The 141179-nt window shown below is 41.3% G+C and overlaps 10 protein-coding genes and 1 non-coding gene across 19 annotated transcripts; 6 read left to right on the top strand and 5 right to left on the bottom strand.

Moving 5' to 3' along the window:
* Positions 1–16491: 16491 nt before the first annotated feature.
* Positions 16492–23419, top strand: LOC125902450 (uncharacterized protein CXorf38 homolog). The gene is made up of 6 exons (XM_049598790.1): positions 16492–16760; positions 16985–17119; positions 20734–20856; positions 21357–21506; positions 21629–21823; positions 21917–23419. Exons 1-6 carry the CDS (start codon positions 16557–16559, stop codon positions 22025–22027), a joined length of 918 nt encoding a protein of 305 aa, XP_049454747.1. The 5' UTR covers positions 16492–16556; the 3' UTR covers positions 22028–23419.
* A 2010-nt stretch (positions 23420–25429) lies between these two features.
* LOC125902043 (SH2 domain-containing protein 1A-like) lies at positions 25430–37974 on the top strand. 3 transcript variants are annotated; one of them, XM_049598135.1, is made up of 5 exons: positions 25430–25483; positions 29294–29465; positions 36325–36385; positions 36486–36633; positions 36812–37968. In XM_049598135.1, the coding sequence occupies exons 2-5, from the start codon at positions 29314–29316 to the stop codon at positions 36856–36858; spliced, it is 408 nt and encodes a 135-aa protein (XP_049454092.1). In that variant the 5' UTR covers positions 25430–25483; positions 29294–29313; the 3' UTR covers positions 36859–37968. The 3 variants fall into 3 exon arrangements, with proteins under 3 accessions (XP_049454092.1, XP_049454091.1, XP_049454090.1); XM_049598134.1 differs by lacking the exon at positions 25430–25483 and having other exon boundaries at positions 28501–29465; positions 36489–36633; positions 36812–37974; XM_049598133.1 differs by lacking the exon at positions 25430–25483 and having other exon boundaries at positions 28501–29465; positions 36812–37965.
* Positions 37975–37990: 16 nt separating this feature from the next.
* Positions 37991–55711, bottom strand: LOC125902042 (granulocyte-macrophage colony-stimulating factor receptor subunit alpha-like). 2 transcript variants are annotated; one of them, XM_049598131.1, is made up of 10 exons: positions 55470–55709; positions 54888–54961; positions 50087–50139; positions 49810–49964; positions 49505–49677; positions 45807–45940; positions 44748–44892; positions 44507–44612; positions 40348–40429; positions 37991–40228 (listed from the first exon to the last, which is right to left on the bottom strand). In XM_049598131.1, the coding sequence occupies exons 2-10, from the start codon at positions 54952–54954 to the stop codon at positions 40136–40138; spliced, it is 1008 nt and encodes a 335-aa protein (XP_049454088.1). In that variant the 5' UTR covers positions 54955–54961; positions 55470–55709; the 3' UTR covers positions 37991–40135. The 2 variants fall into 2 exon arrangements, with proteins under 2 accessions (XP_049454088.1, XP_049454089.1); XM_049598132.1 differs by lacking the exon at positions 44507–44612 and having other exon boundaries at positions 55470–55711.
* Positions 55712–61721: 6010 nt separating this feature from the next.
* Positions 61722–63382, bottom strand: LOC125902011 (uncharacterized). The gene is made up of 3 exons (XM_049598097.1): positions 63185–63382; positions 62742–63143; positions 61722–62678 (listed from the first exon to the last, which is right to left on the bottom strand). The coding sequence occupies exons 1-3, from the start codon at positions 63380–63382 to the stop codon at positions 61722–61724; spliced, it is 1557 nt and encodes a 518-aa protein (XP_049454054.1).
* A 1882-nt stretch (positions 63383–65264) lies between these two features.
* Positions 65265–65336, bottom strand: trnae-cuc (transfer RNA glutamic acid (anticodon CUC)). The gene has a single exon. It is a non-coding gene; the product is annotated as a tRNA-Glu (tRNA).
* A 244-nt stretch (positions 65337–65580) lies between these two features.
* Positions 65581–72713, top strand: LOC125902004 (caspase-8-like). Of its 5 annotated transcripts, XM_049598084.1 has the most exons (7): positions 65581–65816; positions 66340–66419; positions 68408–68757; positions 68874–68908; positions 70516–70621; positions 71710–72256; positions 72426–72713. In XM_049598084.1, the coding sequence occupies exons 3-7, from the start codon at positions 68415–68417 to the stop codon at positions 72571–72573; spliced, it is 1179 nt and encodes a 392-aa protein (XP_049454041.1). In that variant the 5' UTR covers positions 65581–65816; positions 66340–66419; positions 68408–68414; the 3' UTR covers positions 72574–72713. The 5 variants fall into 5 exon arrangements, with proteins under 5 accessions (XP_049454041.1, XP_049454039.1, XP_049454043.1 ...); XM_049598082.1 differs by lacking the exon at positions 66340–66419; XM_049598086.1 differs by lacking the exons at positions 65581–65816; positions 66340–66419 and adding an exon at positions 65878–65898.
* A 2368-nt stretch (positions 72714–75081) lies between these two features.
* On the top strand, positions 75082–82056 carry LOC125902005 (ciliogenesis associated TTC17 interacting protein). Of its 2 annotated transcripts, none has more exons than XM_049598087.1 (9): positions 75082–75365; positions 78411–78596; positions 78684–78739; positions 78860–78946; positions 80558–80725; positions 80812–80936; positions 81317–81393; positions 81501–81568; positions 81802–82056. In XM_049598087.1, exons 1-9 carry the CDS (start codon positions 75263–75265, stop codon positions 81985–81987), a joined length of 1056 nt encoding a protein of 351 aa, XP_049454044.1. In that variant the 5' UTR covers positions 75082–75262; the 3' UTR covers positions 81988–82056. The 2 variants fall into 2 exon arrangements, with proteins under 2 accessions (XP_049454044.1, XP_049454045.1); XM_049598088.1 differs by having other exon boundaries at positions 81759–81861.
* Positions 82057–86569: 4513 nt separating this feature from the next.
* casp8 (caspase 8, apoptosis-related cysteine peptidase) lies at positions 86570–97338 on the top strand. Its single transcript, XM_049598079.1, has 12 exons — positions 86570–86748; positions 88513–88669; positions 91140–91315; positions 91474–91579; positions 94052–94181; positions 94270–94325; positions 94415–94478; positions 94648–94709; positions 94807–94918; positions 95866–95993; positions 96316–96707; positions 96890–97338. The coding sequence occupies exons 2-12, from the start codon at positions 88562–88564 to the stop codon at positions 97023–97025; spliced, it is 1470 nt and encodes a 489-aa protein (XP_049454036.1). The 5' UTR covers positions 86570–86748; positions 88513–88561; the 3' UTR covers positions 97026–97338.
* Positions 97339–101085: 3747 nt separating this feature from the next.
* On the top strand, positions 101086–119018 carry tmbim1a (transmembrane BAX inhibitor motif containing 1a). Its single transcript, XM_049597867.1, has 12 exons — positions 101086–101353; positions 111220–111537; positions 113072–113142; positions 113511–113575; positions 113661–113714; positions 113813–113863; positions 113955–113994; positions 115265–115302; positions 115398–115485; positions 115587–115682; positions 116168–116221; positions 116315–119018. Exons 2-12 carry the CDS (start codon positions 111225–111227, stop codon positions 116462–116464), a joined length of 1020 nt encoding a protein of 339 aa, XP_049453824.1. The 5' UTR covers positions 101086–101353; positions 111220–111224; the 3' UTR covers positions 116465–119018.
* Positions 119019–119055: 37 nt separating this feature from the next.
* Positions 119056–123606, bottom strand: si:ch73-71c20.5 (DUF4748 domain-containing protein). Its single transcript, XM_049597868.1, has 3 exons — positions 123527–123606; positions 121653–121917; positions 119056–120122 (listed from the first exon to the last, which is right to left on the bottom strand). The coding sequence occupies exons 1-3, from the start codon at positions 123600–123602 to the stop codon at positions 119951–119953; spliced, it is 513 nt and encodes a 170-aa protein (XP_049453825.1). The 5' UTR covers positions 123603–123606; the 3' UTR covers positions 119056–119950.
* Positions 123607–125299: 1693 nt separating this feature from the next.
* mcm6 (minichromosome maintenance complex component 6) lies at positions 125300–133706 on the bottom strand. The gene is made up of 18 exons (XM_049599187.1): positions 133513–133706; positions 133159–133305; positions 132613–132723; positions 132277–132364; positions 131729–131890; positions 131472–131637; positions 131200–131348; positions 130933–131083; positions 130687–130828; positions 130450–130591; positions 129551–129658; positions 129081–129236; positions 128710–128838; positions 128388–128552; positions 127627–127753; positions 126792–127016; positions 126555–126694; positions 125300–125871 (listed from the first exon to the last, which is right to left on the bottom strand). The coding sequence occupies exons 1-18, from the start codon at positions 133608–133610 to the stop codon at positions 125761–125763; spliced, it is 2517 nt and encodes an 838-aa protein (XP_049455144.1). The 5' UTR covers positions 133611–133706; the 3' UTR covers positions 125300–125760.
* Between the last annotated feature and the right edge of the window lie 7473 nt (positions 133707–141179).

Raw genomic sequence — 141179 nt, 5'->3', positions numbered from 1 at the left:
GCAATTAAAAAGCATATCCGCTGCAACATGTAGGCATGGGTTGGGTTGCGGGGGGGCAGGCAAAATTAATTCACCTTATTTTCTAGTTCCTTCCTTTCCTTTGAAGTCCAGGAGTGGGGGAGTTAGACTGGAAGGCAGAAAGAGAGGGTGGAGGGTGAGGATGAAGACAGGGAACAATAGACCAGAGAGCCATTACCTCAGCTCTGCCACTGGGCCTCCCTCTTCTCAACGTCTCCATCTACTGGTGGCTCGACCAACTGCCGGCTCGTCTTGGATGGTTCTGCTGACTGGCACTGCTGAGTTGACAACATGGAGGTCTGTTGATATCAAGTCTGTTGTAACTCAATAAGCACCCGAATTTAAAAAACAGATAAAGTCGTTACATTTCACATCATTTAACCACCAATGGATTTTAGCCCGTGTAAACACATTTCTAGGGACAATTGGAGCAGCTGCTGACGGTTGTTGTTTTTTGTTCACGGTGATAAGATTTAAAACACAGGTCACCAAAGTCACACATCTTTGAAGGAACATCAGTCCTGAATCTGCATGTCATTTTGTGGCTTCAAAATACATGTCTTGCAATTTTTGCTTAAAGGAAAACTGTCATTTTCAGCATGGTGCCCCCAAAAGTGGTTAATTTTTTACCATAACATTGCTGCATTTCCACCATCTTTTTAGGCATCAAACTTATCTTGTTTTTTGCTTCCTTTCAGTGTTTTTCCAGTAGGAATAGTGCCATGAAAAGCAGTTTTTTTAACAGAGACATTTTAAGGCAGGAAACGGGGGTGTGTTTTAGCGACCCATCGCTGTTTTTCCAGCTGGGATAGTACCACGACAAGTGGTTGTTTTTTAGAGAGAGAGGTTTTTTCACTATCTTTTTAGGCATGTGTTTTGTAGTGATCATTCGCTGTTTTGCAGTGGGGATAGTGGCGTGGGAAGTGGACTAAATCAGCAGGAGTTCTTTAGCTGTGCTCAGAGGTTTCTCAACTCTGAGAAAAGATAAAATACACATCGCTGAAATTGTGCCGGCTCATTTATAAGCCAATCAAGTTTTCTTTTGGATCTCGGTATTATCTTAAGAGCTGATTATATCAGACAAATAAAGATTACTGCAGTGAGATTTTGAGATCTTAAATTTGGATCCGGCTGAGACAAGTGGAAAGCCATTTCTCAGGAGTTGAATTTAAAAAGGGTTAGGGTTCTCTAGGAGAAATAGGCCGGACAAAGAAGATATATTATTTGGAATTTTCCTTCCCTTTCCTGTATTGGCATCTAGCGGTGTGGATTGCAGATTGCAACCAGCTGAAACTTCTCCCGTATGCTAAGTGTGAACTCCAGGTTAGGATTTCTTGATCGTTCAGGAGGTTTTAAATAGGAGTTGAATTGACCCTTTGCTAAGTCCCGCCCCCAGACGTAGACTGGCCAATCATAATATAGCATCGGGCCGTCCAAGAACAACACAGTTGTGCTCCACTGACTCTAACGCAATCGTTTCAGATTTCCTTCATTTTCAGGCTGGTTTTGTGGATTTGGAGCTAAATGTTGTGCCTGGGGCACATTGTGTATTAATGACACTCGTTACCTGGAGAGGTTGGAAAAAGATATACGTTTCTTCCCTGCTCCAAAACCAAAATCAAACCCTGAAAAGTGTAGGGTTAGCTAGCTAGCTACTGAAGCTATAGCCTACTGAATGTATACACATGTTGCTTTTGCTTTTTAATGATTATAACAGTGAAAAGAGACCGACCCTGCTGTACAGGAACCAGTGAAGGGAAGCAGGGAAACTTTGCTGATATTCAACCAGCTGTGTGTCATCACAGTGTGTGCGATTGTGTGAAGCCAAACACTGTTCATCTGCACACACTGCGATGCCACACAGCTGGTTGAATATCAGCAAAGTTTCCCTTTATATTCATTGTCTTCTGTGGTGATCAGCAGTGATGTGGTGGTTCACTTTTACACTGTGATCTGTAGCCTATAGTTCGGCTTTAGCTTCTAACTAACTTTGTCTTTTTAACCTGTTGTTGCTGCTGAGTCAGTTTGACATCCTGTATATATCCTTCAAACACAGACTGTAGACCCCTCTGTCTGCTTCTCTCTGGAATCACTGTTTCATTTCTCCAAAAATATGATAATATTTCTTCAGGAAGTGCAGTTAGTTACAGTGGGGGCTCAATGCTTACTCTGACAGCTTGTCGGACCATCACAAAGGGGTGGGGTCAATTACAACACACGAAGAGGTAGCGTGATTTCATTCTCTGCTCAGGACGCCATTACTCCACTGTATCTTTACACAGCAGATTGGTGTTTGCTAGTATTAATGCAAAAAGTATGCTCTGAATGTTGCATACAGCTCCTTTAATTTTTACTTTCTCTAAAGCACTAAAAAGTAGGTAAAACAATATTAAATTTAAAAGGCTTAGGTCAAAGTGGGGCCGGCGCTACCACTACACAAACCACCGTGTGTGGGAAATAAAAGAGATAGGAAGACGGAGCGAGAATGTGGTTCAGGTTGTAGAGGCGTGTGGTTTGGTCAGCGTGTACTAATGTTTTTTTATTCACAGCCAACTGTGGATGTGTGTGTGTTGGATGAGACTTATCGCATGTGTTTTTCGCCTCATAAACACCACAAACACTCATAGGCCAACTCACACACACACACCTACACACACCCCTCCGTCTTAACCACACGGTTTTTCCAAGCTTGGAGAAATGCATTGATAAGCAAGTGTGCGCATACACTCACACACACACACACACACACACACACACACACACACATACACTGCAGTGTGAAATTGGGTCAGCAGTGGAGAGTGGGCTTTAATGCTGAGCACATACGCTCTCTAAAACTGATCTGCATATTCATGTGGGTGGCTATCAAAATGACACACACACAAGTAGACACGCACAGATACATGCACGCACATAAATAAGTACATGCATGTACACATTGGCCTAAACTTATCCATCCCACACACGTGCCCACATGCCCACACACACACACACACACAGACAACAAAGCACAAAGAAAACCCTGAATCTCATGGATATTGCAACTGTCAAGGAGCCACAGGGGGCATTTATGTTCTACTCATTCTAATTCTGTGGCTAAAAATGAGCTTCTTCCTCTCCCAGCTGTACCCTGTCAAACATTTTTCTCCTTTTCCTTTCACTTCCCATCCTCCATTCCCCCTCTTTCTCCCGCCGGCAAAAGCCATTTTTCAGAACAAAGTGAAGTCCGGCTGCCCGGCAGAACATTTACTTCACAACTTGAGACTGATAGTGCTTTTCAGCCAACGTGGAACCAGCTCTGTTCTGGTTTCTGCACCGAATTTTGAACCGTTCAGGGCATTTTGATAAAAAATAAATTGGTTCAGAACCTGACAAGTTGGTTCTCGGCTGGAACCAAAAAAAAAAAAAAAAAGCAGATTTTTCTTAACCTGAAGTGCGAGCCGTGACGACATCAGTGGGTGTGTCATATTATACAGGCTGGAAAGAGAGGATGGAGAAGCCAACAGCGGAGAAGTCAAATTAGAGTGCTTCAGAGAAACAGAGAATGCAGTGGTCTCATTAATAGTTGATCCATGCTTGTTTTTGGGTAAAAACAAATATCTGTAATAACTAGGGCTGCCAATATCTCCATTGAGTGCACATTTGTTGCCCGTACTCCAGTTTCACATCTTTGGGATACATGTCATAGGAAATTGCAGAACAAATAGTCAACTGACAAGAACAATGTATTAGAAGAGACTGATAGTGTATTTAGTGACCAGCTGATGTCGTTTCTGAATATAACAGTTCAGGGCGCTGTAAATTGGGGTGAATGCATATGCAATTAAAAGCAACTTGTAAAAGAAATATACAGTGTAATTTTGCAGTGTAATTTTGGTAGTAGCACCTTCTACCTATGTGTGCCAATGCCTAATGTGATAGATACCACAGCGGAGAAGTAAACGTGGGACAGACAGAATGACACACTGACAGTTTCTGTGATTATGTACAGCATACCATACCATGATACCAAAAATTAGAAGAAAAAAAAACAACATTGGGCCACAGGGGGAGCCACAGTGATCGGTCGCATTTTAGCCATTTTTAAACATTTTTCTGTTGTTATAGTGCCACCCAGTTGCCAATTACAGTTAAATTTCTCCACCTTGAGGCATCCTGTTCTACATATCTACCAAGTTTAGTAAAAACTGATATGGCGGTTAGGCCTAGATAGGAAATTAGCTCTCTAGCACCCGCATTTTGTTTGATTGAGTCAATAATGGAGGGGTCCCCTCAGATTATGTGTGGTCATATGCCTACAAAGTTGCGTGGTGATCAGTGAAACCCTTGAGATGTATACACCTTTATGTGATGAGCCATGCCCTCCGCAATATTCATTGCCTTATAGAAGCTCAGTTTTAGTAAGTTTTCCAACTTTTGCCAAGAGGGAACTTTAGATATTGGTCCCTAGATTATGTTCACCGAGTTTCATGCAGATCAGTCAAACTCCCTAGGAAGAGATCGACTTTAAGTGTTTTTCCAAAAATTTCAAAACTGCAAAATCTATATAACCGGAAGTTATGTGTTCTTGAGGCAAATTTGTTCCTCATGAGGAGAGGCATCTCTGTGCAAAGTTTCATGTCTCTACGACATACGGGGCATGAGATATGCCCATTCAAAGTTTGCAATTTCAATCGGTTGCTATAGCGCCCCCCTTTGGCCAATTGATGTAATACTGCGTCATTCGCATCCTCCCATGACCCTCTATCACTGTGCCACATTTCACATGGATTGACCAATACAAGTCAGTGAGGGGAAAAACGTGGAACAGACACACACACACACACACACACACACAAACCCACAGACAGAGTTTTCATCATTATATAGTAAGATTAATTTAATTAATTACATGCTCTGTGATTAATACATCTTAATTAATTACAAACATCAATTTTTGCTGTGAAAGTATTTCAAAGGTTTCAGTTCAAATGAATTTTGGCAGATGTGTAGCAGTAAAGCTGCTGGATTTTGGACACAGCTGTCCCCCTGTCCTCTACCACCAAAACTGGTCCACAGTCCATTGCAGTCCATTTTGTAAGGGAGTTAGTTAGTCGGTCACAGGTAGACTTACTCAGTTTGAACGCCTGGTTGAGTGTGGCTTGGCTAGGCTGGCTGCTAGCGCTAGCATCAGAGGCTGTGCTCGCTTGGACCTCCGGGTTTGCTGCTAAATGCTTTGTGTTGAGGTGATATTTCAGGCTTTACGTGATTGATTGGCTGCTACCATGGCCAGGTCTCTCTTGTAAGATAGATTTTCTATCTCAATGGGACTTCCTGGTTAAATAAAATTTATATAAATAAAGGTTAAATAGGTGCTCCGATGGTATGAAAATTCCTTACTGCAGAGAACGGTGTTCCGATCAACAGTTCCATCTGGGCGTCTTTTAAATGTAAATGTTCCATTCATGGGGCTGAGCAGCGTCGTGTGACAAAGCCACTGTGCCCTTCAATGACACACCGGGTCATTGAAGGGCAGCACAATCAAAATTAACACATTATTTTGACAGACCCTAGTAATAACAGAACATCACAGGTCATCAATGTAAGCCACGATTGGTGGAAGAGAGTGCATGTAAACGTTGATTTTCCTGTGAAAATGTAAGTGTATTTTGAAAGAAGACAGTGCATGTAACAGGCAGAATTTGACACGGTGTCCCAGAATGTCAACAACAAATGCACCCAGGTATCTTGCACATCGTATGTGGACATGGAAAGTCCATGACCAAACATCGATATGTGACAAGGTCAGAACGGGAGTGTGTTGAAATTCCAAGCCCAGTTTTTCTTTTGGTTGTCCTTATAATTTGCTAACACCATCACTCCAGGTATTCAGACACCAAAATTATCAGCTCCTCCGTCTTGTCTTCTTTCTGATTCGGTGATGCCTGTTGCAAAGCCAGGCAGCAACCACCAGAAGTCCAACACGGTGGACTCAGCCCTGCATAGTAAAATCTGTGTGGTGCACACGGGCAGCAACCGCTTCATTCCCTGACCGACACATTTGAAACTGCCTCCCCTCTGTCGCCCTACCCTCATTGAAATGACTGGAGGCGGCGAGTTACCGCGCGTCGGTGTGAAAGCCCCTTAAGAAGTGCTCACACGTCCCCAAAAAAGATATTCAAGTGCCAAAAACACAAGGAAAAAAATAACCAGGAATCATTCTGCTGCTGAGGTTGGAAGTTGGAGGAAGAGACTGAAAGAAAGGTGTGAAAGATGGAGGGGGGAAGAAAAGGGGGAAGATGGAGAGAGGGGAGAGAATGAGAGGTCTCTCCCTAAGGATATACTTGTCAAAAACCCCTACTTTGCGTTTCTGACTTCTTCAGCGATGAACAACAGTTTTCTCTGACAAAGCATTTTCCTGCTTATTTGCAGACGGAGGGAGGAGACGGGGCTCAAGTTGGAACGTGAGAAACTGAAAGGATGTAACAAAGGATTCAGAGCCAGTAAGCAGATAGCTCTGAAGGCCGCTAGGGGCCGGGGAGAGGAGGGAGGAAGGGTGGAGGGAAGGGGTGGCGGCGGCGGTGGCGGTGGTGGTGGTGGTGGGGTCTTTTGAAGAGAGAGATGGTGGGGGAAAGAGAAGGGAGGAGACGGAGAGAATGAGGCACAGAGAGAGAGTGTGTGTCTCCTGTGTATGTGTTTGGGGACCCACACAGTGAGGCCTGAGCATGTGATTTATTTCAGAATACTAATGTCTCTTTGATCTCCTCTGCTTAAAAAAAAACACCCTGCTGGGATCATGGGCGCACACACACACACACACACACACACACACGCCAACACATGCACGCAATGCATATGTATTTATATAGAAGCTAGCACACGCCCGTACATACCTGCGAGCACACACGCCCACATTAATATTGTTGTGTCCCCTCGACTGACTGCTGAACAGGATTCATTTATGCACACACACACACACACACACATACTCCAGGGCGTCTAATCTACTTTAACTATCATCAAATCCATAGAGATCCAATTACAAAGATAGAGGGATATTTGTTTTTCTCTATGCATCCTAAAAGACTAATTAAATTTTCATGTAAAGATGAAATTATTTGATACAACACAAACGTCTTTTCATTTTCATAATTGTAATGTAATATGTTTTAATTGGGGATCCTGTGACTGTTTCTGCTCACCTCAGCTGCATTTCCGAGCCTATTATCCCGTACAACGTTTAAACCGGTCGCAGAAAAAAAAAAAAAAACAGAATGGGGACGTACTCTACCTACCTTTCTTTCTTCTATCATTTCATCATTATTCCAAGAGTCAGGGTCATAGGAACAAGAGTGTATCCCAGAATGCACTGGGCAGAAGGAAGTCAATCATAGAGCAAACAAAGAACACACACAGGCAAACAAATATTCAGTATTACTGAGGGTTTTTTTTTTCAGACCTCCTCACTCTTTTGTCTCCCCTCATAACTACAATAGCGTATAGTGTTACAATAGGAGACAGCGTAAGTGGCCAAATATAAAAACAGAAAGCTGGGGTTGGCTGAAACCTGGAAAAGGCAAATAACACCCTCCTCCAGCAGCCCCTCTTTGTGCAAAGCTCTTCCCACTAGACTACCATGGTCATATGGGTGCTCTCCATAGACCTTTTAGGGCCGATGTCACAATGACGTCAGTTTGTTAGCTGGAGGCAAAACACGATGAGTCTTAAAATGTCATCTTGTTGTGTTATTGGGAGCCAGAATAGAAGGAGTCATGGCTCAAACCACTCAAGTGTGGTCCTCCTTTGTAAGATTGGCATAGTAATCAACCACAAAGGTTCCTGTGACATCATTCTTTGTGCAAAGCTCTTCCCACTAGACTACCATGGTCATATGGGTGCTCTCCATAGACCTTTTAGGGCCGATGTCACAATGACGTCAGTTTGTTAGCTGGAGGCAAAACACGATGAGTCTTAAAATGTCATCTTGTTGTGTTATTGGGAGCCAGAATAGAAGGAGTCATGGCTCAAACCACTCAAGTGTGGTCCTCCTTTGTAAGATTGGGCATAGATAATCAACCGGAACAATGAGTTCCTGTGAACATCATCCAATGGGCAGTTCCCGGTCCAGGAGAGTGAGTGACCTGACATGGTTTGTTTGTAAATTCAGTCTGACACTTTACAGAGAAAGAAGACAGGAGGTCCATGTCATTGGTTAACAGCCCATTGGTGCACTCGACATCCCATTAGCAGCGCTGGTACTGAATAGCACATTGCTGAACGCTTTGTGCCAGAGTGCAGAGCACTCACATGAGTATTGAATGCACCATTCGCATCATCTTCCTCCATTTTCTAAAACAAGCCAACAGAACTTCCTAGCGAGAGCTAACTAATGTCTCTTGAGAATTTTTTTTGCCTCCAGCTAAGCCCCGCCCACTAAAAACGTCATACTGTTTACTAACAGTAAAAGGGTCTTTACAATAACCCAGTGTTAGCCATACATTGATTTGTATAACCTTATTCCATTTTTGATAAGTCCCTATACCTTTTTTGGGTTGTTCTGCAGCGTCGGCAGTTGTTGCCTATGCTGGATTAGCAACTGTTCCAAAGTGAGTTTGGATAATCCCCAGCTGTTAACCACTAAGCATATGTATTTACAATATGTGTATATCCACAGTTGATTGCTTGATAAGCGGGTTTGTGACTTGCAAAACAATGACTTTTTTTTTATTAGTAAATATTTACATAGTAATACACATATACTGACAAACAGACCAGCAGACAGACAGACAAACAGACAGATAGATAGGTAGACAAAACAGACAGACAGAAAGACAGATGACGAGACGGACAGACAAATGGATAGACAGGGAGGTAGCCTAACTAATTGGGGATTTTTGTGTATATGCTGCACATGTGTATGTGTGTGTGAGTGTGTGTGTAAGAATGTGTGTAATCTGTATTTATAAATGCTTGTATGTGTGGATATTTCAGTGATAATGATGATATTAATAACAACAGCAGCAAAGAAGGAATAAATAAAAATAAATAATAATAATAATAGAATAAATAAGAGAGAAAAGAAAAAAAAGGAAGAAAACAAAAAAAATGAGGTGTGTTGCAAGATTCTGTGCAATTGAGATCAGGCATTTGTAGAGGTGGATTTTTGAATAAATGTGGACCAAGTTTTGTTGAAACGGGGTATGCTGTGATTAATTCATGCAGACATTTTTTTCTATTGTGATTTGATCTATTAACAGATTCTTCCAGTGTGTGATGTTCAGCTGATTTCTTGTTTTCCAGTTTAGGAGGATTGTTTTCCTGGCGACAACTAGGGCTGTGAACAGTGTAGTTTTAATGTGATTATGTAATTGTACAGATGATATGTCTCCTAAGATGCAGAGTTGAGGGGATAGGGGGATGTGGCAGCCTAGTATATGTGATAGGTGATCTGTGGCTTGTGTCCAAAATTGTCTAATTGGTGTACAGTGCCAGAGAGCATGCGTGTAATTGTCTGTGGTGTGCTGTGTGCAATAAGTGCATTGATCTGATGTAGTGAAACCCATTTTATGTAATCTCTCACCTGTGTAGTGTGTTCTGTGGTTAACCTTAAATTGAATGAGTTGTAAATTTGGGATTTTGCAGTGCGTGAAGTTATTTTTGCATATTTGAGACCAGAAATCTGCATTTGGAGTGATAGAAAGATCCTGTTCCCACTTTGAGGTTGGGAGAAAAATTAAAGTGTCAGTAGTGTTTAGAAATGTGTCACCTCTGGTGTTCTCTTAGAAGTCAAGGAAATAAAGTTATAATATTATGAGAAAAATAAGTTGTGATATTACTAAAATAAACTTGTAATTTAATGAGAGCGAAGTCATAATGTTTTTAAGAAGAAAATCTACCCGCTGTGTAGTCATAACGTTTCTGCTCTGCTGATGTGGTAGTTTCCCCTTCAGACTGTCTGACAGACGCAGAGTGTTGTTTGGGACTCAACCTAAAGTTTAAGTGGCAGTGAGCTTCATCAGAGGTGGCATACCCAAACTAACCGATCAACCGAATTTACCGTAATATGTAATTGTCCCATATTGAAATAAAATGCACTGTCCCTCACTGGATCAATGTGAGACACAGTTTGTTCTGTAATTTGGTGCACAGAACTTTTGAGGATAATGAGGATAATGGGAATGAGTTGGGGCCAGCCCTATGTTCCCACAGCCCAATGGTCCCACAGCCCTATGTTCCCACAGTTCCCATATTTCTAAGATTTTTCTCAAAATTAAACCCTATGTTCCCACATTTCTAGGACATTTTCAAAATTAGGTCTTGTGTTCCTACATTTTCCTTCAATTTAAGCCCTTTCCTCCCACAAGGGTTACGGTTAGGGGGGATAATAGGTTGGGTGTAATTGGCTACCAAATTGGGAGAAAGAGGAATAAAATCTGATACAAATTTATGAAAAAGGAAATGTGGGTACACAGGGCTGTGGGAACATAGGGCTGTGCGAATATAGGCACGCCCCCAATGAATACAGTTAAATATTGATAGGGACATGTATCTACCGTCCATATGCAAACCTACGCCCTTGGTTTTACTGCATAGTCACCTACACTGGGAATATTAATAAGCAGTTGAGGAGCTGCCGTCTTGCCGACCTGCTCTGGGACACCTTTTACTGTGTGCAAGCATTTTAATGTACTGATGGTGTTTTTAATTTCTGTAATTTTAACATAGCCCAGCTGCTCCCCCGAGCTTCCCTGGGTTTCTGTCATTGAGTTGAGGCATTTTAGCTTGTGTGTCCCCACTGTTCAGGCTTAAAAACAGAAGGTTGGTCTCGCCTCCCTCCTCCTGCAAACCCCTAGTCTCTGTTGATACATGGAATCTGTCAAAAAGCTCCAGCTCCTCCCTGATGAACACCTCCAGCAGCAGCCTCAGGGGCGTTAGTGCATGCAGCTGCTGGCCCGACTCTTCTGGGTTTTCTAACCCTCCTCTTCACAGCAGAGGCAGCAGCTTGGTGATGCCATCTCTCATAAGGGGCTGCCTCAGGGTGGCACAATGCACCAACTCCAGCGGGTTATAGAAACAGATACAGAGTTAGCTTAGACAAAGGTATAGATGATCTGACCTGCTTAGACTCCAGCAGGTACAGGCCTCTAAAAAAAACAAAATATCAAGTATTATAAGCTTTATATGAGCTAAATATTTACTTAAAGAAGCTGCAATATAGCTATGAGCAGATCAAACAACAAGAGTGCACTCAGAACTGCCTTAATTCTTGGTGTCATAGATTCAACAACATGCTGGAAACAATCATCAGAGATTTTGGTCCATATTAACATGTTAGCATCACCCAGTTGCTGCAGATTTGTCAATTGTACATCCAGGAACAATACTCAGGTAGGCTGTGGTGTTTAAACAGCTGGTTGAATATCAGCAAAGTTTCCCTTTACTGGTTCCTGTACAGCAGGAACAGTCTTAATTACGCAAACCAACTAGTCAACGTTTGCTGTAGGGAAGAGAGATGTATGTCCAAAATAAAAGCTCATGTTCCAGGTCGGAAGGAGAAACACACCTACTTTTAAACATGAAGAACATCAACAGGTTTTGATTTTGCATAAGTATCGCAATGCCAACCTTTTCAAGATGGTGGTTGAGGGAAGGAAGGAAAGAGGGAGGCTGTGTTTGCACGGTCCAACAAGTACGCCATTGGTGGAAAACTTTAAAAAAGTCCTATTTTGATGCGAGGAAGCAAAATGGCACATGACTGCCTTTCCACTTTTCCATAATTTGATGCGCTAAACAACATAACAGAGTACACACAGCTGCATGTAAACAGGAATATTAATGGAAAATTCATTTTTTATCACCCTGTAAATAGGGCTGCCCCCGACTAAGGATTTTCCCAGTTGCCCACATGTTTATGATATTAATATAATTATTAAATTACATATTTTGGGCAGGGCAACACAATGGTTTGAGTTGAAGGTGTGAGAAAGAATAGTATCAGTAACATTGTTAACACTGTGCTACATTACAGAGAAATACAAAACCATACTAATGAACCTTCATTAATATAGGCCTATATTTTATCTACAAGTGCACGTCACACACTGAGCGAGCCGCCTGTTAATGACGCTGTCGGCAAAGCAGTAATGATTGTGCTAAGTGGCCAATGGGCATGTAGCTACTGACATGTTTCAGATGATGCGTCATGTTTGTAGTCGACCAATGACGATGAGTTTACATATCACCTTGGGTTCATCCTTCACCTTCTCAAAATGATCCCACACTTTGGATTTCCTGCCCGACATGTTATTAACTAGCCTGTACACATGCCGTGTCTTTAACCACCTGAACATCATGAGGTCGGACGCTGAGTGCTACTGTTGTGCCTTTTTTGTGTCAGCTTTCAAGATTGCAGTGGCAGGTTGTGTCTGAGGTTGCTAAGCAACCTTAACAAGCATCGTATAGCCAATTGACCTGAAATCCTGAGAGCAGAGCTGATCTTCTTCCAGGTGTTGTTTGTAAGTGTGTAGGCCTATCGTCCGTGGGACAGATGTAAAGCTCTGGGTAGCCCTGCACTAACATGATCAACTTCTCCGTATTTATCAGACTGAGTGACCTCTTCCTGTGTCTGTCCTTTCAAATTAAATTCCCACATGGTCCAGTCATATAGGTTTTGATTTGTTTTGACAAGGCACTTTTTTTTCTGCGACTAAGCAACCAAAGAAATCTTGCCGACTAATGACCTTTCTGGTCGACTAATATTTGGTCGACTATTAGGGGGCAGCCCTAGGGAGCATACTCCTAAATCACAGTAATATCCAGGCATAACTACTGTGAGATCACAGTATTCAGCAGTTATTTTACAACAATTTACTGTAAAAATGACACAGTAAAAGTAATGCAACTTGTAGCCAGTAATTTACTGTAAATGTACCGTCAGATATTTTACAGTGTAGCTGAACATAGTGGAGCATTTAACTTTTAAAGAGCCAGATAATTCCCTCAGGAGTTGGTAGAGACCAAAAACAGAACTACGAGGAGAGTGTGTTTCCAGCTTGTTTTTACATCCTACTCCCAAGTGGACAAAAAAATCCCTCAAGAGGACTCCACTGATTTATCATCGCACTCCTATAACATTGTCAGACTCATGATGGACAGTTTAAGAAAAACAAAGATCAAAATCAAAGCAACTGAACTGAAAACATTTAATTCCTCATCATTATCCACTCCTGCACCACTAAATCAAGCTGTAGACTTTCTTTTTTCAGTCACGAGGCATCAGCTGCAGCGTTCATCTGCCAGCCTTTAATGTTTGCAGCCGTATTATGGAGCCAGGACAGTGACATTAAAATCTGGCATTGAAAACAAAACCTGAACTGAAAAAAGAAACACTGGCATTGAGACACTGGTATTGGAAAAAAAAGTTGTACTGGCTATGAAACAACTGAAAACACTGAAAAAAGTTCCCCTGAAAAATAAAATACAGGCATTAAAAATATCTTTTTCTGATAGTTATTATTATGGATTGGTTGTCCATGACAATCTTCAGATACTTTTAATGTTTCTCTTTTTTCAGGGGCATTTTTTTCTTACTTCAACAGTTTTCTTTTTTCCACTGGTGTTTTGAAGATATGTAGAGTCATAACGTTTTTCTTCAAAGTTCAAATATGAGGAATAGTTGTGTTACAATTTCCTTTGAGGTGAATTTAAAATAAGTGCCTATTATTATTTTCAGTGGAAATAATGCCAATCTTTCATTTTACAGTTCAGGTTTTGTTTTCGATGCTAAAATCTGATGTCACTGTCCTGACTCCATATCAGTAACAGACATATTTACTGGTTGGATTGAACAAATAAGACCAGCTACTGTCACCAAATACATGAAGCATGTTAAAGGTTCAGTGTGTAGGATTTAGGGAGATATGTTAGCAGAAGTGGAACATATGTATGTTTTCTTTAGTGGGTAATCACCTGAAAATAAGATTTGTTGTGTTTTGATCACATTAGAATGAGCTGTTTATATCTATATAGGGAGCAGGTCCTCATCGATGGAGGTCGCCATGTTGCACCACAATGTTTCTACAGGTGCCCAGAACGGACAAACCAAACACTGGTTCTAGAAAGGGACATTTGCATTTTCGTGTCAGCCACTATAGTTAGCAGCCCCTTTGCTAGGCTAACAACCATCTCTGACATACCAGACAACACTGAAGAAACACGAATTTGTAACGTGAAACTGCTTTTTTCAGTGTTTTTAATTAGAGTTGTACCGATAGCAATACCAGTATCGGAAACGCCTCCGATACTGCCTAAAATGCAGTATCGGGTATTGGCGAGTACAGCCTATGACCAATCCAATACCACGTAATGCCTCACGTCATAATGCTTTCACACGCTACAGGCAAACGAAACGGAAATGGAGCGGAGTTTAAAAAGCATTCTACTGTAGCCTTTAAAATGTCTTTTTTTTACCAAATTGTGTGGCTGCACTTTAACCTGTGTCTTGATCTGTGTCAACACTGGGTAATAATAATAATAATAATAATAATAATAATAATAATAATAAGTTTTATGGCATTCATTCTACTATTATGTATTTATTTCTTAATATTTTAGGAGTTGAGACATACAACAATTCATATCCCATCCATTTTTATTTTATGCACTGGTATCGGATCGGTACTCGGTATCGGCAGATACCTAAGGTTCAGGGATCGGAATCGGTATCAGGAACTCATCGTCCTCCTCCAAAGAGGCCCAGACAGTCCTCTCCCCAGCCACTTCCATCAGCTCTTCCACGGGAACCCCGAAGCATTCCCAGGCCAGCCGGGTGAAGTAGTCCCTCCAGTGTGTTCTGGGGCGGCCCTGAGGTCTCCTCCCGGTTGGACATGCCCGAAACACCTCCCAAGGGAGGCGCCGGAAGGCATCCTTACCAGATGCCCGAACCACCTCAACTGGCTCCTCTCGATGTGGAGGAGCAGCAGCTCTACTCCGAGTCCCTCCCGGATGTCCGAGCTCCTCACCCTATCCCTAAGGCTGAGCCCAGCCACCCTGCGGAGGAAACTCATTTCGGCCGGTTGTACTCACGATCTCATTCTTTCGGTCACTACCCAGAGCCAGTGACCATAGGTGAGGGTTGGAACGTAGATCAACCGGTAAATTGAAAGCTTCGCTTTCTGGCTGAGCTCCCTTTTCACTACAAAGGACCAGTTAAGCGCCTGCATCACTGCTGACGCCGCCCCAATCCGCCTGTACATCTCCCGCTCCATCCTACCCTCACTCGTGAGCAAGATCCCAAGATACTTAAACTCCTCCACCTGAGGAAGGACCCCCACCGACCTGGAGTGGGCAATCCACCCTTTTCCGGTTGAGGACCCCATGCGCATTATTCGGTTTCTGGTAAAAACCCTCCTGAATGTCTTGGTCTGAGGTTATCAGGGAGAGAAGGTAAGTGCACATTTGCAGGTGCCCTCATATGATAACATGCTGGCTCAAATCCATAAAAATAATTTTTCATATGACATATGACCTAGAATTGTCTTGCTGTCTGAATCAGGGGCTCATGTAGTTCCAAAGCTGCATAACTGCCTAGAGTTGGTTTGTGTTCTCACGGCAGCATTTACAGGCAGACTAGATCAAATGCTTTGCGTGAGAAAGCTGCTCTTGATTAAGAGCTTTAGCGCTGGTCATCGTGGACTATATTGCTGTCATTGTTCATTTTAGTCAAACCATACAGTTTGAAAACGAGGCGCGCCTCCAACTAGAAAACAATGTTTTGATGCATTGGATGTGCTGAATGTGCATATTAAGGCAGTACAGGAGGAGGTGCACATTAATAATCCTCCAGGACTGTAACATGCTCATGTTTAACCCAAACAATGTGTCATGTGACTGCAGTTGGTTCAGATCAAGGTTGGAACACGTTCTCACCACAAACAAACCGCACCAGAGTTCATTTGTAACCAGACCGAGACATTCTTGAAGAGGTGGTCTCGGTCCAGTTGTTTTGCTGTGTTCACACCTGCACAAACGAACCGCACTGAGGGGACAAATAAACTTGAGTTTGAGTGAACCAAACCAAACAGGGCAGGTGTGAAGCATCCTAAGAGACCTCTGCGGATAATTTAGCTGACAGTAAAAACCTCCTGAACAATGAACACTGAAGGAATTCTAACCAGCAGAAGTGTCAGCTGGTTGAATTCTGCAATCCTCTCAGCTGGATGCCACTAAATCCCCCTAAATCTTACACACTGCTCGTTTAATCAGCTCCTGCAGTTTCCTGAGGGGTAAAAGTCTTTAAACAGTTCAGCACACTGATGATCTTCCTAAAAAAGGTGGATCTCTGTGCTTTGCTGAATGGGGCTGCAGCCCTGCTCTCCAGAGCCCTGACACTTCCCTTGGACCAGCAGGAGCAGTAACCAGCCACATCCTGGAGTCTCTCAGGTAGACATCGCCATCTCGTGGCCACTGTGCGGTTCGCACCGAGAGGGTGGAGCTAAGCATGAGGATTCAGCCTCGACTTGTCCCTTTGTCGGTTGTTTGTATCGGGAAGTAAATCCGACATGGTCCATGAAGATCTGGCGACCCGTCTGAACGACAGGGAGTATAAGAACTGGCTGAAGGCTGGACGGTGTCTGCTCATCCTCAAGAATGGGCTGCATCCCTTCATCGCCCACAACATGAGAGCTTTCCACGGAAATCTGCTCAATCAAAACCCTCTGCTACGGAAACCATGTCAGACTTCATGCAGACCCAGAGGGAATAAGGTGAAATTAGCCTGTAAACTTTGTTTCTGCAACACTTTAGTGTGGATCTCCTGTTGTATCTTTTATGTGGGCCCACAAAGACTCAGTTATTAGCTTACTGCGACCATATTATATTAATCACTGTAATATTTACCACTTATTCTCACTGTAACTTCCTGCATAAAATGCATTACTTTGTGTGTGTGTGTGTGTGTGTGTGTGTGTGTGTGTGTGTGTGTGTGTAGCTTTCCTCACCCTGCCAGGTGTGTTCAAAGTGGCAGACAGAGATCCTGAGACACCACAGACAGCCGGGTGCCATAGTGAACTGGGACAACTGTTTCCCTCCCAACTGGAGGACTGACCACTGGGAACTGGCCAAGGTACACGCCACTGAAGACACACTCACTTCACGGAAGGGACTGTTGACTTATTTACTTATCCCCTCACTGAAGACACAAATATTTTTTCTTTGAGCCTCCCTGAGTGTTAGGTTTTTAAAATGCACCCTTTGATGTCTAAAAAGTTAAGAGCTGAAGGCTGAAGTCCTGAAGTTGAAAAAAGCTTTGGTTTTTAACTCTTGTTATGCATGCTGGTTAGTTGATGAAAATTAGACCTGCCCCCTAATAGTCGACCAAACATTAGTCGATCAGAGACGTCATTAGTTGGCAAGATTTCATTGGTCACTTAAGCCCCGTTTCCATCAAGTAGTACAGTACGCTTTTTTCCTGTTTCCACTGTGAAAAGTTGTGGATGGTACCAGTGGAACTGTTCCGTACCATCCCCATTTTTGGTCCCCCCTCTGTTGGGGTACCTAGCACGCAGATCTGGTACTAAAAGGTGGAGCTGTGAACACTGCAGTCTGTTGATTGGTCAATAGAGGACGGTCACTCTGCTTAGGGCTGAGTTGTGGCTGGTTTTGAGGCTCATGTAACCACTGTTTATACCTTGGAGAACTATAAAATGAAAGGATGTTACTAACTTAATTCTCTGGGCCAACTGCCGGCGACTTTTAAGGTGGAACATCAACTTGTAATGTTACTCAATGCATGAGGTGAAGATGTAATCCATCAACACACCTTAAATTTCACTGTGACAACTTTGACTATCACTTTAGACAGACACTTTTAATAATGAGTGGATCTTCAAGCGTTTATAAATATTAATTTAGGCCGGGTTAAGTGACAGAATACATTTTGATCCTCCCCTTGGAGGAAAAAAAAGCATTGCAGAGCGTCAGGATATGGCAGCCTGTTTTATTTTGTTCTGAAAATGTCGGCATGCAGCCTCGTTCTGTGGACGATAAATGAGGTGCAGACTTCCATCTGTGTTACCGGTGATGAAGAAATGCAGCGGGGGCTGGATGGAGCAGTGAGTGACAACAACCCAGCCCACATGTTAGAGTACTGTTTGTGGTGGAAACGCTAAGCTGACCAAGGGTCTAGGTACCCTGTCTGAAGGGTTACTTTTGGATCCAAAGGTACCATCCTGAAAGTGTTTGGTGAGAACAATTTTAGTTGCAAAAACAAAACAAAAAATGTGAAACTCTTTTAGGAGCTGCACCTTGTCAAAATAAATCAAAACTTATATGAATGAACCATGTGGGAATTGAACTTGAAAGGGCAGACACAGGAAGTTGCCACGCTCAGCAGTCAGACAGGAGTCAGGTTAATTTCCAGGGCTGGTACCTGCTGTTATTACACAGGCTAGTTAATAACATGTCAGGCAGGAAATCCAACCGAATATATTCGGCCGAATATTGCAAAAAAAACACACATTCGGTATTCGGTGGAATAAGTTAAAAGCAAGGCTGAATAATAGCGGCGTGTTTTGATAATGCAATTAAACAGTGTGTTGTGACGCGTGGAGCAAAATGTCGGCAGTGTGGCGATCCGTCTCTCACTGCACTCGCATTTGCGACTAAAAATAGTTGTGAGCGAGCAAAATAGGCTTAAATCATTCAGCACGCTGTGCGAGTACAGATTTCAACCAGCAGCAGAAACGAAAGGCGAATCCCACCAATTGTGGGTTGAACGGGGGTCACAGACACAGACAGTAATATATTCCTGTCAAATATGGCGGCCATCGGCTTACTGACGACGGAGAAGTCGGCTCCAATAATATCCTCTTCTTGGCGTGTGGACTGCCCAGAAGTACCTGAACAGCCGAGCTAGCCAAACACAAGTACGTGACGTGTCAGAGGAGAAACGAGCCGTTCACGGCCCACAAACCTCACCGCACTTTAGGGACTGTTCATTACTTATGAAGGGGAGGAGGGTGGCTGGTTGATTCTTATTTTATTTATTTATTTTATTTTGATCCCCCCTATGTTAATCACTCACTGATGCTGTTTTTGAAGTATGAATAAGTCAATAAGTAATTTATTCCATTGAAATATCAGTGATGTAGCCTATAATAGAAAAGTGATTTATCTTGTTATAAATGACAAAAGGCACATCTGCCTCATTTTCGCTGTGGTATCGTGATACTACTTAGAACCATGATATTTTCATTGGTATCGTACAGTGGGATCCAATTTCGGTACTGTGACAACACTAATCTGGAGGTGGTTCATCTGCAAAAACTAATGTTAAACTAAACAACAATATTCGGTATTCGGCCAAGCGTTTAATATTATTCGAGAAGGTGAAGGAGGAACTCAAGGTGATATGTAAACTCATCTTCATTGGTCGACTACAAACATGACGTATCATCTGAAACATGGAAGTAGCTAAATGTCCATTAAGCCTAGTTCACATTACATGATTTTCACTGCGATTTTGACGTCGCAGAGGATCTTGAGAGCCACTTTGGGTTGGAGGTGAGTCGGCAGATAGTCTGCCATGATGAGTCCTCATGTGTGAACAAGCCGACGAGCAAGTCACCCCCTCCTCTGCGACAATGGCACTGGACATTTGACATGCTAGAAAACTGGAGAAGTGTGACACGACTGACAAAGAGCATTGGCCAATGAGAGACAGGATATGTCCCACATCAGCACGCAGGAGGACGGAAGAAATGTGAGAAGGACAAGCCACAGGGTTGCTAGGTCCGCTTATTAGCCGCAACTTTGGGCTTGTTTCTAAAGTAGAGTTGCTTATTTGGGCTTGCTCTCTAAACGTCACCTTTCTCTATATCCATCTAATAAGTTATTTAAATGCATGACAGTCGCTTCTTCTGGGCTTGTTTCCATAGCCCTGGTTGCTTGTTTCTCTCCCAAGATCTGGCAACACTGACAAGCTGGCAAGCAACAACAACAATGGCGGCGTCCACAGGATCACGGGGAGCACGTTGTGTTTGGACCCAGGCCCTGCAGGCAGATCTGATTCAACACTGGGAAGAATATACATGTCTTTACGATGTGTCGTCTCCAAGTTTGGTGATGTCACCGCATTATCTGGGGCTCTGTTGGCGAGGGCTCGGTGGAGAAATCTTGTGGTGTGCACACACAGGTCTTGTGGTGTGCACACACAGGTCGCCAAAAGATTACCATCATGTAATGTGAACTAGGCTTTAGCTGCTTTGCCAACAGTGTCATTACAATGTTACTTATACTGTTCTTTCTAATGGCCCTCTAATGACGGCTGTTGGTGGACTAGGAAAATTCTTTGTCAGCTCTAGTGAAAATATTTTATTTCATGCAAAATGTGAAATGAAACATAAAATAAAGTGATTCTGATGACGCATCACTGTTTTAAGCTCAGATCTGGTCATGTGTTTTTTCTTACAGCCGCGTTTGTTGGACATGATGTGCCCAAGGAATGTTGGATATTTGAAAATCGAACGATAACGTTATGTTACTCCATTACTGGTAAAATCTAATACATTACTATAATTCGTTACCCCCAACACTGACTAACAGCAGCAGTCAGACATCAACAGGTGCCCACATCTTCGTGCTAGCACAATAAAACAGACTGGAAAGTTCTCAGAAGGATCTGAAGATTGAATGTGTGAGTCTGATGAAGGTGTCTCTCTTCTCTCTGTCACCCTGCAGGCCTACATGCCACGAGGTCAGGGGAAACTGACGAGTGCAGATCAATGTGATGCCTCAGCTCTGCTCAACCTAATCAACTACTGCGACTGTTTCTGCTACGTGGATCCAAAATTTGTGAGAGAGGTAAATAGTCATATTGTCTAAATGGGCATGCCATGCTACTTTTGTTTGGACAAACACAGGAAGTGGCCACCTCGGCAGTCAGACAGGAGTCAGGTTATAAACCAATCACAGCTGACAGATATCTTTCCCTTCTTCTGTAAATATTCAGTCTGATAAATACAGAGAAGTTGATCATGTTAGTGCAGGGCTACCCAGAGCTTTACATCTGTCCTACAGACGATAGGCCTACACACTTATAAAGAACACCTGGAAGAAGATCAGCTCTGCTCTCAGGATTTCAGGTAAATAGAGTATACGATGCTTGTTAAGGTGGCCTGCGGTTATTACACATTTGATGAGTCGATTAATGGCCCTAAATGACAACTATTGGTTGACTAAGAAAATTCATAGTGGGGGCAGCCCTAATATACACAGGTTGAAAGAAGCTTACACTTTTTTAAAAATTTATAAAGTTGTCGTGTAATATAATGTGTGGTTCTCTTTCATTTGTGCGGTTCCAGGTCATCCGTTTTAGGAACGAGTTGATGCACTCCTGTGAGTTGTGTGTGACGGACGAATGGATGAGGCAGTACCAGACCGCAGTGAAAAATCTTGTGCAGCATTTGAGCCACATCCCAGAGATGGCAACAGTTGGACAACAGATTGAGGAGGTGAGCATGTTTGTCTGCGTGTGTGTCACTGCTGCTGAAGTGCATCCCATGTTTGGAAGTCCCAGCTGCATCCGTGTTGTTTTGCGTCACACTTTGTGTTCATGTGTACTCTGTTCGTCCAGATGCTGACCCTTGATTTGTCAATATGTGTCTCTGGTTTGGACCGAATTGACTCTGCTGGCCTGGATGGATTAGAGGCGGATTCTGTCTGCCAATGGGACACGAGCGCTGACTTAATCAGCCAATGGGAGACTGAGCTGCTAAGAGAGAGTCTGCAGGAGTTACTGCATGGTGCTGATGATGATACAAAGACGCAGGTGTGGAGAACAAATAGTCCATGTGCACTTGCTTACTTATAAATGACACATATAAAGAAAGATGTCATGTGACCAATCCCGTCTCTTCCTCAGGATGCTGAGCAGCTGAAGAGGCTGGGTGGTTTCCTGCAGGCCAACAGAGATCTGGGCGAGAGGTTTTCTGCAGAGCTTCAAGCCATCAACTCACTGGAGGCCAGAGACTAAGGAGGAGGAGGTGGTAAAAAAACAGGGGCTGATTGTGCATGATGTCTTTATATTTACTATTTGATTGATTCAGGGTTTCAGTTAGCACCAGATCACAACAGAAGTCATTTAAGGTTACCTTTCCTAGAACAGGTCTATACCATGCCCTTTTATTAAACAAATTAAATAGCCTTATGTTATTTATCTTAATTACATGACAATATGTCATTTCTGTCTCTACATGGTCGCGTGTTTACAATTCTCCTCTGCTCTCTGTATCGAGCATGGTGGGGTTGCGCCCCGACGCACGCACACACACACACACACACACACACGTGCGCACACACACACGTGCGCACACACAGGTGAGCACATTTCCACCAGCAGACAGAGAGCGTGCGTCAGGCATCTCAGAGATGGCTGTTAGCCTAGCACCTGCTAATGTGTGCTCACTTTTTTTCTCTGATTACCTAAAATCCAGATGTTCAGGAGGTTTTTACTAGGAGTGAAGTGAATGGTTGTCTCAGCCCTGTGATAGTCTGGTGACCTGTCAAGGGTTTATCCTGCCCCTTGCCTAGGGCTGGACGATTGATCGAATTTTAATCATGATTTCGATTTTGGCTTCTCACAATCATAAAAACATTATAATCGAAGAAAAGCAATTAATGCGGCGCACGGCACGGCGTGTATGTAAGCACCTCTGTTATGTGCAGCAGCAGCAAGCGTGTGACGTGTGTGGATCAATATGTGGAGCGAGCGATTGAGAACATGGCAGAAAGACAGCCTTTGGTTGAGAAGAAAGGTACACTGTAGGACAACTTCAGTCATCTGGAAGCATTTTGGCTTCAAGTTGACGGACGTTGAGCTAAGGAAATTGTTTGCAAAGTTTGTCACGCTGTCGTGTCTGCCCCCCAAGGCAACACGAGCAAAAAAAAGTCCAAAAAAGTTAATTTGAGCTTACAAATTATGGCGAAAAGGTAGTTTCTTGCAACCCTAGAATTAAGATAAAAATATTCACAAACGAAAAAACACTTCTGGTTGCTGATAAGTAGTGTTTAACTTCTGTTTTAACACTAAAAATTAAAACCCTTGGCGGACACTGCAGCGCAAGCAGACAGATGGGCGACTCAGAGCAGCATGTGTCAGACACCAGACTCAGAGCGCAGCGGACCGGTGGCAAATGTCACCATCAGCGTATTATTTTACATCAATAAAATCTATTTTATCATTATTTTCAGTCACATTGTTGAAAGAATTTAGCTGTCTGTGTTCAAGCAGGATAATAGGTCTCCATTCATTGCACGTCGGGCTTTCTATTTCCTTGTCGGAGATGGTGTTGCGTTCAAGGTCCCCCCCCCCAAAAAAAAACGGGAGGAAAAAAAAAGGCCAAATATTTGAATTTTTTTTTCACAATCGAATCCCGTGCCATCGAACAAAGCTTGAAAGCTTCGAATTTTTTGGGTCAGCCCTAGTATTTATTTTTATTTGTTGTTTTTATTGCTATTATTATTTTAATTTACTATTATTATTTTTATTTTTTTTAGTTGTTTACTTGTTACTAATTTATTTCTGGCTGTTCTTTTAAGTTAAATTTGAAGTTGAGTTTTGGTGGAGTTTTGAAATCAGTGAATAATCGTGTTTATTAATCGTGATTTCAATATCAATCAAAATAATCATGATTATTATTTTTGCCATAATCGTCCAGCCCTACCCTTGCCCAATATCAGCTGGGATAGGCTTCAACCCCACTGCGACCCTCAAGAGGATATGTGAAATGAATGGAGGATTGAATCTGTAATTGAGTATTCATATTTCTGTCAACTGTCACAATTTCCTAAATAAAATCTTCTCCAGTTTTACTCCAATGTGTATGTACTGTATTTCTGTGTCCTAAACGTTCACCGTCCACATGCACAGTCCTGAAGTCTGTGGCTTTTGCTAGCTGAATTCACATGGCAAAATTTCATCAATGCTGCATTTTGTCTGGAGTCTTTTTCACCTGGTTTATCATTCGGTGTGTCCGTGAGAATTTATCGTTATTATACTGTAACTGTCATTCTCTGTAATATGATCCTTTATGTTGTTTAATTAGTTACACTGCTGTGTTATAGGAGCACAGTGAGCGCTCTGACTCGTCTGCTAAGGGACGGTCCTGCACTTCTTTAGTTTACCCTCTGAGTGCACTGGCACAGTAATAATGGATATGGGCAGACATCACAATGGCGTCAGTTTCTTAGCTGGTCCACCACAGGGCTGTAGGCTACAACGGAGTCCTCACATGTCTTGTTGTGTTATTGGGAGCCAGAATAGAAGGAGTCATGGCTCAAAACTTAAATTTTATCACGTAGGCTACCAGCCGCCACTGTCCATCAACAAAAACAAAGACAACGATGGTTAACGTTAAATGTGATAAGACCAAAGGACTGGACGGAGGCGATCATCAAAAATACTCACATGTCATATCAGGTTAGGGAAAAAGTATTTCCTGTGTTAGGGATGAATAACGTTATGTGTATTAAGGGTTATCATGTCCACCTCATCAGAAACTAGGGAGGTATTAAGAGGAATATTGGATTTCTCCGTAATGCTAACTTTTTAGCGCATTAGCTAACGTTAGCTTTGATAGCAAATCAAACCGGAGGACACCGTTCAAGTGTCATCCTCCTTTGTAAGACTGGCATAGTAATCGACCACAAAGCTTCCTGTGACATCATCCATCCACTGAGTGAGAGCATACGGGTCGGCCAGTCTGGTCCCGTTGGTCAGTGTTTACTTATTCAAGTAACACTCACGGTCCCAGAGTGAGTGACCTGACATGGTGCGTTCGTAAATTCAGTCTGACGCTCTACGACACTCTGACTAAAATGAGGGCCCTGTTGGTCGAAGAAACGGAGCGTTATATTTCTATTTAATAAACATTTAAGTTAACCACACATTCACTCCACATGGCGTTCTGCTGCTCCGTCTCCCCAGACAGAGTGCCCAGAGTGCACTTTGCAAATCTGAGAGTGCAGTGCTCTGGATAACTGAACAGCACATTCAGACAGCGCTTTGAATTTACAAACAGTCCAGTTTGTGCCAGAGTGCGCTCCAGCACTCAGAATGAATATTTCTGAATGCACCATTCGCATCATCTTCCTCCATTGTCTAAAACAAGCTAAAAGAACTTGCTAGCTAGCACTACTTAACGTCTGTGGAGAATTGTTTTGCCTCCAGCTAAGTCCCGCCCACCAAAAAGCCATACTTGTAAGATTGCTCCATGTTAACACTCCCTTTACAGTTATGAGGGCAGTACTCTCATTTATTCATCTTTGTAATGATTATTCTTGCCTTGTGTATTTCATGCCACACTGTTTATTTTTATTATTGCTGCATTTTATTAACAAATGTAAATGTTCTCTATTTATTCCCTCTGTTGTAGTAACCACATCACATAGGGATTTTCTAACCATCCAACGATTAAGGAGTGGCATGTCGGTGAGTGTGTGAACTGGATTTATTACCCATCTTACCGGACCCTGTGGAGATTGTGCATCCAGACAACCAGCACCTAAAGGTTCACTCATCGTCACTGTGGTCGCACTTTTGGTGTTAAGTAAACCAACACCTCTTTTATTTTGTTAGCTCAAAATAAAATCAGAAGGTTTAGTGACTCAGTAGTCCTAGCTTGCAAGTTAGATAGCATTTTGAGGTTTAAAAGGTGTTTAAAAATCGATGATGGTGATGACTCTCAACTGAGAAATTTGGATGTGACTCCTTCGTTCAGCTCCGAAATGATAACAGACAGTTATTTGCACACCGTTGAGGATGAAACATTTCGCTGTTGCAAATCCTGGTGAAATATGGTGTAAATGTAACCATTCAATCAACGTCCTCAAATGACCATAGATGTTATTTAAACATCTTTCCATCGGAAAAATGTTCACTGGGATAGATAAGGTGAGAGCCTGACGTTTCCCATCACGCCCTGGGTTTTGCAGTCGGTTTTGCAGTCGGGAGGGCAACTGCAGTGCCTGGCCGAAAAACTACGGCCAACTCGATCTCGTGAGAATATGGTTGCTCACTTTCGCATGACATCATTTTCATTTAATTTATTCATTTAAAAGGACATTGCACATTAATCAACATCTCTGTAAATGTGCCAGCGTTTGTCATTAGGCTAATTTTCAACTGCAGTCCTTTGACAAGGTGTTTTGTTAACCATTATGACTAGTTGTAAAAAGAATTGTCAGAGCAAGTCGGGATGAAGTCGACACAAATCTAACCAGCATGCTTTGTGCGGCGATCGGCAGTGATTGTTTCTGCCAACACTCTCAGTCTGACCTCGTCACATATTGATGTTTTGGTCACAGACTTTCCATGTCCACATATGACATGCAAGGTACCCTGGTCGTGTTGGTTGTTGATGTTCTGGGACTGGATGTCCCAGTTTCTTTCAAAGTAAATGCACCACGTCGGTACAACACTGCCAATTGACGTTTTTTTCCCTCAACAACAAAAACATATGGTTAGGTTTAAGAAAAAAGAGGAATCTTATGGGACATGAACACCGCTCTCTCTCAGGTGAAAGTCAACCCATCCACCACCCCTCCTGCCTGCTCCACTTGGATAGCCATGTTAACTTTCATCCTTGTCCAGCTGCATTTCCCCCCGATGCTGTTGGGCACCATTAAACTATAATGACAACCAGACGCTAATTGTGCCGATGTTAAAAGGAAGCCTGTTTTCATTGGTTTCTTATGCCACAAGTCACTGCTGAAGCGCCAGATTTCGATGACTTCAGAGTGAGGCCGCGCTCATTCTGCGCAGGCCTGGCTCTTCTTGAACGAGCCTAGTGTTTTTTCATGTGGCAGGTTAGCTCACTTTACAGTCCTCTACATAGATCTCCCTATGTAGTGAGTATGGAGTGAATGATTTCGGACACAGCCCTGGTCTCCCTGCAGGACGCCCCGGACAGAAAGCGGCTCAATTTTGAGCCATGAATCCCCTTTAGCATGGTTAACTACTGTTAGCTCTGTTAGTGCCATTAGCAGTGACAGCATGTCTAGTGGTGCTAACAGAGTTAACAGTGCCAAAGGGGTTTAGCAGCTCAAAATGAAGCCACTTACTCACCATGGCTACCTGGATAGAGACCAGAGGGTGGTCACCATGTACCGCAGCATGTCGTGCCATCATCACCTGGATGGGTTTAACTAGTGGGAATCACTGACTGAGAGGCAGGGTGATGCGCGCTGCAGAGCGACCAAGGCTAACGCTAGCTAATCAGTGGAGACTGGATGGTGGGCACTATGTTTCCTCATGTTAACATGGCTAGCTGGCTGTCTGTCAGCAAAGCCAACAAAAAATAAAATAAAAGGTAACATTTACATCGGAAAACATTATAGTTTTACCATTTCTGAATGATTATTGCTTTGAAATGCAGCCCTAAAGCTCACAGAGTCAATGAAGGCTTCTATTTCTGTTTTTTTTTCCCCTTAAAAATGAATCTGTTAGTTAGCAGTTAACGGGTGTGAGTGTGAATCTGCAGTTTGACTAGTATTTAAATGTATCAAATAAATGTAGGGTAGAGAAAAGAACATGGAGGAGAAGAACAAAGTAGCAGAACATGGAAATACTCAAAGAACAATTACATCAAAGTTATACTTAAGTACAGTACTTGAGAGTAAATGTACTTCGTTACCTTCCACCACCACTGCAAACTGCAGATTCAGACTAATAATAAAAAAAAATAACGAACAAATGAATTGTGATTGATAAAATAAGACTTCCCTGCTACATGCAAAAAAAGCCCCACATTTACCAGCCTCAACATCAAAGTGATAAACACATTAATGCATCAGTAGTTTTATTTGATCTGAAATGGACTGTTCTGCATGACAGGTACCACCTGCTGATGTGGCAAGTAACTGTACCTCACACGTATATTTTTTTTACAGATCCTGCTGCAGTAGGAATTGGACAAAATTATTCAAAGACACAAATGTCACATGACCCGCAAACTCACAGGAAGCGATCCACAAATGTGCAAATCCAGTTTCACGTGTAAAAATAGATCCACAAATGTATAAATATGACTCCATGTGTAGTTGCTATGGCGAAACTCTTTATGTTGGTAATACCTGGGACATTTGTATGTGTAATTTAAGTACGTGTTTACAGAGTAAGTTATGTGCATTTGCAAATCACGCTGTACTTTTGTGGATATGACTTTAAACAACACAAATGTAGTTTGTATAATGGTACAAGCATTTGTGGATCATGGTACACATTTGCAGATTGTCTTGTGTGGGTTACAAATAAAAAGGCCCAATAAAAATCTCCATACGATTTAGTAGGTGCTGCCATCGTACAGTCTGCATACATTAAACTTGATGTCGTACCCAGGTTTATTAAATCCATGTTGCCCAGTGTAACCGCACTGATCTTATACGATTGCTAAAATCTCAGTCTGTAGGATGCTTTAGTGGGAAATATGTCACTGCACAGAAGCTAAAGACACTTCTGTTTCAAAAGGACTTTTTGTACCTTTAATAAGATTTTCACAGAACTTAATAGTTTCAGTTTGAACTGCTTATGCTGGATGTTTTTAAATTCTGCCTGAATTCTTGCTAGTTTCATCTTTTATCTTAAAAAGCCGAGTCTGAGACTTCATGAAACCACTTAAATAACATTTATGCTTTGAAATACTTTTTGTCTTTGTTTAAAAGCTTTGCTGACAGCGTCAGATCAAACCACAACTCACTTGGTTGGATGTCTTTTTTTTTTCGTGTGTGTGTGAGTTGGCTGGTGGTTAATGTGGGGGGACATTGCTGTAAGCACATTTCTGTCTGCTGGAACTTGTTCAGACGTTGTTAAAAACCACTTTCACAAAGCTATTAAATCCCGATAGTGTTTGTCTGCACCACATCCTGGTACGATAAAGCTACTGCTGTCAGAGCCTTACAGACAATATTTCATTTAATTTCATAATACAGGCATTATTAGAGGGCAAAGTGCTTGAGCGGGACTGAGCAATTGATCACATTTTTTGAGAGTACTTCTCTCTTTTCTGACTTGCAAAGCAGGAAATGTAAAAATGTAAAAAGCAAAGTGGAGCCAAAAATAGACTTTCACATTCAGCAGATAAAAGCCATTATTCTGGTTTGGTCAAAGTGCACAGACATGCAAGGTGCAGCTGCATGACAGAAAAGTGTGAAAACCAGAAGAGCTTTTCCTGCCTGACAGCCTCTCACACACTCATCTGCTGCTGCAGCCTGCTGCACCCTCACCAACCCTCGACACACACAGGTGCCCATCTCGCAGGCAACATGGAGAGGGAGGGGATGCTGGTATGGTCTATTTACTACGGGAGAATTGGAAGCGAGGCCACAGAGAGGCTGCTGGAACGGTTTGGACACGATGGCAGCTTTCTGCTGAGAGACAGCGAGACCGTGCAGGGGGCCTACTGTCTGTGTGTGAGGTGAGTTGTGAGTTTTACAAATGTGACCCAAGGTGGCCCTTTTTCGTTTACTTATGTTGCACTTTTATTTGTTCATCAGTTCACTGAAGCTGTCTTTTCACTGGTGAATACACTATCAAGCATGTTTTATTTATATTAGCATAAATGTATTTATACAGTGGTGGAAAAAAGTTTTCGGACACCCCATGCGTTTGTGAAATATTGCATTAAGAATCACTCTTAGGTCTTCAAGTGCAATTTCTTTTAGTACAGTCACAGCCAAAATACTAAATAAATCCTAAAAAAGCCATTAAAAACTTAAAATTGATTGGTTCCATAAAAATACATAAGAAATTTTGAGTATTGGGTCATTTTGGTACCAGTGATGAAGGTCGTTCTTTTTATTAAAAGACACAATTTTTGTTGCCAAGCTTCGTGTCTACATAAAGCCAGCACATTTGAAAGTTCTTCAGACACAAAAATGGCTAAAACAAGGAACCTAACGCAGGAAACACGCCTGAAGATAAAGATTCTCAGCCAGGAAGGGTACAGCTGCCGCCAGATAGCCAGGAAGTGCAGATGCAGTCCTTCAGCAGTTGGATACACTCTGCAGAAATACAGACGAACCAACAGCTTGGAAGACAAACCAAGATCTGGGTGTCCAAGGGTTTCTTCAGCAAGAAATGACCACATCCTGATCCTCATGTGCAGGCAAAACCGCCGAATGACATCACAGGAGCTTCAGCAGCAGTGGTCAAACCAAACTGGTGTCCAGTGTTCCACCCGCACTGTACGTGGCCGACTTTTAGATCATGGCTTAAAGGTCCTACAAGGCTATCAAGAAGCCCCTGATCAATGAGAGACAGAGGTTAGCCCGGCGTCGTTGGGCCCAGGCACACAAGAAGTGGACAGCCAGGAATTGGAAGAAGATTTTGTGGTCAGATGAGTCCAGTTTCCAGCTTTATCTTCCTCCTACTAATGTGAGGGTACGCAGAAGGCCAGGCGAAGCATTATCTCCAGCATGTACAGTACCTACTGTCAAGCATGGTGGAGGCAGTATCATGGTTTGGGGATGCATGAGTGCTGCTGGTGTTGGTCATCTCACTGTCTGTGATGGCACATTGAACTCTACCAAGTATTGTACCATTCTCCAAACCCACATGCTCCCTTCTGCACGTGCACTGTTCCGTCGAGGTAAAAACTGGATGTTTCAACAAGATAATGCTCCTTGCCACACATCCAAGGCCAGTAGAACCTGGCTGCAGGAGCACAGTATCCAGGTCTTAGAGTGGCCAGCTCAATCCCCGGACATGAGCCCCATTGAAAATCTGTGGTGGATTATCAAAAGGTCTGTTTCAAAGCATGAACCAAAGAATTTAGAAGAATTAAAAGCAGTAATTCAAGAAGAATGGGACAAGATTACCCCTCAACAGTGTGAAAGGCTCGTGGGGAACATGCCAGCCAGGATTAGAGCTCTACTACGTGCCAGTGGCAGGACTACTAAATATTAATTTGATGATGTGATGGTTTATTTATTTTTTGTTCAGTTTTGAACACATTCTCTGTTATTTGTTGACTTTGATACCGACAATGTTGAGAACTGACATATTGAAACTGTCAAGAATTTAGTTTTGTTAGTTTTTCTTGTAAACAATAAACAAAACAATATAATTTGTATTTGTTTGTATCTGTCTAATGCAGCCACACCTTTTGAAACACAAAAAAGATTTTTCCACAAATATTTCATGATAATATTTGAGATTGTGTAAAATTTTAAGGGTGTCCGAAAACTTTTTTCCACCACTGTATATTGTGCAAAGTACAGTCAGAAGTGCTGATGTGAGGCTTTTACGCATCTTTTGAAGGAAATTTGTAAAACAATAACAAATACTAGTGTTTTAAGAGGTGGGATAAAATAAGTTTACATGTAAATAGACTGTATTGTAGTTTTGTTTCTTACATTTTTCTGCTGTATTTGTGTGTATAAAAGTGAAAACATTCATTACAACCTTGAATTGTTCTATGAAAATATTTTGAGTGATTATTATTTAGTATTTGTACATTTTTAGAGGCGCCTGTGTCATTTTTCTCGTACTTTGGCTCCCTGGCAGCTTTGTACCAGACGTGGGCACTCGAGTAACATGACCTGGACTCAAGTCAGATTCAAGTCATAAATGTGATGACTTTGTGCTCGACTTGACAAAATCAAAAAAGGCTTGCAGCTGGACTTGGACTTTAACATCAGTGACTTGTAACTTCACTTGGACTTGAGCCTTTTGACATATATATATACAGTACAGGCCAAAAGTTTGGACACACCTTCTCATTCAATGCGTTTTCTTTATTTTCATGACTATTTACATTGTAGATTCTCACTGAAGGCATCAAAACTATGAATGAACACATGTGGAGTTATGTACTTAACAAAAAAGGTGAAATAACTGAAAACATGTTTTATATTCTAGTTTCTTCAAAATAGCCACCCTTTGCTCTGATTACTGCTTTGCACACTCTTGGCATTCTCTCCATGAGCTTCAAGAGGTAGTCACCTGAAATGGTTTCCACTTCACAGGTGTGCCTTATCAGGGTTAATGAGTGGAATTTCTTGCTTTATCAATGGGGTTGGGACCATCAGTTGTGTTGTGCAGAAGTCAGGTTAATACACAGCCGACAGCCCTATTGGACAACTGTTAAAATTCATATTATGGCAAGAACCAATCAGCTAACTAAAGAAAAACGAGTGGCCATCATTACTTTAAGAAATGAAGGTCAGTCAGTCCGGAAAATTGCAAAAACTTTAAATGTGTCCCCAAGTGGAGTCGCAAAAACCATCAAGCGCTACAACAAAACTGGCACACATGAGGACCGACCCAGGAAAGGAAGACCAAGAGTCGCCTCTGCTTCTGAGGATAAGTTCATCCGAGTCACCAGCCTCAGAAATGGCAAGTTAACAGCAGCTCAGATCAGAGACCAGATGAATGCCACACAGAGTTCTAGCAGCAGACCCATCTCTAGAACAACTGTTAAGAGGAGACTGCGCGAATCAGGCCTTCATGGTCAAATAGCTGCTAGGAAACCACTGCTAAGGAGAGGCAACAAGCAGAAGAGATTTGTTTGGGCCAAGAAACACAAGGAATGGACAGTAGACCAGTGGAAATGTCTACTACTACATGCCTCCACCATGCTTTGGTCTGATGAGTCCAAATTTGAGATCTTTGGTTCCAACCGCCGTGTCTCTGTGAGACGTAGAAAAGGTGAACGGATGGATTCCACATGCCTGGTTCCCACTGTGAAGCATAGAGGAGGAGGTGTGATGGTGTGGGGGTGTTTTGCTGGTGACACTGTTGGGGATTTATTCAAAATTGAAGGCACACTGAACCAGCATGGCTACCACAGCATCCTGCAGCGACATGCCATCCCATCCGGTTTGCGTTTAGTTGGACGATCATTTATTTTTCAACAGGACAATGACCCCAAACACACCTCCAGGCTGTGTAAGGGCTATTTGACCAAGAAGGAGAGTGATGGAGTGCTGCGGCAGATGACCTGGCCTCCACAGTCACTGGACCTGAACCCAATCGAGATGGTTTGGGGTGAGCTGGACCGCAGAGTGAAGGCAAAGGGGCCAACAAGTGCTAAACACCTCTGGGAACTCCTTCAAGACTGTTGGAAAATCATTTCAGGTGACTACCTCTTGAAGCTCATGGAGAGAATGCCAAGAGTGTGCAAAGCAGTAATCAGAGCAAAGGGTGGCTATTTTGAAGAAACTAGAATATAAAACATGTTTTCAGTTATTTCACCTTTTGTTGTTAAGTACATAACTCCACATGTGTTCATTCATAGTTTTGATGCCTTCAGTGAGAATCTACAATGTAAATAGTCATGAAAATAAAGAAAACGCATTGAATGAGAAGGTGTGTCCAAACTTTTGGCCTGTACTGTATATATATAAAAACCAGAACCAGCTGATTACTGAGGCTCTTCACAAGGCCTGGCTGACACTAAAGGGGACTGGAGTTTTGAGTTCATTTAAAATGTCTATTATTTCCTCTGTTTTCATAGGCTAAAGTGTTTTTATCAGTTCTTTTAAAAGTTGTTGTTTTCATGTCTAGTCTGTCTTGATTATTGACATGTAAAGCACTTTGTAACTATTTTGAAAAGTGCTTTATAAAGAGATTATATATAATCTCTTTATATATATATATATATATATATATATATATATATATATATATATATATATGTATATATATGTGTGTGTGTGTGTGTGTGTGTGTGTGTGTGTGTGTGTGTGTATGTATATGTATGTATGTATATAAAATGTCATTTAGACATAAACATGTAACATACAATATCACTTTGATATTGCTTTAAGTGAAGAGTAGTCTCATAAAACATGTCTTACAAATTTGGGAAGGGAAACATTTTCCCAGTGTGAGATGAGATAAATACAAAACAGGACAAAAACATACAAATTTCATTCTGGTTAATAGTGCTAAATGCTATGAAGTGCACCTGCACTTATTTAACAAAATTGTTTTAACAAATAAAATACAGATTTTAAAACGCATTCATGATTTTAATATATTGTTAATGTGTTGTTAAAATGGCCCTTCATTTGGTAACGAGTGCATTATGACTTGTTTAGGTCTTGAAACTCAAAGTTGAAGACGTGGGACTCGACTTGGGACTTGTTAACCTCGACTCAGGACTTTATTATCTAAATGCATTTGAAGGCGTTTATCACAGCGAGCTTTGAAAAATAAAATAATCCGTCATCAGATATAACTGAAAATCCAAAACTACAGTGTGTTCACTTTACTAAAGTAGACATGAACATGCACAGTAATATTCTGACAGTGGTAGAAGAAGAAATCTTCTAGATCTTTCACTTAATAAAAGTAGCAATACCACAACGACCAAATACTGTGTTACTAATAAAAGTCCTGCATTCAAAATCTAATGCTGATACACATACTGAAGTGTCAGTAGCAAAACTCAAACTGACCAAAGTAAAAGTACTCATTAGGGGGGGGGTTGGGCGTAACCTATCTACCTAGGTTAATTGCTACATGGACTTATTATGTGGTTACATAGGGTCGATCCTTTCGTGCTTCCAGCCAGTTGAGCACAATACGACCAAACAATGACCTGTGAAATTCCACAGAGATTGGACATGTTTCAGCTGAGTTCAGTAACAAAGAGTGTTTTCAGCCGATACAAGTACATTTCTTTGTCATACTTGTTTTTTGATTACTGAACTGTCTGTGTAACTCACCAACTCACCACCATATGTCATCTTAACAACTGTCTTGTTGCCTAAAACACAGCACCACTTTGAGCTATGTAACCAACTCCCCACAGGTGTGAGCTAGGCTTGACGAAATTTCCACCCGGTGGGGTTAGTTGTAACGCGGTATTACAACTGAGGCAGAATTAATAGTTCTGCTTTGAAGAGACGCTGTAGCTACAGCGTAGGCTCTGCGTCAACATCGAGCCAACGCCGTAGCCTGACGTGCATCTCCCCAGAAATGTTACTACACGTCGTGGCGAAGCAGACCTCCTGTCTATTTTTGTAAGCTGAAACCATTTCCCTCAATGGAAACAAAGCTTTTATTTACTTTAGTTTCAGAGATAAGTAACAATAATTTGTGCAGACAATAAAGCCTCCACAAAAATAGCATTTTAAGTCTTATGTGTGTTTATCCTGAATTCATATGAGCAGAGAAAAAGTCCGTTGACTGCTAGGCTAATAGGCTTGTGCTAATAACCTTACCAAGTTATTTTTGTTCGGGAAAATGTGTTTAGTATAAAACAGGTGTTTTGACAGTGAACCTTGTGAGCTATAATGGAGCCTAATATTGTAACATCACCTTTGTTAAATGTTGCTGTTGTTCCTGGTTTCATATGAGAAGAGGAAAAGTCTGCTAGCTGCCAGGCTAATTTATACAATGTAAAATGCCATAGGCTTGTGCTATAAACATTAGCGTGTTGTATTTGTGAGGAAAATGTGTCCAGATAAAGTGTTTGTCTGTGAATGCTGCGAGTTATACTAAAGCTGATTTGTGTACTTGTGTTTGAAATTGTCTCTATTAAGCCTTACTTCATGTGTGTTTAATGCGTGTTTTGAATCAACTAAACTTTACAGCACTTCACAGAAATCTCCGCCTCCAACTAGTGTTTAGGAGGTGCAACTGCAGAGTGACACAGACATACCACCGCACAAGTATAAATGCTCACAACGGTGTAGGCACAAGTTTAAATCCCGCTTAAGCCACCTATTGCGCATTTTCTCTATTTTTGCACTTCAAACTTATTTTTGGTTTAAATGAATGTCCTTAATTAAATGAAATTAATTAATTAATTTTTAATTTGTGAGGTATCTTATTGACACACAGTTTCAGTATTGTCAATATTCATCTATCAATACTGCTAGCTCACATAGCATCACCGAGCTAGCTAATGTTACAGCTCAACCGAAATGGACACCATTAATGTTTACATCTCACACTGTCACAAGCCTCTTCCCCAGGAGTAGATGCACGCTTCCTTCTGCACAGTGATACCACTGGCGGATATAGTTCAGTAGAAAGAAAATAGTTCCTACATGAAAATGCTCACAACAAGGTCTGTGGATTATCTTGAGTAACCAGGTCATGATTTCTGGAAAGAGAAAAAATGTATTTTTTGGCACTTTGAGCACCACAAGCTGAGTGCCATCTAGTTCCATTATATTGAAGAGAAGGCAGACATCTCTATGGCTGATATCTCCAACACGTCATCATCACATTGCAACATGTACATACATTTGTGCTGTTTCAGATTTTACACATTCACAGCAAACCACTGAAATACTGTAACTATACTTTGTGTTTTGCAGACAAGCACCATTTGTGTACACCTACAGGCTCGTGCACTCCACTGACGGCTGGTGTCTTCAGGTGGGTGAACGTCTGCATGCACATGTACGCTCTCACCAGGATGTTATTAATGGTTTGTGTATGTGTGTGTGTGTGTGTGTGTGTGTGTGTGAGAGATTAGCAGGATTCAGGAGTCAGACTTCAGAGGTTTCAGACCTTGGAAACACTGATAGAGAGCTATAGAAGGGGTACAGTCTCTGATGTCAGTATAACCCCCCTCACAGACCCTCTGGACAAAACACAGCTACAGTACCCCAGCTTGGGACAAGGTATCACACACACACACACACACACACACACACACACACACACACACACACACTTGTTATGTTACACTACAGTTATATCTGGTCCACACACTCACGCAGATAGACAAACACACACAGAGACGTACATCAAAGACATACTCAGTCACCTCTAACACATTTTCAATGGTGTCCTCCACAGAGTTTGTCTACATGGAAACATGTAGAAGTGGCCGCTCTGTCTATTGAGGCCATGCCTTTAGCCCGGCACACCAGCTGGCTCCATTTATCAGGTGGACAAACAAGACGGCAGAAACGTGCAGCACATCAAGAATCTGTGTTCTGTCTGTCAGACGTTTTATATTTATTTTTTTAATCAGTGTTTATGTGGCTTTAGAATCAGGTTACTTGACAACAATATGAAAAAGAGGCCACTGTAGTTTGTGCAAACCATGGCAGTGTCAAGTAGGTTACGTATTTCCCCATGTGGGCCACATACCACCAAACTGGTGCCCTTTCCGTCCCCGGGGCGTTATATGAAAGTCACTGAAATGTTTTTAAAATTGTTTTCCGAGTGAGTGTGGAAACTTTTTTGTTGTTGTTGTAGAAATACATGCTATCACACACTATCTCTGTTGCTGTGGTTTTATTTTGACAGACCATGTGTGGTCCATCTGTGCATGCGAGGGAGGCTGTGTTTGCCTGTCAGTACTAAAATGAGTTTCAAACTAGTGGCCAGGTCATCTGTGTGCATTATGATTTTTTTTGTGCTGCAAAAGAAAGACATTTTTACGTACTTTAAAATGTTTTGGTTTTTTTTCCTCAAACAGACAGAAAAGTTTTATGCCTTCATGGGGAAGTCACACTCAGGTACAGTGATCGCGATCTGTCTGGTATGTCTGCACTTATTTTGTCTAATCTGAAGCCACCGAGTGTAACGCTACAGGAAATGTAGCTATGCAGTAAAGGTAGATGTGAAACAGTGGGCACACTAATTTTTCTCCATGTGACTTTACGTATTCATTTTTGCAACAGAAGGTTCTTCTCATTCACTGTGATACCCGACCTACATTTTTGGGTCTTACAACAAGCTCCTACTGATCTACTGCTCATGTAGACATGGTCGAGACACACTGCTTAAGTTCGAACCCAGCATCAGAATGGGGAAGAAAGGGAATTTAGGTGACTTTGAACGTGGCATGGTTGTTGGTGCCAGATGGGCTGGTCTGACTATTATTGGCTTTTCGTGTTTTTTTTTGTGTGTGTCTGTTTTTAACCTGTTATTGTCCTGTTTAGGCTCCCGCAAAGAGTGTTCTCACTGGATCACCCTGTGTACATAAATGTTGAATAAATGAAATGACTTTAAATAAACACGTGAAAATATAGTGCATCACTCAACTTTATTTCACACCCAAAAAGGCAAAAAGGTGTACACATTTTGTAGAAGCACACGATCTACATTTCAGGGCCAGCGAGTTCAGGCAGAGCGAACTCATCAACTGAACCCTTTGTTTCAGTCAAATACAAAACAATTCACAAGTCAATGACTATGCAGAGCAAAATCTGCCTTTTTTATAATATCCTTAGCATGTTTTGCAGTCACGTTGGTATACTTTTACATGTCTAAAAATGTATTTAAAGTGTTGAAGCAGCAATAAGGCTATAAAAGTATAAGTATAAGTGACATAAAACCACAATGTCCACACATATACACACCTACACATGGGGCTGGGTGATATGATGACTATGTACAATATATCAATATATTTTCAAGCAAGATATAGATTTAGATAACACTGTTTATATCAATATAGGGTCAAGCTGTGATATATAACGTATACCAGAGTGCACCTCTGCTCTCTCACACTCTCCACACAGCTCCGGCCCACTCACTCACAAGTTCTCCAGTTAAACTAAGGTGAAATTATTCTTCTGTGTTGAATGATGCCGTACCTACAGCGCAGGCCCTGCGTCAACGTAGAGCCTATGGTGTAGCCTGATGCGCACCTCTCCAGAAATGTAACTACATGTAGCGGCAATGCAGACCTCCTGTTTATTTTTGTAAGCTGAAACCATTTCCCTCAGTGGAAACGAAGATTTTATTTACTTTAATTTCACAGATAAGAAACAATAATTTGTGAAGACAAAAAAAGCCTCCACTAAAATAGCATTTTAAGTCTTGTGTGTGATTTATCCTGGCTTCATATGAGCAGAGGAAATCTCCGCCCGTCGCTAGGCTAATGTATACAATGTAAAATGCCATAGGCTTGTGCTAAAAACATTAGCATGTTGTATTTGTGGGGAAAATGTATTCAGCAAAAGACAAGTGCTTTGTCTGTGAATGCTGTGAGTTATGGTCAAGGTGATTTGTGTACTTGTGTTTGAAATTGTCTCTATTAAGCCGTGTTTAATGTGTGTTTCGAATCAACTAAACTTTACAGCACTTCACAGAAACCTCCACCTCCAACTAGTGTTATGGCAGAGAGACACAGACACACCACCACACAAGTGTAAATGCTCACAACGGCGTAGGCCATGTGTGTAGGGTCTGCTGCACAGGTATAAATCCCGCTTAAGAGAGACACAGAGCTGCTCCTCTGTTAAATCTGTCTGTTATTTGTCTGCAGTGCGACATTGGACTTTAAGTTGCACAACAACGCTACATCAGTCTGTGAGATGAATGAAATTCCCGCAGCAGCACACGTACAATACTGTGAGCCTTTTCCACTGTCATGTATGGCCACACTGAGTCAAGTCTCCCCAACCACAACCAATTCCTGACAACCATCCTTCTCCCCCTCAAACAAGCCGTGTGTTGTGAGACTCTCCTCATCGCTGTCTGCAGGAGACCAGGGAGAAAGACGTTTTTAAAAGTCTCTCAGTACTTTTGTAGCTTCTGACTGAATCTCTGTGGTTTGGAGTTTAGTTTGTCTCCTGCATCCTGTTTTTACCTCAGACATCTGCTTTATTTTGTTTCATGTTCACTACCAGCTGTGTTAGAAGTTGTGTGAAGTTGCTGCTTGAAAACTCAACATTTCCTTATTTTGCTGCTTCACAATAAAAGTTTTTACAACGCAAAATAACAAGGGACTTTTCTTGTGAAGAATTTATAGGAAATTAAATGTGTTTATAACTGAATTAGTAGAACTTTATTAGCGGCTTTTCTTCAATTAAGACAAGTGTAATAATACCGCAGCGAGGAAAGTAAAAGCAGAATCAGCCACAGTGAGATGTTGATGAAGAGCTGCAGACAACAGGCTCTTACTGCACCTTTGCAAACAGCTCACCTCCAACAGGTAAACTTCTTTTACCTGCCCTGCTGTGGAAAAACACATGCAGTAACACTAACAGGGGCCTTCAGCCGTGGATCAGCTTGCTACTTGCAACTGAACATGTAGCCCATATATATCGCCTTTCAGCCTGAAATTACAGAGATATGAATTTTGTCCATATCACCCAGCTCTAACAATACACACTTTGCATGCATTCAAAGCACCTGTGCATGGCATTAAACGTTATATTGCCTTTATAATGACTTTCCAGATTTTTGCTCTGTGTGCTCCTCTCCTTCTCTCACCTCTGTGATCTCAGGCTCAGCTGACGGGGCAGGGTGGAAGACCTGAAGACAACACAACACACAAAAAAGACAAAACATTGGCACCCTTTGTACACGTGTTTGTGGTTGGGTGAGTGCTAAAGAGTGTGATATCAGTTTGTGCAGTATGAGTGTGTACTTACACTGAATGCGTCATTTTTTTCCAGGAAACATTTGTACTTTGGTGGGGGGCGAGGAATCGGTGGAAACAGAACCTCAGACACCCTGAAACACACACAAAAAATACTTCACCCACAAAATGATCACTTGTGTGTCAGTTAGTCACCGCATGTTACCTTGGTGTTTTTGAAGAAAGGGTTGTTTTTCTCACATGCCTCCACAGAGAACAGATAACCCAAGACAGGTGAACATTCTTTGTGAATTGAAGTAAACAGGGTCCGCGTTAGCATCAGTTTACAAACTCTCACACAACTCGTGCAGTATAATCCAAGCCTCATTTATCCAGTGAGACTTGGACTAAAGACCCTTTTAGGGCTCGTTAGCTTGATGCTCTCCACCACAGGGCTGTAGGCTACATAGGAGTCTTTAAATGTCATCTTGTTGTGTTATTGGGAGCCAGAATAGAAGGAGTCATGGCTCAAAACTTAAATTTTATCACATACCAGCCACCACTGCCTGTCAACAAAAACAAAGACTGGAAATGGAATGGAAAAATCCCATCTGCTTTTTGACAAGGGAACCGGGGCGACCCTACCTTCACCCTTAGCCTACAAAAAAACATCATCCCTGGAGCACTCTATTGAGTCATCTCTGTGCAAAAGGGGCTATAGACTGTAAAATAAAGATGGACAACATGACAGCTCCCCAAAAGTGAAGCCAAAATATTCTGATCACCCCCTGGAGGTTGGCAGCAGCATAGATCATAAACCCTGTGTTAGAGGATGGGACAGGGGCCAAACTGCAAACTCAAAATACACTTAAAATACATTTTTTCCCCCCAGTGATGGTTTCTGTTGTTTCAGGTAGTTTTTGTTATGCTGATGTTTGTTCAAATGTTTACTTGTGTGATGAGTTTGGTTTTAATTAGTTATTTGATGCTATAAAAAGGGGCTGTGGCGTCATGATTGACAGCTGTGTGAGCCACTTGGTGTGCTTGCAATTAATGCTCTGCTTGCGATGGGTCTAACAGGTGAATGGGTGAGAACTGGTGGCAGCTGACGTATGCAGGATATTTTGGCTTAATATTTGTACAGGGGGGGTCAGTAGAGATTAGGGGTGTGCCATATCATCTCGTTCACGATAATAACAGCATCATTTTTAATATCAAATGAAAAATTCATGTTGTAATACTCACGATATTTTGACTTGTTACCCACGGCAACAACAAGCATTGCTGAAAGCGAAACTATTACAGACTCCGTGGTGGTTCCAGAAAGAGGAGCAGCTTCAGTAGTGTGGAATAAACTGTGGCGTCCTGAATGTTTAATGAACAGCCCCGGACTTCTTGGACTCTTTTAGTGTCTTACTGCTCAGAGGGAACTCATTCAGCGGCTCCTCTGGCAGCAGCACAGCGTCTCTCCCTCTACGAGGCTGAAGTTGGTACCTTATTCACAGCCTCTTATTGGAATTTTCCGGTCCACCATAAAAGTGTCATTACGCCTGTAGATGACGGTATTCAGTTGTTTTCCAACTAGCTTCCAATTCGGCACTTAAGGGGAAGGTTAAGGGGAAATTAACTTAATGTGCAGTGCGACTGTTTGTCCACTGATTGTCTGTTTTTTGTGACACTTCTTGATGTGAAAACATTTTAGACATTTTAGGTAAGACATTAACTTTGCCTGACATCCACTATTGTATTTGTGAAACATTTATTTTATTTCTGAAAATGTTAAAGGGGATATTTCACCGTTTTTGTTTTATACCTAGACCTCATTAGACCAGGTCCAGTACCAAATAGAATAAAGGTTTCACAAATCAGAAACTGTGTCTGAATGAATGTTTAGCCTCTGTAGGATAATCTAGGCCAGATTTGAGAAGTCTTGGTTACAGGTGCTTTTGATCTGGACCCAGTCTATTGTGGTCTGTATGCTGAAAAAATGGCGAAATGTGTCTTTATTGCATTTTCACAAGTCTAGGTACAGTGGGGGGTTTTTTTTATCTGGACCTGGTCTAATGAGGTCTAGGTATAAAACAAAAATGGTGAAATATCCCCTTTAACATTTTCACAAATAAAATAAATGTTTCACAAATACAATAGTGGGTGTCAGGCAAAGTTAATGTCTTACCTAAAATGTCGAAAATGTTTTCACATCAAGAAGTGTCACAAAAAACAGAAAATCAGTGGACAAACAGTCGCACTGCACATTAAGTTAATTTCCCCCCAACTTTCCCTTTAAGAGCCGAATCGGAAGCTGGCGAATCGGAAGCTAACTTCAGCGTCGTCAGTTCATGAATTAGTTGGAAAACGACTGAATACCGCCATCTACAGGTGTAATGACACCTTTAAGGTGGACCGGAAAATTCCAATAAGCGGCTGTGAATAAGGTACCAACTTCAGCCTCGTTCTCCCTCTCCTCTCACGCTGTGCGCAGTGCGCACACAGGAGTCTGTGTCCTCAAGTGATTTTGTCATAAACCTTTGGTAATGTAAACCTACGTGACGCACGCGGTCCAGGTGGGAAAAAAAACAACTCAGTCATTTAGGATTTTACTAAAAGAAGGGAATCACCTGTTGATTTATATATATAGATCCCAGGGAACATTTTTTTGCATATGGATGCTGTTTAAATGTGTAATTTGTGGTAGATTTTATTTTGTTGAACTATTAATATTGTATACAGAATCTGAATCTCTGAGTTACTGTTAAATGCATGTAAAATGTATGTAAAATACACTAATTTTAACTAAAGAAATGAGGGATCATTTTAGTTTTTACCGAATATTTGAAGGCAAATTGTAAAACTGTATCACTCATTCTGTTGCAATTCTCTGTTATTAAATTAATACATTTTGTTTAACTTATTTCTTATATCGTCATGAATATTGTTATTGCAGAAAACCTCTTAAATACTGTGATGTTATTTTAGGGCCATATCGCCCACCCCATGAGACACGTCATCCATCTTTATATACAGCCTACAGTGACACAGTAATAGATATACAAATGGTCTTATTTTTGGATGAACTGTTCTTCTAAGCACAAATGTCAGTACACATTTTAAACTCATCCTCATGCCATTTGCATCGGTTAAGTGATTTTGATAAATATTTTGTCTGTCAAAGTGAAACTGCCACAGAAAGAAGAAGTGCATCCTTCCGTTATCTCGTTTTGCATTTTCTTTATGTTGTGTTTTTCCCCTGTTTGGCTATTTTTGGAACTCAAACGGGGGTTTCTGTTTGAGCCTGAAGGAAGTTTAGCGTGGATGTTTTGCGGTGGCTTTTCAGCAAAAAAGACCACCACCTTTTCACACCTCTCACTTCTTCTTTCTGTTCTGTTTTTCCACTTAATCTAACTGCCTCTGGTGACTTCAGGGTCATTTTTGGCATCTGTCGCCCTTTCACATTTGAACAGAGAACAGAGTTTGTTACCAGATTAGAAACACCTCAATTAGGCAGATACAAAAAAATCAGGTGTGAAGAGAGGTAAGAAGGCTGTGAGAAGATGTGTGCATGTGTGAGGCTCTGCGTTGATGTAGAGCCCACACCGTAGCCTGACGTGAACCTTCCCAGAAATGTAACTACAGGCTCAGCGTTCTGCTCATCACTAGGCTAATTTATACAATGTAAAATGCCTTGTGCTAATAACGTTAGCATCTTATACTTGTTTGTAAAACGTGTTTAGTATAAGAGAGTTGTTTTGTCAGTGAACCTTGTGAGTTGTAATTGAGCCGAATTTTGTAACGTTACCTTTGTTAAATGTTGCTGTTGTCCCTGGCTTCATATGGATAGAGGAAAAGTCTGCTAGCTGCTAGGCTATTTTATACGATGTAAAATGCCATAGGCTTGCGCTAAAAACATTAGCATGTTGTATTGGTGGGGGAAATGTGTCCAGATAAAGACAAGTGCTTTGTCTCTGAATGCTGCGAGTTATACTGAAGCTGGTTTGTGTACTTGTGATTGAAATTATCGCTATTAAGCCATGTTTAATGTGTGTTCTGAATTGACTAAACTTTTCGTCATTTCACAGAAACACTGCCACCGACAAGTGTTTTGGAGGTGTAACTGCAGAGTGACACAGACACACCACCACATAAGTTTAAATGCTCACAACAGCATAGGCCACGTCTGTAGGCTACAGTGTAGGATCTGCGGCACAAGTATAAATCCCCTTTAGTTACAATACCTCTGATAGCGCACCAGCAGCAGCACAGCCAGGAGGATCATGGGTATTCCAAGTGATATTAAGATGATCACCACAGTGTTGAGTTTGTATATCGACTGTTCTACCCCTGAAGTCAGACACACACATATAAGTTATACTAAATATATAACACAGTGCACTCAGACTTAAAGACGTCGACCGATGGATGGAGAAAATAAAAAGTCATCAGCCTTTAGTTAGACCACTATCAGAGACAACTTACTGATGGCGTGACTCCAGTCACTCCATTGAGTAGCTTCTTGGCAGTCGCTTTTCTTTCTCGCCCTCATCCTCACACTGTAGGTACAGGTAGGATTTGCATTGGGCTCTGTATAAGACAGCCGCTCGGTCACATTTCTGGGTCTTTCCTGTATTAAAATGATAAAGATTCGGCAGAAAACACTGAGTAGGTCAATCTTATTTAGTTTTAATGTTTATTGTTATTGCCTTAATGTGGAAACAAACAAGTTTTCAACTTTTTCCCAGCTATTGCGTTTCTATTTGGTATGATTGTTGGCGCCACTTTTGCAAAGACAACCGGATCACTTTGTGGTATCCTCAGAGCCTTGCAACAATTCTCCTTCCTTCTTGTTTCCTTTTAGTTACTTTGGTTGTTTCACCATCCACCTTTTTTACTCATGGGGAAAGTGACTGCAAAGAACTGACATTGATACTCTCTGGTAACTGGGGATAGCTGCTGATAACTACCACAGAAACACAGTTCTTTTGTGCTGTAAATTGAGCCTTCATTTCCTGGGAGACTGTAGACAGAATTGACCCTTCGCTAAGTCCCGCCCCTGGACGCAGACTTGCCAATCATAACGTAGGATTGGGCTGGCTCAGACCAGAGTCTGACAACAACACAGCTGTGCTCCATTGACTCTACTGCAATCGTTTCAGATTTCCTTCATTTTCAGGCTGGTTTTGTGGATTTGGAGCTAAATGTTGTGCCTGGGGCACGTCGTGTATTAATGATACTTGTTACCTGGAGAGGTTGGAAAAAGATAAACGTTTCTTCCCTGTTCCAAATCCAAAATCAGACAGTTTTCACTGTAGGGTTAGCTAGCTAGCTACTGAAGATATAGCCTACTGAATGTATACACATGCTGCTTTTGCTTTTTAATGATTATAACAGTGAGAAAAAGGCTGACCCTGCTGTAGGGAAGCAGTGAAGGGAAGCAGGGAAACTTTGTCTTGTTTACGTGCACCAAATAACGCACTAAATGGTATATGTGATCTGGAATAATCAACATCTGTATCCATGCACACAGACATACCGTACCTGGTCACCCATGTCCAGCTGGTATTCAAAGCACGAGGGGTTAGAGTTTGCTCGACTGTGGGGCAGATCCCATGTCACCAACAGGTCTCCATCTTTAACTGATGCACTGATGTTCTGGGGTGGAGACAGGACCTCTGTGACACACACAACCACAAAGTTAGTTAAATAATTGATCATTCATGTTAAAAGGATGCTGTGGACTCTGGACAACTTCCAGTCTAAGCCTAGCAAATTAATTTATGTACCTAACTATAGGTTTTAAGAACAGGGTCATAATGTCATAAGAATAAAGTTTTAATTTAAGTGTCAAAGGTCCCCAGCAAAGAGATCACATGACCACACCTGAGGCAGGGAGCGTAACACAAACACTTGTGTCTGGAAAGGAACCGCGCCCCCCTCAGGTGTATTCACTTCCACCTAATGAGAGTTCATTTACTTATTTAATACTTGATTTACCTGATTATCACAATTTCTGTTGAGATATTTGATTTATTCCCTCCGACAAGGATGATATGTTTTCGGTTTGGTTTGTTTGCATGTCAGCAGGATTACAGAAAAACTGCTGGCCCAATTTTCATGGAACTTGGTGGAAGGATGTAGCATTGGCCGAGGAAGAACCCATCACTACAATGCTGTCATGGCATGTAGGCAAGCTGTCCCTGTCAGAAAGCGTCTGGGAGTCGAGCTCTATCGCCTGGTGAATAGGGCAGCCTACTGCAGCGGCTCCGACACTGTATGGTGAGTGATCAGCCTCTGCACAGTGAAGTATGAGGTGAAAAAACCCACATGAGTTCCAATATGAGCGTTCTCACAGCCATGGCATGGCCAGTGATCAGATATGTATCAGATTTAAGAACACATATGAAAGTGGCTCAGGTCTGATTGGAAAAATATTGGATTTTTGTGTCCACACTACTCTAAAAAGATCAGATCTGTGTCACGTCAGCGCAACAAATCAGATTTGGACCACATTTGCTTGTAATGTGAACGCAGTCGACGGGTGCTTCACACCTGCCCTGTTTGGTTTGGTTCAATTGAACTCAGGCGCTTATCAAAACAACCGGGCTGAGACCTTCTTGAAGAGGTGATTTGAACCAACTGCAGTCACATGACATATTGTTTGGGTTAAACATGAGCATGTTACAGTCCTGGAGGATTATTAATGTGCACCTCCTCCTGTACTGCCTTAATATGCACATTCAGCACATCCAATGCATCAAAACATTGTTTTCTAGTTGGAGGCGCGCCTCGTTTTCAAACTGTATGGTTTGACTAAAATGAACAATGACAGCAATATAGTCCACGATGAGCAGCGCTAAAATCAACCTGCGTAGTTGTCCCTCCATTGTGACATTAGAAAGTGTCACATTTATCTTGCAAGTGTACTCTTCTTCAACATTTTGTTTACTTCCTGGATTTTTCCAGCCAATTTCTGACCAATCAAGAGCAGCCTCCTGGTGCAGGCATTTTACCTGGTCCACTTGTACATGCTGCAGTGAGAACACAAACCACCTCTAGGCAATTGTGCAATTCAGTAAAAAAAAATAAATAAAAATAGTCCCTGATTCAGACCAAAGCAAGACAATTCTAGGTCTGAAAGCACCCTAAGTTGCTAGGGTCCAGGTCTTGGAATCTGTCTGACTGTTTTGTCTGTCACAGGAAACCACAGTTTCTCGGTTAAAACCCAAAAAGCACCATATGCTAAGCCCCATGCATAAGCAGTCTCTGTGGGTGCCCTTTCTCTCTTGATATATGTCTATCTCATGCACCTTTTGAAGTTTTTTTTTTTTTTTTTTTTTTTTTTAAACAAAGTCAGTTTGCTTTCTTTCTTCTCCGTTTTGGAACCCCAATTTTCCTTTTTTGTGGAAAGACATGATGGTGTACGTTAGTGCTCCAGCAGCATAAGAATTCAGTCACTCTGGGTATAGAAAAGAATCTAAGTGCAGGGATGGACTAAACTATTTTGTGCCTTGAAGGGGCGAGAGGGGAGCTTTCACTATTGTTTTATTCAAAGTTCAGTCTTTCAGTTGATTTATTAAGCCAGTTTTAATTCAATTATGGCAATAATTAAATAGAAATTAAAAACTACAAACAAAACCAACCTGGGTAGTGATCAAAGGAATGAGATTGTGAAAAGTGGCCAAAATGAGTTTCCTCTGTGGGGTGGCTTGGCTCAGCCCTTAGAGACAGGGGGAGGAGTTGTCTGTTTAGTAAGTGTTTGTGGTGCTTTTTGTGGTTGGTGTTAGAGTGGCTGTGCGTCACTTATCAGAACAAGGAAAGTGACTCATCAGTCAGTTCGAACGTCCATCCATCTGTCCCTTTCCATCCACTTAAGCCTGGCCGGTTCGCCGGGGCAGCAGGCTGAGCAAGGTGCCCCAGACGTCCCTCTCCCCAGCAACATTTTCCAGCTTCTCCAGGGGGACCCCGAGGTGTTCCCAGGCCAGGAAAACTAACAGGAGGTGCCCGGGAGGCATTTTGATCAGATGGCTGAACAAACTCAAGCGGTCCCTTTCAAAGCAAAGGAGTCAGTACACATCAAGGAAAAGGTGAAGAAGATGGGCACCAACTGAACCAGCATCCTGCCAGCTATTGTACAGGTGTTGTAAAATAAACTGGACCACATCTGTGCTGCATCAGTTTCCAACGGGATATCAGGAACTGAAATATCCTTTGTTTCATTGAAACTTGGCTAAATCCTGGACAGCGTCATTCAACAAGGAGTCTCTTTTTCTATTTGCTGATCCAACAGCAGTGGCACGGTGCTGTAGTGATTAGCATTGTCACCTCACAGGGTTCTCCAAGAGGGTTTTTGGTTTGGACCTAGGGTGGGGGAGCCCTCTGTGCAGAGTTTACATGTTCTCCCCGAGTCAGCGTGGATTTCTTCAGGTACTATGGCTTCCTCCCACAGTCCAAGGACATGCAGGTTGATTGGTGACTCCAAACCATTTCAGTTAAGTTACCTACCAGACATGGTACCTAGACCCTGGCATTTCCACTGCAAACCTACTCTTTCATGTGGGCGGGAATGGTGTCACTCACTTCTCCGTCCCGAACTCACCGTATTTCCTCATTACCGTAGACACAGAGGGAAGTCTGCACCTCGTTTATCGTCCACAGAACGAGGCTGCACGCCGAGATTTTCAGAACAAAATAAAACAGGCTGCAGTGAGAGACTCTCTCCATGGGATATTTAAAAATAGCAGGTTTGTGCATTTAGTCCTTCTCAGGCAAGCTCGGGGGTTTAGTGTGGCCGGACTCCACAGGAACTACGCTCTGCGCTGCTATTTTTTTCTCAGAGTGAGGATTAGAATATATGCAGTTCGCATAATCTGGTTGAAATTAATATATATAAACACTTGAAGATCCACTCATTACTAAAAGTGCATGTCATATAAAAACTAAAGTAATGGTAAGGTGATCACAGTGAAATTTAATGTGTGCTGATGCATTCACGTCATCAACTCATGCACTGAGTAACATTACAAGTTAACGTTCCACCTAAAAAGTCATTTTTTTCTCAGACTCCAGCTGCTGCAAGAGGCAGCAAAACATCCTTTCATTTATAGTAACAGTAATAAAACTCTTCACAGTATGAACAGTGGTTACATGAGCCTCAAAACCAGCCACAACTCAGCCACAATTTTAATGATTGACATGAAGACCTCAGCAACTACTCAGTGTTTGCCTTGGAGTGTTACCTATCATGTCCATGTCGTATGCGCAGGTATAAACCGTCCACTCGTGGTGCAGGGTTAAGTTAAAGCGGAGGATTACATGGCTCCCATGTTTGTGCAGATGTAAGGAACTCGATCCGACTCTTTCCCCAGGCGAAGCATTCAGAGAGCAAACTATTCTCTCATCATCACAAATACTGATTGAAAAGACAGAGACAGAAATTAACACTCTATATTATAATTTTTAAATGCCGGTTTTATAATAAGTGTACATTTATATCAATAAGTATTCATCAAAGCTTTATATGTCATTTAAAAAATATGAATACCTGATATGAACAAAGAGCTGCGTGTCCTTCTGTAGAGTGTGGAATGACCAGGAGCAGTTCAGTGTATTTGTTGGATAAAGGAGGCAGTGAAAATTATCATTCACCTCAGGCTCCTCTACATAATGTCCCTCCTTTGAAGTACTCTCTGGATATATCTGAAACAGTTCAAACATAAAGAACAGACTATAGAAATCAAAAATGTAATCTTCATTAAAGCAGGAAGCTTTTGTCGAGCCTGCGTGGCCTCTGGAAGTTGAAAAAACATTTTGATTCTCACATCGCCATGAATCTTTTCCAGCTGGCAGACATCTTGACTGTTGGCCTCCGTCTCTATTAAAAGAGGACACACATGAAGAGTTATAGCACAAGAGAAAACATAATTAGAAGCCATCAAGTTCTCACTTGACACACAGTGACCTGCAGACCAGTCTGAACATCAGTGCCAGTCCATCAAAATTTAAAACACGTTGCACTTTCTTTTCTGCAGTGCACCATGCTTAAAGGGACAGTTCACCCCAAAATCCAAAATACATATTTTTCTTCTTTAGTTCTATTTATCAGTCTAGACTGTTTTGGTGTAAATTGCAAAGTGTTGGAGATATCAGCTGTAGAGATGCCTGCCTTCTCTTTAATATATGGTGGTGCTCAGAGTGCCAAAAAAAAATACATCTGAAAAACTCAACAGCAATGTCTCTTTCCAGAAATCATGACCTGGTTACTCAAGATAATCCACAGACCTTGTTGTGAGCAGTTTCATGTAGGAACTATTTTCTTTCTACCAAACAACTCCTGCCAACTGTATCACTGCACAGAGGGATCTACTCATGGACAAGAGGCTGGAGCTTTAATGTTAGCTAGCACAGTGGTGCTAGGTGAGCCAGCAATAGATGCATTTTGAGCACCACTAGCCAAGTGCCATACAGTTCCATTTATTATGTATGAGTAAGACACTATTCTGTTTTACGACATTACGATGTTCTACGTCAAGGTTGTTGAGCTTTACATGTGTATGTTTGCGTTGGTGGTACAAATGGCACAGTGAAGTAAACGGCAGCTATTTTTTCATGCAAGACTGAAACTGAGTGAGACTCGTTATTCTTACACCACACAAGAATATAACACCATTATGTTGGAAAGAAGGCAGACATCTCTACAGCAGTTATCTCCATTGCTCGGCAACTCACACCAAAACAATCTAGACTGATAAATAGCATTACAGGTAAGAGAAAAAATATGTATTTTTGATTTTGGGGTGAACTGTCCCTTTAAGACTTTAACAATGGCCAAAAAAAACCATTTCAACAACTCAGCAGCAATTTCTCATAAGCCCCTTTTACTCCAAACACTTTGGGTATGGTACCTTAAACAAAATGTAGCTCCTCAGACATGGTACTTAGAACCTAGGTTCTAACCACAAACAGTACTCCTAAATATGGGCAGGGTTGTTGTCACTCACTTCTTCGTCCAGCGCTCACTGTATTTCCTCATTTATCAGTCTGCACCTCATTTATCGTCCCCAGAACAAGGTTGCACAGAACAAAATAGAACAGGCTGCAGTGAGAGTCTCTCTCTGTGGGATATTTAAAAATAGCAGGTTTGTGCATTTAGTCTTTCTCAGGCAAGCTCAGGTGTTTAGTGTTGCTGGAGCCCACAGGAACTACGCTCCGCAACACTTTTTTTTTTTTTTTTGCTGAGATGACATGAGGCACTTTTCCGCTCTGAGCTGCGGTATTTTTGACTCGAAGAGTTCAGAGCGCTCCAGCAAAAACACCAGGGGCCATATTCACAAAGCTTCCTCGTACAAAGAGTTGCTCCTTGTGACGAAATTCTAAGAAAATTCTTAGAATTGAGATGTTTTCTTAGAATTTCCCCTTAAAGTTAAGACTTGGTCCGTGTAGAGATAAAAGTTATTCACAGAGCATCTTAGCCCTTAAGAGAGCTCCTAAGGTGAAAGACTGGTAGGAGCAGGGAGGAGGGCTTCTAAGAGGTTTAGGAGTTTTCTAAGCAGAGGAGAAAATGGTGGAAACACAAAGAGGTCGGAGAAATGGTCTCTAAACACAAAATGACAGTGAGTAAATGAAATGCTACAGATGAGACTGTGCGGGAATAATGTTTGTGGTAGATCTCATTTGGGATATAACGCTAAATAAAGCTATAACACCAGGAAATAAAATAATCACAACACTAAGATATATGAATAACTGGAAACATGAAACAATGCAGCAGTGATGACTTGGGTCTGTCTCAACCTTCCATCAGCAGAGTGATCAAACTAACGGACTAGAGCTTAGATCGGGCCCAAAAATTTCAGCCCGACCCGGCCCAAGCCAGTGCACGTTATGTCCGAGACCGGCCTGGCCCATCCAATTAACTGTAATCATGGGCCCGCACCCGATTTAAACCCGACATTTTTCAATAAGTTGGCATTACAATTAACGCTAAGGACACACCGAGTGCGTTAGTGCCGCGCTTGACTGTCCACACAGGCAGCGCATTTCTCCTGCACTCTCCGCGCCGGTTAAACATCGATTCCACTCGTCTGTTCCCTTCAGTACTCATTTTTTCACTTCACCAGGTCATTTTAAACATGGGTAAGTCCATATTTTCATTGTTTTTTATAACATAATAAGTTAATGATAATTTGTCATTGCATGTCCATGTATTGAGCTTGTTGGGTAAACACTGAATGAATAGGGCATATTTTTTGCAGGCACGGCAAGCAGCTGTCCCTCCCACTTATCTCTACCACCCGCCCTCTCTCTCTCTTTCTGTATGTGTGAATTGCAACCCCCAACCTGTAGCCATTTCTCTCTCTCTCTCATATCTGACACTCTCTCTCTTTCTCTCTCTCTCTCTCTCGCTCTATAACCGACAACACTATCAATCTCATATGGTGATGCAGTCAATTTCATTTCCACTGGGTGTCCTCACACCTTGCAGGCTCACAAAGGGGTGTGTCTGTGACAACCAATCACACCTGTCAGAAGAAAGCATCACACTTACCAACAGGGTCAACCACACCTCCTTACTAAGATACAAGTTTCTGTCTCTTCCTCGCTCAGCGTTGCTCTGAGAACTTTCCTACATCACCCCTAAGCTCCTTACTAAAAGTTTTTAGGCTAAGTTAGGAGCTCTGTGGGAGTATTCTCAGAAAGTTTGTGAATACGGCCCCAGGTGCCTAGAGAACAGAAATGCGAGGCACGTCGCAATGCAAAAACAGCGAGCAAAAAGCTGAATTCTCATTAAAAACAATTACAAAAGGTCGTCTCCAGCTGCTAAAACACTTTCTGTGTGATCGAGGCCTTAATACAGTGTTTCCCAACTGGTCCAGCCACGGGGTCCACATTTCTCCTCAGGCATTAGTTTGCGATCCACACAGGTTTATTTAGTCAGCATCATATTTGCATTTGGCCATGTCTTAGAGCTAGTTTCCTGTCTCTGTCAACTACCTGTTTGTCAGTCACTCATTCTACAGCATGTCAGAATTAAAGCTCTGTACCAGAAATTCACTTTACTTAAAGGGCCAGTGTGTAAAATGGGTTGAAAACAGTGACATCAGTGGTCACATTCTAGATTGCAGGGCTCACTCGCTCACCCCTCCCGTCAGGTAAATGACGGTGGCCTCGTAGGGACAAAAAGCCTTGTGCACGAGTTTTTCAGGAGCAGGTCTATCTAGCGACGAGGTGAATGTTTATTTAGAAATCTAAACCATGTTACGATATTGTAATGAATCCCTCACGAGCAGGAGACCAGAGGAGCGTTCCGGAAAAAGGCCTGCTTATTTGAGCACTCCAGAAACTCCGGTAACACTCCAGGGGGTAAAAGACTCCGTCCCAAACTCTGACTCTTCTAGTGTAACAGACACACTTCATAACTTTACACACATACTCGTTTACCATTCCGAGTGGGGACCCCCCTCCCCTCTCTGCTCCACCAATCTCCAGCCCGCACACTGACTGACAGCGTAGCCGGTAAACAGAGCTCAACTGTTTATTTAGCCTAGCAATATCTCCGGACTATAGTAGCTGCAATGGACAAATTTGAACGTGATTTTGAAGAGTTTCTTGTAGCGGACACAGACCCAGAGCCATACCTGTTTGAGCCGGAGCATACAGATGAGGAACTCCATGTGTTTGATGCTGAGCGGGTGAGAAGAGAGGCTGAATGCACAGAATGGGATTCAGTGCTACTGCTGCCATCGTTGGGGAGATATATCATCAGGAGGAAAAGCGCCGCAGAGAGTGCATCACAAGGAGTGAAGTTGCGTCTTCTTTTCCTCGCAGATGACGGTTCGGGTTCATTCTCTCCTGTTGCGTGGTAAGCGTGGTCCATTCGCAAACTTTATAACTAAAAAAACTTTTCACTACTCTCTATCGACAAACTACTAACACTCTCTGCTGTTTCCTCCTCCTCCTTCCTTCCTTCCACTGTCTTCGTTGGTTCATTTATTCACGCCAAACGCGTTCTCTGGCTGGCTGGACTGTCTGCTCGGGCTGCCGTACATACATGGCGGCGCAAGATGGCAACCTCTCTAAAGCAAGGCCCTTGCTATATATATTTATAAAAGCATAATTATAAGGCTACGAAAACCAAACGAATTTTATTTTATAGCGATTATACACTTGTATAAACATATTAATGGGTAGAATATTCAGATTCAGATTCAGATTGACAGTAAACCATACCAAATATTACACACTGGCCCTTTAAAAAAAAATTGTGGTCCATTCGGAATGGACCTGCGACCTTCCTCTGGACTGCGACCCACCACTTGGGATCCACTGGTTTAATATATCAACATTTTCTGAGTCATTTCCCTTTATTGGGTGCAGGAAGCTGGTTTCCTCGAATACTGTACACAAGAAAAGCAGAAATTGCAACACCCCCCTGATGAAAACAAGATAGCCAGAAGTATTTGACGAATCAAACTGGTGCTGTAAAGATGCGACATTACAGTAATACCTGAAGTCCAACATTCATTAATGTATATCCATTAAGTGTGTGTGTGTCTGTGTGTGTGTGTGTGTGTGTGTGTGTGTGTGTGTGTGTGTGTGTGAGTCATGTCAAGAGATACGCACCACTTTGTGAGGCACACAAAACCAGCAGACCGGACCAAAGTATTGGATAAAGAGGAAGCAGTTCCATTACCAACCTGGGGGATTCACACATACAGAAACACATGCTCCTGAGCATACAGCATGTTGTGTAGGTTGAAGAAGCTGTCGTATCAGTCCACACTAACTTATTTCCTGACTGTTTATACTTCCCCTTTTTAAAAACCTAAATTTAGTGAACAACATCTGGTAAGATATCTCAGTGGGTAATCGAACACAAACAAACAGCTCTCTAAAAATGAGTCTTGATTCTTGTCTCGCTTATATTAAAATGTGAGTTTTAACAACATATACATATCCACTGCCTACAAAAGCTTTTACATTTTTCCACACACTAAAAAGAAAAGCAAGAAAAAGTTAGTGGTGTTTTGTTTTATTTACACAATCAGCTATACTACCCTCTCTCAAAAGTGCTAAATGGATAAACCTGTGATAAGATATTACAGGTGTTAGCTGTTTATAAATATAATCTAACAAATAATCCTCCTACAGCAGCTACACATTACATTGCCGTGATCGTAGATAGCATTACTCAAAAGTTGTTACCTCTGCCTGCTCCTCCACAGTCGCTTACTGTCTGTGCTGTCTGAAGACACATTTCTGTGGAAAGAAGAAGCATGACGTCATGTACTGTACAAAGCTTCAGGAAACAAAGGGGTTCTTCCTGTTTCTTTATCTCTCATACATATACCGCAACATCGAAACATTTTAAACACTTTGTAGGCTACTCGGCTTTTCTGTTATGTCCAAAGCAATGTGTTGATGAGAAATACACACACACACACAAACACAAGGTAGGCTACAAGTACACCAAGTCAATAACTTTTAATAATAAATCTGGTAGGTTTTTTTGTGAATCTGGAAACGTTTGAGTTATTATTATTATTGTTGTTATTGTTTTTATTATTATTATTATTATTATTTTATTTTATTTTATTTTATTTTAATTCATTTTTTATTTTTTAAATATTAAATTGATTTATAATTTACATATCTATTTATTTTTTATTTCTTTATTTAAAATGTTAAAAAATTTTGATCTTTACCAAATCAGACACTTTGTAATAAAAATTGATAACACTGATATGGCTGATACACACTACATATATATACAGTACAGGCCAAAAGTTTGGACACACCTTCTCATTCAATGCGTTTTCTTTATTTTCATGACTATTTACATTGTAGATTCTCACTGAAGGCATCAAAACTATGAATGAACACATGTGGAGTTATGTACTTAACAAAAAAAGGTGAAATAACTGAAAACATGTTTTATATTCTAGTTTCTTCAAAATAGCCACCCTTTGCTCTGATTACTGCTTTGCACACTCTTGGCATTCTCTCCATGAGCTTCAAGAGGTAGTCACCTGAAATGGTTTTCCAACAGTCTTGAAGGAGTTCCCAGAGGTGTTTAGCACTTGTTGGCCCCTTTGCCTTCACTCTGCGGTCCAGCTCACCCCAAACCATCTCAATTGGGTTCAGGTCCGGTGACTGTGGAGGCCAGGTCATCTGCCGCAGCACTCCATCACTCTCCTTCTTGGTCAAATAGCCCTTACACAGCCTGGAGGTGTGTTTGGGGTCATTGTCCTGTTGAAAAATAAATGACTGTCCAACTAAACGCAAACCGGATGGGATGGCATGTCGCTGCAGGATGCTGTGGTAGCCATGCTGGTTCAGTGTGCCTTCAATTTTGAATAAATCCCCAACAGTGTCACCAGCAAAACACCCCCACACCATCACACCTCCTCCTCCATGCTTCACAGTGGGAACCAGGCATGTGGAATCCATCCGTTCACCTTTTCTGCGTCTCACAAAGACACGGCGGTTGGAACCAAAGATCTCAAATTTGGACTCATCAGACCAAAGCACAGATTTCCATTGGTCTAATGTCCATTCCTTGTGTTTCTTGGCCCAAACAAATCTCTTCTGCTTGTTGCCTCTCCTTAGCAGTGGTTTCCTAGCAGCTATTTGACCATGAAGGCCTGATTCGCGCAGTCTCCTCTTAACAGTTGTTCTAGAGATGGGTCTGCTGCTAGAACTCTGTGTGGCATTCATCTGCTCTCTGATCTGAGTTGCTGTTAACTTGCGATTTCTGAGGCTGGTGACTCGGATGAACTTATCCTCAGAAGCAGAGGTGACTCTTGGTCTTCCTTTCCTGGGTCGGTCCTCATGTGTGCCAGTTTTGTTGTAGCGCTCTAGTAAGCTCTAGTAAGTCCTTAAAAACTCTCCAGCTAATTCAGAATGCAGCAGCACGTGTACTAACAGGAACTAAGAAACGTGATCATATCTCTCCTGTTTTAGCTTCTCTGCACTGGCTCCCTGTAAAATCCAGAATTGAATTTAAAATCCTACTGTTAACTTATAAAGCTCTAAATGGTCAAGCCCCGTCATATCTTAGAGAGCTCATAGTGCCATATTATCCCACCAGAACACTGCGCTCTGAGAACGCAGGGTTACTCGTGGTCCCTAAAGTCTCCAAAAGTAGATCAGGAGCCAGAGCCTTCAGCTATCAGGCTCCTCTCCTGTGGAATCATCTTCCTGTTACGGTCCGGGAGGCAGACACCGTCTCCACATTTAAGACTAGACTTAAGACTTTCCTCTTTGATAAAGCTTATAGTTAGGGCTGGCTCAGGCTTGCCTTGTACCAGCCCCTAGTTAGGCTGACTTAGGCCTAGTCTGCCAGAGGACCCCCCTATAATACACCGGGCACCTTCTCTCTCTCTCTCTCTCTCTCTCTCTCTCTCTCTCTCTCTCTCAATTCAATTCAATTCAATAATCTTTATTGGCATGACTGTAGATTAACAATATTGCCAAAGACATTAAAAATTTACAAATAAAGTACAATAATAAAAGTAAGTCAGAAAACTATAAAAAAAAAGATTAAATATATGTTATATAATACAAAATACACCAATCTACAATACAATACACCAATATATAATATAGGGAAAAAATGAATAAAGAAAAATGTAGATGGTGAGTTACAAGGACTGTAAATATAGACAGGTGTGTCAGGTGTTGTGATGGTTGTCCCTCAGGCTGTGGCATAACCTGACATATGTTGCTGCTGCTAAGCTGCTGACTCTGTTCTCTCCAAGGATGTGTTGCATTTTAGTTTGATCAGGCAGAGAATCAAAGTCAGTGACTTTATGTTTTATTTTTGAGAGGAAGTCGGCTCTGATGTGTTCATACTTGCTGCAGTGCAACAGGAAGTGTGTCTCTGTCTCCACTTGTCTGTGTGGACAGAGCTCACACAACCTGTCCTCTCTGGGCAGCCAGGTCTGCCCTATGGCCAAGCTGTGGTCACTGAGTCTGTACATGGTCAAAGTCTTCCTCAGTTTCTCATCAGTCACGGTGCTCAGATATTCTGCCACCGTGTACTGTCTATTTAGAGCCAAATAACACTGAAGTTTGCTTTGCGTTTGTGTGGTCGATGTCCAATAGTTAATGTAATGTTCTTTTTGTTTCTCTATAATTTGGTGGGTCCAGATTGTGTGAGGGCTGTGCTGAGGTCTTGTGTTGTTAGAGGAGCTGAGCCTCAGGACTAGCTGGCTGAGGAGGCTCTTCTCCATGTTCTCCTCTTGGCATTGCAGAGCTTTGTATTGGTAGGAGTTGGGGTCACTTGTTTTAAGGTGTTTATAAAATTTGATGGCTCTTTTTTGAATTCTAATTAAAAGGGGGAATTGGCCTAGCTCAGCTCGGCACCCGTTGTTGGGGGTGTTCCTGTGCACTCTCATGATGCTCTTGCAAATCTCTGTATGCAGGATTTCGATGGGGTGTTTGTCCCATTTTTCAAAATCTTGATTTGCAAGAGGACCCCACACCTCACTACCATACAGAATAATTGGTTCAATTATAGATTTGAATATTTTGAGCCAGATTCTAATGGGTATATTAATGTTTGAAGATTTCTTTATAGCATAGAAAGCCCTTCTTCCCCTCTCTCTGAGATCATCAATAGCCAGGTTAAAGTTTCCCGTGGACGTGATGTGTAGTCCTACGTATGTGTAGTCGTGTGTGTGCTCCACCTCATGAGAGCCCAGGAAAAACCTGGTTTGGTTTCCCTGACCCCTGGGTCGTTTCTGGAATATCATAATTTTGGTTTTGTCCAGATTAACTGTCAGGGCCCAGGTCTGACAGAAGGTTTGCAGGTGATCCAGTTGCTGTTGTAGTGCTTCATTTGATGGAGCCAGCAATATGAGATCATCTGCAAACAGTAGGCATTTAACCTGTGTGTCAGACAGAGTGAGACCAGGGATGTCAGATAGTTCTAGTGATTTGGCCAATTCATCGATATAAATGTTGAAGAGGGTGGGACTGAGACTGCAGCCCTGTTTTACTCCTCTACTCTGGGGGAAGAAATCTGTTTCCATGTTGTTAATTTTAACAGCACATTTCATATGACTGTACATGGTTTTGATGATGTCATAGACCTTCCCCCCTACACCCTTCTCAATTAATTTTAAGAACAGTCCATCATGCCAAATTGAGTCGAATGCTTTTTGAAGTCTACAATACAAGAGTATCTTGTCCTCTTGTTTTGGTGGACGTCTTTTTGAATGATGGTGTGAAGGGTGTAGTTATGGTCTGTGGTTCTATGTTTGGGTGTGAATCCTATCTGGTTGTTGCTCAGGTCATCATGTTCTCTGAGGAAGTCTTGCAGTCGGCTGTTTAGGATACTGCAGAACAACTTCCCAGATTGCTGCTGACACAGATGCCTCGGTAATTGTTTGGGTCGAATTTGTTTCCACTTTTAAAGATTGGTGTGATGATTCCTTCACTCCAGAGGTCAGCTAAATGTCCGACACCCAGAATAAGGTTAAATAATTTTAATATGGCAATGTTAAATTTATGGTCATCAAATTTTAGCATTTCATTTAAAATGCCATCAGGACCGCTGGCTTTCTTTGGCTGCAGTGCCTGGATTTTAGCCAGCAGCTCTGCTTCAGTAATTTGGTAGTCTAGGGGGTTCTGGTTGTCTTTAATGACTGATTCTAAAATTTGTAATTTGTTGAGGAGATTGTTTTGGGCCGAATTCAGGGGAACAGCAGTATACAGACTTTCAAAGTGATTTTTCCAGATGTCACCATTTTGAATAGCCAATTCTTCTTTTTTGGTTTGCTGAAAGAGTGCCATTTCTTCCAGAAGTCACTAGAGTCAATGGACTCTTCAATTATTTGTAACTGATGCCTCACATGCTGTTCTTTTTTAGTTCTGAGTGTTTTTCTGTATACTCTCAGTGTTTCCCAGTACTGGAGGCGGAGCTCAGGGTTGTCAGGTTGTCTGTGTTTTTGATTTGACACATTTCTGAGAGTTTTTCTCAGTTGTCTGCATTCTGTGTCAAACCACTCGTCATTGGTCGGGTCTTTTGGTCTGTGGTGCTGGCGCTTTTTCAGACTGGATAAGTCTGCCACATGGTCAAATATGTTGTAGATGTCCTGTACAGCCTGTCTGAGGCTGTCCTGATTGAGGGGATACGAGGTGGAAAGAAAACAGTCTAAATGAGATTGAAAGACTGGATTTTTGATTGCTGTCTGGTATTCGTCTTTGCTTTTGTTTGTCCATTTATAAGGTTGTTTTCTGTAGGTCAGATTGCAGGGTTCTACTGTGTGATGGTCGTTTGCTGTCGTTTTAATGTAGAGTGTGATTTTACTATGGTCTGATAAGGGGGTTAAGGGGCTGACTGTAAATGCTCTCAGGTAGAAGGGGTCTAGGTCGGTGATGCCATAGTCTACTGTGCTGTTGCCAAGAGGAGAGCTATGAGTGTAAAGACCGAATGAGTCCCCTCGAAGCCGACCGTTAACCATGTACAGACCCAATGTTCGGCAGAGCTGTAACAGTTGCTGCCCACTTTTATTGACAGTTTTGTCAAAGTTGTTTCTATGGATTGTGAAGGGAGGGGATGCTGACTTGACCAGGTATATGTTTGTCTCCTGTGTGCTGATAAAGTCTGGTTCTGTACCAGTCCTGGCATTCAGGTCTCCACAGATCAGTACACTTCCTGGGCCTGGAAGTAACTAATCTCATCTTCGAGAATGGAGAAACTGTCTTCATAAAAATAAGGGGATTGTGATGGGGGGATATAAGCTGCACACAGCAATACATCTTTATCTGTGGTGATAAGGTCTTTTTGATTTTGAGCCAAATTGAAAATTCTCCTTTTGATTAATTCAATGTATTGTACAAGGTTTGCCTTATACCAGATCAGCATTCCCCCTGAATCCCTTCCTTGTGTTACTCCCTTTAGTTTGGTGGACGGGGACATTATCTCTATGTAGCCTGAGGGACAACCAGTGGAGACATCTCCTCTACACCAAGTCTCTTGCAATATAAACACATCTGCATTTTCTAACTCTCTAATAAAGTCTGAGGTCCTGCTCTTAAGGCCAAGAGCAGAAGATCTCAGACCCTGAACATTCAAACAAGAGATGACAAAAGATTTAGATTTCATTTAAAACTCAAAAGGCTGCATTTGGTGATCAAAATGAGATAAACTACTAAGTCAAAGAAAATAATTTAAGAGTATCTACATGACATATTATAAAAGGTAACAAATCAATAACTGGTATATTAAATAATCAATACTTATGTACAGTGTAAATGTCCTTTTTTTTTTTTTTAAACTGTATGAGCACAAGAAATACTCTAATAATAATTCATACAGTGTCTATTGTGGTACCTGTCCAATCAGATGAGAGCAAAGCAGGCTGAGCATCTGCTGAATGTCCCTCAGTTCATTGTGTGGGGGGGTGGTTAAGGTTGGTTCTGCTGCTCTCCGGACCACCTGGGCATAACTCAGTGGGCTAAGGTGTGGCTCTTGTCGTTGTGGTTGGGGTGGGGCCCTAGGGACAGGAGTGACTGTGGTCTGGCTTGAGGGGGATCATGGTTGCCTTTGTGGGGTCTGATTTGGACATGATGTGGGTGGGGCTGAGGGTGGTCTTGTCTCCATTGTGTTGGTCTGGATGTTGGTTGAGGATGTCTTGGTGTTCTGTGGGGGTTGTGGGCTGATGTGCTCTTTCTGCGGGCCGTGGATTGGTCTCTGTTGAGAGCGACGCTTTTCAGTGTTTGGGCGAAGATGGGGACTGTGCTTTTAAACAGATGGACGTGGTCATAGAGACAGCTGATGTCCAGGGTGGGGTGGTGGGCTAGGTGGACATTGGGTCTCTGTGCACAGTCTCTGGACAGGCTGCTGTTGATCCTGTGGATGGTGTCAGGGTGGAAGTCTTTCCTTGGGAGCAGAGTGGATATGACCACTCTGCTGTTGGGGAAGGTGGTGGAGGCTTTCTCTGTCACTCTCTTGAGTGACTCTGACACCCTCTCCTGCTGGCTCCGCAGATCATTGGTGCCAGTGTGGATGATGATGTGACTCGGAGATCCAAGCCGCTCCTCTGACAGCAGGTCTATGGCATGGTGGGTGTTTGGACACCAGATTTTAGCCACGTTGTGGGTGGGGAAAAGTTTCTTTTCATTTAGGAATTTTCCATTGGAGTCGATGAGGAGGACAATGTCTGTCTTCTCTCTCTGTTGTGCTGGTCTGGTGGAATGAGGGGAGGTGCTGGTCTGTGGGCTGGATGTGAAGCTGGGGGTGGGGGTAGGTTCTTGGATTGGTGGGTCCTGGCTGCTCACAGGGTCCTGGTTGTGGTCTAGTTTTTCATCCAGGTCCTGTGTAGCTCCACCTCTCTCCTGAGGCTGTTCTGACAGAGTGGTGAGTGCTCTGCTGTGCTCCTCTCTCTCTCCTCTGAGCTCCTCCACCTCCTTTGACAGAGAGGTAAGTTCTCTCCTGTGCTCCTCTCTCTCTCCTCTGAGCTCCTTCACCTCCTTTGAGAGAGAGGTAAGTTCTCTCCTGTGCTCCTCTCTCTCTCCTCTGAGCTCCTTCACCTCCTTTGAGAGAGAGGTAAGTTCTCTCCTGTGCTCCTCTCTCTCTCCTCTGAGCTCCTCCACCTCCTTTGACAGAGAGGTAAGTTCTCTCCTGTGCTCCTCTCTCTCTCCTCTGAGCTCCTCCACCTCCTTTGACAGAGAGGTAAGTTCTCTCCTGTGCTCCTCTCTCTCTCCTCTGAGCTCCTTCACCTCCTCTGTCAGAGCTGTCAGTGCTGCTAGACGCCAGCTCTGTGCTGATGTGGTACAGGGATCAGGCTGAGCTGTGGTGGGCTGGCATGGCTGTTGGCTGATCAGCTCTCTCAGTTGTACAAGTTCTCTCTCCAGCTCTGTGAATTTCACCTTCAGTTCGGTGATGGTGCGGTTCAGCTGGGGTCCTGGACCTGCTCTGGGCTGGTGGGCTCCTTCTCTTCAGGGGGCTGCTCAGTAGTTAGGCAGCTGGGAGCTGGGACCTGGGAACTGTGAGTGGAGCTAGATCTCTCCTGCTGGGCTCTTTCCTTTATAAGGAGGAAGTCCATCTCAAACAGTTTGAGGTTCCCCTGCACTATGATAGTCCCATTCTTGTATAAGTTTACTGTCATCATGAAAGTATCTGAATCCTCTGCTTCTTTTATTTTTATTTTCCAGCTTACAGATCCCCTCTTTTTGACAGAGGGTAGTGGGCACTGATGGCAGAGTGCCATGCTAGCGGCTGGTCTGTGAAGAGGATCAGGTTGCTGACCTCCCCGGTCTTGTAAAGATCAGAAAACAGGGTTTCTGGTCTTTCTTTTAGCAGTTTTTGTTTAAATGCCTTCCTGGCAGTCTCATTGGTTACATCAGGAGGATAGAGGAGAGGAACAGCCTCTGTACAGCCTTTGGTGGACTCCATCAGGCTCTGCTGCTGTTGAACTGCTGCTATTTAAATTCCTTGGCAACAGTTGCTAAGGGTCTTGTTTACAGCTAGCTGTGTTATGCTAGCTTAAGTTTATTTAGTGTTCAGCAATTTTTTGTTTCCTCTTTTTAAATGTTATATTTTCTTTCTGATGGTTTCACTCACTTGCGTCTTCAGCTGTTTTCCTTCTCTTTGCTTGACCTTTTTTTTGTTGCTGGTTGGACAGTTAGGCTAACTGTCAGTTTGGCAGTTGGTTCCGTTGTTTTCCAGTCTATCACTGTTTTCTGAGGTTTTTGCTGTTTTTTTTTTCCTTCTTGGTAGATTTTTTTAAAAACAACGGTTTTCTCTTCTGTTTTCTTCCAGCTCTTAGAAGAATAGTAGTTTATCTCACTTTAAAACATCCAAAAAAGCAAAAATATTCAGGAGCTCATGTTCATGCTCATCTTCATGCTCATGGAATTCTCTCTCTCTCGTATTCTATTACTGCATCTTGCTAACTCGGCCATTCTGGATGTCACTAACTCGGCTTCTTCTCCGGAGCCTTTGTGCTCCACTGTCTCTCAGATTAACTCACATATCACAACGGTGCCTGGACAGCGTGACGTGTGTGGTTGTGCTGCTGCCGTGGTCCTGCCAGATGCCTCCTGCTGCTGCTGCCATCATTAGTCATTAGTCATACTTCTTCTGTTATTATACACATATGACTATTGTCACACATGTATACTGCCAGATACTAATACATACTTTCAACATATTGTACCACAGTAGCCAGAACTATAACTATAATATTATTACTTTCAATAATGTTGTTGTAAGCTACTGTCATTACCTGCATCTCTCTTCTCTGTCTCTCTCTCTCTGTCTCTCTCTCTGTCTCTCTCTCTCTCTCTGTGTCTCATTGTGTCATGTGGATTACTGTTAATTTGTTATGCTGATCTGTTCTGTGCGACATCTGTTGCACGTCTGTCCGTCCTGGAAGAGGGATCCCTCCTCAGTTGCTCTTCCTGAGGTTTCTACTGTTTTTTTCCCCTGTTAAAGGGGTTTTTTTGGGGAGTTTTTCCTTATCCGCTGCGAGGGTCCTAAGGACAGAGGGATGTCGTATGCTGTAAAGCCCTGTGAGGCAAGTTGTGATTTGTGATATTGGGCTTTATAAATAAAATTGATTGATTGATTGATTGATTGATTGATGTGTGTTACGCTATGTTACAGTATATAAAATTAGTATGTAAAATTTAGAAGTATAAAAAATGTGTATTACGCTACAATGTGCAACACTATATACTAAAGCAGTAAAGGTATTCTAAATACAGCGTCCACTTAAACTGATAGTGATTTTTTTTTTTTTTTTTTGGTGGCTAAATAAACTGGGGGCGTGCCAACCGGCATCTATTGTAGAGAGTACCCTACTATTGATAAGTTCCTCATACAACACCACTGCCAAAAATCTAAAGTATCCCTTTGAAGGATCCATGTGATCATGTGGTTCTGCTTAGAATGTGGTCCTCAAAAACCACCACAGGCTCAGGAGCCGCCACGTGCGTCTCTGAGTGATGCTACTTTACTAGCTCAGCGGAAGCAAAAAAAAAAGGGAGTTCCCTGACCGGGAATCGAACCCGGGCCGCGGCGGTGAGAGCGCCGAATCCTAACCACTAGACCACCAGGGACAGATAAGAGCTTCAGTGTAAACAGCTCTATTTATAGGAGCATAGTAAACATGGTTGGAGGTTATTTTACACGTTATGTTTCTCACATGAAACATGGTTGCTGTTCACCATCAACAGCCTGTACAGGCGGCATTGAGCCCAGCTCGCTTTGACTCCTGTCTCCTGTAAATACTCCACAGCCAACAGTAAGATAGCGCCACTCCTCCACTAGGTGGTGGTCAAGCACCACACTCACGCACCTCCATTGCCCATTGTCAGTCCACTGTAACTGACTGACTCAAGGCATCGCTTGCACACGGCAGATAAAACCTGAGTGTATGAATGCAGAATTAAGTAGAAGTTACTTGTAATCCCGCAGAGACGCCAGGTTTCCTCGGGTATCAAACAAAACCTTCAGACGGATCTCTGACCTCCGAGATTTGAAAACGAAAGCTGCTGCTGCTGCTGCTGTGACGGGCACGAGGACACGGGATCTTCCAGGTACAGTCCGCCCAAAGTGGAGATAAGACTTCTGACCTTAAGTGGAGATAAGACTTCTGACCTTAAGTGACTAAAGCTTTATGTAATTATCACTTTATTATTGTTGGAGCTGTGCGAGAGTTTCCAAGTTAACTTGTGATAATTATCATGCCATAATCGTAGAAATGGTTTACTTCCGCTCAGACTGTAACGTTACTAACGTCAGTTTGAAGGAGCTGATCCCAAAATACAAAACCAAATTAGCAGGAATTTCAGCTAGCTAGTTAACTAAATGTTAAAGACGTGTTGACTTGTTTGGATACAGGCGTGCTTGATGAGTGATGACGGTTAAGTTGTGCATACAATTTGGATAAGTATTTATAAACTGTATGTGTTGCATATATGCATGTAGTAGGTTGTTCATGAGAATCTACTCATTGAGTTTTTGTAGGGCTGGACTATATGCAATATATGTATACACTGATCAGCCAAAGCATTAAAACCACTGGCAGGTTAGTGAATAACACTGACCATTTTGTTTCAGTGCAGTGTTCCGCTGGGAAACTTTTGGCTCCTGGCATTCATGTCAAGCAGAGCAGTGCGCCACGCCACACAGAAAAGCTGGTGAGGAGTGGCCTGAAGAACGTGACAGAGAGCACAACGCATCGACTGGCCTCCAAATGCCCCAGGTCCCAATCTGATTGAGTATTCGTGGGACGTGCCTGTACCCCAGAGGTACCCCCAATCCAAAGTGGGGCCTTTTTGGTTCAGACTTGGCTCTGATATGTCAAGGCATGGACATGGGACCTCTGGGGTGTGCTTTGGAGTCTGGCACTGGGGCGTTGGCAGTGGATCCTTTGAGACCTGTCGGTTGTGAGGTGGGGTACTGGCATGTCCCATGGATGCTTGATCATATTGGGATCTGGGGAATTTGGAGGCCAGGTTGATGCCTTGCACTCTTTGTCATGTTCCATGGGCAATTTCTTAGCATTGTTTGTGGTGAGGAATAGTGCATGTTCTGCTGAGGGAGGGGCCCTGCCATCGAGGAGTGTTATTGCCATGAAGTGGGGTCCGCAGTGGTGTTTGGATGAGTGAAGTGCTTCAAGTGGCACCCATGCCAGGACCAAAGGTTTCCCAGCAGAGCATGGCATTGTAACGAGATGGTCAGTATTGTTGACCAATACTGTTATTAAAACTCTGTTACTGTGTTACTCATGAGTAAAGTACAAATGATTAATTGTACTGTCACAATATGTTACAAAAATCTTTCACAGTTTGTATCAGCCAAAAAAACCCAGCACTGACTGGTGTGCTTTACTAAACTCGTCAGGGGCGGAAATCCTGGGGGGGACGGGGGGACATGACTCCCCCTTCAATAAAGCTGTCCCCCCCTAGAATAATTTGAGACACAATTAATAATTTTTGAACAATGGAGTAGTATTTATTAAAAGCACAATGTAAGCGGTGCTCATTATAATCGCGCAATAATGTGCTATTTAAATCTTAAAAGATTTAGTCCCCCCCTCCCATTCCTAGTAGTGGTATATCTCACACTCTTTCCAGCGGGCGGGGCTAGCAGCCATTAGTACTTGGCAGCAGTAGCAGCGTGTGGCTGGAACCGTTGCCCACATCGCACATCGCCGGGTAAGATGTACACTCACACAGATACAGTTTAAGTTACACAAGTTATAACACATCCCATTTACTGTTACAACAAGCCCCAAGCCCAGGCTGATAATATAAACTGTCTGCAACATTTCTCCTGCATTGTTCAAAAGCCAGAGTTTAGTAATAGTCAGAGAGGACAGGAGAGAAAGAAGAGGGAGAGGACAGGACAAGAGCAGTCAGTGGCGGAGCGGCTCGTAGTTCATATCTGTAGGCTCTCCACCTGTCAGTGAGACACACATGACAGACGTGCAGTTACACACGGTTTTGAGGTGCGCAGCGGCAGATCTCACAGCACACTGTTTATAAACCAGTTCACCAGTTTAATTCCAGGAAATGTTTATCTCACTGCCGGTAAAAAAACGAAAAAAACAAACAAGACTGTTTGCTCCTGCAGCCAGCCAGAGAGAAGGATCCATTCTACACACCTGAGCCAGATGAAAAAGAGGGAGAGAAGGAGAGAAGAAGAGAGATCGAGTTTCTGTCTTTGATGAATGAAGCCTTATTGTTTTGCTGCTATTAAACAATGAGAGACATGTTTTCTCCGTTTACTTAATAGCATAAATATTCACACTACTGTGCACAGGGAGACAGAGACCTGCTCCGCTCCAGGCACACTCAGCACCTTGGACAGCACGGTGCACCTGACTGTTGTCGTTGTGTACATGTTAATTTGATTTCAATCATTTTGTTTTAAATCTGGACATGTGCAGGTGGACTCAGCCAGTGCTAAGAAAGGTCCTATGCCTGCCTTTTGGAGAGAAAGAGAAAAGATTAAAGCGTCAAATTGCGGTTCAAGATGCTGTATAAAAGACAGGCTACAACTTTTTTTCCTTGTCCCCCCCTGGAATTATTCTCTAAAATTTTACTGTTTATTGTCCCCCCCAACTATGAAATGGGATTTTCGTCCCTGAAACTTGTTCTTTTTGTCTCTATTCCTCTGTCAGATTCAGCATGTCGGCCAAAGACACAATGAGACGTAATAAGACAACCATCCAGACGACTCTGTGTGGAGACCACAGGCTTGTCCTCAACAAAGTTCATGAGAACAACCTGATAACTAGTCGTGAGTACAACAACCTTAAAAGCATCAACAAAGAAGATGTAGAGGGTCACGTCGTTGAGCTAGTGGATAAGATTATGAACAAAGGAGAAGACAGCTGCCAAGCCTTTCTGAACCTTCTGCAAACTGATGACGACATTAAAACAACTTTCCCGGAGCTGAAGAACATACAGCTGAACGACCCCTGCCTTTTACCTACGCCAGTCCAGGCTGCTTCAGTTGACGACAACAGTGGTAAGTTAAGTTATGGCATAGACATGACTCGTGTGCCAGCCATTTGTGTGTTTCACATAAAGTCTTAGAGGTTTTATGTTTGGAGGTGTAACTCTGTTTCCCTCTGATTTCCTCAGATGTTCTGCCACGAGACAACAAGAGGCGAAAGAAGGTGAGGGTTTTAACTGATGCTGAAATAACAAATGCTTGAGCCTGTGTTTTTAATTAGGCTTTGTTAAAACTGAGGCAGGCATTTAATTTGGGGGTTAGTGGGCAAAAAACCCCATAATAAACTCTATAATAAGGATAAATAAATAACAACATAATAATCCCATCATAAACTTTGAACATAACTTTGAAAACTTTGAACCTGATGGGAGGTCATTGCAGAGAGAGGGCGTTCCTTTTGTCTGTTCTCAAAATGCAGATGTGCGTCCCTTTAGTGAAAGCCTGATTCAATGGTGGAGAATCCTGAGGAGAGAGTTATTATTCCAGCATTGGCATCAACTGCCTACACTGCAAAGGAACCCAAAACAGGAAGACAGACTCTTAAAAAAGAGACTCTAAACGAAAAAAATATCAGCAAAGTGTTTCAGAAATGGAGAGAAAATCTTGCTAACACATTAGCCTTACGCTAACCAGAGCCAGAGGGTAAGGAGCTCCTGGACCTCATTGTTTTTCCCAATTTGCGGACATTTTCGACTGCTGTTTTTCTTCTTTGAGTTAGCTGCTGACTACAAATAGCTACTTTTTAAATCTTCCAGCAGTGGGTCGCACTCTTATTACATCATCAAAAGGTTTATACAGATGTTGTTTCGTCATCGTTTTTCCCATTGTCTAATCGGGTGATTTGGGCCTTCTGTGGTGGTCACGATAACAAGTTTACAGTTGGCAAACAATGGAGGAGAAACTGGTGGTAGCTGTTGCTGGATACCCAGAGCTATATGGCCTGACGATCCTTAAATATGCCTGGACACAGCCATCATGGAGGAGAAGCTCCTGGACCAAATGGTGGTACTCCCCATGATCCACGTTCTTTTTAAGGTCTCATGTACCCACACAGATCTCTGTTTCCCAGTGCCCAGCTAACTGTTTACTGACAGCCTCTCACCCTCGACCAGAGCTACAGCAACTACCCTCTGCCTCAACATTTTAGAAACTAGATACAAATTACTATTAAAGAACTAAATTAAATAAATCAGAGTTAGAGGAAGGTTAGAATAAGGAGGTGAGTCCATGATTGCCTGGCAACAATAAAAAGGTGCAGCAAGTGTTGTTTTTTTGTTTTTTTTCCCGTAGTGGCATTCAATTTAAAAAAAAAAAAATTTAAAAAAAAGCAGGCAGTGCAGCACACCTCGCATTTCGCAACCAGCAAAACACTTTCTGTGTGATCGGGGCCTAAAACAGTTTCATCTCGTCGTGACTCTTTAATCTGAACTGGACTTTAAACAGAGAGAGAGCAGGCAAAGTGGGGCTGAGTGAATGAGCTGTTCACTACTAGCTGAATAAATCAGTGTATTGGCAACAGTGCTGGGGGGAGCTGCAGGAGGAGGATGCATTTTTAAATTCTGCTGGGATTTTTTGCCCTCTTCCAGATTTCTGCCTACCTCAGTTTTTAAGAGACACAAGACATGCTTATTATCCTGCTTATTAACAAATAAAATATCAGCTCTGTCATAAAGTCATACCTCATTAGATTTTTAAGTCTTTGAGCATTAATTATTGTAATGGTTAGTTTTTTTCATTATGTGTTTGTGCCAAACCGTTTCCTGTTTTCAGGATGAGCAGTATGAGTTGAACAGCCAGCCTACCGGCCTCTGTGTGATCATAAACAACGAGTTTTTCATGGATAACACATCAAGAAGCGGAACTGACAAAGATGCTCGTATGTTTCACAGTTAACAGATTCACAGTTTTACACTATTTTCCTGTTTGTTGGTTTTTAAAGCTTAAATGGACAGTTCAGATTTTTTGAAGTGGGGTTGTATGAAGTACTTATCTATAGTCAGTGTGTTAGCAATAGTAGATGTCTGTCAGTACGCCTCCAGTCTGGAGTCCGACACCAGCGCTAAAATCAACCTGCGTAGTTGTCCCTCCATTGTGACATTAGAAAGAGTCACATTTATCTTGCAAGTGTACTCTTCTTTAATGTTTTGTTTACTTCCTGGATTTTTCCCACATGGAAATTCTGACAAATCAAGAGCAGCTTTCTCGCTCAAGGCATTATATCTGGTCTTCTTGTAAATGCTGCTGTGAGAACACAAACCAACTCTTGGTAATTATACAATCACAAAATTAGACCCTGATTTGGAACAAAGCAAGACAGCTCTAGGTCTGAAAGCACCCTGAGTGTCACATGACACATTTCTAAATGTTTTTTTTTTTTAAGGGTTTAGGCCAGTATGTTATCATGTAGTCGCATCAAGGATCTTTAATGAATCATGTCTGATTTAAGGATCATTTTGATATTCTCATGTACGGCGGACCAGAATGTTTGTGCAACAGTGCAGAACCACAACATGTGGTGGAGTGTGCCAACGCTCACATCACACCTCCAGCAATTCGGGCTGTCTCTTAATTTCACCCTAAATAATCTTTAGGGGGACCAATATACCCTGTTCATTATTTTGAACTGGTTTTGCAGTGTTAAATCACTGACAACGAGATATAATGGCTTCAGTTCCTCGTCGAAAATCACTGTCTGACAGAAAATATTCTCAATATAGCGCACACTCAAACTGATATTGATGGTTTTAGGTAGGACTTTTTAGGTGGCTACAGTGGGTTTTGCTGCTGACCCCGTCCACATCAGTACATTGCTTAGCGTCCGTGTTGGACTCCTGCCTGCTTCTCCAAACTGCCATCTACTGTAGGTGATACACAGACTGTGGATAAGTCTCATACAACCCCACTTCAAAACATGCTCAGTATTCCTTTAACCAGGGTTTTTTTTTATTATTAAATTTCTCACAGAAAGTTTGGCGGAGGTCTTCAGCTGGCTTGGGTTCAGAGTGCTGATGTGTAAAGACCAAACCAAAGACCAGATGGATCGCGCACTGCATTGCTTTGCTGCCCAGAGCGACCTCTCTCAGCTGCAGGAGTTCAGTGTTCAGGAGTGGTCTGGCAGCGGATTCACTGATCTCCAGGAGGCTCCTAAGCATGGCGATGCCTTCATCTGCTGTATTCTCAGTCACGGACACAAGGGTGTTGTCTTTGGGATTGATTGGCAGCCCCTCCCCATTAAACAAATAACTAGAACTTTCAAGGCGACCGATCAGTCGCTCCTCACCGGGAAGCCCAAAGTGTTCCTGATCCAGGCCTGCCAGGGAGGACTAATGCAGCGAGGAGTGTTATTAAAAGATCTGCAGGCTGATGATGCTCCCTTACTGTCCATCCCTGAGGAAGCTGATGTTCTGGTCGCCATTGCCACTGTTGAAGACCATGCGTCAATTAGACACAAAACATATGGGAGCTGGTTTATCCAGAGCGTATGTCAGGAGCTGCGGGAAGGCTGTCCGAGGTAAATGTGAAACTCAGAATTGATTATGTAACTGTAGATTGAAATATCCACAGTATTTTGTAGATGTAATGATATGATCATCATCATGTAGTGTATACTGTACACTTGACTTAATCATAATGTGCCTGAAAAGGATTGTAATATGTTATTGTTCTGTATTTTGTTCAAGGAGTGAAGACATTACCACCATCCTCCACCGAGTGAATGATGAGGTAGCCCGTAAAGAGGGAAGCAGTCAACCTGGTAAAGTGAAGCAGATACCTGAAGTGAGGTTCACCCTGAGGAAGACACTTGTGTTGGCTCCACATCACAACTGAAGCGTCAATCACTAAAAATGATGCAAACACACACACTGTATTTTTTAGTTAAGGATGGATAATTAACTCAAGGGAAGGGTTTTCTTAAAATATGCTCTTTTGTCTTTTTTATCACTATAAAATTTTATATTTTTAAATCATCTCACTGAATTATTGTCTTTTGTATTGTCACTGATTTGTAACACAGAATAAATCTGTTTTTTGCTCCAAGTATGAGGATCACTGGAGGGTCTAGGTTTTTATGAGGCAGCATTAAGCAACATATTCTCACTCCGACCTCGTCACATATCGACGTTTGGTCATGGACTTTCCACATCTGCATACGACGTGCAAGGTACCCTGGGTGCGTTGGCTGTTGATGATCTGGGACACCATGTCAAGTTCTCTTCTTTCAAAATACACTTTCATTTTCACAGGAAATTTAATGTTTACATACAGTATCTTTCAAAATAAACGCACTATGTCAGTACAACACCATGAGTTGCCGTTTTTTTCCTTAAACAACAACCACACATGGTCAGGTTTAGGAAAAAAGGGGTTTGGCTTTATAATCTTATAATACACCAACACCGCTCTCTCGGGTGAAGGTCGGTGTTTGTTGGACCCACCCACCCCTCCCGTCTGCCCAGTCGGACCTTCGCCACCTTAACTTTCGTCCTTGTCCCGCCGCGTTTTCCCCTGACACCACCGTCCAACAATGCCTTTTTTCATTGGTTTCTGACGCTGCAGGTCACTGACCAAGCGTCGGATTGTGATAACTTTGGAGTGAGGCTCCATTAATAAAAGCTTTATGGATTTATACTGTTTCACCAGAAGTTTTTACAAACAGAAGCCCTAAATGCAGAATATTAGTGACATTTGCATAGGCAACAAATTTTTGTGTATTTATTTATTTCACCCATTTTCAACCAGGTAAATCCTGAAGGCCATTGGAAGACCAATAGTTTATTCTTTGACCACTTTAGTTCTTTATTCTTGATAATAAGTGTATTCTTCCATCCTTTTGTACCTTTTTATGATGATTGAATAAAGAAAGTTTAGAACGTTCTCTCAATTTATTTTCTGTACTTTTGATCATGTTGTAAATATAACTAAGAATGTCAATCTCAAAGTACAGTCCCATTTCCTAAACTATTTCTTTTTTCTTTTTTTTTCTTTTTTTCTTTTTTTTTTTTTTAGAGATTTACCGTTTCACATTTTGAGTATTTAAACAGGCCCAAGTGCTCACTATTAAGAAGGGCCTGTTGTGCATGTATTGTCTTGACAGACAATAGAGACTTGACATTGGACAGCATTAACGTAGATATTACCCAGCAATCATCACTGCATAGCATATCTGACAAAAATATCAAAGAAAGTAATAAATTAATCATTTGATTGAATTGTTTTTATAGTTTATTTATAGATTTTATAGCCTAGAAAGAAAAAGCATATCATTTTGTTTTTAGATAGCCACTGGCTATTTAAAAAAATAAAAAATACAAATAAAAAGAAAACTGACGCAGATGGATTTGCCTCTTTTTAAATTAATAATATTCTCTCTTTTTATCATTTATCTTTGAACACAGGTATATTTCCAAGGTGGCAATCTGAACAGAGGTGTATCTTATTCACGATAATACTGGTATTGTTTTTAACATCATATGTAAAATTTATATCATGATCCTCGCCATATTTCAAATTGCTAACATGTTGATATTGTACTGTGCTGAAAGTGAAATTATCAGCGACGCTGCATTGGTTCCAAAAGGAGGAGCAGCTTCAGTAGTGTGGAATAAACTGTGGCGTCCTGAATGTTTTATGAACAGACCCGGACTTCTCAGACTCTTTTAGTGACTTACCACTGTGTCGTCAAGTAATTTTGTCATAAACCTTTGGTAATGTAAAAGTACATGACAAAAACTATATGTGAATGTGTGATAGTTGTGGTATCATAACAGCCTGTCACAGGTTACAGCGTGATGATTAGAGGAGAAATGGCAGAACATAAAGGTCCAGACGGGAACAAAAAAAAACCCTCAATCATTTAGGATTTTGCTAAAAGAAGGAAATCGCCTGTTGATTTATATATATAGATCCCAAGGGACATTTTTTGTTTTTGGGAGCTGTTTAAATGTGTAATTTGAAGTAGATTTTATTTAGTTGAACTATTAATATTGTATACAGAATCTGAGTTAATGTTGTTGTGTACAAACTAAAGAAATTAGAAATATTTTTTGTTTACTTTTTACTGAACATTTGAAGGCAAACTGTAAAACTAGATCACTTATGGTTGCAATTTTAAGTTCTTAAATTATTAATATTTCGGGTTTTTTCTGACTATTTTATCATATTGTCAAGAATATTGTTATTGCAAAAATACCCTGAAATATGGTGATATTATTTTAGGGCCATATCACCCACTCCTATTAGTTACGGTACTGTAGTTTAATTTTAAAATTATAACATTCGGCTGCGCACATACAACCGTCTTTACGGTACTGCAGCGTCGTTGCTATGACAACTTGTCTTCTCTTCCGTATCGTAAAAGAGGTTGTGTAAACTCCGCAGCTTCTCATTAAAAGGGCTATTGCCGTTAAAATAACAAAAACAACCGAGCTGTCACCACAGAAGTCTCTCGTATGAAGCTGCCCCGACAACACTGGGACTGATTTAACCACTGGGAGTATCTGCCGTTAAACACCGGCTAATGATGGAAGCCCTGCTGGAAGACGAGACTGGAGCTTCAGCCGGGACTGAAGAAGAGGAGCCGAAAGCCTCTGACGAAGCTGTCAGGTTCATGTCCAGTGTTGGTGAGTCTAAACTCTGTAGGCTGGTTTGAAGCGTCAACAGGAGACAGAATCTGCGGAGTTAGTGCTCACCACCTGTTGGTGGCACATCTTGAGTTGGCCCAGACCAGGGCCGTAATCAGTTCAGCGTTAATCAATCAATCAATCAATTTTATTTATAAAGCCCAATATCACAAATCACAATTTGTCTCACAGGGCTTTACAGCATACGACATCCCTCTGTCCTTAGGACCCTCGCAGCGGATAAGGAAAAACTCCCCCAAAAAAACCCTTTAACGGGGAAAAAAACAGTAGAAACCTCAGGAAGAGCAACTGAGGAGGGATCCCTCTTCCAGGACGGACAGACGTGCAACAGATGTCGCACAGAACAGATCAGCATAATAAATTAACAGTAATCCGTATGACACAATGAGACACACACAGAGAGAGAGAGAGAGAGAGAGAGAGAGATGCAGGTAATGACAGTAGCTTACAACAACATTATTGAAAGTAATAATATTATAGTTATAGTTCTGGCTACTGTGGTACAATATGTTGAAAGTATGTATTAATATCTGGCAGTATATATGTGTGACAATAGTCATATGTGTATAATAACAGCAGAAGTATGACTAATGACATAACATAATAGTGACATCCAGAATGGCCGAGTTAGCAAGATGCAGTAATAGAATACGAGAGAGAGAGGAGAGAAGGTGCCCAGTATATTATAGGGGGGTCCTCCGGCAGACTAGGCCTAAGTCAGCCTAACTAGGTGCTGGTACAAGGCAAGCCTGAGCCAGCCCTAACTATAAGCTTTATCAAAGAGGAAAGTCTTAAGTCTAGTCTTAAATGTGGAGACGGTGTCTGCCTCCCGGACCGTAACAGGAAGATGATTCCACAGGAGAGGAGCCTGATAGCTGAAGGCTCTGGCTCCTGATCTACTTTTGGAGACTTTAGGGAGCACGAGTAACCCTGCGTTCTCAGAGCGCAGTGTTCTGGTGGGATAATATGGCACTATGAGCTCTCTAAGATATGACGGAGCTTTACCATTTAGAGCTTTATAAGTTAACAGTAGGATTTTAAATTCAATTCTGGATTTTACAGGGAGCCAGTGCAGAGAAGCTAAAACAGGAGAAATATGATCTCGTTTCATTAGGGGGGTCATTTCCAATCACAGCCCTGATTCTCTGCACAATTAGGCCAAACCTGACCCACCAAGTCTGGTTCAGGCCAGGCTGTAATTTAACAATATTGACCTCGGGTTGGGTTCTCAACAATTCAGCAATGTTTTTTGTTTGTTTGTTTCTTCTTTGTCCCCAGCTGGTTGTTCATGCATGAATGGCAGGAGTTTTGATGACTGAACCAAGAGTGGAAGATGGAGAAAGAGGAGGGGACTGTGACTGTTTAATTGTTGTTGTTGTTGTTGTTATTGTTTTCTTCTAGACCTGCCCCCTGCTAAGAATATTCCTAGTCGACGAATAGTCATCAATTAGGACCATTACTCGACCAGTCGCCCGCATGTTGGTGAAGATTCTCAGTCATCCAGGTCATGGTGACCATAGGTGCTATATTGTAGGCCACTGGACTTGCTTGAGTTTCTCTTTTAGTAAAATCCTAAATGATTGAGTTGGGTTTTTTCCCACCTGGACCTTTATGCTCTGCCATTTCTCCTCTAATCATCACGCTGTAACCTGTGACACATTCACATACAGTATATGGAGTTTTTTTGTTGAGCCGTGAGCGTCACATAGGTTTACATTACCAAAGCTTTATGACAAAATCACTTGACGACACCAATTCCCGTGTGCGCACGGCGAGAGAGGAGAGGGAGAGACGCTGTGCTGCTGCCAGAGGAGCTGCTGAATGAGTTCCCTCTGAGCAGTAAGACACTAAAAGAGTCTGCGAAGTCCGGGGCTGTTCATTAAACATTCAGGACGCCACAGTTTATTCCACACTACTGAAGCTGCTCCTCTTTTTGGAGCCACCGCAGAGTCAGTAATAATTTCGCTTTCAGCCATGCTTGTTGTTGCCGTGGGTAACAGTATGACTTCATATGCCAACAAGTCAAAATATCACAATTATCACAATATGATTTTTTTTCAATATGATATTAAAAACTACTACCGGTATTATCGTGAAAGGAGACGATATGACACACCCTTACCGAGGGGTGTAGCCCACTCTACTGAACCTGTCATGTAAGAGATGACAGACTTTATATAAAAAAGCAGATGAAAGAGAATAAGGAGAAGTGTCATGAGGACATGCATCAGCCTTTAGCTTGTAATAAATGTTTTAAATCGTCCTTTTATAAGTTACTGCCTCGCTACAGGATGACAAATTTTATGATGTCAACTTAAAGTGAGCTTCTCCTGTTTGAAAGAGCAGCAGCCGCCACTGATATATATATATATGTGTGTGTGTGTGTGTGTGTCTGTGTGTGTGTGTGTGTGTGTGTGTGTGTGTTTTTGTGTGTCAAAGAATCAATCAAACAATATGACCTAACCGAGATAAACAAAAATCACAACAGACAAAACAAAGCAAAAAGAAAGAAAAATAAATAAAAGTGTAAAGGTTCACAGCAGCACAGTTCTCAGGGGGAATCAGGTATGTTGAAGAGATTGTGACATATTGAGCACACAAACCTACATGGAGATGTGTTACGAGACCTCAGTCCATGCTAGTCCATACAGTCCACTCCTAAGGGCCTGGGCCCCATCATTTTCAATGTAGTCCACAAAAGGGTCCCAAATGTGAAAAACCTTGAACAGCTGGCCCTTGAGCCAGAAGCTTACAGCCTCTAAAGGTATAACTTCCATAGTGCTACGGATCCAAAATGAATCCGTAGGAACAGTATCTGAAATCCACTGAAGAAGAACTCAGCTCCTTGGACTAAAAAGAAGCACCGACTGCAATGCTTGAACAAGAAAAAGATGATTAGTCCAAAAATCAGTCTTAAACTTGGTTAAAAATGATCTTGAAAGGGTTTTAAAAAGCATTAAAGTTAAGTGTCTGTTACCTCCCAACACCCTAATTGTGGTTCATGTTCTCCACTACTGCTCTCAGAGCCTGCAGAGCTGCTGCAGTGTGTGTTTCCAGACTCTCTGGTGACTGTGTCAGAGGGCGGCCGACACCTGGGGAAGTTCACTGTGACGGTGGAGTTTGCCCGTAGAGTCCAGCAGCCTTGTGTGCTGCTGCATGCTCAGAGCCAGGGAGCCATTGATGACTCCCCCTGTGGGACGACGGTGACAGGTGAGGAGAGACAGGAGCTGTAAATACCTCCATTGTTTTGTGACAGTGTAGTTTATCTTAATGTCCTGCCTTCTTTGTCCATTTAAGCCTACCTAACAACGGACCTGGAGGTGCTGGAGGAAGATTACCATGAGTACGTCAAGGTGGGTCGTCCTGTTTCACTTTAACACACATGAAAGTGAAAACTTTGTATCATGCCACTCTCTTAATTTTCATTCTTAAACCACGTGTCTGTTTTTACTCTCACTGAATCCCCTTCTCAGCTCGAGGGCCACAGTTTGGACAAGAGGTGTCACATGGTGCAGCGTGACGGGCAGATGGTGATCGATAAAGTGACCATTGTCGGCGAGGTGAGAGCAGAAACTATGGAGTGGGCATCAACTGATTAAACAACATTAGCAGAGGTGTAGATTTGGGGGGGACACAGGGGAAGTGCACATGCCCCCCAGATAAATAAGGTAGCAGAGGACTTTTATTCTGACAGAATTAAAGAAATTTATAACATAAATTGATGCAGAAAAGGCACAAATTGGTGCACAATCTCCAGAATGAAGGAAATTAAAGGTTTACGCTCAAAAATGTCTGTAGGTGGTGTCGGTAGTGTAGTGGATAGTGCCGGTGCCCCACACACTGAGGCGATTCCTCTCTGCAGCGGTTGCAGGTTCAACTCTGGCTTGTGACCATCTCTGCATGTCTGTCCCATTCTCATGAACATGATATCTCAAGAACACCTTGAGGGAATTTCCTTAAATTTGGCACAGACATCCCCCTGGACTCAAGAATGAACTGATTTGATTTTGGTGGTCAGAGGTCAAGGTCACTATGACCTTACAAAACATGTTTTTGGCAGGAACTCAAGAATTCCTACGCTAATTATGACAAAATTTTCATCATAGTATTTTATTAAAACTAGGGCTGACAAGAAATTTTGAAAAATTGAATCTAATTATTGACATGCTCTGTGATTAATTAATCTAAAATAATCACATGCATCAATTTTTGCTGTGAAAGTATTTAAAAAACTTTAGTTCAAATGAATTTTGGCAGATTTTGGACACAATTGTCCCCCTGTCCTCTACTCAGTTTGCGTCTGAACACCTGGTCGAGTGTGACTTGACAATGCTGACTGCTAAGCGCTAGCATCAGAGGCTGTGCTAGCTCTGGGGAGTCGCTGCTAGATGTTTTGTGTTGAGGTGATATTTCAAGCTTCTTCAGCACGGTGATGCAGTGGTTACTATTGTCGCCTCACAGCAAGACAGTTCTTGGTTTGAACCCAGAGTGGGGGAGCTCGTCTGTGCAGAGTTTGCATGTTCTCCCTGTGTCAGCGTAGGTTTTATCCGGGTACTCTGGCTTCCTCCCACAGTCCAAAGACATGCAGGTTAATTGGTGACTCTAAATTGTCTGTAGGTGTGAATGTGAGTGTGAATGGTTGTCTGTCTCTATGTGTCAGCCCTGTGATAGTCTGGCGACCTGTCCAGGGTGTACCCTGCCTCTCGCCCAGTGTCATTTGGGATAGGCTCCAGCTCCCCCGCAACCCCTAACAGGATAAGAGAATGCATTATTTTTTCTGTGATTAATTAATCGGAATTAACGTGTTATTTTGACAGCCCTAGTTAAAACACTTCTCTGGCCATCACTCAACGTCATATCTCAGGAACAGCAGTGGAGACATTTGGTCAGATACTGAATTCGTGACTCTAATCTTGGGCATCCACCTTGAAACTGTGCTGACTGTCGATCTTCTGTGATGAAGTGGGGAAAGATGCATGTGAAGCATCTATGTTTTTACAGACATGGATGTAAACTGTAAGAGAAACATGTCTGGTCTGCTGAGGCATGGGGCGGTAATCTGAACATCCTTCTGATAACTGTTAAAAATGGTTTCATACCAACATTAACCCTGCAAGATGTCAATAAACCTGCTGTTGTGAAGTCACTGTAAGGTGTAATTGTGGGTACAGGAGACAAAGAAGGAGAGCGTTTCTTATCCCATGTCTGTCCTGAGAGGGCTGGTTACCGAGGGGTCCAACTTGCTTCTGATGCGCCTGATCGCTCTGAGGAAGAAGATGCCAGAGCACATGACCTTCATCTCCTTCGACCAGGGATTACACGTCATCCACACCACATTTGTAAGTGATTCTGCCAGTGAGACCTCTGGGTCATTCTGTGTGTTGTTTGAATAGTGAACTCTTATGATCTGTTTCTCTGTGGTCAGAGTGAGCTGGGCCTGAAGCAGCTGGAGGTCGGGGGTGAGTCTGTGGAGGTGTTTGGGGTGGAGAGGATTGTTCACTCGGTGGAGGACAGCCCCACCACCTGGCAGTGCTACTTCCTGGCTGATGGGTAAGCTCAATGATGACATCACATATTCAGGTTCCTAAACTTGTTGGACAGTTCTGCCCAACTCAGGGATCAAACAGCACGACTGTTGATTGATTTAAGATACACCCTCCTCGTGCAGCTTCATACAGTAACCCGGTGTTTCCAATACACAGATTTATTTAAACTTATTTCATTAGTAGACCTTCTGTAGGTGTGCCTTGAGATTGTGGCTTGCCCTTTGGTGTGCTTTTGGGTACAGAAAATTTAAAAAACAGTGCCCTTCACAACACACCTGCATCCTCAGCAAGAAGTACATGCATTTGTGTCTTCCATGCTAAATCACTTTGTAAAAAAAATGTTAATATGACTTAATATTTGAGCAGTGTATGTTCTGTGATCAGGCACCTGGCCAGCAGAGTGCAGGTGGGATCCCCAGTCACCATGAGGCTTCTGCAGCTGCCGTCACAGCTGGAGAAAGGTAACGATTCCCACACTCATAAAAACTGTTAATCTAATCAAACAGTCAGCTACATATATTGTAGTATATTGTGTGTGTGTGCGTGTGTGTGTGTGTGTGTGTGTTAGGTTTTGAGAAGATTCCTCTAGTTTGGGAAGAAGACATGCAGATGCACTCCCAGTTCGTGGACAGAAAGGTAACCAATGATTTAAACCGACTGTACCTGAACTCCTCCTGTACATTTTATCCTACATATATCCAGGCACAGATGCTCAAGCACCTGCCCTTTTGCTCTCTGTCTAGATAAGTGTCCTTTTTGCAAGATCTTTTTTCTATTTCTTTCAATCATTTTATATTTAGTTTTTTAATTTTACTTGTCGTCACAGCCACCACAGAATAGGAATGTGTGTTGATGTCTCGTTGCGGCAGGAGGAGCTGAAGGCGGACCATGCCTCGTACCTGAGACAGCATCCAGAGATCCGTGCCCTCATATCTGACTTCCTGCAGTTCTTGCTGTTGAAGAAACCAGAGGACACTTTCCAGTTTGCCAGAGAGTACTTCTTCCCTTTCGCCTCCCGCTGTCCTCCAGAACAAAGCCCTGAAAACACACTTTAACAGCTTCCTGTTCCCTAATCCTTTTAACTTTATATTGGATTTTGAAACTGCATTTGGCTACATATTTTTTCCTGAGTGACAGGTGACTAATAATATGTAATGAAACATGGTGGAGATGAACAATAACTTTCAAACCTGAGACTTCACCTGAGCTGTGTGACCAAAAAAACAAAAGTGATCTGAATAAAATGGCGTCTTTCACACAGTGTTTGTAATTTTGTGTTGGCACCCTGTCCTTTGTATTTGGTCAGAGCAGTTAAAGCAATTGTAAAATTGCGTCACACGTCTTCAACCTGGCGCCTTTTTCTCTAAATTTTGCCAAACCTCAACAGTGGTGTTTAGTCTTGAGCCTCCATACCTAGGCTGGCTATGGATGCCAAAACCATAAGAGTCAAAGTCTCACCGAATTAAATAGTGTGTGGACAAATTTGTTTGCTTTCACCGCCAATGCTGCAAAGTTAGAAGTACCAAATAATCATAAATAGCCCACTGCAAAGAAGCCATCTTGTGGTAAAACATATTTTTGAATGCTCATTTAGACCTATTAATACAACCCATCCTCACTCCGAAGTCATCGAAATCCGGCGCTTTGGCAGTGGCTTGCGGTGTCAGACACAGAAGATAAAAGTCGTCTACATGATACGTGGCCAGTTGCCATTATAGTTTGACAGTGCACGGCGTCAGGGGAAATGCAGTAGGACAAGAACGATAGTTAAGGTGACGAAAGTCCTAGTGGGGTGGGAGGGGTGGCGGTTGGGTCCAACAAACATCGACTTTCACCCGGGAGAGCGGTGTTTGCGTTGCCTAAACCTAAGTGCTTTTGTTGCCTTCACCCAACCACATGCATTTGTTGTTGGAGGAAAAATAAAACAACAATTTGCAATGTTTGAAGTGTATTTTGAAAGAAGACAATGCATGTAACAGGCAGAACTTGACACTCCGTCCCAGAACGTCAACAACCAACACACCCAGAGTACCTACATAGTATCTGGACGTGGAAGGCCCATGACCAAACTAAATTGTGGAACGAGCTACCCCTCCACATTAGACAAGCCTCCTCACTGTCCATTTTTAAAACTCGTCTAAAAACCCATTTTTATTCCTTGGCTTTCAACTCCGCATGAGACTCTGCTTCTGTTTTAGTGTTTTATGGTTTGTTTTATTTATTGTTTTATTGTTTTTAAATTGTTTTAAAAACAATAAACGATTATTTTAGTATTTATTTCCTGTTAATTATTTTATGTCCCTGTGTTGCTTTGTCTATTTATGTACAGCACTTTGTTTCAGCCATGGCTGTTTTAAAGGGCTATATAAATAAAGTTGAGTTGAGTTGAGTTGATATGTGACAAGGTCGGAGTGAGGATGTGTTGATTAATGATGTCCATAGGCTAATTTAGACTTAATGCGCAGAGTTACCATAAGGCTCAAATATGTTTTGCAGCTCGAGGCAGATTTTTTAAAATTATTTTTGATCAAAAATGTCTCTCTGATAGTTAAGGTTGCTGACCCCTGCAGACAGTGAAATAGAATACCGTAAAACTTAATTTAATAGCCCGGGCTATAATATCTTAAATCAGTGAAATCAACAGACCTATATTTGGGACAGTTTTTTAATTCATGTCACGCAAAACTATTGCTTATCAAAGATTGAGAAATACAGTCAAACTATTCATTTAAACCAGTAGTGTTATCTGAAGCCTACATTTTATACAAATAGTATTACATTGATTATGAATCATTCATTTGATCTAGATTAATTGAAGTTTTATGGTACCTTTCTCATTCAAGCACTTGGTTTAATCATCAGAAATATTGGCAGACATATGATGAAGTTTGACAGAAGTTATGCACATTTACCATTTATACTGAAGTAATTTAAACCTTGTCTGTTTTTGTGCTTTTAAGCAAGCCACGTTCAAATCTGTCACATCAATATGTTCTTGTATGTCACTTTGAAGAAGTGACATGAAATGAAGAAAGATTAACTAGACAAAACAGAAAGGAATATTGGGGCATTCATGTTGGATTCTTGGAAAGGTATTTAATTTCACAGATAGTATCCAGTATGACCTACCACAGTTGTTCATTATGAACTATTTTGTCCCTACTTTTTATGTTTTAAATTCTGATTTTGTGTTCAATGTGTGATTTTCATTTTATAATTGGCATTTTTGGAGGAACCCTGAGATCCATGATACTCAGATAACTTCTGCTGCATTCATGCACATTTATACACTCCTCCTCCTCTGATGTTCCGACTTCCCAGTTTGCGAGCTTGTTCTTCCGACCTTGGTGTGTTCAAGAACCTTCAAGTCGTAATCTGAGTGAAGACGGTGTATTGTTACTGGTCAGAGCCTTTAACATCCCAGTGAAGGTTCATGTTGCTATCTAAGTATGGTGAAACAGTTATTTTCTCCAGTTTTAACATTCTGTTTATTCATTTGTAATAACAGTGTATCCTAAATTTATACTACTGGTAATACTGCTTTATTTCACATTTCATTCATATTTTATTCCCGTTTTTTTACTTGCACTGTTTTATGTTTTAATTCTCATTTTACGCTTACTGTGTGATTTACAAAATAGCATTTTTGTTTTGGAGGAACCCTGACACCCACGACTTGATAACTTCTGCTGCATTCAGGCGCTCCTCGGATGGTCCGACTTCCCACTTTCCGAGCTCGTTCCTCCGACTTTGGTGTGTTCATGAACCTCTAAATCGTAATGTGGGTGAAGAGGAGGTGTTGTATGTTATTACTCGGAGCATTTGACATCCCAATGAGGACTCATGTTGCTCTCCGCGTATGGTGAAACAATTATTTCACCCTGTGACCCACGACTTTCGATACCTTCTGCTGCATTCAGGCACTCCTCGGATGGTCCGACTTCCCAGGTTGCGAGTTCGCACTTCCGACTTTGGTGTGTTCAAGAACCTTCAAGTCGTAATCTGGTGAAGAGGATTCGTTGTACGTTACTGCTCGCAGCGTTTAACATCCCAGTGAAGGTTCATGTTGTTATCCGAGTATGGTGAAACAGTTTGAAGTTTTATATTACAGAGTGATTTTGTCCCAGACTTGTTGTTGCACCAGTACATCCATAAAAAACCCCATAAACAAACAAAACAAAACAAAAACATTTGCAATAACAGCCTATCCCAAATTTATATGACTTATACTACTTTATTTCACATTTTATTTATATTTTATCCCTATTTTTTCTAAACTTGCACTATTTTAAACAGGAAAACTACAAAACAATAATCAGAAAACATAATCAGAAAAAAACAATAGATTAACCACAATAAAACTACTGATGTCACTTGAAAATAGGGACATGAATCACACTGTATTTTACAATGTGTTTATTAACATGTCTAGATTTAAGACAAGAAAATACATGTAATATACAGTAACATTTATAACCTTCAAAACTCCATTTATTCCATCAGTCTAAACACAGGTTTCATATGTGAGAGAAGATAAGAGAAGAGAAGAGAAGAGAAGAGAAGATACATCTTTATTGATCCCACAATTGAGAAATTCCAGTGTTACAGCCGTCAAGGGTAAAGAGTCAAATTAAAGATTTCAATATTGAAAAACTTAAAAAAAAAAAAAAAAAAAAAAAAAACTAGACATGCAGAAATACATACATAAACACAGACACATGGAAGGTGGTAATAACAGTACAATGTAAAAGGATATGAGTGTAACAGGTTTAGACTTTCCCAGCTGTTTAGGGTGTTCATGCTTTAACCTATTTTTGAAAACAGATGCAGATAATGACATTTTTACAGTGTTATCAGTCTCTGCAAACCACACTACAGCTTATACATTTAAATTTACGTTTTTACTCTTTATAAGATGCTTTTTATAGTCTAATATGTATGAAAAAAAAACACAATAGGAATAAGGTCCCAGAATCTCTTGATGAGCATAATACATTTTACATTATACACAACACAAGCATTGCGGAAGTGAGCTTCAGAAGACTGTAGCTAGTCTATGTAAACAACCTAACACCATATATATATACCTTTATTTACAGACTCCAGGTCCAATGATAAAAACAGACAACAGGTTACTAACAAACAGACAAACAAACAATATAGACAGCACTATGTCTGTCCACACACAAATTAAAAAAGGTGCAGATACATACTACACATGACATGCAATATGTGAATTAACATAAAGTTTATTACCATCAAATGAGCATTTACTTTCTGTTTCTGCATATATGACGTTAACTCGGCAACTCGTATCCCAAGCGCCGACTTTCCGAGTTGTTGCTCCGACTTGAGGTGGTTTTGTTTTTCCCAGTTGCGAACTCGTTTCTCCGAGTTCTCCGACACCACTTGAATGCTAGAAACGTAAGTCTGACTTCAAAATAAAAGTGTTAAACTACAAAAAAGATACAAGGAAGAGATGGAGACAGCGAAATACAAAGAAAATTGTTACATAATAATAAAAATCAAGATGTGGGACAATTGCATGGACTGATCTCGGACCACTTCATGTCGGACAATCCGAAGTGCGATTTTGTTTTGAAGTCGCAAAACGGAAGTCGCCGTCTCTATAAAATGGCGCTCAATTCTCTCCAAGTGAAACCACAGAGTTGAGGAGGAAGGGGCCGCCCCGGTAACCGAAGAACTACTACGATTAAGACAAGAGTCTGTGATTTTTTCGCTCTTTATAAAGATTAATTATCTTCTGAATAACAGAAGACGCACGTTTTTTTGCTTCTTGGACGCGAGGACATAGGGTAAGTTGACTCTCCTGCTCATTGATAACGTTACAACTTTGGCTAACTTTAAAGGACGTAAGCTAACGTCTCTCGAGTAACCTAGAAGTTTGGCTGTTGACCATTTTGTAATGTTAAACTAATTTGACTCAAGTTACAGTGTTGTCGTTGTTGTCGTTGTTGTGCCGTCCAGACTTAAGTTAAAACTTTTTAAGCACTTTTATGAAGTCAAACAAACGTCATGGCCGGTGTTTTCAGTGACGTCACCGCAGCATGAATACGTTTTAGCCATAAAAATAAAGTAATGTAATTTTATTTCAGTGGTTTTAGCGCTTGGATTTCACTCAGTGACTAAAAAAACAAGATTAATATAATAATGGTTATAACAGTACATGTTATATATTCAGTACCAGATAATACAGTGGTTTTCAAAAGGCAAATACAAAACAACATAAGGAAAAGGCAGTACGTTAGTAATAGGGCTGGGCGATACGTCTTTAAGTTATATCTTGATACACGACGTACATATTGATATTATATATCCTCAAAGGCACTTAATTAATGCTAGTACTGGGAGACAAAATCCAACATAACAATATTTCTGACCAAAAACCCTCCGTGATACAAAAAAGTTGAGATTTTTGGTCAATAATCATCAATAATGTGGATACAATGACTAAGTGGGTAAAGGCAAGTGTTAAAACAAATAAAAAATCTAGTAAGTTGATAAATTTACATCACTTTACTGTAATGCAGCCTTTAAAGCAAGGGGGAAAAGACATCATTTATGCCATATCACGATACAACAATAACCAAAATTTAAGACGATATATAGTCTCCTCTTATATCTTCATATTGCCCAGCTCTAGTTAGTAGTAGGAGTTGTAATTTATTCTGGTCTTTATTAACAATTTAAAACATTAAAAAAACAACAGGGCATTTGATCAGGGGCGTAATAACAGACAGTGTAGCAGGGTAGTTGTACTGGGGTTCATGGGGTGAGGGGGCCCATAGAGAGTGGGCCAGATGACAGGCTCTTGTGAGTATTTTAAATTGCCACCTTAGAAATATGCCTGTGCTAAAAAAAAAATGCAATTAATTAGAAATGGTGCCATGTGCTGTATATACATTTGAAAAGGCAGATCCATTTCCATCATGGTTTCCTTTTCCTCATTTTCTTTGGTAATATCGTCATATACATTATGCAACAATGATTTAAATATCGCATTTGATAATGAAGTTTTCAACATGGGGGTGTTTTGGTGTTATCCGATGTCAGCTCTTTATTTAATCATATGATGATAAGTTTATACAGTAGCAAGTTAAGGTGCATAAGAAGTAACTAGCGTGCCTTATGGCCTGTCATAATAACGTGCACTGGGGCCCATTGTAGCTATCAGTGCCACTGCATTGGATAAAAGGAAAACAAACACTAACTGAAAAGGTGAATGCTGAAGCTCAAGCTTATTATACCCACCCCTATATATAGTTCATTATGGTGTTCATTAATAAGCAATTACAAATACATTTTAGTCTTAAACCTAAACCTTAAACTGAAAGTATTTTAAAAGTAATTAGTGCTCTAACAATATTTTTAAAGTTATCTTACTGTACTCTCTGGTATGTTTATGACTTATGGTGTGAGTAAATATCTCTATAATATTCAACCACATCAAGTGTAGAGGTGGTTTTTGGTCATTCAAACTCATGTTAATGTTTCACTTGTTTGAGTTTCCCCAACAAATGCTCACTTTTCCTTTTTACCGCCTGTCTGTCTCTACCCAGTGTGCAGTGAGCTTAGCAGCAGGCCTGTGTTGAAGGGAGTGTGTCTGTGATGGACCGGCTGAAGCTTTCCCGTATAGATGAGGAGCTGGAGTCCTCTGAGGTGGCAGCTCTCTGCTTCTTGTGTCGTGATGTTGTCAACAAGAAACGTCTGGAGGGGGTGAGCATCACGTAGCTTGTACTGTTGCCTTTGCACTTGTCTCTACCCTACGTCTAAGTGGAGATGTCTCATTGACCAGCAGCCGTGGACGATTTTTGTTTAGGTTTTACATTTTTTGTGCCTCTACGGCAGCGATAGCTGCAACCAGAGGCATTAACACGTCCTCAAGGAATCAAGAATGAAGTGATTAGAATTTGTTGGTTTGAGGTCAAAGTCTAAGGTCACTCACAAAACATGTTTTTGGCCATAACTCAAGAATTCACAAATCTTCTTTTAAAAGCAAACTAAAAACATAACTTTTTTTTCTCAAGCTTTTCGTTAGGTTTCTAAGTGTGTTTTTAATTTATTTTAGGAAGTAGTATTATTACTGTTATTATCTCCCCCTTTTTTTTTAGAATAATAATAATGATAGTACATCTGTGTCCTGCTTGTTTCTATATATGTAGTACTTCATTATCCTATATTTCTTCTCACAAAAGTCTAATAGGATAAAATGATGACATAGTGACATTCTATTTTTAAAAAGTCAATGGTCACCTTCACTGTGATGTCATGATGTTCTGCAAAACAACACTTTTCTGGCCATTATTCAACTTAATAACCCAGGAAAAGAAGTCATGTCAATTTTATTTATATAGCACATTTCATACAACAAGCATGTTCTCAGTGTGCTTAAGATACGTCATACAAGACAAACATGAAATATCATAAAGTCTAAAAACAAACAGGACCTGATTTAAAAAAACATCATCACAACAAAAATAAGAGGGTACTATTATTGTCATTATTCTTCAAAAAAGATAATACTAATTCCTAAACCAAATAAAAATACACTTGAACACCTAAATGTGCACTTGTGAAAAAAGGTACGTTTGTAGTTTTTAGAGCTGATTCAGACTTGATTTTAGGTACAATGAGTAGACCTTTATTTGATGATCTAAGGGGTGTCTCTGGTGTGTACATCTGTGAGCATGTCAGTTACCTTCATTTGAAAGTTCCTAATCACCAAAACAACCTCAGAGGTACAACTAGGCATTATAAAAATGAGAGAGGGTCATGTTGTTGCATAGCAGCTAGTCCAAGTACACAAAGCCCAAGTTCATTGCAGTTCATTAAAAATCCTGAGGTGGGCGATATTGTACAGCCTGATGAAGGATCTCCTCTGGCGCGCAGAGCCCATTCATGCATTCACATACAGTAGTAACCACTCTGTGTTAAAATCTCCCTCGTTCTCTTATATTAACAACAGTGTGATAATAAAGAACAATTAAATAGTCTAGATCAAGGATACTCACCTTGCACTGCCCTGGGGCCACTTTGGCAAAGTGACAGGAGGCCAGGGGCCAGTCAGCAGGGGCGTGTCTATGATTTGAGGACACTTGGGGCTTAGCTCGGACCTCTGTCCAGTCATTTGACACTTTTTTATGCACTCTGGCACCTTAAGCTGCTTTCACACCGCTGTGTGGTAACTCCTCCAGTTATTTCACTGAGGGGAAGGTGGCATAGGGGAAGCACTTTTCAACATGGCGGTCAGGGTATGAAGCAGCTGCCGCCCACGTGAATGCACACAGATTTTGCCATGTTGTGCAGAGTTCATTGTGTTGAATTTCTGGTGGTAGCTGCCTTGCTTGGGATGATCTAATAGAAGGGGGCAGGTATCACGTAAGAAAAAGACAACAAGATGGAGGAGCTGATAATGTTGGTGTCTGAATCCCAGGAGTTGTACAACACAGTGCCAGCAAATTAAAATGGCAACCAGAAGAAAATCTGGGCCTGCAAATACATTTCCACCAAACTTCAGATGACTGGTGAACTGTCCAAATATGTTAAAAGGCAAGGATCAAAGTCTGATCATTTATGAGACAGGGATCATTGTTTGTGGGCCTGTCATAGGTCTGGACGAACAAATACTTCTTTTATCAGTATTACAAAGATACTGTTATAGTGGTGGCCCAACAGTAGATGGAGACATGAAATGAATAATACTTTTCAGAGTAATATTCATTCAAAAACCAATCAATCAGAAAAAGCACGTAGGCTGATTCTAAATCCAATATTGTCCAATACTGATGAAGTGCTGATGTTGCATCCCCACGGTTTAATATTGATATACTGCCAAGCCATAGCCTATTATATGAAAAACAATTGAAAAAACTGAGGTTGGCACAACAAGCAAAGCCGCGTGTGCATCAGTCACACCATGACAAGCGCAAATAAAATGCCAGAGCTGGAAGACCTTCCTTGCTTCATAGTTAGATTAATAGAATTTTTAAAGGCTTTTCCAAGCAAAATTCACAAAGTCATAGAGACAAAGTTATTAAAGGAAACAAAGGGACTCCAAACACCACTTGGTTTTAACTCAAAATACAGTTTTTGCGACGGTGTTTTGAACCGTCGCAGCATCTTGTTGCCTTTCACTGTTTGTCCTCTCAAAGGTGTGCTTGTATGTTTCTTTGTTGTTCTCAAACAGATCACTGATGCAAAAAAGCTGTTTGTGAGACTTGAAGAAATGGCTCTGTTGGACAATCATTTCTTCCTTCGTCAGCTGTTGGAAACTATCCGTCGAGCTGATCTCCTGAGCCTGCTGGAGACAGACAGCATGCAACCAGAAGAGACCGACGCCTATCCCATGCTGTCACAATACAGGTACATGTAGAGGCAAAAAGAAATCTACTGTAACTGGACGAGATAACAGTACGTCAGCATTACGATACAGTTTTATTCCCCAAATATTTAGTCTTTTGTTTGTTGTTTCTTTGTCTGTCCCTCTCCTCTCCTCTTTCTCCTCCTCTGCTCTCTGTCAGGGTGATGCTGTACAGAGTGTACGAGGACATGACGCGGGAAAATCTTGAAAAGATGAAGTTTCTGTTGAGCAGCAAACTGGGCAGAGGACAAATTGAGGCATGCGATGTAAGAACACACCCACCCAAATGCCCACACCCAGAGTTATATAAGAAATTATGACATGTAGACCTCAGTTTTAACTTTTAAATAAAGAACATGATATGACTGTAAACACACAGTTAAACGGGGGCTATTCAACTATATTGTTCAGGGTGCACATTTTCAGAGAGCTAAGGGCCTGAGGGCAGACATTAACCTGAACTATTATTCTCATTAGGTGTGTACGCGTAACACAACATGCCATCACATTTTAAAAACCTTATTTCATCACAACCCAGTTTGCACACACTGTTTTCATTTTTACAACCTGTCATGTCTGTGTTGTGTAAACAGCCTGCAGTTCAAAGTTTCACTGAATTTTTCTCACATGACTTTTGGTCTCCACTGAGTCATTCATAGCCTCCCAGTTGCACCAAGGAGTGCAGAGTTTAATCATTTTAACAGGATCTGGTGGCTCATTTATAAGACAGTAGGATTCATTCTAAAAATGTACATACGGACAAAAGCCAGAAATGGTGTGTGCCAACAGTTTCTACAATCAGGCCTCCACCTCCCATCTGCATCGCCAATTTCCTGTCTCCGAAATGTTTGTAATCATCAGTCAAAGTTTCTCCAGTCAAATCTGTTTTTATAGATCACAACTTTTGTGGGAAGTGGCTTACACCTCTTTCAGGCCTTGTTCTGTGCGTACAAGTGTTTATAAATGAGTCCCTAGTCAGTGCAGACAGTTTATTTTTGGCAAAACTTTGTTGAAACATGTAGATTAAAGTGATTTTGATGAAATATCACTATCATATTGTTCCTGACAAAAGCATTTGTAACACATAATGCATCCAGGAACTGTTGGAAATTTGAAAATCCAACAATTGTTTCTGATTTTACAGTTTCTTGCTATAGTAAATGGTTTAATTTTGGCTATTCTTTTTAAAGAAAACATGCCTTTCAAACCATAGACTGTATAAAATAATTGGTTTGGTTGGTCGGTTTGTGGACTACCATTTTAAAGCCTCAGCATTTCAGTTGTCGCCATCTTGTTTTTGGAGCCAGAAGTGAACATATTTGGACAAGAGATTGGAGCTGTGGAGGAGTGAGGGGTGAATCTGAATCAAACTGTGGTGACACCTCACAAACAGCCTGTCACTCTAAGTGGCTCCGTCCTTACTTCTGCTAACTATAAAATAAAAATGTAAATGAGTGAAATTGAAATTCACCCCTCGTGCATTTGTCATGAATGTTGAAATTAGCTATACGCCTCCACGCTGAGGCATTATATTTATGGGTTTATCTGTATGTACACACATCTCATTCTTGTGAACGCGATATCTCAAGAGGGCCTTGAGGGAATTTCCTTGAATTTGGCACAAACGTCCACAAAGGTCACTAAACTCACAAAATGTATTTGGCCATAACTCAAGAATTCGTACTTGCAGGCTCAGGCTGTTATTTAACGTCATAATTCAAGAACAGAGGGGATACATTTGGTCAGATAATGTATTGGTGACACTAATCTTGGGTGTCCACTAGGGCTGCTTGATTATGGAAAAAATCATAATCACGATTATTTTGGTCATAATTGAAATCACGATTATGCGGCGCACGTGATGATGATGATGTATTGTTTACACAACGGCATATTTGCGACAGTGAAATTGCATCTGCAGTTCTCTGTCGTTTATTTTTATAGTTATGTCCTGTTGTTTGTAATATTTATGATTATTTAGTTCACTTAATCAATTCATATTTCTATTAGTACTGTTTGACTGATCATCAGTTACTTGAATACACTGTCATCCGTCACTGTCATCTCTCTGCGGTTCAGGTGATGTGACATATCATCTGCTGCGCAGAGAATTGTGGGGCAGACTAGCCAGAAAACATGCTGGCTTGCATACTGCAAAGTTGGACCGGATGTAGTAGAACATCCTGGTATTTTTGGCATACTGCATTTGACCTACTATGTGTTGGGACATGCTAAATCGTTTTATAGATAGAAGTTTTTTCATGCCCAAAGGGAATATCAGCGGTCCAGCAGCTCACATAAAACAACAACCGCCATACTACCATACTATATAGTATGGTTATATGGGTATTGAAACACACAGCTGGAAATGAGTTAATGTTTTACCGCTTACGGTTCCCTCGTCTCAAAGTCAGTGGGGTTTTGGTTAGATGCCTGAAATAAGATCTGTGGTTAACACAAGCTTGAGATACTTACACATTCTGTTCCACAGCATAAAATACATCAGTAAATACCCCACTCGTGAACTTTGAAGCTTCTACGTGTCTTAAAAAAGGCTGTTGCCAACAAGTGGCTAACTGAGACTTCAGAACATCTTTGCAGTCTTGTGGTGGCAGTGACATTGGGTCTTGCGACCAAGTGTAGTTTGGTTATAGCTTAACACAGAAACAAACAGATATACACACAAAAGATTTGCGATGCAGCTGCAGACACAAACAGGTCTTCTCTGTTAATTACAGACAGCACTGGATGTGTTTGCTGAAATGGAGAAAAAAAGTTTGCTGTCAAACACAAATCTCAAGGAGCTGCATGCGGTGCTGCTGGAGCTGGATCAACAACTGGCACTGACTGTGCAGCAGCACATGGAAGGTACGAGACAAACTTACACACACAGGCACGTGCACATTTAAATGTTTTTATTACAGTAAGTTTTATGAAATGATTGTACTGTTTTCAGGGAGAACCCAGCAGCATCAAACCCCAAGACCTTTACGTGTCAGCATGGATCACCAGGTGTGTGTATAAATCTGTGTTTGTGTACACTTAATCCTATAATGAGCCAGTTTAAAGAGGACTGGGACTCACTGGTTTTCTTCCTACAGAGGGTCAATCATGCCCGACAGCCATCACAGCCTGTTGTGTCGATATCTGAGACCCAGCCCAGCGGTAAGTCTCCCCTCCCAAGACTTCCCTTTCAAAAGAACACACAGCCATTGAATAATCACCCATGATGAGTAGCCTTCCACCCATCTCACTGCTGCACATATTCACTCTCATGCTGTTATTTTTATCACACACAAACTAGGGATGTATGTTTTGCCATTTTGTTCTTCAGATAACCAACGTGTTTGCTCCGATGCACAACCAGCGACGGAGTCCTCCTCCCTTCTTGATCCAGTAAACCATTCACACAAATGCACACACCTCTCATTCATTTATTTAGTATACCATTCATGTTTATGATATGCCTGTTTGATGTGCTTGTGCCCTTTAGACTGAGTACTATGCCTTGACTCATATCCCACGTGGTTTGTGTGTGGTCATCAACAATGAAGACTTCCCGGGAACTGACCTGGGAAAACGAAGAGGGACTCAGGAGGATGCGAGTATGTATTTTTGTATTTCAACCAGGGCTGCACAATGAATATTTATCATGATCATGATTTTGGCTTCACACAATCAAATAATTAACTGTGGTATTGATATTCAAAATGCGTACAACACTCATAGAAAACCCCACTGCAAATTAAATTGCTTCTAAGTGCCCTGACACACCAAGCCGACAGTTGGCCGTCAGTCAATGTCGGGCTGTCAGTGAGCATACATGGCCCTCGTCGCTGCTGTGTCACCTGCACCACTGACCCTCAGTGGTGCTAGTTCGCCTTTTTTACGTCAATTCAGCATGTTATATTGGCCTCAATAAATGAAATCACATTTCAGTTTCAGCTGCAAACTTGTTATACAAGTTAAAATAGCTTTTTTTTTTGCCATTTCGGAGAAATGTTTCCTGATGGTTTGTGTTATTGTTCACGGGCAAACGATAAATATGCTATAACGGCTTCCCCGTTGAAACAGGCTGATTGAAAGGTCAGTGGTGACAGTACTCTCATTACAGCATACACTGTCATTGATACTGATTTTTTTTTTTTAGGGGGTTAAAAATATATTCTGCTGCAATACATTGATTAGCTTCCATGTCGGCATTCCTGCCTGCTTCTTCTAACTGGTAGCATGCCAACCACTAATCACTGTAGGTTATACACCGACTATGGACAAGTACCTCATACAACCCCACTTTAAAAAAACCCTCCAAACTATCCCTTTAAATGTGAAAGTGCAATAAAAATATTTGGTTGCTAAAATCAGTGAATAATTGTAATAAATAACCATAATCGCGCAGCCCTGATTTGAACCATGTGATCTGATTTGTTTACGCTCTGTTTATTTACTAGTTACCCAGCATCCTTCAGGGCCTCTCAGAGTTCGTACTTACTGCTTACATCATGATCACGTGCCTGCACGCTTCAGTTTGTCTCTCTTTTATGTGACACAGAGGCTCTGCGCGCACTGTTCACCAGCCTTGGCTTCACTGTGGTGGTACACGACAACTTGACTGCAGGAGACATGAAACGTGAACTGCAAAAGCTGGGCTCGAGGAATTTTTTGGACGATGATGCCTTGGTGAGCAGCGTCACACACCCTCAGAGCTGTGACATCAGTCACTAATGTATAGATACAGTTGGTGTAAGTCATAGTTAGGGGGTGTGGTGAGGGCAGAGTTGGTGAGGGGGAAAACCCATCAGTATGTTTACCATAGCCCTATCAGACACCTTGTTTTGTAAAGCGTAGTTAACCTTCTGTGATCAATTGTAAATTGCTTGTGTACAGAATCATCCCGTGTTTAACTTCAGTATTATTAATAAAGTGTCATGGAAATTATATCTAAAATCCAGGTTAAATTGAGTGATACCAATTTGTAAAAAGCGTGTGCTCCTGATCGTAGGTGGTATGCGTGCTGTCCCATGGATTAAAGGGATATGTCTTTGGGACTGATGAGCAGCCAGTGTACTTGCAAGAACTGACCTCGCCCTTCACCGGCGTGGCAGCTCCCACCTTGGCAGGAAAGCCCAAATTGTTCTTCATCCAGGCGTGTCAGGGACTAAAATACCAGAAAGGATCCGTGCCGTGTCCCCCAAGGCCACAGCAGGAGGACTGGGACAGACAGACCACCCTGGAAGAAGACGCAGGTCGCGTGGATGGCGAGACGGTGCCTTCAGATGCTGACTTCCTGCTGGGCATGGCCACTGTGCAAGAGTGCAAGTCCTTTCGACACATTTATGAAGGGACCATCTACATCCAGGAGCTGTGCAGGCAGCTGATGAAGGCAGCAGAAAGGTGAGAGACGCCCCCTCGCAGAGTTTAGGATGATGCTTGTTGGGCCTTTTGTCTACTCGCTGTGGATGTCTGTTTTGACACTGGACGCTTCTATTGAGGTTTTCGAAAGAAACATAGTTTATGATGTCACACTCTGAACATGGTGTATGATCTGTAATGTGTTTCTTCTGTTTTCTGTGCAGCTCAGAGAACGATGATGTCCTCTCTGTGCTGACTCGTGTCAACAGGGAGGTCAGCAGAAGAGAATATGCAACCCACAAACAAATGCCAGAGCCCAAGTACACCCTCACCAAGAAGGTCGTCCTCAAGCTAGTGTGAGCTGACCGAGACCAAGTGCAATGCTGAAACTGTGCCAGATTCAGATTGACGTGGATGTGACCAGTCTACAGTGTGTATGACTGTGGTTGTATGTGTGTATGTGTATGTTTGTGTGTGTGTGTTTTCAATCGGCTGCTGTGATGAATTTGAATGTCAGCATCTTTATAGAATCTGTTCTCTCTTGATACAACAAACAAAAAAAGCATCATGGCATATAAAATGTTACAGAAGCCACTCAGAGAAAATGCCCTTCCTGAGATGTTCATCATGATTCCAGTGTCATACCAAGAAAATAAACATTATTCGGAACATTCCTCTGTGTCACAGAATCATTGATCACAGCAGAGCAAACCCTCCCTCCACATTTTTATGCCTCCGCATAGCCGGAGCCAATGTGTTCTCAAGTTGTACGTCCATTTATTTATTTAAGAGGGGACAGTGTTCATTAATCAACATTTTAAACATTTGTAAATGCACCCGAATTAGCTGAAAGACTAGTTTTCATCGGCACTCCCTTCGCCAGCTGTAAAAAGGCTTCCTGTAAAAATGAAAAACAATAATAAAAGCACGTAAAACAAGTCAAACCATATCCTGTTATAACAAAGAACACATCACATATAATATGGTTACAGATAATCCACGTTAAATATTACGTGTATTAGTGTTCACATCTTTGGGTGTCAGATAGCCATTTCTTGGCATTAAACTAAAATGAGTGATATGATTGAGATTCTAATTGTTGGTGGTACAATACACAACCCAAGACAGGACTAAGACAAGACAAAGACTACAAACCAAATCAGTACCCAGAACGAGACAAAGAACAAAACAACATAGTAGTAAAATTAAAATATAAAAATGTGAAAATCGTGCATGATGATAAAACTTACACTAAATACTATAAGGAATATCTGGAAAGTCAAGCTTGTACATAGTCGAAAAAGGGATCCCACATCATGCAAAGTTTCCTCAGCTCATTATGCACCTGATTCTTTCCAGTTTGACAAAATTAAAGACTTCTCTTACCCATAGAGTGTGTGAAGGAGGTACTAGATAAAAGTGAGTAGCACCAAATGTCCGGCTAGAAAGGTAAAGAATGTAAAGGTTTCCTCATGGGAAGAGAGTGGCAATATTTCAAGAACACCTTTGGGAATTAATTCAAATTTGGCACAAACGTTTGGACACTTGGACTCAACGATGAACTGATTAAGAGAAAACAAATTTGAGGTGCTGCGCTGGGTCAAGACACCAGGTTCAGGTAAACTGTAAACAAGTCAGGTGCTCTTCAAGGAAAGGGCAAACAGGACTTCTTCACTGAATGAGCTGGAACAGTCATTGTGCTTTATTCTGATGAACCGATTAGATTTTGGTGGTCAGAGATCAAGGTCACTGTGACCTTGCATCCAGAGCCTTTTCCAAACCACCTCCTATGCCCTCTCCCTACCCACTGTCACTCTGTTTGTGTGTTCACGCAGAGGGTCAGCCACATTGAGTGCTGTCCCAAACCAACTAGTGGGAAGTGGAAGTGAGTTGTAAAGCTTTTTGACAGTGAGCCGAGTTACTGACCATGTGCAACGCCGTATTGTGTTCATCCTGGAAAGACGCTCTGTAGAAAATAAAGTTCTGTAACTACCCTTACAAACATAACCTGCTCACACTAAGATAGACATTTATTGTCCTATTGTCAAACAGATGTTAACATCTTAAGGGTTACGTTGTATTTAGGATAAAATATATCATTTCCTAGTCTGTAGAAACGTGTTACGTTCATTTGATTGTAGCGCTGTATATTTACGAGAACTGTACCATAACTCAAATGAAAAAAAAAAAAAAATGCTTCCAAAGTAGTAAGTTTTATTTCTATTTATTTATCTATTATATGAATCTATCAAGTTAATGATAAAAACATTATATACAAAAATAAAGAAAAGCAACAGCAGCACATACAGATCAAATATAAGTGCTACAAATACATATGTAGAACATAAAATGGCAGAGAGATTGTTTTTCTCTATTGTTAAAGACATAAAGTTGCATCAAGCTTTATTTTTCTCCATAGTTACAAAAAGTTATGACAGTTCCACTTTCTGCCGCAGAGAGGGAAGTTTGCTCTGTTTATACCCTACACACTGATAAAGGGTGCTTCATTCAGCTGTGAAGGTGACTACAAATGGGAGTGACACTCTGTGACAGAGTTGGAGTGGGTAGATGCCGGTTAGGAAAGGCCCAATATCTCCAGAACTGCAAAAATACAAAAGCAGATCTGCACACCAGAAACTGCTCCTTTTGGAAGTGTTAATCGTATCACCACATGTGACATTTCAGGCACCAGCCCAGGTAAGGAGACACACCTCTATATATACAACCAAAGGTGGTTGCCCAACAGATCATGTGATAACACATGTAGCTGTACAGCACAGAAGAACCATAAAGAAACAAGACAAATATAATAATGTCCAAAAAGGTGAAGGTAGAAGTAAAACTTATATGTCCCTACCCCTGTCGTACATTTCTTCTTTTAACTGCAGCACATCAAGCTACAGCGTAGGGTACGGCCTAGGCTCTACGTTGACGCAGAGCCTAGGCCTTAGCTTGCTGTGCACCTACACGTCATAGCGAGCAGACCTCCAGTCTTTTTTTGTAAGCAGAAACCATTTCTCTCAGTGGCAAGGAAGCTTTTATTTACTTTTATTTCACAGATAAGAAACAATAAATTGTGAAGACAGTAAAGCCTCAACAGAAATAACATTTTAAGTCTTGTGTGTGATTTATTCTGGCTTCATATGAGCAGAGGAAAAGTCTTAATTTATTTCCATATTTATCCATACCTGTATTTATTCATACAATTATTTATTAATAGGCTACTCAAGTAATTTTTCATACTACATAATATCCATGTCTAAAGGTCAAGAAAACACATCGAGGGTGCAGGCTTCAAAGAGTAGAGCAGAAAAAGTCTGCTAGCTGTGAGGCTAATTTATACAATGTAAAATACCATAGGCTTGTGCTAATAACATTAGCATGTTATATTTGTTTGGAAAATGTGGTTAGTATAATAATAATATCCATGTCTAAAAGTTAAAGGAACATTGTGTAGCGTTTTCGGTTATTTATTGGCAAAAATTGATGTCTACACTCATAAATGTCATCATTGGTGTACAATTACCTCCACCAATAATCTGACTTATTCTTGTAAAAGTATTCTCCTCTTCTCCTCTTCTCCTGCCTAGCTCCTACCGATCCTCTCTCCCTACCATTGCAGGTGTTGCATCACTAGATGAGGATCTCTAATGTAACCCCCCCCACACACACACACACCCACACACACACACACACACACACACACACACACAAAACAGCGCAATATAATTCACTATCTTGCTTTTTGGTACACAGCGGCTCCCGTAGTTGTAATACGTGTTTGAAAAAGTGAGGAGCTAGAGTGCACTATCCGTGTGAATGCAATATACGATTTCAATGTTAGATGACAGAAATTCCTACACACTGTCCCTTTAATAAAACAAATTGAAGGTGCAGGTTTCAAAGAGTAGAACAGAAAAAGTCCGCTAGCTGTGTATGTTATATTTGTTTGGAAAACGTGTTTAATATAAGACAGTTGTTTTGTCGGTGAACCTTGTGAGTTGTAATGGAGTCGAATTTTGTTATGTTATCTTTATTAAATGTGGTCTGTTGTCAGTGTCAGTGTTCATATGAGTAGAGGAAAAGTCTGCTAGCTGTAGGTACATAACGAACAGTCCCTGATCCAGTGAAATACGTTACTCTGACACGTGCCAGTTTGCATAATGAGTACTTTTACTTTCGGTACTTTCAGTACAGTTTGATGTTAATACCTTTGTACTTTTACTTTAGTAAGATTTTGAATTTGTAACAGATTATTTCTATGTTTTGTTACAGTTACTTCAGTAGATCTGGGTACTTCTTCCAGCACTGCACCTTTAGTCTGTAACATGAGAAGTGCCTGTTGAAAATGAGTCAGCCAAACCCTCAGGCCTTGTTTCTCTCTGACACACACACACACACACACACACAGATTCCTCTGGACTCCACCCTGCTCTTCACTGTTCCAGGAAATGTTCTTCAGTGCTGCTTCACATCTGTGAGCTGCAGCTTCACACTCCGCAGAGCAGAGCTGACAGCAGACGGAGCAGCTTCATTATTAACCCTTTTTACACTCTCTTCACTTCTTTGGGGGTTTTTTTTGGAAACACAGAGGGCGTGGCCGACAGTGGAAACCATTCCAGTTTCCTCACTTCACCGCTGGGAATAATTACCTCCATATTGTTTCTCTCGTTGGCATCTCTTACTCGGTAAGTGGAGCTCATTTTAACTTGCTGTTATGTTTTCATGGCGGCGCAATGACCCCGAATTACAACCAACATGGATCTGAATCTGTATCTGGTGGTGTGAGCGTGTGTCTTCCAATGGCTGCCTCACAGCACTATGTCTCACCTGAAAAGGCTTTTTGTGAGCTGAGGTTTGGTGCTCAGTGAACAGGGTGGAGGAGTGGGTGTAGTCCCTGTGCTCTCTGGACACGTTTATGTTTCCTAACAGCTCCTCAGCAGCGTGAACTTCACATGTTGAAGTTTAATTTATTCACAGTTAGACTGCTGGGTTTTTGTCCTGCTGTCTGTAAACTTTGGTCAGGAAAGGGGAAACTGTGATGGTGCACATTTTTCGTGGTGACTGCAAGTATCTCGTTAACTTTCACACACACACACACACACACAGGACTGTTTGTTTGCTGCTTTGTCTCAGCCCAACCCAGAAACAGACTTTTGTTTAGGGCAGACATTTCTGACTCGTCCCACCAGGGGAATCACAGGTGTAACCAGCAAGCACTGCTGATGGCCTCGTTCCAACACAGTGTGCAGGTCAGCCAGCATGTGTCTCTGATATAAACTGATAGATACTGTAAGAGATCAGTGAGGGCCATCTGTGCAGGTCAAAATGCAGGAAAACAAGGAGATATGGACGTTTCTGAAATAAAAACAGATAAATAAATTTATTAATACATACATAAATTGTAAGATGCAGGTGTTAGGTGCCAAAATGTAGAATTAAATGTAATATATTCATTTATGTCCTGTTCAACTTTTATTTATTTATAAATATAACTTTATTTATTTCCATATTTATTTCAACATTTGTTTAATCTTGATTTATTGCCTTATTTATTTCAGCATTTATTTGATCTATTTATTTTTTTCCATAGTCATTTATTTATTCCTGTATTTATTTATTCTGTTATTCTTTCTTTCTGTATTTATGCATTTATTCCTGTATTTATTTATAATTTTATTTATTTATTTTTGTATTTTTTTCCCCATGTTGTTATTTATATATTCCTTTATTTATTTATTGTTTTATTTATTCATTTTTATATTTCGTTAGACTTTTATTTATTTATTTAGACATTTCTGTGTTTATTCATACTTTTATTTATTCATTTTTATATTAAGTTAGACTTTATTTATTTAGGCATTCCTGTATTTATTTATACTTTTATTTATTCATTTTTATATTAAGTTAGACTTTATTTATTTAGGCATTCCTCTATTTATTTATACTTTTATTTATTCATTTTTATATCTAGTTATTCTTTTATTTAGGTATTTCCATCTTTATTTATTTCTGTATCAATTTATACTTTTAGTTGTTTATTCATTTTTGCATTTATTCATTCCTGTATTTATTCATACAACTATTTATTAATACTCAAGTCATTTTTTCATACTCATAATATCCATGTCTGAAGGTCAAGAAAACTCACTGAGGGTGCAGGTTTCAAAGAGTGTAACATCTGTACACTAAAAGCAGTAGGTGGGTGATTTTTAATATACTGACCCAGTGAAATACATCAAACATTATCCTATAGGAGAAAACACTGAGACCATAAAACCCTTTGAAAAGTTTCTTAATGAGTCATATTAAGAGGATATTGAGCCTCAGACCTGAAACACATAAAGGGAATGAAACCATTACTGGGACTACAACTAACAATTATTTAATTTATTTTTATTTTTTAAATGTATTTACCCATTGATTATTTTCAAGATTAATTGTCTGTAAAGATAACAGAAAATATTCTTTCTCATATAAGAAACTGGAACCGGAGAATTTATTATTTTTTTTCTTTAAAAAATAACTCAAACTGATTATTTGTCAAGTTAGTTTGCGATTACTTTAATAGCTGACAGCTTATTGATTAATCGTTGCAACTCTAGCTTTACTAATACTGATTTCTGTAATTGAAATAATTGCATGAATTTCCCTCGTGTAATGACTTGTTGGGCATTTTCCTCTCGGTTCATTCATTCAGCTGTCAGACTCCCCATAGACACAAACACTGCTGAATTGTCTCCAGTCAGGGACTGTATGAAAGTTATCGGGGTGATGAGCGGAACTGAACCTTATTTTTCACTTTATTAAAAAGCCAAGGCCTTCTCCAAGGTTGTTAATATTTTCCCCAAACCCTTCTCTTGACTTAAATGTACCATAAAAATGGCAACACACTTCCCAGAGGTTCCACAGTTTGAGGAAAATAAACAATGACATTGTTGAATATCGCGATAACGGTATTACATGTGATAAATGAACAAATATTAAAATGTACTCAGTTTTCTGCTGTTGTCAGTCTGCTGCTGAAATATATTGTGAAAGTTGTCTTTGTGATATAACGGTAACAAATCTAACTGTTATAGGTCTGCACCTAATGCTTATTTTCATCATTGATTAATCCGCCAGTTATTTTCTCTATTAATCAATGGATTGTTTGGTTTATTTAACATTAGAAGACTGTGACACAAATCCCATTCCAGCGTCCCAGATTCCAAGTTGACATCTTTAAATGTCTTGTTTTCTTTGACCAACAATCCAAAGCCCAAAATGATAAAATTTTCCATAGTGTAAGATCAAGAAGAAGCAGCAAAGTCTCACATCTGAAAACTTGGAAGCTTTTAATGTGTTGCATTTTTGCTATATCTTCTGCAGATTGATTAACTGACGAATCTTTGCAGCTCCTAACTGTCTACTATATTGCAAAACAAGGCTGAAATAAAATCTTAATTTAGTACGAGAAAAAAAATGAGATCCTCTTCTGCTCTCCCCAAAAAAATCCGGCTACCCTACTCTTCCCTTTCCACCTTTTTCAGGCCCTAAAGTTGACATGCCGACCCTAACTTCACTGTAGATGGACAGAATAACAGAAACACTTTACAAAAACAGCCCAGCAATTAAAAAACATGTTATCAAATTCGTAATGATCAGTCTGTTTTAATTTGATTGTAAGTTTGAAGCCCACAGTGCAGAAGTACATCTTATCTGGAAAGAAGAAGTTTGAAAAGTCATGATGACAAAGGCCACATACAGGAAGACTGTTCAACAGTTGTAGATCCTCACCAGCATTAGCTACAAGACACCTTACAGGTTATTTAATCCACAGCAGTTAAATCTAAACCTGAGACAGTCCAAACAAAAAGTCAAAATTAGTAGCTTCGTCAAACCGGTTCTCACTGTGACTGTCCCGTAAGGTATTACTGGATTGTAATGCTGTCCTCCCAACTGACTTCACATGACACAGGTTGCACGGAGTCTTGCTGCCAGTGACGTGTGGAGAGCTATCTGAAGAATTGCAGTTTGTGCTGTTTATTCTTATGCATTTATTATCAGGGACATTGATCAACACGCTGTTAATGTGCCAGTGTTAGCCTGTTGTCCCACAACCTAAACTCGCTGTTCAAAACAACCCATAACACACACAACATACAAAACCAGAATCAGAGGAAGCAAGATGCAACATGAATAGCTAAACAGAATAAAAAGGTCAGAGGAGTGAGGCTGTGTCATGTAAAGTAGGACATGTATAAACAAGGCAGCTAATGCAAAACTATGTTAAACAGACGGTCAGCAAAAGCAGTAAAAACATGACAACAAAAAGTTCATTTACAGAAAATGAAAACTGACTTTTGAAAACAAAGTTTTAAAGGGACAGTTCACACCAAAATCAAAAACACACATTTTTCCTTACCTGTAGTGCTGTTTATCAGTCTTCATAGTTTTGGTGTGAGTTGCTGAATGTTGGAGCTATCAGCTGTAGAGATGTCTGCCTTTTCTCCAATATAATGAAACTAGATGGCACTCAGCTTAAAAATCCATTTGAAAAACTCAACAGCAATGTCTCTTTCCAGAAATCATGACCTGGTTACTCAAGATAATCCACAGACCTTGTTGTGAGCAGTTTTATGAAGGAACTATTTTCTTTCTACTGAGCTACATCCGCCAACTGTATCAACACACAGAAGGAAACGTTCATCTACACATGTCTGAGAGGCTCGTGATAGTGCGAGATGTAAACATTAACCTTTTAAAAACGGACGTTCTGTGGGATCCTTTTTGAATCTATATAAAATAAAACCATAATGGCTAGAGCATTCATTCTTTCTGCAGCAGGAAGCTAAGGCCTCTGCTGTCTTTGTCATCATGTTGCCTTACCTTACATGTTGTGCAAACGTGGTGACAACACGTGGTGATACTAGTATTTCCCCCTAATAGCCACAGGAGATCTTTCTTTCCATAATCCTTTTTATATCGATCTAAAATAAAAACCATAATAGCTAGAACATTCATCCTTTTTGCAGCAGAAAGCTAAGGCTTCTGTCTTCTGTGGCATTATGCTCATAATGATGTTATTGTGTTACATCATGTGCAGTGCAAAACTATGCGAAAATACACAAAGGTGCCAACGGAACAAGGTCTGTGGATTATTTTGAGTGACCGGGTCATGACTGATGATATCTCCAACATTCAGCAACTCGCACCAAAACAATCTAGACTGATAAACAGCACGACAGGTAAGAGGGTAAAGTGTATTTATGATAATGGGGCAAATGGTCCCTTGAAAGTTACGTGCAAAGGATCGGTAAGTGTACGGCTGCACGATATGCAAAAAAAATCATATTGCAATAATTTTGACAGATACTGTGATTGCAATGTGTCGCTGTTTTATTGAGAGTGGTAATTTTTTGCATTTTATTTTCACTGAAAAAAATATGTAAAACCGATGATGAGGTCTTTAACAAACACACATGTTCCCTTACGTCTGGGCCACACTGCCTATGTGAGCAGGCTACCTCACTGAACTGCTGCGGCTCGCAGGCATGCAGTGTTCACCCTGACAGCGTTACTGCTGCAGAGCTGCCTGCTGCTATAGGTACTGTATTCCCACAATTAATAGTCGGTACTTAGGGGCAACTAGTAGCTCAGTGGGAATGCGATCCATGTACAAAGGTAGTGTCCCTGCCGCAGCGGCCAAGGATGCGCTTCCAGCCCTGGGCCCTTTGTTGCATGTCATCCTCTCTTTCCCCCTTTTCACGTTAAAAACTGTCCTGCCATTAAAGGCAGAAAGCCCCCCCAAAAATCTATCTTATCTATCTGTCAAAAGGCTATTTTCACTGTTGATTTTGGGCTGAAACCGCACATATTACATAGAAAAAATAGGCGAGACTTTAGATGATCTGCAGCTGAGCAGCAGCTTGAGCCACTGCTTACGCGGGCAGTGTGGCCCGGGCATTGAATGATTTGTAGGCTGGGGCCTCCCTGTAGCACCACAATGCTACGTTTGTGGTGGTATGCTGTGACACATTTTACCTTTTTAATAAAAAAAAATGCTGCTCCTGCAGTTTGGATATTGCACTTGGTCATATTGTGATTTTAATATTTTGATCAATTGTGCAGGTCTAGGTAAGAATTACTACGTCGTATATTTACCTGAAGGATCTTCCAAAACTGGGAAGCTCTTACTGAAAGACGTTTACCTCTTTATGTGTCCTCTGACTCTGAATCTTGTTCATGTGTCACCAACATTTTCCAGAGAGTTTGGTAAATGGAAGAGGTGCAAATACATTACGAATTTTGAGTTAACAGGCATTGTGACGTTTGATGAAACTTTCCCAGCAAAGGAGACCATGTCCAGGAAGTATATTACAGCGGTGGTAGCTTTTAAGTTTATTATCCAGGAACTTAAGAGCTCGGTTATACAGACTGTACAGGCTTTAATATTGTATCTGTGGTTAGGCTGCATGGACGTAAACAAACTCGTTGTCAGAGGGTGTAGCACTGACTCAGAACCATGACAGTGATGACTTCTGTCGGTGGAGATGACGATGAAGTATAATAATCAGTTGTGGGAAATCAACATCAGCTGTCAGCTCTAACTCATTTCTCACTACAGCTGGTCCGTCAACCCCTGAGACAGTTTCTCAGTGTCCTACAGACAAGTTACACCCTCCTGTTCAAACACCTCTCGCCCTCTCGTTTGCTAACTGTGCGTCTCAGTGACCAAAGAAGTGATCGGCTCTGAGGCTCCGTCTCTGACTGTTTGACTGCTCTGAAGCACTTTTTCCATTTTGCTGTTTTCTGTCCTGTTGCTTGGTGCTCTGGGTGTGATGTAATGGCAGCATGAGGTGGAGCCAGCTCTTGAATTCCTTTACTGTGCATATTCCCCTAAAAAGCACCAGTGGATAAATAAGCGAGCCAAAAGGAACCTTCTTAGAAACAGGGGTCAGTCTGTTTAACATGGTGGCTTAGTGTCTATTTTGGTATTCTAACGAGTCAGAGATCATCTGCAACATGTGAGAGAAATTATGTTTAAAATCTGAATGATTCATGTCGTAAAAGTGGGTTCATTTTGTTGGTAAAGCACTTACAGTGTTGTGTAAAAGTACCACAGCTCCCTTAATAATCATTGTAGAAACATGGAATAGTTTGGCCATATGTGAAAACTGTGTGTGTGCGTGTGTGTGTTTCAGAGGGTGTGAGGTTTATTATTAGAAATTTCCCTCAGAGACATATGTGGTGGTTTTTGAGAACCACATTTCTAAGCAGAACCACATGTCACTTTAACCTGATACAACCCCAAATGGATCCTTTAAAGGGGTAGTTTGGACTTTTGGAAGTGGGGGTTGTATGAGGTACTTATCCATAGTTAGGGTACTCTCTACATAGATGGCAGTTGGCACGCCCCCAGTTTATTTAGCCACCTAAAAACTCAATTTCAGTATAAGTGGACACTGTATTCAGAATATTTTCACCGCTTTACACTCACCAGCTACTTTGTTAGGTACACTTCTACTATAGTCTGTAGTAATTTCACTTTCAGCTATGTTTGTTGTGCTGTGTGTGACAGTATGACGTCAGTTTGTCAGCAAATCAAAATATTGCGAGAATCGCGATATGAATTTTTCATATCATATAAAAAATTATACGGGTATTATCGGGAACAATGTGATATGGCACACCTCTAGTTTTGATATAGTTTTGCTGTTGTTAAACGTGGTTCTCAGTGAATCAATATGTTAGCCACTTTCCATGGAGGTATGCAAAAAAAAATACAAAGCAGTACACTGCTTCTGTGGCACTGCTTCTGCTTGCCTCTCCAAAATGGGAGACTTGTTGTTTATCAGTCTAGATTGATAGTCAAAGTGGTGCATGTTTATTACTAAAATGCAAATGAACAAAGATAAAATATGTGCTAATTTGCTGTCAGTAACGTGTATGTCATGTAACATGTGTGTCATAGTAATTATATAAATCAAAAATCAATTAAAAAAAACTTGTTCAGAAGAATAAACTAACATATATAACAATGTAAAATAATATTAAAATGTACTAATTAACTTTGTAATTGAACTAGGGATGCACCCATTTTGAAATTCTGGGCTGATACTGACGCTAACGTTTGAAATAACAATTTCCCCAATAGCCGATACCAACGTTTTTATAGTGGTGTTTCTTTTGTTTTTTGTTGGTATTTTTTATTCTTTTGTTTCAGGGAAACACAGAAATCTACAGTTTAAAAAATAAATGAGCAATTTTCAAGTCATTCAGTCTTTCATTACACTACCTTTGAATGAGCGCAAATTCAGTAATACACATTTATGAAACAACCTTTAACGTAACCTTGTTTCAAATGCAAAACATCTTTTAAAAAAAAAAGTTTTACTACATATGATCCATCATAATTCCCTTTCTAATATCTGTTTTACAGTGCTGTGAGAACATCAACAAATTTCTCCTTCAAACAGCTGGATTTATTCAAGTTTCTCACCAAAAGCTGCATTTTACAAGATTACATTGAACACATCATGAACAGAACACAATTTACCTTCGCCCATACTCATTTTTACTGAATAGAGATTGAACACTTCACAATGTAAATCAATGTAGCCTCTGTGAGCTGTTCATTGTGGCCACCGCCTGCTTAGAGGTAACAATAACTAGCTGCTAACTGCTAACAGCTAACTTAACGAGCTCTGCTCCTGCTGATTTCATGTTCCTTCTCTCCACATCCACTCCTCTCAGTAGTGTAGTGGTAGTTGAGTGGGCACCTGAGAGCTTTTGTCGTTTTGACATGTTAATGAGTGCATTTTGGGGTTCACATGACATCAGATAACTCACCTGTCTCTCCCAGAGAGCAGGTAAAGTGTAACGAGCTAAAGAGGGGGGCGGCAAGAACCCAGAAAAAAAGACCTCTCTATTATTTAGTATTTTTCCTGTGTAGTCACGTTGTTGTGGTCTGATGTAATATTTCAAAAATAATAGTATTAGTAAAAATAGTGAGAGATAAAGGTTTTGATTTTATTTATTTTTTTCTTACCCCATTTGTGGCGCCCCCATGGATGACAGCCTCCATAGCATTTGCCCAAACTACCTATGCCACGGGCTGGCACTGACTGTAATACGCTGACTGTTGACCTCATACAGCCACACTTCAAAAAATCCAAACTATTCCTTTAAGTTCATCTCATTACCCAGCCTAATATAAGTGTTGGATAAATATGCGTGCTCACAAATTCACACACCAACAGCAGCTCTGTGCACAGGCCTGAACCCAGTCTGTGCTTTTATTCAGTTAGTGAAACCAGGAATATGCAGTTATGTATGTGTATGTGAACATGTTTGTGATGGTTTATAAGGTAGGGTTGTCTCAAACTACAGCATAACGTCATAGATGTTTATTAACATCATAGATTTCACTGTATGTAGTGTATCCTTCTGTTATCTTAGGAACTGTAACTCTAGATCAGTGGTTCTAAAGTGGTGGGTCGCGGTCCAAAAGTGGGTCACGGGTCCATTCTAGTGGACTCATGAATGTGTCAAGTTTGTTAAAAAAAAAAAAAAAAATTATTTCTAAGAACAGTGAATTTCCAGGACAGAGCTTTTATTTTGAAGTGAGCGACTAATGGACAGCTGCTTGACAGAGACAGCAAACTAGCCCGACGACATGGCCAAACACAAGTATGACGCTGAATGTATTAAACACTGTGGATCTTGAACTGATTACTAAAGAGAAATCTGGACCCTGTAGCTGAACCACTTGGGAGCCCTTCCTCTAGAAGGTCATTGTGATATTGAAAATCAGTGAACAGAACTGCTTTATGGTAGCGCTGGACAGTATATAAATGTTACATCAGTATCATGATATGGGACAAGATATCGTCTTAGATTTTATTGTAATATCATAAATGTTGTCTGGTATCAAAGGCTGCAAAGTGAAGTCATTTAAAGTGATGTCATTTCCTGAACTTAGCAGTTTGTTAGCTTTTCTTCACCCACTTAGTCATTATCACATTTAAATCTCACTGTGTAAATCTTTTATGAAAGCACCAATAGTCAACCCTACAACATTGTCAGAATAATATCCAGGTATTTGTTCAGAAAAACTCAACATCAATGTCTCTTTCCAGAAATCATGACCTGGTTACTCAAGATAATCCACAGACCTTGTTGTGAGCAGTTCCATTGGTTTCATCAACATTGTGGATTATCTTGAGTAACCAGGTCATGGTTTCTGGAAAGACACATTGCTGTTGAGTTTTTCAAATGTATTTTTTTGGCACTCTGAGCACCACAAGCTGAGTGCCATCTAGTTCCATTATATTGGAGAGATTGATAAACAGCACTAAGAGGGAAAATGTGTTTTTGATATTGGAATGGACTGTCCCTTTAAGGCACACGCAGTTATACAGGTATACAGTATCTGTGATAAGCTGAAATTGGCGGATAATATTGGGCACGTATTCATTCCTGTTGTTTGTTCACTCTCTGTTATCAGCTTTTGTACATAGAAATGTGAAACAGACGTGAACTGTATTTTCTCCAACTTCTCTCCCCACAGGTGAAATGTCCAGGTCAGACTACCCTCCAGGGTACGACGACTCCCGGGGACCGCTGTATGCACCTCAGGGTGGGAATTACCCACCACCTCCTGCATATGGCTTCCCTGGCTATGGTGGTCCCCAGCCAGGCCAGCCCTCTGCTCCCTACCCCAGTGGTCCAAACGCTCCCATGTATCCAGGCCAGCCAGGGGGCTATCCTCCCGGCCCGTACCATGGACAGCCGCACCCTGGCGGGCCTCCAGGACCCGGATACCACAGTCCCCCTCCCATGCCTCCTGTCATGCCACCGACCTTGCCATCAGATGTCCTGAGCTCTGGTAAGATGGGGCCTGCTGAGCATATCAGTGTGTGTCTGCAAATGGGGTTAGGCTTCTTTTTTTTTTTTTTTTTTTTTTTTTGGAACACTGTGAAATAGCAGCAAGCCTTCATCCAACCAGCAAAATTGAGAAAATAGCCCTGGCCAATTGCTGACACTAAATTAAAGGTGAAAAAATATTGAGGCTCAGTTTGTTTAAAAAATTTTACACATTTTCGCAAAATATGCTTATTCATTTTTGCGCCCAGAGGTAGATGAGTAGACTGTTAGCACTCAAATCTGTACGATAAATAAGAAGTGGGATTTATAGTTGTGCGTCAGCTCTATGTAGAGCCTACACACGTGGCCTTCGCCGTTGTGACCATTTTTACTTGTGAGGTGGTGTGTCTGTGTCACTCTGCAGTTACACCTCCGAAGCACTAGTCGGTGGTGGGGATTCTGTGAGGTGCTGTAAAGTTTAGTTGAAAACACACCCAAAGCACCCATTAAACACCCATTAAACACACATTAAACACACATTAAACACCCATTAAACATGGCTTCATAGAGACAATTTCAATCACAAGTACACAAATCAGCTTCACTGTAACTCACAGCATTCACAGACAAACACTTGTCTTTATCTGGACACACATTCCCCACAAATACAACATGCTAACGTTATTGGCAGAAGCCTATGGCATTTTACAATGTACAGATTAGCCTAGCGGCGAGCAGACATTTCCTCTACTCATATGATGTTAGGGATAGCAGCAACATTAAACAAAAAGTAACACTACAAAACTCAGCTCCATTACAGCTCACAAGGTTCACCGACAAAACAACTCTCTTATACTAAACACGTTTAACAAACAAATACAACATTCTAACGTTATTAGCACAAGGCATTTTACATTTTACATTGTATAAATTAGCCTAGCCACGAGCAGAGATTACCTCTGCTCATATGAAGCCAGGATAAATTACACACAAGACTTAAAATGCTATTTTGTGGAGGCTTTATTGTCTCCACAATTTATTGTTTGTAATCTGTGAAATTAAAGTAATTAAAAGCGTTGTTTCCGCTGAGGGAAATGGTTTCAGCTTACAAAAATAGACAAGGGGTCTGTGTCGACGTGAGTAACATTTCTAGGGAGGTGCACAGCAAGCTACGGGGTAGGCTCTACATGGACGCAGCTGCGTCGATCTGACGCAGAAGTATAAATCTTGCTTAACGCTTAGCATAAAGATGGAAGCAGGGAGAATCAACGAGCCAGGCTCTGATGAAAGGTATTAAAATCCACCTACCAACACATCTAAAGCTCACTAATTAGCAAGTTATATGTACTGGTTAATGGTTAATGTGTACAGACAGGTATTGGTCTTCTCATGGCAATCAAGTCAGTAAAAGTATTTTCCATAATGTCAAACCATGACTTTACACTTTGAATTTACAGCATGATGCCTCCTCTCTAACTCTTCATTGGTCACTGATGACATGTTTCCTGTTGCTCTTTGTCATCACTGCTCATATTTCTGTTCTGCTGATAACACAGGTGGTGATGGGTTTGCGGCAAGCGGCAGCGGTTTTGACGATCTGAGCATCCGGCATGCCTTCATCAGGAAGGTAAATCACACTTGTCACACAAACCAAACTATATGAGCCCAAATTTGTGTCTGCCTTGTGGTATTATGCCGCAGTATGCCATAAAAATATCATAAATAGGTCATAATATATTGTGTGCAACCATAAAAATCCATAGTATATGATGTCACAAAATAATTCACAAAAACTAATAGTATAGCATTTCATTTAAAAAAAAAAATAAATCAAAACTTCATAGTATGTCAGAATAAGTCATAGTACAGTTTGTCATAAAGCATATGTCATAAGCGTTTTCGTATGTTGTAAGTAGTTACATTAAATCTGGTCTCCACTGATGTCAAATATGTGATTACACATACTACCTGCCTTTGTCCGTGTGTGTTTTTCAGGTGTATCTGATTCTGGCTGTTCAGCTCCTCGTCACCACAGCCATCGTGGCCGTGTTCACATTTGTGTGAGTATGCAGTGTGTGTTTGTGTGTTTGTTTGTGGTCTGTCAGTGTGTCACACTGTTGTTAACTCTGCCTCTGTGTCTCACAGCAAACCCGTCAAATATTTCGTAAGGCGAAACAAAGCCATCTACTGGACTTCATAGTAAGTCTCACTCTGTGGTGACACCTTTTAAAGTCATGTTTTATAGGAACCAAAATGAAGTTCATGAACTTATTCATCTGTGCATTGTGTTGTTACAGCGCTGTGTATATCGTCACCCACCTGGTGCTGGTCTGCTGTAAGGGCCCTAGGTGAGTGTGACCGCTCAGTGTTTTAAAGAGTATTTGTACAAAGAATATACATAAATCTGCATTGAATTTTCTTACCACACTCTCTTTGTAGGAGGAAGTTCCCGTGGAACGTCATCCTGCTGTCAGTCTTTGTAAGTCAGACGTCTTGTGGTTGACTTGTGAAGTAGGAAGTTGAGACTCATGATGAATGACAGTTTCCTGGACTTGGATCGAGTTCTATTTTAGACTTAGCTTTGTCAGTGATGACTTACATCAGCCTATGCTGGTGTTATCTCAATGTTCCAAGTTTGACTTTGATACTAAACAGTGAGTCACCACACATGACCCAGGCTGCGTTTACATAATACTTTGATATGTTATATCTGTTTTATCAGCTCTGTGCACAAAATGGCTCCATGTATAACTTCATGGGCCATAAGGTGTTGTTTTTGTCATATAGCTGACCCATACTGGTATAATTTTTAATATCATATGAAAAATTCATATCATGATACTCATGATACTTAGACGTTTTGACACTGATGTCACACTGTTACCCACGGCAACAACAAGCATGGCTGAGAGTGAAGTTATTAGCGACGCTGCTGTGGTTCCAAAGAGGAGCAGCTTCAGTAGTGTGGAATAAACTGTGGCGTCCTGAATGTTTTATGAACAGCCCCGGACTTCTCAGACTCTTTTAGTGTCTTACTGCTCAGAGGGAACTCATTCAGCGGCTCCTCTGGCAGCAGCACAGCGTCTCTCCCTCTCCTCTCTTGCTGTACTCACACGGGAGTCAGTGTCGTCAAGTGATTTTGTCATAAAGCTTTGGTGATGTAAACCTATGTGACGCTCGCGGCTCGACAAAAAACTACACATATGTGACTGTGTGATAGTTGTGGTATCATAACAGCCTGTCACAGGTTGCAGCGTGATGATTAGAGGAGAAATGGCAGAGCATAAAGGTCCAGGTGGAAAAAAAACAACTCAGTCATTTAGGATTTTACTAAATGAAGGAAACCACCTGTTGATTGATATATATAGATCCCAGGGGACATTTTTGTGTTTGGGAGCTGTTTAAATGTGTAATTTGTGGTAGATTTTATTTTTGTTGAATTATTAAGATTGTATACAGAATCTGAGTTACTGTTGTTGTTCACAAACTAAAGAAATGAGAGATCATTTTAGTTTTTATTGAATATTTGAAGTAAACTGTAAAACTATATCATTGATTTTGTTGCAATTTTATGTTCTTAAATGAATAATTTATATATATATTTTTTTTACTAATTTGTCATATCATCAAGAATATCGTTATCACAAAAATACCCAGAAATATTGTGATATTATTTTAGGGACATATCGCCCACCCCTAGATGTGACTGTATTTTCTGGCAAACAGACCTTTTGTGTATTGTCTTACAGACCCTGGCTCTGTCGTACATGACTGGATCGATCTCCAGGTAAAAACAAACAAAGTCGTTCAGTCCACGCAGTCGTGTTTTCACAGCGGTACAGTTTCCCTCTGAATTAACCGTGTGCTGCTCTTTATTTTCAGTTACTACGATACAAAAGCAGTGTTTCTTGCTCTGGGGATCACTGCAGTCGTCTGCATCGCCGTCACCATCTTCTGCTTCCAGACAAAGGTAGGATGTGTGTGCGTGAGCGCTTATCAGCTTCAAATGGCCGCAGTGTGTTTGTGCAGTCACACGTGTATTAACCAGCTGTTGGTGCTTTCTCTTTCTAGGTGGACTTCACCAAGTGCCAGGGACTTTTCTGTGTCCTGGGGATCGTAGTATTTGTGATCGGCATCATAACAACCATTGTGCTGTCATTCAAATATGTGAGTTTAAGCATTATGCAAATGCTTAAAATGTTTAAGCATTATGTAAATAATACATAAATAAGCAATAACAATAAAATAATAATTGAAACAATAATTAATTAATTAATTACAAAATTAATTAATTAATTATTAATTAAATTAATTAAATAAAATAAATAAATAAAAAATAAATAAATGTTGAAAAAGAAATACATTAAAAATAAATTTACAAAAAAATGTAGAAATAAATTAGATGTTTATTTATGTCCTGTTTATCAGCTTTCTTTTCGCATTTATTTATTTCCATATCTATTACATTTATTCGTTCATTTATTTATTTTCGTATTTATTTCTGCTTGTATGTATTTTTACATTTATTTCATCCTTGTGTTTATGTATGTATTTATTAATTAAATTATTTAAATGATAAATACATACATCAATTTAAACTTACACTTAAGTCATTTTTTGTCCCCCATATGTAATGACTGTGTGTTTTGCAGATTCCATGGCTTCACATGCTTTACGCAGCCATTGGAGCCATAGCCTTCACTCTGGTAAGTATTTAACTTAACAATATGAAATTTCACGTTTGATGGCGGTTTTATCTACAGGGTTGTAATTCTGAATATTTCTTGCATCTCTCGTAGTTCCTAGCATACCACACACAGCTGCTGATAGGGAACAGGAAGCACTCCATCAGCCCGGAGGAGTACGTGTTCGCCGCGCTCTCCATCTACGTCGACATCGTCCAGATCTTCCTTTTCCTGCTGCAAATCATCGGTGCCTCGACCAAATAAATCTACCAAAGGGTACACAACCGACTTGGGTCAACAAAACGCACGCAGGCGCCTGCAAAAACCATTCCATGCTTTTAAAAACCTTTTTGTGTTCAGTCAGAATCAGGATACGTTTATAAAATCATGATGCACTCCGATGAAAACGTCAAAGGGCTGAAATTCAGATTTTGTCACAGGTTAATCCTGTGCACAAAAAAATGCACTTTTTTTCCTGAAACTAATATTTGTCTATATCTGCATTAAGCAACTTACCAGTGGTTTAAAAAGAATATTAATACTACAGTATAAATACAGCAAATACCTATAGACACTGGATCGCCAGCTGCAACATGTATTCACTCTCGCTGGACTTCAGTTAAGGCGGACAGTGTCTCTCTGCATGTAGATGTAAAGTCATCCATGACCTCAGGCCCGTCTGTATAAATGTTGTTTCTTCTAATGTTCAAACTCCAGTTCGCCGACAGAGACCCATCTCTGGTTGGCTTTGACGTACAGTAGAGGGGTGGGCAATACCACAAAAGCAAAATTTGGTTTAGATTGGGTACCAAGTTATAGCAGGGCCACGATAATGATGGTACATATCATAATTTACGAATAATAGGCTACTTCTGAATCAATTTTGATTACCAAAGACATAAGGAATTTCTTTCTACTTTGAATATTAATATTCTCTGTTTATTACTGAAAGGAATAGTTCCACATTTTGGGAAATTTGTATGAAAAGATTGATACCACTCATGTCTGTCCGCTAAATGTAAACCTACAGCCTGCAGAGGTGGAGGAGGAGCTTGGAGCTTTTACTTAAGTGTCAAGTGTAGAAATACTCGATTACAGTGGTTCCCAACTGTGGGTCGTGGTGGGTCTATTCTAAATGGACTGCAAGTGACTCTCAAATGTGTCGTTTGAAAAAAAAACAAACAAAAAAAAAACGAAGAAAAACACACAGTTTTTAACTGCAGTGAATTTCTGAAACAAAGCCATATCTCAATTCAGGGACTGTAGCCTTCAAAGACCGATTGCATCACATCATCACATCGGCGCCACCAAGTCTGTCCCATTTCAAAGGCTCCGTCAAATGCGGCCGACAAATGTAGCATTCTTTCCCAGAATCTGGAGGATTCAACGGATGAATCCTTCGTGGCCCAGCCTATCCCAAGATGCATTTCGTGCCGGTGACGATTATAGTTAAGTTAACTGACAGTTGTTACCTATCTAACAGTTAACTGTTGCTAACATTACTATTAGCTAAAAGTACACAGCTTAAATGTAATGAGTTTGCCTGAAAACGGTCCATCAGCCTGAACTATATCAAACGGCGGTGTCTCAGTATTAAATTAAAAAGAAAAATTCATATAATAACAATCTCTGGGTCCGTGATTTAGGGCTAACTAACCTACAACAACGGGTCAGGGCGAGAACAACTGGTGATGCAACCAGGAAATCCTCCGCGGACCAGACTGTCCCATTTCGGAGACCGTTCGGTTTGGCTGATGTCGACCGTGAAGGCCACATCCCTCAAAGGCAGCAGCCCCTGAATTGAAACACGGCCAAAGGGACAGCTACTTAACAAAGACGGCAAACCAGCCCAAAGCCATGGCCACACGCAAGTATGACGCTGAATGTGTTAAACTCTGTGGGCCTTGGACTAATGACTAAGTAGAAATCTGGACCAGTTGGGAACCACTGCTCTATTACATGGTAAAGTTCCTGCACTTGAGAAAGTAAATCAGCATATTTCTGAAATTATTTAGCTTTAATTCTACAGGTACGCATGTTGGAAGGCAAAACAGGCTTTAATGGTAATTAGTAATTGATGTGATCATGGGGGGGCATGCACAGAACAGCAGCTGGCAAGCTTACTAAGACTTTAGTGCCTAAAACGTGATGCTACATATGGTATTGATCCCTATGATGTTAGTATGGATAGTCAAAACTACATTTGTTTCGGCAGGATTGATACTTTGGTGATTGATCTGCCCACCCCTGAAGTACAGCTCAGTACACATTATGACAGCATCAGATCTGCTGTCACCGCTTCATATTTACAAGCCTTTGCTGGTGGTTTAATATGTTTCTAACTATAAACAGTCTACATCACTACAGTGCCTTCACAATGAGGATGTTTCTGAGATTAGATTTTTTTACTTTAAGAAGTACAGGGTTATACTCCACAAGCTTTTATAGTATTGTTACATATGTGTCTGTTTATATATTCTCATGTTACAGTCAGATACGGAGTGCCAGCAGGGGGTGTTTTTCTCACAGGATAACACAATCAGTGCCTTGGTGTTAAATTATTGGAACATTCCCGAGAGTCGGTGAGTTCCAGCTCATGTGGCATTGTCCAAAAGCTCCTGAATGATCAACCCCGCCCATCTGGTCCTCATGTGCACACTCATACACACATACAACCCTTGACTCGAAACAGCTAAGGCAGACATTTTGAATATGCAGCACAGCTGGTCAGTGTGGGGGATGGGTTTGTAAATATACATATCAATGATTAGGAAAATTTGTTTGCCTTTTGGTATCAAATAAACATTTGTATTTGTGAGTTTTGATGTGTGGTTCATGTGCAGTCACAACAATGATTCTTGGTTATGTATTCACAAGTTTATATATACATTTATTTCATTTATCATTTATAGAACATTAGCATCAAGGCTAATAAATATGTGATCATCAGTGGGGTTGTATGACGTACTTATCCACGGTCAGCAGGCTAGAGTATCACCACGGAAACTAAGCAATGTACTGCTATGGACGGGGGCAGCAGCAAAATTCTAACCACCGAAAAATATTGTGCGCACTTTTTTTTAGAATATTTTTTACTGTTTAACCGTCAAACAGCCCTTTCTGATGGGGACCTGAAGCTGTTCTCTCTGCCCTCTTCAAACCCACCAGACTCCATTGACAAAAACTGTCATTTTACCTTGCAGAACACAGGAATTGTTGGTCTACAGCTGCCTCGATTGGTTAGGTTGTTTGTGTTATTTTGTGATGTTGGTGTTTTAAAGTTTTAGTTTGGATTCACCAGCATCAAACAATAACACAAACAAACTAACCAATCAAGGCAGCAGTAGACCAACGACTCCCATGTTCTGCGAGATAAAATTACAGTTTTTGTCAAAGGAGTCTGGTGGATTTTATCACAGCAAATAACTGCTTCAGTTCTCCATCATTCTAAATATAGCATACACTTGATTTTTTTTTTAGGTGGCTAAAATCCGTTTTGCTGCTGCCCCCATCTCCAAACTGGGGGCATGCCAATCGCCATCTTCTGCAGGTAGGTAACACACTGACTATGAATAAATACCTCATACAGCCCCACTTCAAAAAATCTGAACTGTCCCTTTAAAGATTCCATCACAAGCATGTTGATCCCCAGATTTCCAGCATCCACCTGTCGCAGAGACAGTCTCAAAGAGACTTCAATCAGTCTTTGGGATGTAGTGCACTAAAATCACCGTCAGCCATACACGTACATCACTGGTCCAGTTTAACGCCCTCTGCATTACGGCGGTAGCGACCCCCGTCATATTCTCCCTCGTTGGACATTTTCATCCTCTGTCGAATCTTCAGCTGCTTCAGCCGGTTCTTGTCCACTTGTCTCTTGGCCAGGAGGAAGCTGATGATACCCGCTGGGAGACCGATCATCCTGGAGAGGAGGTATTGATTATTAGATTGATTATTTTACTCAGTGGACGATTTGGAGTGACTTAAGAAAAATGACTTAAGAATCAATAAATTAATGTATATTATGACAAGCATGTTAGATTTTTTTATGACCTTGTATGCTATGATTTTTTTTTCATCTTTTTCAATGACATACTATACTATGACTTTTTTTAATAATTTTGGACGACATACTATACTATGACTTTTTTTAATAATTTTGGACAACATACTATATTATGACTTTTTTTTAATAATTTTGGACGGCATACTATACTATGACTTTTTTTTAATAATTTTGGACGACATACTATACTATGACTTTTTTTAATAATTTTGGACGGCATACTATATTATGACTTTTTTTAATAATTTTGGACGGCATACTATACTATGACTTTTTTCATGATTTTGGACGACATACTATATTATGACTTTTTTTCATGATTTTGAACGACATATACTATGACTTTTTTACCCACATTTGTTTTGACATACTATTCAACACCTTTTCTTCAACCTGATAAGAGTTTTTTATAGCATGGGTCAAATAATTTTATTGCATACTATACTATGACTGATGTTATGATATTTCTGTGGCATACTGTACAATGACTTTTCTCACAACATTGTTTAATGACATTTTCATGACAACTGACTTTTCATTTGGAGCCATTTGAAACTACTTATATTAATAGTTATACTTCTACTATTTTTATCATACACGTTTATTATTGTCACATACATGTACTATCAAATAATAATAAATCCACATAATATACTATCATAAAGTATCATCACTACTTGTTCATCACTTATTATCGTTATTATTTTTTATTCCTATATATAGGTATTGTGGTTATTTTTATTGTGGTTGTTGTCCATATCTCTCTTTCAGACTCTCTGTCTTGCTCCATACATCATTTGTCATATAGATTATTGTAATTCTATTGTATTTTGATTATATTGTTGTGTTTTGTATACACTGCACTGTACTAAAACTTTTTTAACCACATTTTAATGATATCATGGCTTCTTTTTGCAACTTTTTTTCCCTAACATACTATACTATACTATGACCCTTTTTCGTCACATTTTGTTAACACGCTACACTATGACCCCTTTTCATAATATTTTTATGACATACTATACTACAATACATATTTTTTGACATACTATACTATGATATAACATACAATATTGAGACTATCCTCCAAATATGAATACAGATAGAGATAATTTAGTTGGTTGAACAGATACAGATACAAATAATGGTGTTCTCGCTCACCTCTAGTTGCCAATAAATTTTTGTCCATTGAATAATTACTTGACAAAGTGTTGCAGCTGCTACAGCTACAGTTTCTGGTGTTACTGCTGATACTTCTGCTACATTTTGAAATGTGTCAACAGTCCTACAGATGTGGATTAGAGATGTTTTGTTCACTGCTCATCTACAAATCCTTTGTAGTTGTGTTGTTAGACATTAAGGGTGTACAGAAATGAAGAGACTCACCAGGCATAGCCAACCTTCATCATGGGGTTCTTTGCCTTTTTCTTGGGAATGTATTCAGGACCCTCCTCTTCCTCCTCCTCTTCCTCGGCCCTCCTGTTGTCTGTGTGGGTGCCAGCTGTGCTGTGTTGCTGGGTGCTCCTCTGTGGCTCTGTCTTAGAGCTGCACAGGGAGGCAGCAGGGGAGACATGCAGCGGCAAACACTGACTCAATGACGAGCTTTGGCTCCTCTGTGTAACCAGCCATCGGCCGGGAACAAGGTGTACACCTGACAGAGAGGAAAAATAGGTCTTTATTCTCTAATGATATGACACCTGTCCCCTCTACGGTGAGGTTAGAGGGTAGCTCTAACACTCAGGTGACAAAAAACACATCAACACATTTTCACAAATGGATGTATAAACCAGGGTTTCAGGCTATCCGCTTGAGCTAAGGTTAGTTAGCTGTTTAGATTGTGCATACAAATACAAATGTTTAAACTCGGTCAATATGGACATGCTACACATTGTTAGCTCGGTTAGATTCTCCACAGTTGAATTGTTTGGTTCATTTTACTGACACCAGAGAATACAGTAATTCATTGAGATTTACCAGTCTGGAAAACAAGAGACAAAAACAAAGTGGGGACTCAGTTCCTCTTAAGCTGTCATAAAGTCAAAATGTGTGTCCATTCCTTGATTGCCCTGTAAGTTATTCATATTCCTTTAGTCTGTAAGGGTCAAAAGGGTTTTTCCTAAAACTTAATCCAAGTTGTGAGTATTGTTTTAACAGAATAAAGTGGTGCCGTGTCAGTGTGCCAGGTGCCCTGATCCTCAGGTGCCGTAAAACAAGTGCCGTCTATCTTTGAACGCTTGTCAGACTCAGAAATGATTCAAAGTCTAATTTATATACAACTAATATTCATACTGGTTTAAATGAACAATTTGATATTTCCTGAGGAACAGTTTGGTGTCCCAAATAAATATAGGCCTGTTGAGTTAAGTGATTTTTGCAAATAACAGCCCGGGCTTTTAATTTAAGTATTTATTTGTTCTGTGGCAAATCTGTCTATTGAAAACTCTCCTGATGAATGATGTATTCAAGAATTAACTTTATTCTCAGCTCTGCAGCCAGTATGGACAAGAACTCCAGAAACGGACCCATCAATAGCCAAACCCACCAGACTCCATATAAATAAACGGTAATTTTATCATCGTAAAACACACTTCAAATTAAGTCGAGAGAAGTAAAATAAAACTCACGAAAACCATCTTGGTGAGTCTTTTCACTGTTCCAACAATCACCAGCTCTGTTTGGCTGAAATAAACCCCTAATTTACTCAGTAAGGTGTGAGAACATGCTGCCTCTATACAAGCTTAAATTACTGTTTATTTAAATGGTGTCTGGTGGGGTTGGTGATGGCGATTTCATGACTGTTTCTGGTTAAACGAAAGGGATCTTACACTTTAATAAAACAGTCTATCTCTGTAGGGATCCTTTGCATCAGTTGTCATACACTTACAATAACAAGCTGACCCTGTCAGTGGCAAAACAAACACTTTTAGTGAATGTTGCGTACATGCTGCACCTATTATCATCGCTGCCTGCTGCAGCCCTTTCACCCAATACTGGATAGATTTAAACAAACGCTGCTCCCATTATCTCTTAGACAAAAACATGGGAAAACAGAGTCCAGGTAGGAAAACACTGAAGTTGACCGAACCTGGTTACATCATGTTAAAACAAGGAAAATGCTGTGCTGTCCAAAATGACTGCGCTACATGACTTTGAAAACGCTCCCACCGCCCCCACTAAAGGCAGCGTGCAAGTTAATCTTATTACTTTTCTTGAGGGTGTCTTCTTACAGAGGGAGTAATGTCCATACATTTGTATTTTACCTTTTAGTGCTGTCCTGACAACTGTCACGTAGGGCGCCGCCATGTTTGCTGAACAGTCGGGCATGCGCAGTGGCATTTCATCGCATCTCACTGCTGTCACCTGGTGGACAAGACCTAGAATTACCGCCTGTGTGCCTTCGTTAACCTGGGAAGTTCAGTTACAGTTTACATCCATGGCTGTGAACACACACATGCTCCACACATCTTCCCCCGGCAGCACAGAAGATCTATACAGTCAGCACTGTCTCACCATTAGTGACACCGATTCAGTATCTGACCAAATGTCTCCCCTTCTGCTCCTGAGATATGACGCTGAATAATGGCCAGAAAAGAGTTTTTGAAGATCACTATGACGGCACAGTGAAGTTGACCTTTTGGATAGAACATGTCATCACTTCATTATATCCTAACAGACACCCATACGTTTTCAACCGCTTATCCAAAGCTGGGTCGCAGGGGCAGCAGGCTGAGCAATGCACCCAGCCTCGATTCAAGTCCTTGGGGGTGCTGGGCCCACAAAATGGTGGCTCTGTCATTCATTTGGGCTGAGCCCAACCAGGCCCCATGGCCCAAGGTCTGGCCACCAGATGCTTGCTGATGCTTGCTGATGCTTGCCCCCCCCCCCAGGTCTGGCCCCGGTGTCCTCATACCAGGTTAGGTACCCTTTTCCTGAATGTGCCTTTTCATTGAGGTCTTCTTAAACTGCTCTTAGTCCAGCCCCTCCCCTTGGGTCCTGGGCAACACAGCTCCGAAGATCACAGGGACACAACAACTCCTCCTCAGTGTTAAGGTGGCAATTCTTGGAAGGGACAGCTTCAGCCTAATAGACATCTCTGTAAAATATTGTCATAATTTGTGTATAAATTAATGAGTTAAAGCCAAAAACATGTTTTGTGAGGTCACATTGACCTTGACCTTTGACCACCAAATTCTTACCAGGTTATTCTTCAATCCAAGTGGACGTTTGTGTCAGATTTGAGGTGTTCTTGAGATATCATGTTAACAAAAAACGAGACAAGGTCACGGTGACCTTGACCTTTGACTACCAAAATCTTACCAGTTCGAGTCAAGCAGACGTTTTTCCAAATTAAAAGAAATTCCCTCATAGCATTCTTAAGGTATCGTGTTCACAAGAATGAGACAGACGGACAGAGAAAATGAAAACGTCTCTGGCTACAGCTAAGGCCGGAGGGCAGTCATAAAAACATGTTTTTTGAGGTCACAGAGACCTTGACCTTCGACCACCAAATTCTTATCGGTTTATACTTCAGTCCAAATGGACATTTGCATTAAATTTGAAGAAATTCCCTATAGGTGTTCTTGAGATTTCACGTTTACAAGAATTGGACAGAAAGTCACAGAAACCTTGAACACCATAATCTAATCAGTTCGAGTCCTAGTGGACATTTTTCCAAATTTAAAGTAATTCCCTCGAAGCGTTCTTAAGATATCGCACGCACAAAAAAGGGATGGATGGACATGTAACCCAAAAACGTGTCTCTGGCTGTGGCCAGCAGGGGGCATAAAAACATGTTTTATGTTTTGTGAGGTCACAGTGACCTTGACTTTTGACTACCAAATTCTAATCGGTTTATTAAGTCAAAGTGGACGTTTGTGCCAAACCAGAGTAAACTCAAGGCATTTGAGATATTGCTTTCACAAGAATGGGACAGTCAGAAGAAAACATTATCCTTCCAGTCATGGCTGCCACCAGTGTGGAGGCATTAAAAACACAGCTGGAAATCATTAAAACGGCACCAACCTGAGTTTAAGTCAACATTTTTATTTATTAAACCAACATTTCATCTCAGTTCACATCATAATTTTACAAAAAGACACACAATATAACCTCAAACTATGGAGCGTCAATGTATGCCTCCAATATACAGTTGCATATTAAGAGCAAGGACACAATTCAGGGCGGTTCCCTTGGTGGAGAACCGAACAGACAAAAACCAGAAACAACTGGAGGACAGAGAGCAGCATATTTACAAAAGTCAGTTTGGCTAAGAAATGCCTTTTTTTTTAAGAGCCCCAGAATCTTCTGTACAGTCGAGCTGATAAACTCACAAAACAAGTCAAAAACATCTGAAATGCTACTTTTATGTACGTGTTACATATGAGCATCCGAAAACAGCTTGAACATCAGCTTTGTTGTTGAGGTTTTCTATCAACAACCATGGAAGCTGTAAGGGGAGAGGAGAGAAACTAAACAGAGGGATGAAGGGAGGAGTTTAATCTTCCAGGATATAGTTGGGGTTGACGACCAGAACAACTTCTTCTTCTGTGCTGGCAGACTCTGAGCCCTTCAGCCCAGCCTGAGACAGCTCGATGAGGATGTGATCCTGGAGAAACAGATACATGTGGTCACTTACGTCCAAACTTGGATTAAAATAACTGCTGAGTGGAAGTTAGTAGGGCTGCCCCAGAGTATGAATTTTCCTAATCTACCAACAGTCATCATTTAGGGCCATTAGTCGACTAGTCTCCCGCATGTTGACGGGATGTTTATGTTGAGTTGAAGGTGTGAGAAAGAATAGTATCAGTAACATTGTTAACACTGTGCTACATTACAGAGAAATACAAAACCGTACTAATGAACCTTCATTAATATAGGCCTATATTTTATCTACAAGTGCACGTCACACACTGAGCGAGCCGCCTGTTAATGACGCTGTCAGCAAAGCAGTAATGATTGTGCTAAGTGGCTAATGGGCATGTAGCTACTTCCATGTTTCAGATGATACATCATGTTTGTAGTCGACCAATGAAGATGAGTTTACATATCACCTTGGGTTCATCCTTCACCTTCTCAAAATGATCCCACACTTTGGATTTCCTGCCCGACATGTTATTAACTAGCCTGTGGAATAATCACAGGTACCAGCCCTGGAAATTAACGTGGCTCCTGTCTGACTGCTGAGCGTGGCCTCTTCCTGTCTTCCTTCCTGTTCGACTAATGTTTAGTCGACCACTAGGGGGCAGCCCGAGAAATTAGTGGCTGTATAACTGCAGCAGTTGGACTTACATAGTGCACCAGCCTGTGGAGGACCTTCTCTATCAGACCCTTCCTATTGACGAGCTCCTCCTCCGATTCGATCTCTGACTCGACCTCCTTCAGATACCAGTTCACCACCTCGCTTTTCTTCAGCTGCTCCTCTTCCTCAGCTGCAACACAGACAGCAGTGAAAAGATTAGACTGCATAATTAAAAGTACCGAAACTATAAAATTATTTTCAGCATCATGAGGAGAGGTGTCTCTTACCTTCCTCGACCCGTCTCAAATGCAGGACGAGCAGGTTGGAGATACGTTTATACTCGGCAAAGGACAGGCGGAGAGACGGTTTGGGCTGGGTGCCAGGCTCAGCGTGGCCGTTCACACCGTTCACACCATTCACACCATTGACATGTCCATTTATTCCGTTGACGTGCCCATTGACACCATCCACGTGGCCGTTTACACCATTGACTCCGTTAGGGACGGCGTTTCCTGCAAAAGTTTGCATTAGATATTAGCTGGATCTCTTTTCAGTCGAGACACAAACTGCACATTGTTATTCCAAGTGTCTGACAACATTATAAAATGGATCCCTACAGAGATAGACCTTTTTGTTAAAGAGTATGATCCTTTTTGTTTAACCAGAGACAGCCCTGAAATTGCCATCACCAATCCCACCAGACTCCATTTAAATAAACAGCAATTTTATCATCATAAAAAACACTTCATTCAGAGTCGTCAGACATAAAATAAAACAACAACACCATCTTGGCTCATCTTTCCACTGCTCCAACAATCACCAACTCTTTTGTTCAAATAAACCCTTAATTCACCCAGTTAGATGTGAAAACATGCTGGCTCTATACACACTAAAACTACAGTTTATTTAAATGGAGTCTGGTGGGTTTGGCGATGATGATTTTCAGGGCTCAGGAAGCTGCAAATTCCAAAAGTTGTTGTTCCCATTTGTCACATAGACACGGACACATGGGGGGGAAAGGGGCCAGGCTGAAAAATCCTGAACTTATCCTTTAATGTGCACATCTATCATTAAGAGTGTGTGTGTGTGTGTGTGTGTGTGTGTGTGTGTGTGTTTCCGTACCATCCTCCTGCTGCTCCTCCTCCTCCTCCAGGTCGTCGTCCTGCTCCAGGTTGATATCAGGCGTCTCCACTCTGATGATGGATTTGTTCAGAAGACGGAAAGCTTCTTTCACATGTTTGGGCTGCACCTGAACACATAAAAGGCAAACAACAACATTCAGTAACATGTGATGCCGTCTTTACTGCTGCTGCAAGACTTTACAGATCGTACCCTGATGAGGGGGTGCAACTTCTAGGACCATGTAGATCTGCTTACAGAAGCCCTTTTTACACAGGGAATGCACTACAGGACTGCTACAGTCCATTCTTCATGCCATCTTGGGGTTTTTACACAGAACCAAACAATGTAACTCAACATGGTCAGTGGTCACAGATCTAATTCTCTGTTCGGAGGGTAAGGAGCTTGCTTGGCGTTCACTTCCTTTTGAAGAACCTCCGCTTCAGAACTATTGAAGTTTTTTTTCACACTACGGAGTCTCGACCTAATTCTATCACCTTCACAATTTCTGTGTGCACACGGCCCTGCAGTCTTGTGCTGTGTGATGAGGATTTGCAGGGCGTTTCCCTACCTTATGCTAACTAGGATCAATGGGCACCTGCTGTTAACTTACAATGACAGGGAGATTCAAGAGCACAGGAGCAAAGAATTCTGCAGTTTAAGAACATGTCATGAATCCTACATAGACTTTTTTTTTTTTAGGACTGTTCTCAAGAACAAACTCAGGAAGAAGTTGGTGAATCAGGCCTGTGGTTGGGACTCACCTCGTCACAGCAGTGCATGCGTGCCATGCCCTCCGACAGGCGGATCATGCTCTCCAGCTGGCGCACCGTAATTCTCCAGGCGGACTTGGACACGCCTCCGGAGCCGTCACGCTGGCGGAGACGCTTGTACTGCTCAACGATGAACTCTTCGGATTCACTGGAGATCTACAGACACATGTGCGGAATATGCAACAGTTAAAAAAAAATAATCCCAAGTGAACAGATTGTTAGCCTGATGTAAACACACACACACACACACACACACACACACACACACACACACACACACACACACACACAGTCTGAGCAGGCAGACACACACCTTAGGTTTGAACTGCCTCGCGAAGAGCAGGTATCTGTGGATCTCATCCAGAGAGTACAGTCTGTCCACAGACTCCGCCACACGGGAGTGCAGGTCCACGATGCGTCTGGCGATGGCATAGTCTGTCACCTGGGATACACACAGATGAACACACAGCATTAGACCAGGTCGGATTAAATATTACAATCCCTGTATGGACATTTTTACAGCATCAGATGAGAAGAGGATGCAAGAAATAAAGGATTAAATAAGAACAGGACAAATAACAATGCAGACACATTTAAAACATCTGAAGTTGAAATGAAAATCAAAGAATATACATAATGATCAGTGCAGGAACAAATCACAGATTATACAGTGTAAACACGTACCTCGTTACAGTCATCCACCAGGATGAAGAAGAGGTCAAAGCGGCTCATGATGGGGGCGGTCAGGTTGACATTCTGCTTCAGACTCTTGCTGCGGTCGTAGCGCCCACCGACAGGGTTGGCAGCAGCCAGGATGGATGTGCGAGCATTCAGGGTGGCCTGAAGAAGAGAAGGGCAAAGACAAGTTAGGCCCTGATCACACTTGCCAGGCGTTTGTTGCCGAAACGCTCTGAACACCTTGAGATGAAAAAACTCCAACTCAGAGCACAAAGCACCACACTTTTTTTGCCTCATATGTTTTACTTCATTAGCTGCGTGCCCTTCTTTTTTTTTTTTTTCACATGTGCAAATAAAACTCAGTTGGAAATTTTTTTTAAATTGTTTAACAGACCAAAACATCACAGTCCCTAAATGACACAGCTGTGAGTGCTAAATTTAAGGTTGTGTGTTATTCTATCATTCGGCTGCATTACCTTGACTCCAGCCTTGGTGATGCTGATGGTCTGCTGTTCCATGGCTTCATGAATGGCCACCTGGTCCTTGAGGTCCATCTTGTCAAACTCATCAATACAGCACACACCCTGGAGGAAAACCCTGTCATTAATACCACTGAACACACTTAGGGCTCTGTCCTACACCGGGTGTAAAGCACAGACTGATATTTACTGAAGAAGGGAAAGATATTTGCTAGCTGTGATTGGTGGTTCCTTGTCACATCGGGTGCACGCTACTTGACTCCAAAAGTTGAACTCTGCTTATCTCAGGATGCAGCTTTCGTGCCCTTAAAAACAGGTGCTTGGGAATACCTGGGCACTGCAACGGCCTCACTCTGGGGCTTGAGTGCATCTGCCACGTATCTACATTGAAAACAATACAGCTGCTGCTATTTAAAGGCCGTTATTCAGACAGTAAGATGCACCTACATCGGCAGGTTCACAACATGCGCACACACACACAGACGTGCAGGTAGGGTGCAGGTGGGTGAAATAACTCCATCGTTAATGAGGAAGATATTAATTCCCTTATGTAAAATATGAACATAGCAGAGATCACAGCAGAGCTGTCGCATGACTCCACACTAGGGACAGACACTGTGCGCATTTATACACGAGGAGCAGCATAACTACTATATTTCTGAATCTAAAAGTTTAAGTTTTTGTCCTCCGTCAAGTTTAGAACCACAGTTTTTTGTTTTGCTGCTTTAATGTCCCTTGATATTTGCTGCACTCAGATTATGCACCATTTAATCAGGAAAAGTGACGTTAGAGACGAAGTAAAAGCACTTGAGCCTTGCACTTAAGACCATGAGCTAGAGATCATTTAAATAGCGCCCATCATGTCCTTCACTGCTTTACAAACTCTGAACACTCACGTTGTCGGCCAACATCAGAGCGCCAGCTTCGATGACAAACTCGTGGGACTCCTCGTCTCTGACCACAGCTGCCGTCAGACCTGCAGCGCTGCTGGCTTTGCCGCTAGTGTACACTGCTCTGGGACTGAATTCCTCCACGTGCCTGCACACACAGACAGATACACATTCAAGTACTATTCAGACTGACAGATCTGTGTACATGTGATAGATTCAAATGAGTGACTGTGTGTCACTTACTTGAGGAACTGGCTCTTGGCCGTACTGGGGTCTCCGACGATGCAGACGTTGATGTCTCCTCTCAGCGAGGTTCCCTCCATGGTCGTCTTGGGAACGCCTCCAAACAGCATGAGCAGGATGCCGCGTTTCACCTCGTCGTTACCTGCGAATCACGGTCACCGTTAAATTGAACATCTGCAGCTTTAACATGAGTCAACAAAACATTCCTGCGTGGAGAAAATGTTCAACAACAGATCAGGCACTGACCATGGATGGTGGGGAAGAGGCTGGTGCACAGGTTGTGGTACAAGTTCTTGTCTTGACTCATCTCAAACACTTTCTCCCACTCTTTCTCCGTCATCTGGCTCTTGATGCTTTCTGCAGTCTGCTCCTCATCACGCAGCTCCTTACCACCAAACTACACATAGAGAAAACACACTTTTAATGAACAGCAGGTGTGTTTGGAGCTTGATTTGTTTCAGGGGAGAAATTATGCCGTGGGTGTGGAAATGCGTTCGTGTGTGTGACTCTTACTCGTGGGTTGGTCGGGGCCACGTTGCAGGCGAGGAAGGCCAGTCTGTATGAAAGCTCTCTGACTCCTAGAGCTTTCAGTCCTCTCAAGCCATCGGCCTCAAAGCCCTGAGGTCCTCCAGGTACGCGGGTGCTGGTCTCTGCTCGCACACCTGGAGAAGGAAGGACACCAATACAGACAGTCAGCAGGCGTCAAACAAAAAACAAATATGATGTGTTTAAGTACTTTGTTTCTTTCACATGAAGGGCTCGAAGCATGCCGTCAAAAATCACACCTGGAGTGCTGAGCTGAGAGACGTCAGGCACAACAATGAGGGTCCCGGTGAAGTCACAGCGGTCTCCGGCCTGAGCCGTCTCCACAGCCTCGGCCCTCAGGACGATCTCCAGGGAGCGAGGGATGGATCCACGAGGCAGCTCCGCCTGCGTCTCCTGGATACGCACCTGAGCGCAGAGTTCGACTTAGTCATGAACCTGAATTTGTCATCAGCAGACCTGTTTCCTGTGTATGTTACATATACTTCCTCGCAGTTACCTTCTGGAAGTCGATGAACTTGGATTTGTGTGTGTCGAGGTGGAAGCGGGCGCGGTTGTTGCAGACAGGGTTCCTGCAGATGGTTGGGGGCGAGTATTTGAACTGCTGAGGGACGTCTTTGATCACGGCCTGGCAGTCCATGCAAAGGAAGGTGCCGCTCACCTGTAAGTCAGTACAGAGATAATTCTGTAACAGTCAAGCTCAGCATACTTTTACTTTTTAAAGGTCAGTATCGTGGACGATCATTTTAATTGTGAGAAGCCAAAATCGTGACTGTGATAAATATTTGATTAATTGTGTAGCCCTGATGTCAGTGGCATAAAATGGCCTCAAAATGACAATAATATTATTTCTCGCAGTTATTTTTGGGACAACATATCGTCCAACTGAAGCAGTTATTGTGACAGGAACCGTGGAGGACTGTGAGAATAAAGTTTTGCCTACAAGTTAAAAAAAACACAGGGAGACTTTTGAGCATGGAGCACCTCTGGGGGGCACCTCGTGCCTCTAATTATTTTCGTGCATGTGTGGACTGCAGGATATCTCACCAGTTCAGGGTGCACTGGGTGTGTCCTCACCACCTGACCACTGATCCTCACCAGGGTGCCGATACGCATGGACGACAGCTCACGGATCCTTAACACACACAAGAAAAGGGTTAATGCCCCGTCTGTGCTCATTTAACAGATGTAGATTAAATATAATATGAAAAACAAAAATCACACCAACTACATAATGTCTGCTGAGAGTGTGTGAATTCAAACTATAATATGCCAAGTCATACGCTAACAAAGCAACCTGACATCGACTGAAAACAAAGTGCGTCCACAATGATTCACCCTAAAATCATCAGCTGATGGAGGTTTGTCGTGTGTCACACTTACTTGTGTCTGGTGGGCAGATCCTCGAGGGCGACGTAGAACTCTTTGGTGAGAGGAACGTTCCCATGATCCCGAGCAAAGTTGCGCACAGCCCGACAAAGGAAGGGGTAAACTCTGGAAACAGAATCCTTCATGTTAATCCACAGCTGGATGTCGATTCATCGACACACATGGTACAATACCAAGGCTCCTATGGCTTAAGGTGAGTTAGAGTTTTGTAACGCCACTTTTACAATAACCAAATTTGGAGATACTGCACGGATTAAACCTGCAACTCCCTTACTTATACTTATCAAGTCCTACTAATGTTGAATAGCTGGGAGAGATTGAAAGTGCAAGCCAAACAAAAGCTCAGTCCTCAGGTGGATATAAATACAGACAAAAACAGTTAGCAGCACAGTGTATTGAGAGATAAAGTATATGTGTATATCCTTATTTAACCCAGTAAAGGTTTCACTGATAGAGAAGAGAGAATAGCAGAGGGCAGCATACACACATGTGCATGTTCATGTGTGACACTGAGGCTGCAGGGCATGTTGCTGGGCTCACCTGTAGTACTCCTCTTGGATGGTGGTCGCCAGCTCCTGGTTGAAGCCCTCCAGGTCTGTGAAGCTCACCAGCAGGGTGTTCCTCTCCGGCCTGATCAGCTCCTCGGCCTCCCGGACATACTTCACCTCCCCATCCCCGGTCTGGAACCTGCACACGAACACACGCACAGATTAAATGATTAAATATTATATATGACCACCAACAGGTGATGATCGCAGCGCTGGATCCTCACAGCAACTGACAGATAATACTTTAAAAACAAAGCATGATGAGTTTAACTCGTGCACAGCCAGTTCCGGCCGACACCAACACAATGGAGCCTGCTGCTGCTGCTGCTGCTGCTGCTTCACTTACTCCTCCAGAAAAGCCTGAAACAACTTCTGGCATTTTTCGGCCAGCTCGTCCTTCACCATCTCCCCGGCATGCTCCGCGGTGGCTGTGGCGACATCCATCCTGAAACTCCGTTAACGGGAACAAAAGATCCAAAAACCTGTGTAAGAGACAAGAACCGTGCCGCTCCTCTCCCGACAGACACACACAGCACACTGGAGACAGTTTCGCGCGAAAAGGGGACACACGTGATCTTTGGCGCGCCGCTTTGGGCCAATCAGTAACGCGATGTGAGTGTTCTCTGTGTTATAGCCAATCAGGAGTGAAGATATCAATTGACGTCTGATTTTTCCCGCGAAACGCTTCCTGCTGCAGACCAATGAGGTTCAGGGGAAACTGGTGAAGACAAGTGGAGAAAAAAAAAGTTTGTATTTGAGCTTCCTTTGTGTGTGCACGTGTCTCTGCTGAACAAAATTGAATTCAAAATCGAATAAGATGATCGATGTCAGATCAGACAGTCTTCTCTTATCCTAACAATACATTGCTTAATCAGTAATACACCTTCTCTTGCATTATCACGATCATAATAGCTGGTGGATGACGTAATAACCCTGTGTTTGTGCTGATACAGGGTTAATATCACTATAATCATTCATTTCAACATGTACAAATGGTTAGTGTGATTATTATATACACTAGCAGTAACATTAGTATTGTTAACGTGTGTAAGACAGGGGTGTTAAAACCTTCAGCCAGGACCGGCCCATCTAATTTCTAGCCCCCTGGATGACTTTGCACACCTGATATTGATGCACTTGTTCATATTATATATTTCATCACAAAAAATTAGATATATAAACATAACATACATAATCAATCCACACTCAAAGAAAAAAAAGCAACCCAAAAGGCCAGACTTGACCAAAATAAATACAACATTTAGCCTGATACATAAACAAAAAGGAAAAATGGCCAAGAATAAAATACCATAGGGTTTAAGCTAGTAGACGGTGAGTTAAGGTGCCTAATTATTTCCGAAGTCTCTCAAGGTGAATCCTCGAGACTAGTTCCCTAAGCCATCCAGAAAAACACGGAGCACTGGTACCCTTCCATTCCCTAAGAATTATCCTCTTTGCTACCAACATGCCAACCATCAGGGACTTCTGTGCAGTATGTGGCAGAGCAAGAGACGCTTCACAGCAATCAAGCAGGATAATTAACGTGTCAAGTTCAATCTGACAGTCAGAGGTAGAGCGGGACATCCATCAATCAGAAGATCGGCGATTGGATCCCAGCTGCTCCAGTCTGCATGTCGAAGAATCCTTGGGCAAGATACTGAACCCCATATTGCTCCTGATGGCTGTTCCATCAGTGTGTGAGAGTGTGTGTGAATGGTAACTGAGTAGCAGGTGGCACCTTGCATGGTATCCTCAGCCACCAGTGTGTGTGTGTGTGTGTGTGTGTGTGTGTGTGTGTGAATGGGTGAATCTGACATGTAGAATAAAAGCACTTTGCGTGGTCCAAAGACTAGAAAGGCGCAACACAAGTGCAGTCCATTTACCAAATACTACAATACCAAGAGAAGATATTCTGCCAAAAAGGAACCAGAACGTGTGACCTAGAGTACCTTTTGCAAAATCACCTCTGTCACAGATATCAGATACACTAGGTTACATTTTGTTTATCTTTTCTTTGGAATAAAGTAATCCATGCATGACTTTCAACTGAATCAACTGCAGACTGGCATGAAGGACACAGAGAAAGGTCCATAGCGCACCACAAAAACAGACAATTGCCTGTGTAAAAATATACAATATTACTTGGCCAAGGCCGGGCGATGCTATTTTCTGAGACAGAGAGCCTGCATATGTATGATATATAAGATTACATATTAAAGCAGGGCAGGTAGGTACACCAACATCTACAAACATTTGACTGGCACTGCACCATCGTGGAAGTTTAAGAAGTAGTCCCATGCCATTGTTATAGGCCACACTAACTCTTTGCATGTTGCTCTTCCTGTAGGAGCGCCACAAGTGGGCAGTATACAGCAGGGTGCGAAATGCTCTGAAAAGAGTTATCATCACGTTAACTGAACACATGCTAAATTTGCAAGCAAGCATATTAGCTTGTGCATCCAACTTGTGACACCGTCTGTGGATAACTTTACCATCAGATAAATCATTGACAATGTAAAGACCAAGATGTTTAATCTCATTACGCACTTTAAGAGCAACACCAGATAAAAAGAATTCAGGAAATACTAATTTTCTGTCTTCTTTACTTCTAACAATCACAATGTTGCTGTTATATTTGATGTCAAAGTCTGCATGACTGACTGAACGTGGAAAAACAGATTTTTATTTTGAAATCACAGGCTGTTCATCATCTATTTTGTAAGTGGATGGATGTTGTCTTGAATGTACGTCTTTAAACAAAAACGAAAGACGCAGGGGTAAGCTGATTATTTTCCAAAACAACTTAAAACTTTCTATGTAGCTTCCTGTGTATTTACAGTATACAACTTGACCCAACAGCCACTGAGCATGTGGTGTAGTAACTTAAAATGACCACTGGAGGATGCTGTTTGTTAATAAGGGCAAAGAAACAGAGCAATGCACTGTAGCAGTGTGTTTATGGTTATAGTGGTAGTAGGGAGGCAGAACCCAACTACCTGCGGTCATCAGGGCCATTTGTACCTCTCAATACTCAGATATGTGATTTATCAATAAAAGCAACAAGTAGCTTATGCACAACACATACAAAAACACAGATGCACATAGGGATAGTGAAAATAAGTGTAAGAATAAAAACACACAGCAGTGAAATGAAAGTCTGGTTTCAGGACTACCACAGAGAGCTGTTTCTACAGGAGATATGATGGTAATTTGTTCATTTTATATTTATATTTATATCCATTAAAAACATACTTTTTCCTTTCTAGTGACAACTGACTTATGGTGAAGGCCATACGATGCAGCTGAAAGCTCCTGCTGAGAGTTAAAGAGTTAAGACCGTCTTTGTGAAACTGCCATTTCAGAGATCTGCCTCATGTTTGTTTGCATCTATAAACAGTCAATAAATGCTTTATAACACACTGTAAGGAGTAAGTACATGTGTGTTTGTTGATATATCATCAAATAATTATAGCTACATTATACTGTGTGTCAGTCATTCATTATCTGTTTGTGGATGCTTCATAAGAGGAGTTGACAAATTCATAGATAAACACTTAGAACATTTCCAGTTACATTATAGAGTGTTATATTGAGTGATCTATTAAGTGTTTTGACGTTGTTGACAAATGTTAAATGGTTAAGTGTTACCTACTGTCTACCAACAGATATCTACATGTGTGTGCAGAATGTCAGCAACTGGACAAGATTTTGATATCTGAAGTGTTCTGGTTTCTGTTTGTAGTCTGAGTAGTACTGACCAATTATGTTTGACACATAAAGACTTCATGGCTGCGTTCAGCCCCAACAGAACGTAGCAAAAATGTTTATTAGAAGAGAAACAGTAATCTGTGGATCACCCTTGTTGTGTTGTGCAGGCACACTGCCTTGGACGCCTGTTTGGATAAGGTGAGAGGCGGGGTACACCCTGGACAGGTCACCAGACTATCACAGGGCTGACACATAGAGACAGACAACCATTCACACTCACATTCACACCTACAGACAATTTAGAGTCACCAGTTCACCTGCATGTCTTTGGACTGTGAGAGGAAGCCAGAGTACCCGGAGAAAACCCACGCTGGCAACATACAAACTCAACACAGACGGTTCAAACCCTTCTACCCGGGTTTGAACCAGGAACCGTCTTGCTGTGAGGGATAATACTAACCGCTGCACCACCATGCCGTCCATAGGGATTTAGTTAAATCGATTTTAAAGGGCTTTATTGGCATAGAGAAAACTTATATTTACATTACCAAAGCAACTGCTGTAGGAAGTGTTATTGTACATAGTCCATGGGCCAGAGCCCAAAATTTCACTTGTCGGTACCACTCAAGGTGACAAACCTTACTTATACTTTTTGAAAAGATCTATGTCTGTAGATGATATTATGGTATGCTAGTCGTTCCTGAGTGGTAGCTGTATCATAGTTATCAGCTCATGAAGTATACCTACCCCCTCAGGAAATGGTATTTCAGATGCTGGTGCATATCCTGCTTTAGACTCATGTAGAGGATATCTGTCAATGTTTCGCAATATTGTCTTTGGTATCATTTTAAAGGGGAGTGTGTAATCTTTCATTCAAGCTAAAAAAAATTTGCCTAAATGATATACTATCTTTTAGCCTTGTGTCATCTAGGAGCAACAGGGACACAAAACACAACATGTACAACACTCTCTGGACCATAAGGATTCAGGAAATGTAGAATATGCCTATACTATTTCTTATCAGGGGTGATTGTGAGCCTTAAATTAGAAGAGCAGTACTAGGCTCCTATTAAACTATACAGAACAGCCACTAGGATAATGTCACAAAGTGGTCTGTCTTTATCATACATACAGGACATAGAGGACACCACAATGAGATAGGGAACCACTTAGAGTTTTATAAACAACCTATTAAATAGAACAACATTATAAACAAAATTAACACCCCATAATGTCACTCAAACTGCTCGTCTCTCTCATCCTCTGACTCCTCGAGTTCGAAGTCATGTTCTGGATCATCCTGCAGTTTTTGGTTGTTGCATGTCTGTAACTTGCACATATCTGTGCATGCCAGTCCATTTGATAAGCATGTGCAGCTTGGCATTTTGCATGAACGGACACACTTGCATGTTAGTAATTCCAGGACTACATCTGGTACAGGTTGGGAGCGCATCCAGTAAATTGCCAGCTTGCCCTTATCTTCTTTCCATCCAGCAGATTCACTCTCCAGCTTTCGTCTCATGGTTGATTCTTTGACTTGGACTATTCCTTGGGACTTCATTGAAGACACCAGTCTAGAAGTGAGACCAGTCATTGTCATCACACATGGATTGCCAAAAATCTCTGTCCTGATGAAGAGGAACCGCTCATTGTACAACTGTTTCACAGCAGCTTCATACTGGGCATCATCGGCAGCATCACCACCATCTTCAGTGTTGGCAACCGCTTCTTTGGAGACCTCTTTGGTGTATATTTTATAGCATGAATTGTGGTAGTGCCCTTCAGCTGCAACAAGGTCTCTACTCACTATGGCAAGGATTCTGCTGTCCATTTTCTTTTGGGCTGCACTCCTGATTTTTGCATCAGCACGGAATTGGCCAAATTGTATCAGTGCTTCTCTTGTCTTCTGTCCTTTTAGATATTTGTAAGTCTTCTGGCAAAAGATACACTCTGCAGGATATGTCCTAGAGGTACTTGAGGCACATCAAGCAGGTCTTTTCGATTCTTTCTCTGGGAATTGGCCTTTCTTTTTCAAGGATACGGTCAAGATATTTCTTCGTGGTGAAGATATTGCGACAATTTCTGTGGTAGTAGACTGCTGGAATCTGTCCTTCAGGAACGCCCTTTGCCAGTTCCAAAACTGGTGCATGTTTTCGTATCTGAGCTGCCCTGAGCAGTGTTTTCCAGGGGTCAGGACGGTTCGGAGAAACCAGTTTACCTTGATCATTAGAACAAAGGCTGATACACTCTATGTATAAATGGTGAAAAAAATTCTCTTACAATTAGTCTGTCGTAAAAGGCTATTTTGCCTGAACTACTCCCCCTGTGGTTGCTTTGGTGGTGGGTTGCTACTTGCTTGTTCATCGGTGGCCATAGTCAGGCAGTTTCAACTGCAATACACAAGATCAGATGTAGCCTTGTAAAATGTATATACTAACAAACAATACTAAGTCACAGATTTGTTGTCCAAAAGTAGTGTTAAATATAAATTAAGAGTTCCCAGATGTTGACAGATATGACCAAGCTTACTAATGAGACATATGTAAATGTAAAGGCTACTCTTCTGTTCATACAAAAATAGCTAAGTCAAATCTTTAAAACATAAATGATGTAGGCCTACATTAATCAAACTTACAAAGATGCTTCCACAATGAGTTAACGTTAGCCTCAGTCTTCAGCCTCAGCAATGTGGAATGTTATCTGTAAACATGCAACACAAACAATTGGCCATTGGTGACAAAGATCACACCCTATGCTCTCCACAATCACATAAAATATTTGGATATTTTATTTGAGATTATCATTTAAACCTTGTTTAAAGACAGCATCAAGAACACAGGTGAAAAAGATGTCTCGGTACTTCCTCTCTCGTTCTACTTATGCAGCATTTCAGTAACAGTCAGGCACAGTGCCATCTAGTGGCTATTGGGAAACAGTTTACACTTGCTTACAGTTTTCTATTGCTGCACAGAAATCACCATTTGATACAAAACGTGAAGTAATCAAATGAAGATGAAGTCAAGATAAAGACCAGTTTCTGACCTTATCTGACCCAGTTAATAATGCCAATCTAATTTAAGGGTCACAATGCCCTGTAACAATGATATAGTATGAGTATATTATACATTATCTGAATCCTTGTGGTCCTGTGAGTATCCGAGTTTTTGTATTTTGTGTCCCTGTTGCTCCTACATGACACAGGGCTAAAAAATTGTATGTTGTTTAGGCGAAAATTGTATAAAAATGTAATGTGTGTTTTTGCAGTCTAAAGAGCTCTATATTGGTCAGAAAGATTCACATCTTAGCTTGAATGAAAGATGACATAGTCCCCTTTAAAATGATACCAAAGACAATATTGTGAAACATTAAGCTGTTAACGATGATACAGCTACCACTCAGGAACGGCTATCATACCATAATATCATCTACAGACATAGATCTTTTCAAAAATGATATGTAAGTTTTGCCACCTTGAGTGGTAGCTATATCTGGTCTGGCCCATGGACTAACATGTAAAAATTGAACATACACCAGAGTTTGGTTTATATACACGTCACTGCTGATTGGGCAACACCTCTGACTAGTGTCTGACCAAGGCTGGTTACTCTCAAAATGTAATGCATTACATATCACTAGTTATCTTCTTTCGAAAGTTACTTTACAATATTACTCTCTGTGTAAAGTAATAAGTTACTCATTGCTTTGATTACCTGCTGTGAAACAACATGACTCTCATCCATTTTAATGAGTTCTTCTGGGGTTAATTTGGTGAAAGTAACACAAAAGTAGTGTAATCAGTAACTAATTACTTTCAAATGAAGGTAACTAGCACTAATACATTTTGAGAGTAACTTGCCCAAAACTGGCATCAGGTGACATTGTGAATGTAATAATATTACCCAAAATCCTGTTGGGGACATTGTTTGACCTGGACACTGCAGCAAAAGGATGCGTGTTGTCTTCAGACTGGACGTGCCCCATGTGGACAGCAAAATAGATGGGACACATTGGCCGAAATGCAATCTGAGAACCCATAGGCAGTCGTCTGATGACATTTTAACCTTTACTAGCTTTTTGACTTATTTCTCTGCATTTATCATCAGATAGCGGCACAGGGAAGAGGAAGTCTTGGTCCAGATATCCCTTGGCTACACTGGAACCCCCAAACGGTGGTCATTGCCATCAAAGACTTATTGTGGTCAGACCGACAGCCACTGGGCTCAGAGGACAAGTGTTATCCAACTGGTAAAAGAAACTGTTCAGGAGCTGTGGGCAGCCATAGTGCAGCCAACCCTGAGCTCAACT

This window comes from Epinephelus fuscoguttatus, linkage group LG15 (genome assembly GCF_011397635.1).
Source record: "Epinephelus fuscoguttatus linkage group LG15, E.fuscoguttatus.final_Chr_v1".
Classification (NCBI taxonomy): domain Eukaryota; kingdom Metazoa; phylum Chordata; class Actinopteri; order Perciformes; family Serranidae; genus Epinephelus; species Epinephelus fuscoguttatus.
Note: the sequence above shows the minus strand (reverse complement) of the source record. Positions and strands in the feature narration are given on the sequence as shown.

What these genes read in the sequence shown, in the direction of transcription:
- LOC125902450 (XM_049598790.1), top strand. Translation starts at nt 16,557, where the DNA reads ATGGTCCATGAAGATCTGGCGACCCGTCTGAACGACAGGGAGTATAAG. An exon ending in GCAGACCCAGAGGGAATAAG is followed by an intron (nt 16,761 to 16,984) that starts GTGAAATTAGCC and finishes GTGTGTGTGTAG; the next exon opens with CTTTCCTCACCCTGCCAGGT. An exon ending in TTGGACAACAGATTGAGGAG is followed by an intron (nt 21,507 to 21,628) that starts GTGAGCATGTTT and finishes CTGTTCGTCCAG; the next exon opens with ATGCTGACCCTTGATTTGTC.
- LOC125902043 (XM_049598133.1), top strand. Translation starts at nt 29,185, where the DNA reads ATGACAGAAAAGTGTGAAAACCAGAAGAGCTTTTCCTGCCTGACAGCC. An exon ending in CTGACGGCTGGTGTCTTCAG is followed by an intron (nt 36,386 to 36,485) that starts GTGGGTGAACGT and finishes GTGAGAGATTAG; the next exon opens with CAGGATTCAGGAGTCAGACT. An exon ending in GTACCCCAGCTTGGGACAAG is followed by an intron (nt 36,634 to 36,811) that starts GTATCACACACA and finishes TGTCCTCCACAG; the next exon opens with AGTTTGTCTACATGGAAACA.
- LOC125902042 (XM_049598131.1), bottom strand. Translation starts at nt 54,954, where the DNA reads ATGGAACTGCTTCCTCTTTATCCAATACTTTGGTCCGGTCTGCTGGTT. An exon ending in CAGCTCTTTGTTCATATCAG is followed by an intron (nt 49,678 to 49,809) that starts GTATTCATATTT and finishes CTTTTCAATCAG; the next exon opens with TATTTGTGATGATGAGAGAA. An exon ending in ATACGACATGGACATGATAG is followed by an intron (nt 45,941 to 49,504) that starts GTAACACTCCAA and finishes TGTGTGTCACAG; the next exon opens with AGGTCCTGTCTCCACCCCAG.
- LOC125902011 (XM_049598097.1), bottom strand. Translation starts at nt 63,382, where the DNA reads ATGACAGTAAACTTATACAAGAATGGGACTATCATAGTGCAGGGGAAC. An exon ending in AGCCCACCAGCCCAGAGCAG is followed by an intron (nt 63,144 to 63,184) that starts GTCCAGGACCCC and finishes ACCGAACTGAAG; the next exon opens with GTGAAATTCACAGAGCTGGA. An exon ending in TTACCTCTCTCTCAAAGGAG is followed by an intron (nt 62,679 to 62,741) that starts GTGAAGGAGCTC and finishes CTGTCAAAGGAG; the next exon opens with GTGGAGGAGCTCAGAGGAGA.
- LOC125902004 (XM_049598082.1), top strand. Translation starts at nt 68,415, where the DNA reads ATGTCGGCCAAAGACACAATGAGACGTAATAAGACAACCATCCAGACG. An exon ending in TTCAGTTGACGACAACAGTG is followed by an intron (nt 68,758 to 68,873) that starts GTAAGTTAAGTT and finishes TGATTTCCTCAG; the next exon opens with ATGTTCTGCCACGAGACAAC. An exon ending in ACAACAAGAGGCGAAAGAAG is followed by an intron (nt 68,909 to 70,515) that starts GTGAGGGTTTTA and finishes TCCTGTTTTCAG; the next exon opens with GATGAGCAGTATGAGTTGAA.
- LOC125902005 (XM_049598087.1), top strand. Translation starts at nt 75,263, where the DNA reads ATGATGGAAGCCCTGCTGGAAGACGAGACTGGAGCTTCAGCCGGGACT. An exon ending in ACGTCATCCACACCACATTT is followed by an intron (nt 80,726 to 80,811) that starts GTAAGTGATTCT and finishes CTCTGTGGTCAG; the next exon opens with AGTGAGCTGGGCCTGAAGCA. An exon ending in GCCGTCACAGCTGGAGAAAG is followed by an intron (nt 81,394 to 81,500) that starts GTAACGATTCCC and finishes TGTGTGTGTTAG; the next exon opens with GTTTTGAGAAGATTCCTCTA.
- casp8 (XM_049598079.1), top strand. Translation starts at nt 88,562, where the DNA reads ATGGACCGGCTGAAGCTTTCCCGTATAGATGAGGAGCTGGAGTCCTCT. An exon ending in CCTCCTCCCTTCTTGATCCA is followed by an intron (nt 94,710 to 94,806) that starts GTAAACCATTCA and finishes TGTGCCCTTTAG; the next exon opens with ACTGAGTACTATGCCTTGAC. An exon ending in AGGGACTCAGGAGGATGCGA is followed by an intron (nt 94,919 to 95,865) that starts GTATGTATTTTT and finishes TATGTGACACAG; the next exon opens with AGGCTCTGCGCGCACTGTTC.
- tmbim1a (XM_049597867.1), top strand. Translation starts at nt 111,225, where the DNA reads ATGTCCAGGTCAGACTACCCTCCAGGGTACGACGACTCCCGGGGACCG. An exon ending in GTCTGCTGTAAGGGCCCTAG is followed by an intron (nt 113,864 to 113,954) that starts GTGAGTGTGACC and finishes CTCTCTTTGTAG; the next exon opens with GAGGAAGTTCCCGTGGAACG. An exon ending in TCTTCTGCTTCCAGACAAAG is followed by an intron (nt 115,486 to 115,586) that starts GTAGGATGTGTG and finishes TTCTCTTTCTAG; the next exon opens with GTGGACTTCACCAAGTGCCA.
- si:ch73-71c20.5 (XM_049597868.1), bottom strand. Translation starts at nt 123,602, where the DNA reads ATGCCACTGCGCATGCCCGACTGTTCAGCAAACATGGCGGCGCCCTAC. An exon ending in TGTCAGGACAGCACTAAAAG is followed by an intron (nt 121,918 to 123,526) that starts GTAAAATACAAA and finishes CCTCTCTGTCAG; the next exon opens with GTGTACACCTTGTTCCCGGC. An exon ending in ATGAAGGTTGGCTATGCCTG is followed by an intron (nt 120,123 to 121,652) that starts GTGAGTCTCTTC and finishes CCTCCTCTCCAG; the next exon opens with GATGATCGGTCTCCCAGCGG.
- mcm6 (XM_049599187.1), bottom strand. Translation starts at nt 133,610, where the DNA reads ATGGATGTCGCCACAGCCACCGCGGAGCATGCCGGGGAGATGGTGAAG. An exon ending in CTCTCAGCTCAGCACTCCAG is followed by an intron (nt 131,349 to 131,471) that starts GTGTGATTTTTG and finishes TTCCTTCTCCAG; the next exon opens with GTGTGCGAGCAGAGACCAGC. An exon ending in TCCACAGGCTGGTGCACTAT is followed by an intron (nt 125,872 to 126,554) that starts GTAAGTCCAACT and finishes CTGTTTCTCCAG; the next exon opens with GATCACATCCTCATCGAGCT.